This window comes from Thrips palmi, unplaced genomic scaffold (assembly GCF_012932325.1).
Source record: "Thrips palmi isolate BJ-2018 unplaced genomic scaffold, TpBJ-2018v1 HiC_scaffold_5, whole genome shotgun sequence".
Taxonomy (NCBI): domain Eukaryota; kingdom Metazoa; phylum Arthropoda; class Insecta; order Thysanoptera; family Thripidae; genus Thrips; species Thrips palmi.
The window spans coordinates 275,612-413,975 of record NW_023144632.1 but is presented as its reverse complement, the minus strand read 5'-3'; the positions used below and the strand labels follow the sequence as shown (position 1 = coordinate 413,975).

The 138,364-nt window shown below is 46.7% G+C and overlaps 14 protein-coding genes and 2 long non-coding RNA genes across 20 annotated transcripts in view; 7 read left to right on the top strand and 9 right to left on the bottom strand.

Annotated features, from left to right (window-relative positions):
• The window catches only part of LOC117650663, a 4,811-nt gene extending 2,194 nt beyond the window's left edge, over window positions 1–2,617 (bottom strand). The window contains exons 1-2 of one of the 2 annotated variants that reach the window (XM_034394224.1): window positions 2,111–2,617; window positions 1,710–1,916 (exon numbers count right to left, since the gene is read on the bottom strand). In XM_034394224.1, the coding sequence (XP_034250115.1) occupies window positions 1,710–1,916; window positions 2,111–2,208 (305 nt within the window). In that variant the 5' untranslated portion in view covers window positions 2,209–2,617. The remainder of the gene's footprint in view (window positions 1–1,709; window positions 1,917–2,110) is intronic. The other variant, XM_034394225.1, reaches the window with a different exon arrangement.
• Window positions 2,618–16,575: 13,958 nt separating this feature from the next.
• On the top strand, window positions 16,576–17,325 carry LOC117650702 (deoxynucleoside kinase-like). Its single transcript, XM_034394281.1, has one exon. The coding sequence runs from the start codon at window positions 16,576–16,578 to the stop codon at window positions 17,323–17,325; it is 750 nt and encodes a 249-aa protein (XP_034250172.1).
• Window positions 17,326–38,254: 20,929 nt separating this feature from the next.
• LOC117651047 lies at window positions 38,255–48,427 on the top strand. The gene is made up of 4 exons (XM_034394765.1): window positions 38,255–38,369; window positions 40,959–40,985; window positions 45,186–45,391; window positions 48,137–48,427. The coding sequence occupies exons 1-4, from the start codon at window positions 38,306–38,308 to the stop codon at window positions 48,410–48,412; spliced, it is 573 nt and encodes a 190-aa protein (XP_034250656.1). The 5' UTR covers window positions 38,255–38,305; the 3' UTR covers window positions 48,413–48,427.
• A 10,145-nt stretch (window positions 48,428–58,572) lies between these two features.
• Window positions 58,573–66,231, bottom strand: LOC117650700. Its single transcript, XM_034394279.1, has 5 exons — window positions 64,828–66,231; window positions 60,164–60,785; window positions 59,738–60,090; window positions 59,147–59,650; window positions 58,573–59,060 (listed from the first exon to the last, which is right to left on the bottom strand). The coding sequence occupies exons 1-5, from the start codon at window positions 66,229–66,231 to the stop codon at window positions 58,653–58,655; spliced, it is 3,291 nt and encodes a 1,096-aa protein (XP_034250170.1). The 3' UTR covers window positions 58,573–58,652.
• Window positions 66,232–72,709: 6,478 nt separating this feature from the next.
• LOC117650698 lies at window positions 72,710–73,335 on the bottom strand. The gene is made up of 3 exons (XM_034394278.1): window positions 73,191–73,335; window positions 73,045–73,107; window positions 72,710–72,957 (listed from the first exon to the last, which is right to left on the bottom strand). The coding sequence occupies exons 1-3, from the start codon at window positions 73,213–73,215 to the stop codon at window positions 72,710–72,712; spliced, it is 336 nt and encodes a 111-aa protein (XP_034250169.1). The 5' UTR covers window positions 73,216–73,335.
• Window positions 73,336–78,163: 4,828 nt separating this feature from the next.
• Window positions 78,164–84,450, top strand: LOC117651036. Its single transcript, XM_034394750.1, has 3 exons — window positions 78,164–80,162; window positions 80,257–80,367; window positions 83,628–84,450. The coding sequence occupies exons 1-3, from the start codon at window positions 78,233–78,235 to the stop codon at window positions 84,425–84,427; spliced, it is 2,841 nt and encodes a 946-aa protein (XP_034250641.1). The 5' UTR covers window positions 78,164–78,232; the 3' UTR covers window positions 84,428–84,450.
• Window positions 84,411–86,596, top strand: LOC117651037. The gene is made up of 4 exons (XM_034394751.1): window positions 84,411–85,189; window positions 85,277–86,098; window positions 86,193–86,303; window positions 86,458–86,596. The coding sequence occupies exons 1-4, from the start codon at window positions 84,431–84,433 to the stop codon at window positions 86,542–86,544; spliced, it is 1,779 nt and encodes a 592-aa protein (XP_034250642.1). The 5' UTR covers window positions 84,411–84,430; the 3' UTR covers window positions 86,545–86,596.
• A 448-nt stretch (window positions 86,597–87,044) lies between these two features.
• LOC117651045 lies at window positions 87,045–88,304 on the top strand. The gene is made up of 2 exons (XM_034394763.1): window positions 87,045–87,181; window positions 87,275–88,304. The coding sequence occupies exons 1-2, from the start codon at window positions 87,151–87,153 to the stop codon at window positions 87,874–87,876; spliced, it is 633 nt and encodes a 210-aa protein (XP_034250654.1). The 5' UTR covers window positions 87,045–87,150; the 3' UTR covers window positions 87,877–88,304.
• Window positions 88,300–92,387, bottom strand: LOC117651039 (putative cyclin-dependent serine/threonine-protein kinase DDB_G0272797/DDB_G0274007). 2 transcript variants are annotated; one of them, XM_034394753.1, is made up of 2 exons: window positions 88,866–92,387; window positions 88,300–88,765 (listed from the first exon to the last, which is right to left on the bottom strand). In XM_034394753.1, the coding sequence occupies exons 1-2, from the start codon at window positions 89,185–89,187 to the stop codon at window positions 88,455–88,457; spliced, it is 633 nt and encodes a 210-aa protein (XP_034250644.1). In that variant the 5' UTR covers window positions 89,188–92,387; the 3' UTR covers window positions 88,300–88,454. Both variants share the same exon structure in this region; 1 of them encodes a protein (XP_034250644.1).
• Window positions 92,388–92,396: 9 nt separating this feature from the next.
• Window positions 92,397–93,287, bottom strand: LOC117650697. The gene has a single exon (XM_034394277.1). The coding sequence runs from the start codon at window positions 93,285–93,287 to the stop codon at window positions 92,397–92,399; it is 891 nt and encodes a 296-aa protein (XP_034250168.1).
• LOC117651042 lies at window positions 93,133–95,266 on the bottom strand. Of its 2 annotated transcripts, none has more exons than XM_034394758.1 (2): window positions 95,096–95,266; window positions 93,133–95,019 (listed from the first exon to the last, which is right to left on the bottom strand). In XM_034394758.1, the coding sequence occupies exons 1-2, from the start codon at window positions 95,181–95,183 to the stop codon at window positions 94,316–94,318; spliced, it is 792 nt and encodes a 263-aa protein (XP_034250649.1). In that variant the 5' UTR covers window positions 95,184–95,266; the 3' UTR covers window positions 93,133–94,315. Both variants share the same exon structure in this region, with proteins under 2 accessions (XP_034250649.1, XP_034250650.1).
• A 9,362-nt stretch (window positions 95,267–104,628) lies between these two features.
• On the top strand, window positions 104,629–107,380 carry LOC117651050. 2 transcript variants are annotated; one of them, XR_004588084.1, is made up of 7 exons: window positions 104,629–104,752; window positions 105,010–105,122; window positions 105,258–105,337; window positions 105,469–105,570; window positions 105,882–106,075; window positions 106,233–106,334; window positions 107,225–107,380. It is a non-coding gene; the product is annotated as an uncharacterized LOC117651050 (long non-coding RNA). The 2 variants fall into 2 exon arrangements; XR_004588083.1 differs by having other exon boundaries at window positions 105,882–106,129.
• Window positions 107,381–108,457: 1,077 nt separating this feature from the next.
• LOC117650696 (ubiquitin-conjugating enzyme E2 N-like) lies at window positions 108,458–109,875 on the bottom strand. Its single transcript, XM_034394276.1, has 6 exons — window positions 109,756–109,875; window positions 109,185–109,343; window positions 109,022–109,101; window positions 108,790–108,953; window positions 108,602–108,711; window positions 108,458–108,481 (listed from the first exon to the last, which is right to left on the bottom strand). Exons 1-6 carry the CDS (start codon window positions 109,807–109,809, stop codon window positions 108,458–108,460), a joined length of 591 nt encoding a protein of 196 aa, XP_034250167.1. The 5' UTR covers window positions 109,810–109,875.
• A 238-nt stretch (window positions 109,876–110,113) lies between these two features.
• Window positions 110,114–112,294, bottom strand: LOC117650695. Its single transcript, XM_034394275.1, has 7 exons — window positions 112,206–112,294; window positions 111,758–112,052; window positions 111,628–111,660; window positions 111,326–111,529; window positions 110,987–111,237; window positions 110,859–110,917; window positions 110,114–110,777 (listed from the first exon to the last, which is right to left on the bottom strand). Exons 1-7 carry the CDS (start codon window positions 112,292–112,294, stop codon window positions 110,581–110,583), a joined length of 1,128 nt encoding a protein of 375 aa, XP_034250166.1. The 3' UTR covers window positions 110,114–110,580.
• Window positions 112,295–113,765: 1,471 nt separating this feature from the next.
• On the top strand, window positions 113,766–115,556 carry LOC117651044. The gene is made up of 4 exons (XM_034394762.1): window positions 113,766–113,801; window positions 114,458–115,026; window positions 115,115–115,182; window positions 115,269–115,556. Exons 2-4 carry the CDS (start codon window positions 114,707–114,709, stop codon window positions 115,517–115,519), a joined length of 639 nt encoding a protein of 212 aa, XP_034250653.1. The 5' UTR covers window positions 113,766–113,801; window positions 114,458–114,706; the 3' UTR covers window positions 115,520–115,556.
• Window positions 115,557–131,066: 15,510 nt separating this feature from the next.
• On the bottom strand, window positions 131,067–132,583 carry LOC117651051. Its single transcript, XR_004588085.1, has 5 exons — window positions 132,424–132,583; window positions 132,054–132,166; window positions 131,840–131,919; window positions 131,612–131,713; window positions 131,067–131,300 (listed from the first exon to the last, which is right to left on the bottom strand). It is a non-coding gene; the product is annotated as an uncharacterized LOC117651051 (long non-coding RNA).
• Window positions 132,584–138,364: the final 5,781 nt, after the last annotated feature.

The following is a 138,364-nucleotide window of genomic DNA, read 5'->3' as shown; positions in this document are numbered from 1 at the left end:
GCTCAACTCCTTCCTTGTACACAGACGCCAACAACAACAACAACAACAACAACAACACACAGACACAAAGGCAAATGCATAGGCCCTCCCCCTATTTTTGAATAGAAGGGCGGGCCAAAAAATACCCCGCTGGGATTTGAACCGGGTCCGAACTTCTCCGATTCGCTCAAAACTGGCACCATTGTTTTTTTCTCGTCGCCCCGGTTCCAAAAATACCCCTACATGCCCTCCTAGCTGCATCCGTTGCCGAGATCCTCCTCGACCCCATGTAGACCATGATGCACCTGCAGCAGCGCCCCCGGGGCTCGGATCGGATTTGCTGCCACCGGGCGGGTGATTCCGTGCGTAGGGGCCGTTTTAGCCACCTAAGAAAGTCAAGTAATCAATCCTGCTTGTTCGGCCGGAATTTGGCCTAGATGGCATCAATTGAACCCCAGGAAGACACTCTGAGCGTGGGCGAGCTAAAAGTTGACTTTCGTTTCCTCCCCCTATAAAATATGAAGAAATTAACTGAAAATATGACGGAAATTACGCTTCACGGAAATTACAAACAGGTGTTTCTGGCTCACTGCAACTGCATATCGCCACAGAAATATGCCATAAGTTTGGCACACTAGTTCGACGTCAAGACACATCTTTTCACGTGTAGGATGTCTTTCAAAACCCAATAGACGATGAGCGAGAGGGGCATACGGAAATTACACCAATTGTTACAACCCACCGATTTCACACACAACTTCCACTCGCACACTCAGCCCCCTCACTTTTTCACCACCGAAATTCGTTCATATGGTAAACAGACCGTGCTGATTCTGAATACGGTGGTGGTTTTGAGCAGGAAGCACTCCTAGTAGTTTTTTTGGTGCTTACTTTGAAACCGCTAAGGTAAAAGTCGGAGTACGGTGGACATTTAGTACGCGTTCTGAAAGTACAGTTCCAATCAATATACGATCTTCAAATTCAAGCAAGATAGTCACTATTAGTTAAAGATTTGATGGGTGTGTGTGGAATTCGAGGATTTGAATGGAACGCAGGGTTATAGAGCCGCAAAGTTGGTGTAAGGTGCGAATGGACATGACGGAACTTACAAAATCGCCCCTTTTGGCCCCTCTCCCGCGTCACATGTTAGCTTTGAAAGTCCGTATCCAAAGGGAACAAGCTATTCTAGTGCCAAACAAGATTCTTAAGTGTATAAATGGACTGCACTCGAATAAGTTCGCTCTGGGGAGGGTGTGGACACGAAAACGCCCTCTACGCGCGGAATCACCCGGGCGGTTCTTAGGGTCACCCAAGGAGGCTGCATACCAAATTTGGTCAAGATCGGACCACGGGAAGTCCTCGGACGAACGGACGGACGGACGGACGGACGGACGCACAGCAGGGATCATACTATATGCCCGTCCCTCCGTCATTTTTTTACAAAAAATGAACGGGACGGGCCAAAAATGATGCTAAAGAAATTGCAACTGCATTAATAACCCATGTTTTCTCAGTTTACGGAGCACCAGTCTCTATCCTTTCGGATCAAGGGACACCCTTTGAGTCGCAACTATTCCAGGAAATAATGGACTTGTACCAGATAAAGAAGTATCGAACAACAGCCTTTCACCCTTCAGCCAACGGAAAAGTGGAAAGGTGGATCAGAACCCTCAAGCAGCAGTTGGCAATGCTTGTAAATAAAGTCCAAAAAGAGTGGGTGAAATATTTACCTCACATAGCTCAGGCGTACAGGAACTTGCCAAATCCAGTCCACAAGTTCTCTCCGTATGAAATGATGTTTGGCACAACAATGAGGACTCCACTCACACTGAATCAAGGAAGCCCACCATGGACAAAGGACGTTGGAACCATGCCACAGCAAATCAGAGAGCGTCTGGACCAAATCCACGAACTGGTCAGGGAGATGCAGGAGTCGGCTGCAACAAAAATGAAACAACGATATGACAACACTGCAATGCTGACCCCATTCAAGACAGGAGACAGGGTCTATCTCTACAGACCAAGAGGGATCAAAGGAGTCTCCCCAAAGTTAACATCACCATGGGAAGGACCCTACACTGTACTGAATGTCTTAAACGACTGTAACGCAAGAATTCAGAAGGAAGCTCACCCATATACCATGATGATAGTCCACACCGACAGACTGGCAGCATATCCAAAATCCGAGGAAGAAACCCAAGCTGCATGGCTCACATACGTCTGAGTCATCCAATAACCAAAGACGACATGTCAACGGGCCAGCACGACTGACCAAAGGTGAAGGAAAGGGCAGCCTGGCCTTGTCCAGGTCTCCGGTATGGTCTGTGGCAATCACCGCCAGCCACCCGCTTGTGGTGCAGTTGTTGTGAAGCTTGCTGTCACAGAACCCGATGGTGAGCTCTCAACCTGACGGCGCTGCTGGTCGTGACTGAGCCGCTCCCGACGAAAACTCCACTTACATCCCGACCCGGTCACGGAACCAGGCCGGGAACGGAAGAGGCAACTTCCAGCCCAACTACGCCGGCGGGGCCGCACCAGGGGGCTATCCCCGACATAAAGCCGAGGCCTTTCCCTGGCAACGACCCCGGGCCCCCGTACACAAAGGGGCCCGCCGGTACCTGGTTCCACTGGCCAGATGGAAAAGACTGTCTCCCGGATCCCAAGCCTGAGAACAGCCCCCGAGACCCCGACACCACAATGATGCCGAGAGTCCCGCCCGGAAAGCCGTGAAACGGCAAAGGTTGGAACGTCCACCAACAGAACGCGGCGGATCTTCTTGAACCACTTGACCCACGACGTCGGTCACAGCTGGGCATCTTCCGGAACTCGAAAATCGGTGTCTTCAAGTTCAAACGTCCCGAGCAGCCACCCGAGTTCAATTCTTCACGGACGCACTCCAACCTTGTCAACAAACAGCTGCGAGGCACCGCCTGCTCGCAATCGGCACTCTGACGCCTCGGAAACAGTCGAGTCCACATAACCTGCAACAGGAGAACCAAGCATGAGTCGAACCGGCCATGGAAGCACCGCCTGCTATGACGAACCGGAAGCAACCGGCCGCCATCTTGTCCTTGCCCGCCATCTTATATCAAAGTCAAACTTGAATCTAAACCCAACTCATCTACTAAATCGGAAATCGGAAAACATCTGCAAAAATGGCCCCCCGAACTTGGATTGCTCGGAAAGGAACCAACGAAAAGGACCCCACCCACGAATTGAAGGATGGAAAGGTAAAAAAAACTTACCAAATACCCAAAACCAGCCACCACAAAGAATGGGCCAGGGAATCGCCACTTCAGCCAAAGGACACTCTAAAAATGGACACGGATAGGACTACGCCACTGAAACAAAATAATAAGCAAACTAAAGAAACCAAAACATCACCACTACGATGGGTCCTACAGAAAACAAACGATCTCCAAAGTACGAATAAAAAACGAACGATCTCCGAGGTCCGCGAGAAGAACGAACGATGTGTCAGGGCACGGATAAAAAACGTTCGAAGCGACAAATTGGTCTTTTCGAGATAGAGCATGATGAAAGTTTGTGGCATGTACATAATTCCCATGCTTCATGAAATAGATTTTTATGATGTATTTTGGAATACCCATACCTTAATGCGCTAGATTCGCACATCAGACCCTTTGGTACTGACACAAAAATATAATCGTATGTATTGAATCATGAAGTCAACATGCAGTGGTTTCATTACATCCTCAGTACGGTATCAAACAAATCAGAAAACAGGTACTTAATTGTTTTTGAGAAAGCCATGTGATTCAGGAGACTTGTGCATTTCAAAATTTGCCGCTGCCGTTAATGGTATGAGAAACCAGGCGGTCTAAAAATATGTTAGGTTAATGTTTTTGTTGTTATGTCATGTTGCAAATGATCCAAACATTACTAAGAAACTGCTTGGACTTTGATCATTTTAATTATGGATTACTTATTGCCCTGAAATCTGTTAGCAGTCACATCCTTAACATTCATTGTGTATTGTATGTTAGCTTAAACAATACTTATGCTTTTGCATCAATCAACATTGCTCCTGAATTTTTGGTTTTCCACTCTGCTTAGAGTCAGGTTTTACATTATAGCACAAATTTTTAAAAAATGTTCTCAAACAGAACTATCAAGAGTTTTATTTTGTTACATTGTTGTGGCTAGTTCTTATTATACATGTGTAACTGTTTCCGAGATGGTGTGCATGCATGTCACTCAGACTACTTTTTGTCTGACAGCTTCTGTAATTTTAGTTTCCTTTCTTGCAGGCAGTTTCACTTTTATAGCCCATCCCTCTGCAGACTGATTGATAGTTTACGGAACCACTCATAAAGAGTTCCGAAGTGATGCCAGTATTTGTGCTATGATCAACCAACGAGGAAGTGAGCCATGGTGGAGAACGATTTCAAAACAGATTCTTAATAAAGATATTTAAGTACTAACCAATAACATTCCAGAGAGTCCAGTTAGTTGTCCTTTCTTTTTCCAACTTAAGCTGACAATAAAGATAAGCATTTTATTGAGTTATTCTTTCTATTTATGCCCCATTCAAACTGGCTAGGGACAAATTGTTAATGAGATAAGGGCGCTTGCTCTCTGCCTTTTCTCAAACCTTTAGCAATCATCAATGTAATGAACTTCCCTTTTTAATAAACATATTTTCTTGTTTTCCTTAAAAATTCTTCTGAAGAGAATGTAAATTATAATGGGGTTAAAAGTAAGTAAAACTTTTTTCAAAATTAATTTTTTTATTATATCCAAGTAATACCTTCAAAGGCAACAAGGGATCAAACAATATGAACACAGAATTGGCTTTTTAATGCAATTAGGAACTGATAAATTAAGAGATCAAACAAAAACTAGAAATAAGATTAGTCAAGAAAAGACTGGAGCTACAAACAACTTAACATTTATTTACAGTACACGAATGCAGACATGTTTGACTTGGTCTACTATCACATCACAAAGAGTACACAAAAACTATAACACCTTCAAAAGCTACAATAAGGTAAGAAAATTTCTAGTTTTACATGAATGGCACACATACCAGAAATAGCTGATCAGAATGTCTCATTACAGTACACGAGCTAGTAGGAACTGAAGGAAAAATCAAGAGATCAAACATAAAAGAGAAATAAGATTGCAGTCGAGGACTAGAACAACTTAACGTTCACTTACAGTACACGAATGCAGACATGTTTGTCTTGGTCTACAATCACATCACAAAGAGTACACAAAGCTATAAATACCGTCAAAAGGCACAATAAAGTTCAAAACTTTCTAGTTTGTCATGACACATATACCAGAAATGGCTTTGGAAACTGACAAAGAAATCAAGAGGTCAAAAGTATTACACATAAGATTATAATCTAAAAAAGACTAACAACAAAAATAACATTTTCTTGGACAGTATACAATGAAGACATACTGGTCTTTGTGTATTATTACAAAAGAGTACACAAAGACTAAGAAAATAAGAGCTTCAAACACCACAATAAGGTGAGATAGTTCTAGTTTGACACAAAATGCACACTTATCAAAGCATTGAAAGTAACAAAGAAGTCAAGAGATCAAAGAACAAAAAATAAAATATGATATTAGTCTTGAAAGGACTAGTTCAACTATAAAAACCAATGTAAAAAATAAAAGTATTAAAGTTGCCTTAAACATAGCACAAAATTATCACAACAGCAATTGACTTTGTCACGACTAGATTTGACTAATTAATCGTAAGCTTCACTGTCTGTTGTGTCACCATCATCTTGGGCATCATCATCTTCATCACTTTCTTCTTCTTCATTTTCCACGGGATCATCCATATCCTCTTCATCATTTTCAAATATATCTTCAGTGTTCGTCACCTGGGGTTCTTCTTCTTCTTCATCTCCACTGCTGTCTGGCCCGTCAACATCCTGAGGCTCTGGGGCAAGAAGTGACTCATAGAAAGGTAGATGGGCTGCAGGAATCTTCTCATGTTTTACAAACCATCCCATTGACGCCTTCACTTTGGGCTTTAGCTTAAGCCTCCCAGTGTAGGCAACTTTTGGCTTGTATGTAGACCAGTTCACTTTTCGCCCAGGCCTCGGCACCAATATATTTGCCTCTCTTGGGTCCATCCGGAGATTCTTCTTTACATAGGCCTTGCCTGGGGCTGAACTTCTCATTTCGATTTCTCTCAATTTAGAGACATTCTGACTAGCCCAGTTAAACTGTTCAGCCAAAGGTCTAAATGTAAAGATATGCTGCCTCTTTACTTCAAAAACTTTGTAGAATGGCTGTTTTACTTTGGCTGTCTTGATCAGGCCGTGCCATTGGCCTGGAGTATAAATTTCTTCCTTTTTGGTCTTTTTTTCAATCCTGGCGTGCACTGAATCACATTCCATTTGAGTGTGGCCTTTAACTAAGTAGCGATGACAAATAGTTATATTGAACTTCATGACAGCAAGATAATACATCGAATAGAGAAACTGATTCTTATTCTGAGGCCCACAGGAGTCACTGTAAAAATGGAAGACTGTTTTGCCTTTCCCAACTTGTCCTTCAATCCAATTCAGCAAGAAGCTAGCAATTTCATCTGCTCCTTTTGCCCCTACTGATTGGTCCCACACATAGCACACTGTATCCTTATCAGTACAATCATATACTGTAAAGTTATAACAGGAGAGTTTACTCTTATAGAAAGCACCCGACACTTCTGTTTTGGGACAGAAAAAGACACTTTGCATGTCAAAAGTGGCTACTACCATATTCTTTTCAGTTTCTCTGCTTGAAGTCTTGTCATCTCTTCTCATTTGTCGTACTAATTCCTTGTCTTGAATGTGTGTGTTATGTGCAACAAGCTTTTCACCAGTCTGTTGGTCTTCAGGTAGATTCTCCCATTGAGCACAATCACCACATCTGTCCTTTTTGGGTTTATAAAAACCCAAGTTGAAGGAAGAATTAAATATGTCTCTGTATTGTCTTATATTGGCAGTGAAAGGTTCATCTTTTCCTCTTTCACTGAGATACATCCTGTGCATTTTAGCACAGGACAGATGAGTGTCAAGGTATCGCTTTCTTGAATCCGCTCGACAATAGTGACTCTTCATAACAGGGAACTTTTTAATGTGGTCAATAACGCCTTGAATGAGAGCTTGAGGCATCCTTCTTCGAGAGTTTTGATGTGAACCCCTCTTATCGGGGCTATTTTTGGTGAGTGCTGATCTGACAACCGTAGCACTGATGTCAAAAGTACTCAGAAACATTTTCCTGCATACTATTTTGGTTTCATTAGTCACCGGGTCAACAAGAGTGTATTCAAAATTTTGTTTCCTGAACGGATCTTGATCAACATCATCAATAAATGCTCTTCTTCTTTTAATGGGGACCTTGTTGACAATTTTTGCAATATAGAACCACTGTAACATCTTATCCTGCAAGTTCCAGTATTTGTTGAATAATGCCTGCCTCTTTTCAACGGGAAAAGATTCTTCACACTTATGAGAGCAAGTAGATCCACATCCTGGTTTCAGACTTCGTGCATTTCTTTTCTGTCCTTTAGCATTCACATATTCTTTACCAGAATTTACAGCTATTTTATTGAGAGTTGTCTTCCATTGACTGCGATTAACTTTTCTCTTTTTAGGAGGTGTATGTTCTTGTATTTGATTGGTCCGTTTTCTAGCAGGCCTGTCATTTGTGGGTCTATTTTCTTCAGTAGCATCAACATTTTCTTCCTGACTCTGCAAAACAACTTCTTCTATTTCCACTGGATGAACAACATCTGGTATTTCACCATCTGCCCATGCGTCCACTGTCTCAATAATAATGTGAGGGGGATCATTTTCCAATGGAGAGATGTCCAAATCAGTCAGTGACAATAGTGGTTCTTCTGCACAAGCTGGCTGCAGTTCTATTTCTGAAAACATAAAAGTAAAGTTCTGAAAGTGAAAAAAAAATACTGCATAGGAGGAAGAACTTAGTTAATGAAAATAATAAAGAATCTTGAATGGGATTGTGAAAAGACTCCCTTGCAGTTCAGAAACAAACTAGCTAAACAACTATGAAGAGTGTGCAACAAGCTTACCTGTATCTAAAGGAATCATAAAGACATTAGATTCAGATGGGAAAAGTTCTTTTCTCATAACTGCAGTTCCAGTAGGTTTCTTTCCTGTGTTTTCTTCAGGTGTCGTCTGAATTTTGTTGTGTGATGGTGGCACACTGCACTTAGCTGAAATGTAGAAAAAAAAAACATTATAAAATTTTTAAACAAATTCTAACTTTTTCATAAACCTGAACCTTCCTATATTAACATAAAAATTATAGGCAGAGCAAACCAACCTGGCCTATCAGATGGACCAGCAGGGATATTTACATCAGGTGTATTATGACAAATCGTGTCAAGTGCAGTACCAGCATTTTCAGTAACGGTTTCTTTAAAGAGCCACTGTTTCACCTTTTCAACTGAAAGTGAAAGAAAACTTTAGGACAGAGGCACATGGGTAAAATAAATAATATTTATGAAAAGATAATGTAGCTTACCACTTTGACAAGGATTGGAAGGAGGAACAGCTAGAGAAGATCCTGCCACAAAGAATAAAACTTAGTTTCTGTTTTAAAATGCATTAAAAATTTCAAATGGCACTCAATTTACCACTCACTTTTGTGTAGTTCATCATGTTCCTTCAGCCATTCACGGTTGAGCAACATAAGTTCGGATGGAGAGAATGATTCTGGGGAAGAAACACCTGAAAAACAAAAAAATAATAGTGGCATTTTTAGTAAAAGACAAATAGAATAATTAGGAAAGAAGAAGGCACCAAGTTCTTAGAAAACATTACAGGCAACGCACAAAAAGTATAAGATAAATATTAAAAATAACATAACAAAAAATAACGACAAAAAAAAATTAGAAGGGCTTACCTGGAACGCCATTTGTCCTAGACAGCTGAGAGCTGCCTTCTTGACGGCTGCCCTGCTGAAGGCCTCCTGGTTGCTGAGGGCTGATATCAATATTGTCTCTTGGTCCAAATGAGGGTTGAGGGCTGCCTTGCTGAGGGCTGCCTTGCTGAGAGCTGCCTTGCTGAGAGCTGCTCTGCTGAAGGCCTCCTGGTTGCTGAGGTCTGAGATCAATATTGTCTTTTGGTCCAAATTTCATCCTTTTCACAGCAGCTATGGATTGCATTCCATGGGGGACAGAGCAGGGCTGTTGAGAACCTGGAAACCAGAAATTATTTGTACTTTTGACAGACTCAGGAGATCTTGTTTTGTTGATGACAAATTACCTTTGTCATTGTGTGTCGTGCCTGAACCCCAGAGTCGTTTAGGATTGCTTGACTTGGTTGATTGTGTCGGCTGTTGACTAGCTGTAAGAATATACTATGGATTAGGAATAGCTTGTCAACACCTTGACATTTCACACCCATCTTATGTTTTGAGTGATAAGGAGCTACTACATTGTGCTCATCCCTTTCACTCACTTACTTGAAACGAGTAATTTGTTTCATGGTTTTAGATGATGAGTATCAAGGAAATAAAGAGTGTTCCTCCGATAAAAGTTACGAGAGTGACTAATTTTCTTGTACTTTTGAGAGAGCCTTACCAAGGAATAAAAAGAGCTGTATGAAATCTGTTAAGTTTATGGAGCACATCAAGATGTGCACAATCAAAGAAACATAACTATATTTCTGTAAGTTAAACAGTATGGCACAAGGCTGCATACACATTGACTACAAATTTGGCTTGTTTGAAAGGATCACTGCAACTGCAGCTATGTGCCATACTGTTTAACACACAGAAATATAGTTATGTTTCTTTGATTCTGCTCACATTGATGTGCTCCATAAACTTAACAGATTTCATACAGCTCCTTTTATTCCTTGGAAAGGCTCTCTCAAAAGTATAACAAAATGAGTCACTCTTGAAACTTTTATCGGAGGAACACTCTTTATTTCCTTGATACTATATCTATATCACCTTTATCATTGGTAAGGACTTGTTGGCCATATGGATACTATCTGTGATCAAAATGAGTTCCAGTCTAGTAGAAAACAGTATTTCTCATGCTCCAGAACTATTTTTAGTCTGCTCATCAAAATATATATGATGATACAACAGAAATAAAATTGTCTGATTTAACTTATTTAAATTGACAAATTTATTTTGCCTATATTACTTATAATATGGGAAAGAAAAGAGTTATATAAGTTTAAGGGCATAAGGAATCATGTTCCCTAAAATACTGAATCACATTTTCTTTACAGAGAACAAACATATTGTTTACAAGTCCTTACCAATGTCATTGCAAAAAACCTAATGAGTGGGGAGCAGTGAAAGTTGATAGTGATGAGATCATTGTATGAGCACCTAGAAACTACAACAAAAAAAAAAATAGACCTTACTTGTTAAACCCCTTGTGCTGGACAGCTGAATGGTTGGTGGGGCATCACTGACGGGTTTGGCCACTTTCAGAGAAACATTGCTGGATTCCTTCCTAACAGCATTAATGTTATCTTTCAACTTTTCAGCTGCAATAGATTGCAATAATCTACTGGGGACAGAGCGGAGCTGTTCAAAACCTGGAAACCAGAAATTATTTTCACTATTTATAGGACTCGGGTGATCTGCTGAGGCGCAAAGATTGATATTCGTGTAACAGTTTGATTACAGCTAAAAGCAGCAGTGACTTTGGCTTTACAGAAAGTTTCGAGCCAAACAAAAGCATGATGATGATGAGTGCTTTAGATTTAGTGCCAAGAGTCTTTAAAGCCACTAGCTACTGCAAATAAACCGTTTCACACACAGCAACCTAAGGGAGCATGCGATACTTTTGACAACAGCACAGGTTAGTTGCTACTTACTTGCTTCTGGAGCTGCCACATTTTGGCCTAGTTTTACTAGGCGCATACTCCGGCTACTCATTGTAAATTAATCTTATTCCTGTAACATATCAATAGTAAATCAATTCTTGTTCAAGGCATAAAATTACTGATTCATTTGGCAAAGTTACGAAAGTCTCTAAAACACTAATTTATTGTGAATTTTGGGCGGCTGCGATTCCTTAGCAGTGGCTTTAAGTGAACATCAAAATCGGTCTCAAGCTCAAACGAGAAATTCTCTTGGGAGCCTTGCCAAAGCACCAAAAGACAGTTTGTTTACGAAGAAAGCGAAACACTATTTAGCATGGTTCAAAAGATTGACCAAAAAGAACTCGAAAAAGAAATAACAGAAAACAAGACGTTTATGTTGAAAAACAAATTCTATCCAAACATTTGTGAAATAAAGAAGAGACAAGGGGCTAAATATTAACAAAGATTGCCAGACCGCAGAGGTTATGCGGCCAACGCTCAGACAATAATTACTGGCTGCGTTTTCGTGTCTGGGAATAGTTTCATCAAGGCAAACAAACGAAAGTAAAAGCAATCGTAGATGAAAGATTCAAAATGGCAAAATTACTTGCCTTCTCAGACAACTGCATCGATAAACTAACTTCTACGGCATTCCCTGTGTAGGCATGGCTTGATGCTGGTAAGGAGGGAGACGACGACGCCTCGGGCCAGCCAGAGGGGGTGGGGGTGAGAGGTGGCACATCGTACTTTCTCGGCCGGACCTTAGAGGCCGTTCGTCGTCTCGGCCATTCACACATCGGCGAAAAACGACCATTTCTCATGATTTAAGCTTTATCTACATCAAGACCTTAAAAAACCAGAAGGATTTACTTTCCTATAAACAACTGTTAGTCAAATATCGCAAAATATGTCGCTTCGAACGTTTTTTATCCGTGCCCTGACACATCGTTCGTTCTTCTCGCGGACCTCGGAGATCGTTCGTTTTTTATTCGTACTTTGGAGATCGTTTGTTTTCTGTAGGACCCATCGACTAGCAAAACTATTTGAAAAAGAGGAGGAGAAGGAAAGAAAAGCAAGACAAAAACAGCACCAAGAACTACTTAGAAAGAAAAAGCGAGACGCAGAATTTAAGAGAGAGCAGTTCGAGCAAAGAGAGAAAATCAGAAAACAGAGAATTCAGGCTCAACGAGAAAGAGAAGCCAGAGAAAGAAAAGAGTATGCAGAAAAACTCAGAAAAGAGGAAGAAGCACTAAGTTGGTTTGAGGACCCAGGGTACACAAATTTGCTAGGAGCATGGGACTCAACTTCGGAATCAGAAATTGAAGTCATAAATTTAGAAGAAAATGATTCAGACATTGAGGAAATCTACTGCACAAGCCCAAAAACAATAAAAACTAGTGAAAAAGACCCAGAGTATGTAAAGCAAGTGTTGGAATGTATGAGAACACAAGAGAAAGAAATGATGCCAGAAATAATGGCAATGGAACTCCAAATAAAAGCTATAGAAAAGGGAAACTCACCACAGAAGGAGCAGCGGGATCAGCAGCCCAAACCCGTCCTCGACAGCAACATAGCATGGGAAGCAGCTCAAAAAGACACGACGATTCCAAATCAGCCAGCACAACAGGCGGAAACTCCCTCACAAAAATCCACATCACTGCAGCAAATAAAAACAAAACATGACAATAAAGCAATAGAAAACCAAGCAGGGCAGTCAAGGAAAAGAGGAAAATCCAAAAAGTTAAGATGCACCAAGTGCCACTCAAGAGGGCACACTACATCAGAGTGCAAACTCACCGAGGTAAACGAAGCCAAGTAGGGCAAGCAGCAGCAGGAAGTAAAGAACGTCAGCAGCAAGTCCAACGCGTCTTGTCCCCGAGCAAAAGAAGTAAACTACTTCGACAACGGCTCAGCCAAGACCAGAAGAAAAACAGCACCAAACCTGAAACAAAGTAAATAATTAAAAAAAAAAGAATAACAACAACAAAACAAACAACAACAACTGAGCAAGGGAGCGTCAAGTAGGCCCTCGTAGTCAACATAATACCAACCAAAAGAAACACAAAAGTAAAAGAAGAGTGACACTCACCAGAAAATAAACGAGTCCGAACACTCAGGTCAAACTCAAACATGCAGAAGTATAAAAGAAATATATGATTTAAAAAAAAATGGTAAAAAGAAAAGAGACAAAGGAGAAGGCAGACAATCAAAGGTTAATGGACATGCCCATGCAAGTTTAGTGATTCAAGCACTTTACATAACAAACAGGAACCAAGCACAGTAACAAGAGCAAGATTACAGCACTTTACATAACAAACAAGAATCAAGGCACAGAAACAAGTGCAAAGTTAATACATAAGTCACCCGAGCGTGAAACTAATACACCGCTACAAATCAATCATCAGGCTCGTCATCATCAGAATCCGAACTAGAGTCTGGGTATTCAAATCCACATTCAAAGCAACTGGCCAAAGAGAACTTAGGGTCCTCAAACTGCATTATGCCAGCTTGACGTTCTTCGTAATCCAACGGAAAACGAAAGAGTTTGATTCCCCTTGGGGGAATGGGGACATCATCGACATCAGAATCATCGTCGTCAAAGAGCTCCACATCAAGATTTAAAGCCGCCTCCTCGGCCGCAGCAGCAAGACAAGCCCTCCGAGCATCCCGATGACCTCGTTCGAGCTCCAACTACAAAGGCGGGAATAAAAGGAAAATACAAATAATGTCATGACATATGCCAAGTAAACCACCCGCCAAACCCACTAACGTTACAATATATGCCAAGTAAGCCACCCACCCAACCCACTCACCTCAGATACGGGCACATCAACAAGGGGCAAAGGGTCCATGGTTACGAGGGGAGCACCAGTGGCCGGGCCAACCCCAGGCCCCAGCCAAACAAATTCCTCCTCAAAAGAAGGAAGCAGATAGGGGTGCACTTCAGCCTCGTCCCCAAAAGCACCCTCGGGCTCAGGGTCAGGAAAGCCCAGAAACCCAGCATCAGGGTCAGGAAAGCCCCAGAACCTAGCATCAGGGTCAGGAAAGCCCAGGAACCCAGTACCAAGGTCAGGCAGACCCCAGAACTCAGCGTCCGGATCAAGAAAGCCCAGAAACCCTGGCTCGAACCCAAACCCAGGCACAGGCACCAACTGAACCCAGTCGGCAGGTGCAAGATCAAGCCAGGGTTCAGGCGCAAACCCAAACCAGGGGTCATCCAAAGGGCCCAGGAAGTCAGGGATCCCAGGGCCAATTTCGAGAGGAACTTCCAGCTCGGGCAGGGGCACGGGCACGAAGTCATAGAGATCTTCTCCGGGAGCATGGTCTAGGGCCAGAAGCGGGTGATCGGGAGGCAGTACATGGTACAGGACTTCGGGCTCCAAGGGTGGGTGAGGAACCGGGGGAACAGGGATCTCCTCCTTAAAAGGACACACGGAATTTAAATAAAAAGAATAACAGCCTACAAGAATAGCCCAGACCAAACCAACTTACAAATACTCTGCACCCACAAAAAAGGCACAAAAACTTCGGCCAAGTTTGAACGAGGGCGATAGTGTCCCATTCCTGAACCTCGACGATATCATTTGGAGGTGAAAGTTCGTAACACAGAGGAAGCCTGCCTTCTTCACATTCGTGCCCACATGCACCACACAACTAAAGGGAAAACAAGATGCAACACAGAACGTGCAAACATGCAGGACGCAGCAAGACGCCACACAAATCGAGAAGTACTCACGTAACCAGCATGCGCAGAGGGCGGAGCACAGCGGCAAACAACAGCGCGCGCCTCGAAGGACAGCGTGATAATCACCGGCTCCTCCATAGCAGCCAGAGAAGGGAAAAAAACCGGCAAACAAGCAGAGACGCCTCGAAACCACAATGGCGGCCCTCCGGTACGCACTCGCTGGTGGTCCAAAAAAAATGAAGTTGCTCGGATCGTCCAACGCCGCCCGGATTTAGATTCTACATCGAAAAATACGAAATACGTGTTTTTTCCTTTTTCGAAAAAATGATTTTTAGGACCTCCGCAGAGCCCTCAAAGTTTTTAACAGTGCTATTAACAGGAAAAAAACCGTAACTTAGTCATTTTTTGACCGATTTTCAAAAACGAAACTGGGATTTGTTCGTTTTTGAATGCTTATTACGAAAAAAATATGCCTACTCCTCTTTTTGGTTTGCCTAACTTTCAGGGGCAAAAAATGACTAAATTTCGGCCCAAATTGGCAAGAGTTTCAGTTTGTAGGCCGCTACAGCCATTCCAAGACCACCCTGTCAGCATGGCGGGGTGCCCCTACCACTAGGCAAGCCTCATGAACAGAATTGCTGTGCCGAGTGCGATTTGCCTACCTCCCAGAGGCATCAAATTGTGGATTTTTTCCGAAAATCTATCAATAGTGATGTCTCTTGGGCCCCTGGACACTCAGATGGGCACCCTTTCACACGGTTCGGTACCCGCACTACGTGATAAGAACAAAAAATAGGAATGGACTGTTGAGCACCTCATGCATACCTCTCAGGAGCAGAAAAACGTGAAAATTTAGAAAATTCCTTCATTTTGATGGCTTTTCTTGTGGCCTTGCGTGGTTTGCGGTCCCTCGCGTCAGCAACGTCCATAACGTTCATGTCACGTAGTGTGGGTACCAAACCGTGTAAAAGGGTGCCCATCTGAGTGCCCAGAAGCCCCAAGAGCCATCACTATTGATAGAATTTCGAAAAAATCCACAATTTGATGCCCCTGGGAGGTAGGCAAATTGCACTCGGCACCCTAATTCTGTTCATGGGGCTTGCCTAGTGGTAGGGGCACCCTGCCATGCTGACAGGGTGGACTTGGAGTGGCTGCAGCGGCCTACAAACTGAAACTCTTGCCAATTCGGGCCGAAATTTAGTCATTTTTTGCCCCTGAAAGTTAGGCAAACCAAAAAGAGGAATAGGCATATTTTTTTTCGTAATAAGCATTCAAAAACGAACAAATCCCCGTTTCGTTTTTGAAAATCGGTCAAAAAATGACCAAGTTACGATTTTTTCCTATGAATGGCACTGTTAAAAACTTTAAGGGCTCTGCGGAGGTCCTAAAAATCATTTTTTCGAAAAAGGAAAAAACACGTATTTCGTATTTTTCGATGTAGAATCCAAATCCGGGCGGCGTTGGACGATCCGAGCAACTTCATTTTTTTTTGGACCACCCTACCCTACACTCGCTACGAGGGGGACGCCGACTGAGGAGAACACCGCCGGGCCAGGCGACGCAGGGCTTGGCGACTCCGCGGCCGGCCAATCGAAACGCAAGAATACGTCAGCTGACCCAACCAGCCAACCAGAGAACGGCGCAACGACACGGACCGCAACGCGACGACGCCGGCCGGCCCGGCAACAACGACAACAAACACACGGCGGCTAGCAACCGGCGGCCGACAGCCGACGAACAGCGCAACACGACTGCGGTGCGTCGTGCCGGGCCGCACTAGGAATCCGACGCGCGGAGTACCGCCAGACGCGGGCGCGCGCACAGGGTATACGCGCGGAGTATCGCCAGAAGCAAGCGCGCGCGCAGCAGTTCTACGCAGGGAGTATCGCCAATCGCGAACCCGAATAAAACCACAATAAACATTGTAAACCTGACTGTACAGACATGGAAAGAAGTAAAACTATTATAAATGCTTCGCATTTCCTTCATTCGGAGAGGAGTGAGAGTACAAACAGAGTTTAGCAACTAAAAGTCTAAATTCACAGAACCACTGTCGACTTGGCGCGCGCCTAGCGAGCCAAAATGATCTTCATCGTGATGAACATCGCCTTCTTGACCATCGTCGCTGCACTGATGGTGCACTACTTCATGAAGCAACGTCGCCCGATGACTCCAATCATCTACCTGGAAGGAAACATCGCAGCCGGAAAATCGACTCTTGCAGCCAACCTCAAGAGATTGGAGCTTTTTCCAGTATTGGACGAGCCCGTCAGGGATTGGCAAGACGTGGAAGGACACAACTTGCTAGAACTTCTCTACACCGACCGAGCCACTTGGAGCTACCCCTTCCAAGTACTCGCACTAGCCACGCTTGGCCGCCGCCAAACCAGCTTGCTGACCAAACACCCAGAAGGATTGACTGTCCTGGAACGCTCACCCCAATGCTCACTGAGAGTGTTCGCCCAAGGCCTCGCCGAGATGAGTGCCATCGGCCAAGAACACATGGCCATTCTACGGATTCTGCGCGACGCCGTCGCCCCACCCACTCAACGACCCATACATTACATCTATGTACGCACGCCTCCGGCCATAGCATACCAACGATTAAACCGCAGAGGCCGCACAGAGGAAGCAGGTGTCACTGTCGAGTACCTCACCCTGCTACACGACCTGACTGACACCTGGCTGCTACGAGAGGAAACCAACCCAGTTCACGTCCTGGATGGAACTCTCACCCCTGAGCAACTGCTGGCAGCCGCTCTGGACATTATCCAGAATCTGAGAGATGACGTCACGCCAGCCCAGGAGTCCCAGCCCATACGCGAGGAGTAGTTCCATGAGTTAAGTATTTGCACTAACAAACAGCTGGTTAAGTTTCTTAGATTTCAAGGTGCCTACAGAGTAGGATTAGCTAGATAGTCAGGACGGCATCAGGCAAACCAACCAGACAGAGTAGGGGTTGGATACTTAAAAGCGCAAAACTGTGTAGAGTGTTTTTCTGTTTGTTTCAGTTGGAGCTTCACCAGAACTAACACAAATTTTGGTTGGCCCACAGGCGGAACATCCCAACTTCACGCGGTGTTGCAAATCGTGACGACGGTTGTAACGTCCGTTTGGAGCTGTTGGAGTCTACCTGGCGTCTGAGATGTTAAAGGCCAACTGTTCTTTATTTTTGTTTTTTTTAACAACAAGCCGACCCGCGGGCTTAGGACTGGACACCCTAACGCCTGGCACCCAGAAGGTGTAATGGGGAAGCGAGCCTTTGTAGCATCACATCAAGACAGCGAGCAGTCGTCATCAACTCAAGAAAGAAAAACTCAAGAGATTATCAAAATTGGACGTTTAATCAGACTTGTGAAACCACGTTTAAAATCGAGTGAGAGAGTGGGAAAATAATTCTAAAACCTTGAACCAGTACGTCTAAGTTTAAAGTCAGTGTTCAACCTGAGGCTCGAAGAAAAGGGTGTACGAGGAAAATTTTGAGAAACTTCGTTTCTTTCATTCAGGAGGGAGTGGTGTTATGATATGAAACAATAGAGAACATAACCAAAGCACGGCCTGTAGACGGTCATTCCCCAGTTTTCTAACCACTGCCCTAGTGATCCTGGCCAGGACCTCAACCCTTCTTCTTTCCGTTCTTCCCTCAAATACCCTGGTTCCTAAATCCCATTGGCCATGCACCCCCACTCTCCACCATACTGTTCTTCCCTATGTTCTTCTGCATCTGTAATATAAAGGCGCGCTGTCTGGCGCCAGCCACCATTCTGTACACGGTCACCTTGTTGATAATACAGAAGCTTCCGTCTCCACGAGACCTTCGACTACCCTTTCCCTCCAAGTCCCTTACACTGCCACACTATAACAATTTCAATGAATTTTTGTGAACTTTAATGAATTTTGGTGAATTTTCAAGAAATTTGGGGGAGTGGCTCACTGTATCCCCGCACGCCTGAACCAAATCATTCTTTATCAATTTTCTCATTAAACATAAAATAATCGTCAAAATTACAAAATTATATGAGATTATTTCAAAATATTACTAATTAATTGAAATTAATCAGTATTAATACAAGTAAATAATTTATTATTATTTAATCTCAAACGTTTGGAGTGAGGTGATGTCTTGAGTGGACTACTTCCTGTGGGTGAATTGACATTGCGAGATTGGCGGTGGAGATGTGTTGGGTCAGGCTATGATTGGCACGAGTAGCGTAATATCAGCTGCGTTAGAGTAAGAACTCGTAACGAGAGTGCAAGATCTGCCGCGTTAGAGTAGGATCTGTCTCGAGTAGCGTAGGATCTGCCGCGTTAGAGTAAGATCTGTAACGAGAAACATATGATCAGCTGCGTCAGACTAAGAACTTGTCACGTGAAGTAAGATCTGCCACCTTAGAGGATGATCTGTCACGAGCAACATAGGATCGGCCGCTTTAGAGTAAGATCTGAAACGAGTACCGTAAGATCTGCCGCGTTGGAGAATGATCTGTTACGAGCAGCGTGAGATCTGCCACGTTAGAGTAAGATATATCGCGTTAGAGTATGATCTGTCGCGAGTAGGGTAAGATCTGTCGCAAATCCGTTAGGTTTGGTTAGGATAGGTTGGACTTTTTAGTTTTAGGTGTATATGCCTCTCGCCCGACGGCTCGTTTCCAATTCAAATATCAGACGCAATCACGATCTGCAGATTCGGATTTAGTTGGGTAATTGATAGCCTCGAGTCACGCTGTCCACCCGCCTGGGAGCAGTCCACCACAAGCATCACCTTACTGCAAACATTTATGATAAAATAATAATTTAATTGAGATAATACTGATAAATTTCAATTAATTAGCAATATTTTGTAGTAATTTCAGATAATTTTGTAATTTTGGTGATTATTTTATGTTTAATGTGCAAATTGATTAAGAATGATTTGGTTCAGGCGTGCGGGGATACAGTAAAGCCATCCCAAATTTGGTGAAGTTTTTGCAATATTTCAGTGAAATTTTAATGAATTTTTTTTTGAATTTTAATTCAAGTGTACATTTTTTTCTGAAGTTATTTCCCTTTGGGTGGGTGTTTGCAATTAAGCATGATGAGAATGGAGAAATCATAAGATACAAGACCAGGTTGGTCATAAAGGGATGTTCCCAGAGAAAAGGTGAAGACTACAATGAGAACTCAATCTATGCTCCGGTTGCAAGAATGGCAACTCTCAGAATCCTACTGGCTACCATCAATAAGAAAAATCTGTATACAAATCAGTTGGATGTCAAGAATGCCTTCCTGAATGGGAATCTTAAGGAGGAGATATACATGGCTCCCCCAGAAGGACTGAGAATCAAAGGAAAACTAGTGTGTAAGCTCAATCGTACCCTCTATGGCTTGAAACAGGCACCAGCCGAGTGGAATCATAGATTTGATGAATTTGTTCGGAAATTAGGTTTCTCCAGATGTGAAGCTGACAGGTGTTTGTACTTTATTGGCTGAGCGATAGCGAAGCCTGTTACTCCAGTGGGGTTGAAAAGTTTTTCCTGTCTGTCTGTCTGTCCGTCTGTCTGTGTGTGTGTCCGCACTACTCCTCCTGAACGGCTCGGCCGATCTCGGTGAGATTTAGCACACTTTTTGGGTATGTCCTTGGCTCGGCACACGCGAAATTTCACCATCCTCGCTCAACTAGTTCAGTTTTTATAGCTTAAAAACACCTAAAAAACGGGGAAAAATAGAGCTTTCTGCAGATAGATCACTTCTGGCTTGGAGAAAGGGGGCCAGCCTCGACATGTTTAAAAGTGACAAGGGTCAAGATCGTGTTATCTGAAGATAAAACAACTCTATTTAGAATGTAGGGGGGTCTGGGGGGGCGGAGCCCCCCAGCATTCAACAAGTTTAAAAATAACCGACAATGGACAAGCCATTGCCTGCCGCAGGCAGGCTAGCGCCGCAGACCAAGGTAGGTACGCCAGGCGTGGATTGGAGGAACAGGCAGCGAGACATCGCGAACCCTGTTACGACAAGACGCGGTCTGGCGTAAACCTACCTTGTAAGACAAGGACGTAATGTGTGTTACCTTCTCTTGTATGTAGATGATGTAATTCTAGCTGCAGATTCTGAAGAGTGTATAACTTCAGTCAGGAGAAAACTGATGTCAGAATTTCAAATGAGGGATCTAGGAGAGTTAAAATATTTCTTAGGGATCAGAATCTCTCGGTCTGAGGGAAAACTGTACATGAGTCAAGAAAATTATCTCAAAACAGTACTGAGACGATTCGTTGGTTAAAACAAGTTAGCATCAGTAAAGATTCCTCTACCATTGAAAGGAAATCATGCTGGGAAACATAATCCAATGCCTGATGATTTACAGCCCGTCCTAGGAGTAAAGCCTTACAGGGAGTTGATAGGAAGTTTGATGTACGCCTGCATGGCTACCCGCCCAGACTTGTGTGTAGCTGTTAATTATTTTAGCCAGTTTCAAGCGAGCCCACTGATGTTGCATTGGAGGGGATTGAAGAGGATACTGAGATATATTCAAGGTACGCTAAATCATGAATTATGTTTTACAAGCCACTCTAATGTCCCATTGGTGGCCTATGCAGACGCTGATTTTGCCAATGAGTTTGATCGAAAATCATTATCTGGATCAATTGTAGAACTGTTCGGTGACTTAATTATTTGGAACACTAAGAAGCAGAATACTGTTGCACTGTCATCAGCAGAAGCAGAATATGTGGCACTTGCTACAACAACTGCAGAGGTCTTGTGGGCAAAACAGTTAGTCATAGAAATGGGCATTGAAATTAAAGGACCAATAACGTTGTTTGAGGATAATCAAGCTACCATAAATTGCCTTGATAGTTGGACTGCTAAAAGAATGAAGCATATAGATATAAAATACAATTTTGTCAAAGACCTACAACAGTCTGGAGTAGTTTCAGTAAAATATATCCAAACCTCTGATCAAAAGGCAGATGTGATGACCAAGCCATTAGCGTTCGAGATGTTTCAAAGGCATTTGATTGGGCTGGGTATGGTAATGAAAGATAATAACTCATAATGTGACAAATGTTTGTACATGTAATGTTAACTGATGTAAATAAATCTAAGTTACAAATAAATGTAAAATTGAGGCGGGGTATTGTAAGATGCAATTTTCATACTGAACTAGGAGCTGTTATGTGTAGTATGAGAGGGCAGTGCCAATCTCCTGTCTTGTTTCCGTTTCCTTGGTGCTGTCGGACTACTCACTGTCTCTGTGCTGTGTACTGTAGAAGGTTGTCCTGTGTGTCCAAGTGTGAGAATATATATCTGTTGCAATCTAACTGAGTGCGTGTGTTTCACTAGATCAAACCCCATAACCAATTATCACAATAGGTATGAGTGATAAATTTTTATCAAGACTATGATGGGGATGAGCCTCTCGTTATGTTTTTGGCTGAGCGATAGCGAAGCCTGTTACTCCAGTGGGGTTGAAAAGTTTTGTCTGTCTGTCTGTCGGTCTGTGTGTCCGCACCACTCCTCCTGAACGGCTCGGCCGATCTCAATGAGATTTTGCACACTTTTTGGGTATGTCCTTGGCTCGGCATACGCGAAATTTCACCATCCTAGCTCAACTGGTTCAGTTTTTATAGGCGAAAAACACCTAAAAACGGCGAAAAATAGAGATTTCTGCAGATAGACCACTTCTGTCTTGGAGAAAGGGGGGCCCAGCCCTGACAAGTTAAAAAGTGACAAGGGTCAAGATCGTGTTATCTGTAGATAAAACAACCCTATTTACAATGTAGGGGGGTCTGGGGGGCGGGGCCCCCCAGCATTCAACAAGTTAAAAAAAAACCGACAACGGACAAGCCATTGCCTGCCGCAGGCAGGCTAGCGCCGCAGGCCAAGGTAGGTACGCCAGGCGTGGATTGGAGGAACAGGCAGCGAGACATCGCGAAGCCTGTTACGACAAGACGCGGTCTGGCGTAAACCTACCTTGTAGTTGAGTGACACTCTTGAATTAATTAAATTCAGACCTATGCTGTGCTGGACAGTTTAACCTTATAGTGTGTGAGTCGGTTTTGGTAATGATATCTTACCACAAGGAGCTGCTCAGTCTGTATTGACTTGCCGAGTGCCCCATTGATTTTTAATAGAGTTTAGGCAGTGGAGAAGCTTCTCTCATAGTTATTTTGATGAGATTTTAAAAAATTTTGCTTTAATTTTGAGTGGAAGAGTCACCAACTTTATCGGCTCTTATTCCAACGGAACAAGACACTAAATTGTTTGTACTCTAAGAATGTCTTATGACTCCTTTTGTTTTCACTTATGAAAATGAAAGCACAATTGGTATTTAGAGGCCAGAGTATCTTTTCTTTAAAGGAGTGGAGAATTTATGAAGGAAAAGTTGACATTTTGTTTCTGTCACTTCAGAGACCTGTTTTTTTTTATTTAGGAACTTATTTTGAGAAAGAGTGATAGACTCTCAGCAAGAATATGAAGGGAATGAGCCTCTCGTTATGTTTTAGTGGAGTGACACTTTTGAATTTATCTATATTTGAGAAAAGAAATATGGACAACATAACCTACTAATGGCTGGGTAGACTCTAGTGATAAGTAAAGTTGTACAGGGCAGCTCGAGGGGCAAACAACTTGAATTTAGGTGTACATTTTCCGTGAAATAACGGTGAAATAACGTGAAATAATGGTGAAATAACGTGAAATAACGGTGAAATAACGCCAAAATAAGCGTGAAATAGCGTGAAATAACGGTGAAATAGCGCGAAATAACGTGAAATAACACGAAATAACGTTGAAATACCCTTGAAATAACGTTGGAGTAACAATGAAATAACGTGAAATAACGTGAATTTGAAATAACGGTGTACAAATTTTGACGAAGTTGTTTGCCCCTCGGGGCAGCTGCTCTGTCTGTATAGACTTGCCGAGTGCCCCATTGATTTTGAATAAAGTTTATGTAGTGGAGAAGCTTCTCTGATAGTCATTTTGATGAGATTTTAAAAAATTTTGGTTTAATTTTGAGTGATAGAGTCACTCATTTTCTCGGGTCCAAATCGAACGGCAGAGGTGACTGAAATGTTTGTACACTAAGATTGTCTCCTGACTGTCTTCTGTTTGTCTTCTGATTGTCTTCTGTTTTCACTTATGAAAATGAAAGCACAATTGGTATTTAGAGTCCACAGTATCTTTTTGTTGAAGAGAGTGAAGAATTATTGAAAAAAAGTGGAGTTTTAAACACTACACTGTAAGATTTTCCTCTATTTTAGTGAAAGAAGGCTTCTGTCTCTTGTTTTTTAATTAGAGCTCAGAGAGAACATTCTCAAAGTCATCATTGCTCTATTAAACGGCCTGCCTGCTTCTCCGTGCGCAATTTAATCAGACTCTTTCATTATCATTTTTTTTTGGGTTTTGTTTTATATTCCTTTTTTTGTATTTTCAACTATTATATTTCTTTTTTTGTCTTTATCTCTTTTTTTTAAATTTTGGGGGGATTTTTCTCTTTTAAGCCTCTCTCATTGCCTGATAAATGGCTTCTTTGATAAAATCTTTATGATAAGACATCAGATCTAATCTCACAGAGATAGGGAAAGGAGACAGATAACTTCTCATTGCTCCAGCCATCAGATTATCTGAATGGTCTCGAGTCATCTGGACTACTGATTGGGGTGTCTTGTATCCAATCCTCATACAGTATTCCTTGCAGTGAGAAATAAAATGGTCAAAGTTAGACCTGGCAAGGATTGACATTTCCGTCAAATTCATGAGATGGTACTCTATATTTTCTTTGAGGTTGTAAATCATTTTCCACGTAGAGAGAGCAAGGGAAATTTTAATGGGAGATTCTTTTTTCTCAACACACACTGTAATAAATGTTTTATTTTCATCTTTGTTAATTGAAAGCGTGATATCCCCAAAGGAAAGAGGTTCTAGCTCAGTTCTTTTTTCCAGTGCATTTAAAACATGCATCTGGACTTCTCTGGACATCATGATGTTCAGTTCGGCTGGACTCATTCTATGGTAAATTCGATTACCCTGTTTGTTGGTTTCACCGAAGAACATCACAAAGGGGGAAAAATCAGTGGCTACATCTAGACCGACTCTAATAGTTTTAGAACCATTCTTAGTGAGTGCAAAGTCCCTTGGGATGCAATGTAAGGGGAATTCTGAGGGGCTAGAATTATTTTTTAGACTGACATGTATTTTCATGACAGTGGGGGTGTTGTTTAACCCCAATTCCTCCACAGTCTCATTAGCCATCATTTGATTATAGGCCTCATTACACATCTGGTCTAGCAAGTCAGAAGTGGTACTAGACTCACTAGAGGAGTCATACAAGTCTGAACTTGAAGACTCTACGGCTGTTGGGGGTGGGGCAAGGGGGAGGCTCGAGGACAGTTCAAAGTCCATGAGCAAGTCCTCCGGGATCTGGGGGGGGGGGGAGGGGAGGGAAGGGGGTCTCGCCACTGGGCACCTCGACGGCGCACAGTGGGACGAAACGCGTAAAAAGCGGCGAGAAGTGGCATTTTGAAAATTGAACGGCAGGGTCCAACAAACTAGTCGGTGTTTATTGTAAAGGCCTTGGCTATGCGTGACACTTAACAGTTTTACAATATATGACCTGAGCGAGCCACAGCGGAGCGCCAAAGATGACGCATTTTCAGCTTTTCGTTCACTTACTACAATAGGTGTACAGTGTTCGCTCTGGTGGCCGCCATATTCAGAATAAAGGTGTCATATTATATGTTTTTGGAAAGCTGACATCCTCACCAATGTTATTCAGCAGTCAGGTTTACTCTTGGGTCACCCGGATAAAAATACATTGCCGTTAAAAGTGCTACAAAATTGGCGTCTGAACGATTTTTACAGTGCGATAAGTTGAGTTGCGAACATTTGCGCACGGTTCTGTGACTTGTCGGTGATAGGGCAGCCAGTCCACTTTGTGGACCGAATGCCACCGAATGTTTCGGATGTTTCGCGTTTTGAGAAAATCGCCTCCAAAAGAGCGTTCTAGACGAAACCCGAAAAAAGTGGCGATGCTCCGATCGTCTCCAAAATCGCTACCCGGGGGTTTTGGGGGATGAGAAACTCGTTGCCGTCAACGTCGACAGTTGGAAATGAACGCCAGGGGCCGATCCAGCATTCAAGGAGGGGGTTTACTGTTCGGAGCCCACGGAACGATGCCAAAATCACTACAAGGGGGTTTTCGGAGCTGAGAAATTCGTTCCTGTAAACGTCGAAAGCCGGAAAAGAACGTCAGGTGTGGATCCAGTTTTACCCTTTCCTTGATTGCTGGATCCGCCCCTGGCGTTCGTTTCCGGCTTTCGAGGTTGACGGGACCGAGTTCCTCATGCCCGAAAACCCCCGTGAAGCGATTTTGGCATCGTTCCGTGCACTCCAAAGGGTTCACCCCCTCCTGGAATGCTGGATCCGCCCCTGGCGTCCGTTTTCGGCTTTAAATTTTGACGGATTCAAGTTTCTCGTACCCCAAAAACCCCGGGTAGTGTTTTTGGAGACGATCGGAGCATCCCAGAATTATCGCCACTTTTTTCGAGTTTCGTCCCACTGTGCGGCGGCCTGGTGGGAACTCAATGAAGTCGACGGGCGCGGAGGCGGCCGCGTCGACGGGGACCTCGAGGGAGTCCAGCAGAGGCATGCTGGGCGCGTTCTCCTCTGAGGCCGAGAGCACACCGACGGTGCCTCACGTTCGTCGGCATCCTGGGCGCACCGGTGGTCCGACGGCGACCCCTGACGGGTTCGTGGTAGTCTAGCACCACCTTAACACGATGCTGAAGTCAAAAGTCCCGGACACCTAAGTGGAACGCAGCCAGAGGCCGATGATGATTTTGGGCTCCAACTAAAAAGTTGCTTTGACGGACTCCTTGTGGTACATCCTCGTATCTCCGGAACCGCTAGTCCTAGAGCGTCGGTGGCCTCGGCGTTGGACTCCCCGTGTCCTGGGGACCTCGAGGACACCATCGGGGACCACCTTGGTGGTGGCGACAACGGTGTTGAACCGTGTGGCGGCACAGCACCCACGTTCGTCGGCATCCTGGGCGCACCGGAGGTCCGACGACGACCGCTGACGGGTTCCTGGTAGTCTAGCACTACCTTAACACGATGCTGAAGTCAAAAGTCCCGGACACCCAAGTGGAACGTAGCCAGAGGCCGATGATGATTTTGGGCTCCAACTAAAAAGTTGCTTTGACGGACTCCTTGTGGTACGTCCTCGTATCTCCGGAACCGCTTGTCCTAGAGCGTCGGCGACCTCGGCGTTGGACTCCCCGTGTCCTGGGGACCTCGAGGACACCATCGGGGACCCCCAGGTCGCAAATCCGTGGACCTCGGCGTCAAGGCCTTTGTTTCCAGACATTATCGGGGAAAATTTTCCCTAGATATTATCTGGAAAATTCTATTTCCAGATATTATCTGGAAATGCCGTTTTTTTCTAGATATACATCGAGGATTTGACCATTTCCAGATATTATCTGGAAAAAGTAGACATTTCCAGACAATATCTGCAGACAATGTCTGGAAATGGGAAAAAATATCTGAAAATTTCCAGACATCGGTTTCACCGTGCAATGTAAATCGATTTGAAATTAAAAGTTCGGTTTCAAAGTCCCATGTTTCCAAATTCTCCACGAGAGGCCTCTCGTTAACTCCGGAGTTAACGCGACGATTTTGCGAGGACACCACGGCTCAACATAGTTACGAGTGTGAACCGAATGGGGAGACTATGGCGAGATGGAGCGAGCACCTGCACGGTGGGTAGGCGTATGGCGGGCGTGCCCAACTTCCAGTTCGCAGGCGTTACGGAGGCAGGTCCATGTTTCACTGCCTGTGTGTTGGCGCTGGGCTACGGTACGCTGCTTCCACATGAGTGCCAGCGCCTCAGAAGGCCTACCTCACACTGGAGCACGCTGCCTTTCCACCACAGTCCTGTGGAAAGAACAAAGAGGGGCAGTTTTCTGCCCCAAACATGCATTTTCACGGTTTTTGTAGCTGCTGCTAGGGCTGCCCTATACACAAACTTTTTATGACGGAATATTTTAGTTTGATCCTTTATCTTCAAATTCCACCCCTGGGATCGGTCAAAATAGATGTCCATCACCAAAACCCCAGAGATACAAGAAATGACTGCAAAAATGGGAAAACAGCCATGGTCCAAATTTGAGCAGGCCAATTGGGAAACCGACGCCGGATTCTTGTTCCTCGGCCGATTTTACATGAGAGGGTCAATTTTGGCCACGTGGCTCTCTTTGTGGCCGAATAGCGAGCTCAGAGTGAATCTTACGCAAATCTAACTCCGTCTCTTACTACCCCGAAATTGTCTCATATTACCCCGGCTTACGGTAGATGTTATTTTCGTCACGTCGACCATTTTCGCTTTCATTTGTTTTTTTGTGCGATGAACGGTTCTTGAGATTTCGACTCCCTTTGGTTGCCCACCTGGACAAAGTATCTAAAGGGGGACTGGAAGCTCGGTAAGGTTTGGTTGTGTTTCAGCGAGGCAAGCCTCGGAGGGTCAACCCTACCATAAATGTGCCATCCGCGCCCCCACCAGATAGATGGTCCGACCCGAAGACGTCTTCGGGGTCGCCTGTCTCGCCTTCGGAGGCTCCTTCGACCACGAGGCCGGTGCGGTGGGTGCCTGGAGCGGTCGGACCCGAAGACGCCCGAACCGGAGCCGAAGTAGAGCCGATAGGGTACTTTCGTAGAATCCTGAACCGGAAGCAAGCAGACCAGCAGACGCCAAATTGGCCGGAAACTAACCTCTCTTCGGATCCAAAACTATGGCCGAGCTGTACAAATATTGCTCGCGAAACACATATGCACTGCAAACAAGTATCAAACGACTGTTAATGTTCAAGTGTGGCCGATACCTTTGACGAACGTCTCTTTCCCATGTCAAGTTTGGATCTACTTCCGCCAACATGGCGTCTGTGTGCTTCCGGTTCAGGGATCTACGAAAGTACCCTTTTCGTTGTGCTACAGATCCTGCAGTTTTCACGATTCCGAAAAATAAATTCAAAAGTGAATTCCTCTCGCATTTAAGCAAATCATATCCAAATTTGAGCTTTCTACAATGCTGACCCACAACTGGTTCCAAAAATCAAATGTGGGCCAAAACAGACTATTTTTGGCTGAGCGATAGCGAAGCCCTTGCCGTGTTTGGAAGCGCTGAAAAGTGACTGGTCGTGAGTCTGTCTGTGTGTTTGTACTCACCAACGATCCTCAGCAACTACGGCTATAGTTTCAAGATTTCGTATTTAACGTCGCCTTAGTACCCCCCAACACGAGTTTGTTTCAAATCGTTGTTTAGTATCGTTTGAAATATTCAAAACATACTTTTGAATAAGGTTATTAGCATGGTTAGGTTGGCAGCACTGAGCACTCACGAATTTCTCATACCTGCGGCCGTGGCTCTCAAATACGGGACAGAAGCAAATAATACAAAATAACGAGCAGAAGGGTTTGGAAATGAGATCGGCCATAGTTTTTCCACATTCTAGAATGATTAAAACCCTTTTAGAGTATCAACACAGCGAAATATGGAGAATGGCAGTGAAAATGGTATACGTGTTTCGTTCCCCTCGCCGCCCTCCCCCTTTCGAGGGGAATCTTCTTCAGGTCAGTGCACTTTGACAGAGCAGTGTAAAAAGAATGTTTTTATTTTGTCCTTTTGTATTGTGGGCATCTACTTGTTTCATTTTCTATAGTGTCATCCTCTTTTTTAAATTTTCATAGTAGAGGAAATCAGGGAAATGCATAAATAACTTGTGTTGAAATTAGCAGGCATACTTAGTTTGGACTCGAGAAATACATTCTATTGCAATGCTGCAAGCTGACAAGAGTGCAAAAGTACTAACATGTGTTTATTAATAGAATCAATGTATGGTTGTGTATATTTAATCCTAATAGAGTTTGAATTGATATTGGGTTCAAAGAGACGACTCAGGTTTTGAGCGGTGAGTCAACTAGTGAATGGATTTAATGAGACGATTCCTTTCACTTCACTGAAGTTAATATAACTGGTACTACTCAGTATTGCATACCTGAGTAAGATAAATTGTGTCGGTTCATTAAGCCTTGGGTAGCCTTGGCTTTGGACTCTATATGACGAATCACTGGTTTTGACAATAATTGGTCCCCGTTAACTGGTTCAGATCAGCCTACCCTAAAGTGACTCACTTAATATTAACTGTGATAACGTATGCTAATCAATGTTGTTTTATTCACTGGTTCACAATGAAAGAATGACAAAATGTTTCATAGATATTACTTATAAAATTGAGAAATCATTAGTTAAGAAAAAAGAGATATCGAATAGTGCCCCCAATCATACGAGTAACCAATTAAGCGTTTCAATGCTGGCAATTGAATGTTACTCGACTGGGGGATTCACTTTGGGTGTGGCATCAGGGAATTGGTGATGACAGAGGGGCTTCATAAAGACAGTGTAGGAATGTACAGAAATTGAGTCTAGATAGTTGTTTGTAGATTTCAGTGTACTAGTCACAAAGCTACTTTTATTTCAATGCCAAACCTACACTTTCACCTAGAGCTACGCAATTTGGAGCGAAATTTTCTTTTTTAGAGTCATGCGTTTCCCTGCAGTTTTCAGTGCGCTGACTTTAATATTGACTTCAAAATAGTCCATGTTAAAAAATTTACTAAAAATTTCAAAATTTTTTTGTAAGAATCGTTTTACTTACATTCAGTCTAAATTTTCATCCCAAAAATTTTCATACTTCGCGGTCTGAAATTTTCAGACGACGTTAGTCTGAATTTTCAGATCAACATGTTGTATGAAAAATGATACCAGTCGGTCTTTTTTATCAGACTAAGTGTACGAAGAATATAAACGTCGCACTAAACGATGCCACTCTGTAAGTAAAGCTAAAATCGGCGAATTTTTGCCATGGGTTTATCGCAGACGCTCAGGGGATCGTCCCGGCTAAAAAAAAAGTGCACGGTAGCAGTCCCTTTTGAAAAGGCAAGAAGAGGCTGGGTGACTGCTGAATTGCGAGAGAGAGGGGCCCTTACCCCAAACCCGCACCGACCCGTGGCCATGCGCGAGAGTGAAATTGTATTCTTTGTTATTTAGCTTATACTGCCTTTTTAACCCTGAATCTTGCTTTGGTGCGCTCATGCCCTTTTAGACAATCACTTGGAATAAGTTTGTAAAAAAATATTCGCGATTTCGCCTTCAAGAGGCAATTTTAGCCCCAAAAAGATCATCCATGCGACACTGCGCCACCTAGGGGATAGAGCAATAAGTGTCCATTCGGAGCTCTGAAACATTCTCATGCTTTTACGGCACTAAACGAAAATTTTATTTGAAATAAACATAGTATTGATAAAAGTTCTGAAAAAATCAAAAAATGTAAAAAGGGGACGGTTTTTTTCACTCTTTTTCCGATTTCACAAGTATAAATTTTAGTTTCGGACGACAATGTACAAAAACTTGATAGCCATCGCTCTAAATATTCAGACTTGCTAGTCTAAATTAAAATTTCAGACATCAGGTCACATTTTTCAGACAGTTGGTTTTAAATTTTCGTACCATTTTAATTTACGTTTCAACCAAAGTAAGACGAAATCATCTGAATTTCATATTTTTTTAACAGTGTCCCCCGACCCAAAAATTTTAAACCCATTTTGGGGCAAATTTTAAATTTAATTGCACATTGATTCTTGAAGTTTTTTTAGTGCTGATAGCAAAAATCACTTCCATTTGACATCAGACTTTTATTTTCATCCGAAACAAGGTCATTTTGGACCAAAATTTTCAAGTCGAGTCTTATATTGTTTCCTGCAGTTTTTTTGGGGTGCTGAACTCAAAAATGACTTCCAAAATTTTTCCCCGACTCACACTTCCCGAATTTGAAACCAATTTTGGACCAAAATTTTTAAATCGAGTTTGACATTAATCCCAGTAGTTTTTGGTGTGCTGATAACGAAAATCACTCTCATTTCGACTCCAGACTTTTATTTTCATCCCAAAATTTGGTCATTTTGGACCAAAATTTTCAAGTCGACTTTTATATTGTTTTCCCGCAGTTTTTGGGGTGCTGAACTCAAAAATGACCTTCAAACTTTTCCCAGACTCACATTTAACCGAATTTTAACCAATTTTGGACCCAAAAATTTTTTAAAATTTAGTTTGGCATTGATCCCAGCAGTTTTTGGTGTTCTGATAACGAAAATCACTTCCATTTGTACCCCTGGTCTAAAGTTCACTCAATATGAGTCCTTAAGATGCACATTTCGTCTTCTCAAGCAAAGTCCAAAGTGCACAAACCATGTCAATTCGCATCGCTCAGCCACACTACGCGCCCAGACTAAACGGCGCGTACCCCTAGTTAAAACAGCCACAGCTTAGTAAATAAGGATGATAGACGGAGCTACTATGCTGCAAAACTTAGTCCAAGGACCCTAGTTAAAGACCGCACATGCACTTTTGTCACCAGGTCAAAATAAAATGCTTTTATTTGGAATTTTCAAAAATGTGACCCACAATTGATTGTTTACCTTAACTAAAGAAGTCGAAAGCCCCTTCAATGCTGAGCTGGCACTCGTAGATGTTTGGAGGGAAAACAAAGCGGAGTAGGCAAGCAGACACGGATGAACCGTTCTGAAAGAAGATCGCCTCCCAGTTGATTCTGCGTGGACACAGTTTTCAAACCAGAGCAACGTAAAATGAAAATTGGTTCTCACCGACAAGAGTTTACATTGTACATTCAAACATAGTTAAGAGATGGAGCACGTGAACCATGGCCCTGCTATGCTTTTCCAGAACACATATTAGAGTGGCCCACCTTTTTTAAAAGTTTTGAAACGTGTGGAGTGCCGTCCAGATACTGAAAGAAGATTAATATGATCAGATTTGTACGATTCGTAAGGGTCCAACATGTTTCTGCAGTTTTGGAGGTGTTCGATTCGTCCGATCGAATTTCTTTGGGGATAATTAGACGCGCCTGATCAGAAGCTTCCGATGTCATCTCTGGCGTCCAAATCGAGTGGATTGCCTTCTTTTCAGAAGCAAAACACCGAAATTCACTCGAAAATAACGCTTTCGCCGTACAAAATACCCAGTTTGGAATCGGGTCAGATTTCTGTCGGTACTATTCCACGCGCCTGATCAAAACCTTTCGATAACCGTCCCTGGCGCCCAAGTCGGGTCCATTGCCTTCTTTACAGGTGAAAACAAACCATTAATATTCGCTTCCAAATTTCGCTTTTGCCACAGAAAATGCCTTGTGTATGTGGGGGTATTTGTCCTGCGTAACCCTGCGTTACACAGGGGGACGGGGGATGCGAGCCAGCGTGACGTTACGCAGTATACTTTCAAGCACAGAAATCCACTACACTGCCAAAAAATGTCGTGTCAATGCTGTTAATTTATAATCAGTTTTCACTGTAGGTCAATTCACAGCGTTTACTGTGATCTGCTCACGCGATTGACTGTGATCTTGTTCGCGGTGTTCACTGTGATCTGGTCCACAGCAAACACTGTGAGTTTGACGCCGCTGCACAGTGGGCCACGAAGCCGGTTTAGGCGGACATAATTCTCCCTGGCCGCACCAATGGTTATTTTGGCGTGTAACTTCGTAGTCGGGGGGGTTTTGAGGGGCGAGAAATCCGTTTTAGACAATATCAGACTCCCAGTGCGAAATTTGATATTATCTGATAGAAAGGGACCTGTAACGCCAAGACATGGTCACACCTTTTCTACGTTTCCGTGAATAAAACAACGCAAAAGCCTTAACAAGCATACTCGCGTTGAAGACAAACTCTGACATGCACAACTCTAATCATTACAAGCAACTACTATGCAGCAGCGCCTCCGTTGTGCAGGGAAGCGTTGCGCTGCGCGGGGCTGTTTTTCGCCTTTTCGGCGATGTTTAGGAGACCCTACAACTCAAAGGTGCAAGTAGGTGCAGCTAAATTCTTTTGGGTAATGTTCCTTGGCATGTTGGCTTCCGCAAAGACTGAAGGAGGCCGTTAAACAACGTTAAACAAAAAAGTGCCGCCTCTGCAAAGATTAAATTTTGACAATTTTGTCAAAGTGTATTAAAAACAAAGCTGGACACCACAAAAATCGTCCAAAATCAAATGTAAATGTATGTAACTTTTCGTAAAGAAACGCCCTTTCACGTGGTGTCAATAAAAATGATGCTGCACAAAAATTAATAAGTTTTTTTTGCGTTTGAAATCATGCATATTTACTGCACCAAAGTAGCGCAAATCGTTTGGTGCGTGTTTGACCACCTGTATGTTGGCTAAAAGGTGTCCCTGTGTTGAAATTCTGCCCAATCCTGGTTCCTTGGAGTATTGGGAAGAGTTATCACGAACAAAAACTTAAAGATTTGAGTGTTAAAAATATGGAATTATGTCCGCCTAAACCGGCTTCGTGGCCCACTGTGCGCTGAGCACCGAAGTACTGGAAATCAGGCTCCAATGCACGGCGTTTACTGTGGCCAGATCACAGTGAATCCTGTGACCGAGATCACAGTGAACGCCGTGAACTAGTTCACAGCAAACGCCGTGAATTGCATAACAGCAAACTTTGGTAATAAATTAACGGCATTGACAGGCCTTTTTTTGTTGTTCAGTGTACGCTGAGCACGAACCTTCCACCCCTTCTTCCAGCGTAACGTTTCGCAAAGTTTCTCACACTCCCTCATTACCACCAGCAGTTTTTACATGCTGATAACGAAATTCACTTCCATTTTCACTCCAGACTAAAATTTCCGTCTCAAACAGGTCATTTTGAACCAAAATTTGCAATGCAAGTTTAACATTGTTTCCTGCAGTTTTTGTGCTGAGCTCGAAATTGACTCCCAAATTTTTCGCAGACGCTTAACCGAATTTTAACTAACTTTTGACCAAAGTTATTGAATCGTGTTTGACGTTTCTTCCAGCAGTTTGTGTGCTAATAACGAAAATCACTTCCATTTTGTACTCTAAACCCACACCTTCAGATTCCTATGATGAAAGGGCCATCGTAACATACGTTGAAATGAGAACATTCGTACTACAATCAAGTTCATGCGTAATACGATGAAATTCATGCGTAATACGATGATATACATGCGTAATACGATGAAATTCATACGTAATACGATGAAAATTTAGCATATTGCGTATGTGCAAATTTATGCGTACCTTACGATGAAAAACCATCGTAATACGTAAAAAAATGATCATAAGATGTTGAGTGTGCACATGTCACCCAATATGAGCTAAATAATTGTCCATTTTGTCTACTCAAGTAAAATCCGAAGTGCACAAACTTGTATGTCAATTCGCATCGCTCAGCCGGACGTACTACGTGCCCACACAAAACGGCGCGTACCCCTTGTGAAAAAGGTGGGCCATCCTACACTGTAAAAAAAGTACGGAAAAGGTACGGGACATGTCTGGTCAACAATTTGCCTGAAACGTCCATACTAGCCAACCACGGAACTCCCGTGCTTTTTTTCCGTGCCCATTTACATGGGTTCATATGGAGTAAGTACGGAACGTTCCGTACTTTTCTCTGTACCTCCGTACTATATGTTTCTGTACCATTTCCGTACAAAAGCACGGAATTTTTTGCAGTGTGCTGTGAAGCCCTGTGCTGTGGTGGGCCCACCCGCGGGCTCTCAGAAGGGCTGCGTCACTCACGTGCCGATCGTGACGACGGACCCACACGACCCAAACCTGTGCCCGGCCGGGCAGGTTTGCAACAATTTGCACTCGGGCCAATTCGTTTATGTCCGCGCGGCCCCGGCTGATTTCAATTCACCCTGCATTTCCATAGAACCTTTTCGGCGTGTCGCGCGGCAAGAATAGGAAGTCTAGTGGCAGTCTACTGAAAGTCTTCAGTCAAGACGAGCGCCTACAGAATAGAAGTGGTAACTTGTGTGTGATTCCACTTGAGCAATCAGGAATTTGGGGATGCTCGGTTAAGAGGGTTCATGTTTCAAGCTATTCTTTTTGAGTGAAATTTTACTTTTCTTCGTAATCTTCGTTGCAACTAGTCAGGAAAGTTCTCCGCGGTTTTACTATCCGCGCGTTGTCTGTTACTACTTGCTAAGAGGTGGACAGGCCAATGGGGCATTCCACGTTAAACCATCATGTTCCAATACGTACTTGCTCGGTTCCGCTGCACCCGGCTCCCGGTCGGCGGCCCGAGCGCAGAGACCGGCGCGGCTCGTCACGGCCAGGCTGCCTCCGCAGCCAGCTTCGCCCGGCGCGCCGCTGCGTTCAAACGGACTAGGCAGCGTCCGCGAAACGCCTCTCGCGGTTTCGCGAGGATCGAGGTGCGAAAAGTCGACCGGGGCATTTTGAATCAGTTCCGTATCCAGTCTAGTGTGTACACGCGAAATTTGGCGCTGTTGCCGTACTCCGTTCAGTCGCACGGGTAAATGACTGAAATGTGGACTTTGCGTCACCTACCCTTCGCCGCGGTGGTGGCAGCCGGTCTAAAATGTGGTTAGGCACTTCCCTTGCACCCTTGGCAACATACCTAGACGGCGCCCACGTTAATCCGCCGCACGCGGGCTGCCTGGGGCGCGCGTTTGTGTGACGGTGCACGCGGTCCGCGCGCCGAGGCCAAAAACTTTGGGGCCGATGCGCGCCCACTTAGGGTTGTCGGATCGCGCTCAAATTTGGCACACCTTCGTTTTAGACTAAGACCTTCATTTCTAGCCTATCGTACAATCGAATTTCAAACTTGTGAAACACCCTCCTGGAGGGTGCATTAGGCAAAGTGAGGAAAAATGAGTTCTCTTCTTCCGCTTCATGGATCATTTACAACATGCCTGTCAAAAATACGATAGAAGCGTCATTCTTCAAAGAGACTCCCGAAGAGTCAACCGTGTTCCTCAGTTTGCGGAGTCTTTGAACGCGGGAACCGCACGGTGACGTCCCTACCGATGTGAGCCCCAAAGACGGAGCTAGGGATATGCGAATAAGGATTATAAATTTGGAATCGAATCTAAATAACAGGAAAAGTAGCGATATTCATCGGCAACTTTGGCCCGTCCCGTACATTAAGAAACGTACAAATTTCGCCTATGTTTGACCCTGACGGGAATAAAACCTGAGTCTGGGGTTAAAACAAATGTCGTTTTCGTCATCAGCACCCTCAAAAACATCAGACACAATGCAAAAACTCGAATAAAAAGAATGTTCAAAAAATACCCCGCTGGGACTTGAACCCGGGTCAAAACTTCTCCGATTAGCTCGAAACTGGCACCATTGGTTTTTTCTCGTCGCCCCGATTCCAAAAATACCCCTACATGCCCTCCTAGCTGCATCCGTTGCCGAGATCCTCCTCGACCCCATGTAGACCATGATGCACCTGCAGCAGCGCCCCCGGGGCTCGGATCGGATTTGCTGCCACCGGGTGGTTCTTAGGGTCACCCAAGGAGGCTGCATACCAAATTTGGTCAAGATCGGACCACGGGAAGTCCTCGGACGGACGAACGGACGGACGGACGCACAGCAGGGATCATACTATATGCCCGTCCCTCCGTCATTTTTTTTTACAAAAAATGAACGGGACGGGCCAAAAAAGGTTTCGAATTGAACTCGAATTGAATGTGGAAAAAGATGTCGAATTGAATCGAATTCGAACTGAAACTAAGAAAAATTAGTGCGTTTCAAAACAAATGTTCTGTAATAAAAGAAGGGCATAGAGCAGAAACACAAAAAGAAGAAAAATTAGATATCTGATCCTGCTTTGGTATGAAAATAAAACGTTGTGCGCGCCAAGTTCAACCGTTCTCGAGGAACCGATTCCAGGGGGTGGCAACGGCCTAGGGAGAATGTGAAGCGATGCTCGCGCCGTCAGTGCACAGGTTGCGCACTTGTTCGAGATTATGAAAACTAGACTGTCTTTTTCAAAACGCTTTGGACCGATGGAAAGAGCTTGAAATTTAGGGTGCATTAGGCTAATTGCTCTTCTCGAAACTCCCTCCTTACTTCAGCTGATAAAATTTTTTCCGGATCAAATGCGCCTCGTTATTGATCTTCTACAATCCTAGGGACCCCATTCCGCCAATAAAAACAGGGGGCGGAAATTATGATCCATCCTACTGAAGACGCTTTCTGTGATCTTTACATTGGAATGGACTACGAGACAATATTTACTGAGTTCTCCCAAACGAGGCGAAATTTGGCAACGGTTCAAGCGGAGCGGACGTCTGCATAGACTCTGTATTTCTGTAGTACATTTTTGGAGGTACCTCCTTTTTCCAACAAGTGATGAGAAATTGAGTTGATTCTTTTTACAAAAGATTTATGAAGACACAAGTCAAAACATCTCCTTTTGACATTTTGTGCAGTGGAGTTCTGCCCACTTCGGTTGAGTTACCTTCATATTCTGATACGATTAAGACCGTAAACGGGGTCAAGTTGAATAATATCCATTTTTATGTGGATTTTCTCCCAAACTGGTAGGAATTGGGTCAAACAATTTGGTGTGATGATGCACACCATCCTGAGGCACAATAAAAAGGTAGAAAACTCAATTTGGAGATATCAAATTGTTTTTTTATTCCGCTTTGTGGGTCATTTCTTTCTGATGAGTCATTGCCTTCACAAACCCAGAATATGACCTTAAAAAGGCAAAGACGAGTGATGAAATGGCCTTGCCATTGTTGGGACCTTTTAGTCAACAGTGTTGTTTATTTTGCACGGCGCGAGACACGTGCCAGGCAACCGACTTGATTCCGCGAAGGTCTTGTCATCGTGTCGCACGATTTGAGGTGACATGTCACGACATCGAATGACCAAAAAGGTTAAAAGCAGCTAGCGCGCACGTAAAGCAGGCAGAGCCATCACAATGATCGCTGCGCACGTCTTAATATTCTGCATCGTCGGCGTTGCCGCTGCAAGCTGCCTTTCAGGTAAGACCCCTTCTCTCGGCATAGAGGAAATGACATATTCGCAATTAGAATGTTTTTTCTCGGACAGTGAGAAATCGATGCTGAATCCTGAATCTGCGCACTGGAAACTTACGCTTGCACCACTGAGCTGCGGATCTAGACGCCGCCTTTGGCGGCACTATGTATCACTTTTTGCCCCTCTCTGAATCGGCTTTCTAGGTGCTACGGGAGTACCGGGAACGTTAGGGTGGCCCAAAAAAAATCGAAGGTTTTCCGATTGTCTTATTCCGCTCAAAAATCGATTCTTGACCGAAAAAAAATAACCCCTATTTTTTGCGTTTTGTCCTGAGACGATTTTGAATACCGGCTCAATAGCGAAAATGGTTTTTAACCCGTTTAAAGCACCAAAATTGTCATAACAATTACAGTTTTTATCGGATTTTCAAAAACGATACGGCAAAATGTTCAGTTTTAGACGGCGAACAAATTACATTTTCACCCATTTTTTGTCAGACTTCGTCTTCAGTATTCTACTTGCGATTTTCGCTCAAAAAAACACAAATTGTTCACTATTTGGAGATAATTTTCTTGTTTCGGACGGCCGAGTTGCGTCCCTATCCACTTTCTTATCTTACCCTATCCCAAAACAAACCGACTACGTGAAATATAGCCGTGCAAATCAATTTGCCTACCATCTAGGGGCAAGCATTTCGTTGCTTTCAGTTTAAAGAAAAGTCTGTTGAGCTCTGAGGCCGCAATTTTCCTCCGATTCTCAAACTCGAGAAATCATTTTGTTTAGTTTTTTAAGACGAACAAAAAAGATTCTGGTTATTTTTTTGTCAGACTGCGTTTTAAGGTCCGTCTCTGCTTACAACGTGCAAAAATCGCCCAAATTCGAATTTTTTGCCCACTTTTGGACCGTTTTTCTCGTCAGCGATCCACGTGACCAGCCAATGATCACTCTTTTACCTTCCCTAGCTTTTCTGGAATGGCTGGAATTAAGAAGAGCCAGGTCCTAGACACGAACTAACAGGTCCAGGCATGATTTGGCGGGTTTTTTGCTTGTAACGTGCAAAAATCGCCCAAATTCGAATTTTTTGCCCACTTTTGGACCGTTTTCTTTTGTCCAAACCTGTCACAACTTCTCCATACCGGTCAGAACTAGACAAAATCGGTTGCAACACTCCCACTTTTACTGAACTATTCACACGAGCCCAAAACCGTCCGGGCTGGCCTTATTTATTCTTTTTTTAAGAAGGAAAATTCTAAACGACCCGCCAAATCATGCCTGGACCTGTTCGTTCGTGTCTAGGACCTGGCTCTTCTTATTCCAGCCATTCCAGAAAGGCTAGGGAAGGTAAAAGAGTGATCATTGGCTGGTCACGTGGATCGCTGACGAGAAAAACGGTCCAAAAGTGGGCGAAAAATTCGAATTTGGGCGATTTTTGCACGTTTCAAGCAGAAACGGATCTTAAAAAGCTGTCTGACAAAAAAATGACCAGAATCTTTTTTGTTTGTCTTAAAAAATTAAACAAAATGGCATCTCGGGTTTGAGAATTGGAGGAAAATTGCGGCCTCAGAGCTCAACAGACTTTTCTTTATACTAAAAACAACGAAATGCTTGCCCCTAGATGGTATGCCAATTGATTTGCACGGCTTTATTTCACGTGGTCGGTTTGTTTTGGGATAGGGTAAGGTAAAAAAGTGGATAGGAACACATCTTAGCCGTCCGAAACAAGAAAATATTCTCCAAATAGTGAACAATATGTGTTTTTTTTGAACGAAAATCGCAAGCAGAATACTGAAGACGAAGTCTGACAAAAAGTTGGTGAAAATGTAATTTGTTCGTCGTCTAAAACCGAACATTTTGCCGTATCGTTTTTGAAAATCCGATAAAAACTGTAATTGTTATGACAATTTTGGTGCTTTAAACGGGTTAAAAACCATTTTCGCTATTGAGCCGGTATTCAAAATCGTCTCAGGGCAAAACGCCAAAAATAGGGGTTATTTTTTTTTCGGTCTAGAATCGATTTTTGAGCGGAATTGGACAATCGGAAAACCTTCGATTTTTTTTGGGCCACCCTAGGGAACGTCCTACACCCCACCTTCGACGCGGAACTTGTGTGTGCTCGTTCAAGGGGCCCTATTCAGAAGATCTTACCTGGGCGTTCCCCCCCGAGAGAATATCATCTTAAACGCCGGCGAGTTTCACTCAGTTTGATCATTTGGGACGGATACGAGAGAACGCGGAATACATGCACTATCGGTAACTTTGATCGTTCACCATCAGATTTAAGTGAATGAAATCGGAAATTAAATTAATTTGTAGTTTTATCAAATGATCAAACTGAGTGAAATTCCCCTGACAAGACAAGATCTTTTGAATAGGACCCCTCGAGTTATGCATTGCACATGGTTCCGTAGAGAAAGCTGCCTCTCCCTTTTTCAAAGAATTACAGATGCAGAAAAAAATACTTTTCACTTTTCGTGCATACGCCCTAACAACGCCCAATTTCCTGCACACCCACTTCTGTGCGCCCTTTAGTTTGTACTTTGTTGAAATACTTTTGATCCAAATTTATTTTTGTGTTTTTTTTTTCTGTTTTTCAGATGAACCTGTGAAGAACAAGTTTTATGGTGAGCTTTGAAGTCACAAGCCAGAAGCACTCTCTCGCCTCTATATTTGTCACAGAGAACCAAGTGTGTGGGGAAAGGTGAACTGCAGCAACTAAATTTAGAGGGTACTTTGGAGGTAAAGCGCATGCTAGAGGCGCATTTTGGAAACGTCCTTCGGTGGACGGGTAACATACCATAAATAATCTTTTATCAAGCGAAACGTTCGTGTTGAGTTTGTCCGCTGAAGGGCGCGGAAACGGACGCGTGGTTGACGATTCTGAGCGGAACACAGAAACGTCCCAAGGGTAGAAGATAAGGGCAGGGTTGAATTTACACTGGTTCAAGGCATAAAACGCTCACTTGGATCGGACACTGCTTCATCTAGCCATGGCATACTACAGTACGCAATCTCGATTCACCATTTTTGGCCTCAATGTTGACACGCGATAAGAACAGTCACGAAAAATTTAAGATCAGAAAAGATCCGACAACTTTCTTGTTCGCAAGCGACTCTGAAATTCACGCCAGTATTTGGTGTAAATGTCTTGTTACGCCTATTTTTTGAATTACTTCTCTCATTAAACACATTTTCATTCACGCCTCGTGACGGCGGCGTGCCTCACGTATTTTATCGTATTTAGGCTTTTGTTTCGATACACGCCGATTTGTGACGTAACTTTACCGCTATTTGTCCGCCCATTGCGTTTTTAGTGTGGAAATGCAGAGTAAAGGGGTCCATCTACAGAAATGTTGCAATTTTATCTCCCTGCGCCTTTGTGATGAAACGGTTCGTCCTAGAAAGACGCGGTTTGTGCCTTCAGATGATGCTGTTGGTGCTTTACATGAAACCGTTAGGTTTGAAATTTTCTTACGTTTTCAGATAACGGTGGCCTCTGGATGGTGAAAATTGTAAGCTCCGTAGCTGTCCCGATGCGCAGTTCATTAAGTTTGCACCTCACTGGTATTCTCTGACAAAAGAACCAAAGTCCAGCTTGACGTTTTCGGGCATAACAACTTAAGGCCACCTAAGTCCATGTGGACCAGAAAACTGGGGTGAACTTGTGCTCTTTTGTCAGAAAACGACTGGACTTATGTTAAGATGTTTTGTATGAAAACGAGCGGACTTAAGTTGTTTCGTCACATAACGGCTGGACTTGCGTCAAACTATGATATGAACATCTGAATATTTCGATAACAAATGCCATAACTGGTCATCGAACAATTGGTGGGTCATTCCACGTAAAGTCGACAAGGCCTCTGCCACCATGGTCACCGAATTGATTCTTCTTTTCAGGGTTTGTTACCCCCATGGTACTAGTTCATGACCGGTACAAAGTTTTTCGAATGTAGCCCCAGGGGCTGAGATATAGCAAAGAACTTTTTTCTCAAATTGCTGCACCAGTGCAACTTTGAAGGTTGATAGCGTCGCTAATATGCATCGTAGACCAAATCCGAGACCAGATTTGGAAAGGGGAAGAAAAATCAAATCTACTAGTAAAAAAAAATTTTGTTTTGAAATTTTTTTTTTACTTTCAAACTTTTACGAAGTTTTAAAATTTGCACAGTTTGCAAGTACCTTAACCAAATTTGGCTCCCGTTGGCTTAAAACTTAGCTTAGACCCTCCTCTAATCGAAACAGTCAACCACAAAATACGTTTTGTGCCGTTCTCGAGAACGAACCATTTCCGTGGAGCTCTGCAACACTCCACTGTAAAACGGTATTTAGCCCACCCAGTTTGGGCTGGGCGCCCTTCCCGATCGAACCCTGGCTCCGGACCCAGTTCCAGGGTGTCTAGCGCCCCTTCCAGAAAGGCAGCCCATCGTGCCGCGCCGCGCTGGGACCCTGCGGGTTGCCTACCCATCAGGCGCTCCAAGCGAACCGACACACATTTCCCCCGTCTGGGTTCCTCTAGGGGCTCCGGAACATTGGGCGACGCCCCCCTCCAAAAAAAAACCCATTCAAATTAGGAAAAAAGCAGGTAAAGCTTAGGAAAAAAATTTAAATCTATAATCTTTTATGTAATTTTGTCAGTTCATGTGAACGGATGACACAGCGGCCCGCGAGGGGCCCTCGTCAGCTGGAGTGCGGCGAGTAGACCATCCCGGGAGGCTCTAATCTTTTCAAAACAATTTTTTTCACTACTAGATTCGATTTTTCTTCCCCTTTCCAAATCTGGTCTCGGATTTGGTCTACGATGCATATTAGCGACGCTATCAACCTTTAAAGTTGCACTGGTGCAGCAATTTGAGAAAAAAGTTTTTTCCTGTATCTCAGCCCCTGGGGCTACATTCGAAAAACTTAGTACCGATCATGAACTAGTACCATGGGGGTAACAAACCCTAAAAAGAAGTCGACTTTACGTGGAATGACCCTGGTATCCTTTCCTAAATACCACGTTGTCTTTCACCTGAAATTTCATTACCATATTTGTCCTGAATTTGTCATTACAAAGCTTTTAACTTCAGGGTGAGTTTTCTCAAAGTGTCAATAATTTGCAAGTAGTTTCGGCAAACCAAGGGGATCTTTTTTTGCCAGTGAACTAGTGGGCGCAATCGTCTGGGTACGGAGATATTTGGTGTTTTGTTATTGGCCTTTACGCCTGCGAGGTAGGCACCCGCTGCCACTGAGGGTGGCAGGACCTCTCGACGGTGTGTCGCGGGACTAGCAGTACTCGTGGGAGTGCCACTGACTTCGTGGAAGTATCCGAGCAATCCTGCTTCCCTCGCAAAGACAGCCGTAAGATCCACTGTAAGGGGGGGCCACCTCGACAGCCCCTTAACAACGGCGGCAACCCCTTCCGAAAGTCATCTTCAAGGTCCATCTCACCCCTACGAGACTCGAAGGCCCCCCCCCCCTTTCTCCCACCTCGTGAGGTCCATCAACCCACAGTGGCAGCGGGTGCGTAGCTCGCAGGTGCAAAGGCCAATTACACAAGGTAGGTGTACGCCAGACCGTGTCTTGTCGTAACAGGCTTCGCGATGCTGCGCCAGTTATGACAATCCACGCCTGGCGTTACACCTACCTTGGCCTGCGGCGCTTGCCTGCCTTCGGCAGGCTAGGTTTCTTTTCCAGGCATCCGCATACCAATTTGCGTGATTGAAGGTCAAAACAGCATTTGATTTCGTGCCTAGGGCTGCATTGGCCTGACTTTTAAACTTGTCGAGGCTGGGGGGCTCCGCCCCCCAGACCCCCCTTTCCTCAAGACAGAAGTGATCTGCCTGCAGATAACTCGATTTTTCGCCGTTTTCTAGGTGTTTTTCGGCTATAAAAACCGAACCAGTTGAGCTAGGATTGTGAAATTTCGCGTGTGCTGAGCCAAGGACATACCCAAAAAGTGTGCAAAATCTCACCGAGATCGGCCGAGCCGTTCAGGAGGAGTAGCGCGGACACACACACACACACACACACACACGCACGCACGCACGCAGACAGGAAAAATTTTTCAACCCCACCTGAGTAACAGGCTTCGCTATCGCTCAGCCAAAAACACTAATTGTCTCCGTACATACACTCTTGCGCCTACCAGTTCAAAGGTGAAAAATGATCCCCTTGGGTTGCCTAAACTACCCCCAAATTATTGACACAATGAGAAAACTCCCCCTTTACTTAAAACTGTGTCCTGAAAAATTAACAGAATTGGACTTATGTCCTCTTGTCCGAAAAGTAGTGGTATGTCTCAACAAGATCCAGGATAATCGTTCCCGAGAGCTTTTTTTGCGAAGGCACTTTCATACTTAAATTTAGTCCCGCCGACTCTCATTAAAAGTTTAAAGCCTTGTACCAACAAAGAATTATCTTTTGTCCCGAAGTTTTTACTCCCCAATAATCTACGTGTGCACTGTGACTCACCAGGCACACCAGGGGACCAACGGAAAGTCGCAGCCTTAATCTGAGGGCTGCAATGCATTCCGGATGGAAAAACAGCCTTAAACACCAAATTTGAGGGATGTGTGTCCAATGGGTAGCGTCAGATTAGAACCCAAATTACAAGAAGGTGGTCGCGTATTTTTTGTGTATGTAAACTCCGTATCCAATTTGCCCATCCGCCTCCCGGTTGCCCTGCTAGCTATCAGAAGTCGACTGTATTTTAAACGTTCACAAACTTACAAAGAAAATACTTCTAATCTACGTAACGTAGATAGAATGTTCTTTGTACCAAACATATGCTCCAAATATTTCGTGTTTAAAGCGTTTTGGCTTTTTGGTGGCCTTCCGTGCAGCTCGCTTCTTCCCGCGTGAGTTCGACCCCAAGCACGAGCAAGGCTACTACGTGATGCCCCGTACCACGGCCGAGGCCAAGGCGGACGGCTGGGCGGCCGTGCCGGGACTCCGCAACGACGCCACGACCCTCTGGGCCCGCCGTGGAGACTACCGAGTGTGCCTGCTGTTCGACAAGCAGGGCAGCGTGGCCGGCATCCAGGTGTCGGTGAGTCTGCTTTGCAAATCCAAAATTCCCCCGCAGGTTCACTCTATTTTGCCTGGACCGCAACGTCTCGCTAGTGGCGCCAGCAGAAATTTCATTCAGGAGGAGCCACTGATCGGTGTGACCCACGCAAACAGTGGTCGAATCACTCTGATTTTCTGGTCAGAAGGGCGTTTTTAAGGGGGCAGTAGCGCCGTATATCATTTTTGGCACAAATTTTGACGAAGTTAAAAATGTTACAGAGTCCTTTTTTTCATCGTGGGAAATGCACTTATTATTAATGAAAACAGAGTTCTTCAAGGATGACTTTGGAATAAAATTGATATTACTTGTGAGATATCACAGTGATATCAATATTGATCTACTGTCATTTTAGTGTGGTCAGCGAAGGGCACAAGACAACACAACATACACTGGCGGAAAAAATTAAGGGGACACTTTTTCAAAGTGACCTCAAATGTCGAGTTGCAGAGGTAGAAGGCTGCAACTTTGACACAAGTTGCCTTCAAGTGTCCTGAAGACGCGTGCAAAGTTGCACTGCCGAGGTTGGACCGGGAGGCCGTGATTAACCCCCAGCAAATTTGAAGTGCAAAAAAACGCAACTTTAAAAGCGGCCAGCCTGGCTCTCGGGGGTCAAAAGAATCGGAAAACGGTGAGCGATTGCCCTTGACGTCCTTTACAAAATGTGACCCCCGGGAGACTTCTAGGACAAACCCACCCCCTACAACCCCCACCCCCTTAGAAAAGCCACAGTTCTTGAGGTACTATGCGTGACAAAAGTAAGCGACCCCTCCGGCCGGGCCTGGCGATACCCCGCGCCCAGGCCGCTGCCGAGACAGGCGGACTCCTCGGCAGATGGACCGACGCAGGGCTGCGCTGTTGTCAAACTATCACTGCAGGTGCACAATAGCTTTATTACCCCCCGACGAGTGAATGACACCCTGGGCCAGCCGCCGGTCTGGATGCCACAGAGCGGCCGAGCGGTTCTGCTCCTGCTGCTGGCCGGGTGCTATTTTTACAAGTCAATTTCATGCAAATATGACTATTTTTGACACCACTACCAAAATGCGTCTCAATCTGAGCTGATTATTTCATTGTAAGGTATCTAGTAAACTTTTTCTTACTTCATCAAAATGATCTTAGAAAATTAATTTTTACATGTATAAGTCGGAAATTGAGTCCTCAATGCAGTGGCCAACATTCCCAACATGTCAAAATCGATACCTCCTAACAACAGACACGTACTTCGGGCACGCTTCTCAAAACTCACGTACTTTCGGCAGCTTGTGCAACAAACACGCAGTTTCGCCGTTTCTAGTCAAAAAGCACGCAGTTTCCGCATTTTCGTCCTGGCGGGCACGGAAATGCATTTTGGGTATTTTTCATGGTTGGGCTAGTGAGGTACAGTCACTAAGTCACCATTAATAACCTCAAAACGGTTTCAGGAGTGATCTGCATTGAAATATTACAGGAAGTTTGGAGGTTAAAGGTGGGCCTATATTTAACGACAGATCGTTCCTGAAACCGTTTCCAGGTTATCAATGGTGACTTAGTGACTGCACCTCACTAGCACAACCTAGAAAGTTACCCAAAATGTATATCCGTGCCCGCCAGGACGAAAATGCGCAAACTGCGTGCTTTTTGACTAGCAATGGCGAAACTGCGTGTTTGTTGCACAAGCGGCGGAAAGTACGTGAGTTTTGAGAAGCGTCTCCGAAGTACGTGTCTGTTGCTAGGAGGTATCGAAATAACGCCCTAGAAAATTTGCATTCTAGAATTAGCCGGGTTGCCTGCAGGCTATTGTGTCGCGGATCTCATTCACTGCCTGGCTGCGTGAGGGTGCTGACAAGCTGATTTATTGCCCCTTGACTCAAAATAAAAATTTTCAAACAACTTATTTTTGGATTTCGAATTGAGTGGATATGGGTTCCTTGCGAAGCTGCGAGTCCAGTGATATCTTGAAATTTTGTTCTACGACTATTTGAACCGAAATTCCAGACCAAGTCCAGTTGCCTGCGCATCGGACTTCCCAGGCCACAGGCCGGGTCCTCTGCCTCTGCACTTTGGCACATGCTGCCCCCCTCCCCCTCACGGCACCTGCAGTGATAGTTTGACAACAGCGCAGCCCTGCGTCGGTCCATCTGCCGAGGAGTCCGCCTGTCTCGGCAGCGGCCTGGGCGCGGGGTATCGCCAGGCCCGGCCGGAGGGGTCGCTTACTTTTGTCACGCATAGTACAGCACTGAGATCGGGCTGGCGTCATCCTCTTGGTCACCGTGATAAAGTGGATACCGCGTATGAGCCTGTGCACCCCGTGGTCGACCTCGGAAAGACCGAAACACTTCACCCCCTTTCAACCCCCTGCGATTTGAGGAATTTCTGCTTTGCGGAAGGGGGTGAAACTCACCGGGGTTTTAGTAGACGTGACCCTATATATTTCTAAATTACCGAAAAATACCAATTTTACCGGGGTCTCATTAAAATAACGATATTTTACCGTATTATACCGTTCTTTACCGGTAATATTACCGGCCTTTACATCCCTAAGGGCATTGCTGCTAGTCTTAGCATATCTTCAAGTACTTTGGCCCGTGACCAGTTTTTCAATCCCAGATTTTCACTTTACCCTTCTGATCACTTTCCGTACCGTCAAAGCACTCCGTGTTATACGGGTTGGAGAAGGGATATATAACGTTAAATTACGGTCGCCTGTTGTAGAAGAATAATTGATTGTTTTCCTTCTGCGCACAGGCATCAAAGGCCGCTCTGAAGAAGTCGGGAATTCCATTGCAGTACGATAAGAACGACTATTGGTTCTCTCAGACGCTTCTTGGAGTTGAAGTCTACAGCGCAACCGCTTATTTCGTGACTACTCGTAAGTTCGGCTGGATGCTTTGCTCTCTCACCGGACTTATGCTAAGATTGGCGTTAGGGGCTGCCACAACTAACAGTACGAAGCTAAGGGCATCTGAAGCCCCCATTACTCCCCCCCCCTCTCAAAAAAAGGCAAATGCGCTTAGAGTTTGACCAACCATAAGGGAGGGTGGGGCAAGTGACACTTTTTGGATTTTGGCACTCACTCCGATACTGTGCGAGAAATGAATCAGCTTACACTGCAGAAGGTTGCTTTGATCCTTCCTTGATCGCAAAAACACGTTGTTGCGTTTTGACAACACCCATTTCTATTATTTAAATAGCTTCCCGCAGACCTCTGCATTTGTCACTTGGTTCCCCAGCCGGGGGCACCTAGTGACAGGTCAGAAGTCAAGACGCGTTTCGCGGATCTCCCATTTAGGGCCTTTAGGACTCTAAACTAACCATGCTAATGACCTGATTCGAAAATATGTTTTGAATATTTCAAACGATACAAAACAACGGTTTGAAACAAACTCGTTTTCGGAGGTACTAAGGCGACGTTAAATACGAAATCTTGAAACTAAAGCCACCGTTATTTAAGAGAATCGTTGGTGAGTACAAACAGACTCTCAGACAGAGACGCACGACCAGTCACTTTTCAGCGCGCCCTAACACGGCAACGGCTTTGCTATCGCTGAGCCCAATAAGTCATTGTGTAAGCTCGATCAACCTGTTCGTTTTTTGTATAATTTGGTACATGTGCCATTGGGTCAGCTTGTGTTTTAAAAAAAAAGATCGACCTGTTCGTTACCGTAGAACGGGGTAATATGAGACATGAAGGAAAATCGAGACAAAGCGCACTTTTTTCGGTTTTTCTCGTGTAGCTCTCTAGCTGTTGTTCAGAAGACCACCGTGAATTTTTTTTCCTGATCTAGGAGGTTGTGGCCGCTCACAGGTAACGCACGAAGGCAATCAGAAACTCGCCAGGATTATTTAGAACCGAAGGAAAAACTTCTTAATTTTAACAAGTTTTATAAACTTAGTAAAACCCTCCCCAGAAACCTCGGTAAGAACTTGGGCTCTCGTCCGAACGAGGTTTAAATCTGTAGGCAATTATGTCAACATAATCAGGACAAAATTCGGTTCCGTTATGTCTACTCTCGGGCTGCCTGTTCCAGATGGAATACAATTTTGTTACCTTGCAGGGAAAATAGAGACGCCTCTTTTCGCTTGAAACATGAGGCCAAACATACTCTACTGTTAATACTTTCAAGTAATAATGATTTTAACACGAATTTGTTTTACTATCTGATCGGCATCTATGCTCTTCGTTTAGTATTTTCATGTGACAGGCACAACTCATGACTTCTTATAAATTTTTCAGCTCTCTTTAGTGACACCCATTTTTCTCCCCTCCAAATTTTATATCGTCTCCATTATAGTTTCCAATCATCTTTAAAATGAATGAAAAGAACTTCAAAAGCTCCAAACCCACCTAAATGATTTGATTATCCATACTTTTTTAGCATTTCTTTCTTTTGTTTTTATTCCCCAAAATTGGGCGGGGGGGGAAAATAAAAAGGGAACGCGTTCCGGGGGTTTTTTGGAAAAAGGTCCCCCTAACTCCCAACCCAAAAATCTAAATTTTAGTGGGGGGGTTTTCCCCCAAAAGGAAAGGGAAAATTTAGGCACCCAGCCCCAAAATTTTGAAATTGGAAAAAAATTCAAAAAAAATTCGAAATTTTCTTTTTTTCCCCGGTTCCACAAAAAATTGGCCCCCGTTCGGGGCATGGCTTCCAAACCCATAAACCAAAGCCCCAAAAAAAAAAGGGTTTAACCGGTTTGGGTTGTTTTTGGGGGAAAAGTTTTGGTCCCTTTTAATTTAAGGGTTCGAAAACCCTCAAAAAACTTCAAAATTGGGAAAGACCAAAACTCTTCAAATTTGCCGGGAAAAAATTTTAAACCTTGGTAGGCCACGTTTGGGAGTTCCCCCTTTTCCGTAATATTGCAGGCCCTTCTTTTTTGGGGAACCAGTAAAATTTTGGATTTGGTTTTCAAAAAGGAAACCAAATTTTTGTTAATTTTATTTTTGGTTTCCGGTAAAAAAAAAGGCCCTTGGCGGGGGGGGGAAAAAAGGGCCAAAAGGGAAAGCGCCTCATTTTTTTTTCTCCCGACCTGGCCCACTTGCCACAAACCGTCCTAACCCGAAAAGGGATTTGAAAAAATTAAAACGGGGGCCCCACCAGGGAAAGGTTAAAGGGCGGCAAAAAAAGATTTTGAATTTTTTTTTAAAAACAAAATGCAAAAAAATTTTTTGGCGAAAGGGTCACCCCTTTTTTTTGGGGCCCAGGTTAACCAAACCCAATTTAAAAATTTTTCCCCCAAAAACCCCCAAATTTCTTCTTTTTGGCCTTCAAAAATCCCTTTTAAAAAGCCCAAAAGAAAAAAGGGATTTAACTTGTTTTTCGGATTTAAAGCTTTTTGAGTATTTATTCATTTCGAAAACCCTTTTTCCAAGTTTTTTGGGTTTTAAATTTTTGGAATTAAATTTCGGGTGCCTGGAACGTTAACAGGTTTAAAAAAAAAAAACCTTTTTCCCAAAGGAAAGAAAAAGGTAAGGAAAGGGGGGGGTTTCCGGGTTCCTGGGAAAAGCTTTTAAAGGAAAAAATTTTGAAGGAAAAATTTTTGAGGATTTTTTTTTTAAAGAAGTCCGATCGTGGAACACGACCGATGCCGATTTCCTCCATTGTTTGGTCAAAGGTAGTCCTTGTGAGTCTAAGAAAGGCCACAAATTTTTTGGGCCGAAATATGCACCGTTCAGATTCTATGGGAAATTTTTCGTTTCCTCGACCACTTTTCACATAATATGGCCAAAATTGAAAAATCGCCTTTCTGAGGCCTCTATGCACTCGATTGAGCTCAAAATGTGGTATCTTATGTAAAATCACGCGAGGAACACTAATCCGGTGCCCGTTTGTTTATAGGACAACCCAAACAGATGTTATGACTTTTTTTCAGGTTTTGTAGTGGTTTTTACTTTTTTTGGGGTTTTGGTGTTCGGCATCGATTTTCGCCAATCCGATGAGTGGATTTTATAGATAAAGGACCAATCTATCATACTACGAGATAAAAAGTTTGTGTACGCCGCGTGAAAAGCAGTGGCGCTGCAAAAATTGAAAAACCGTCATTTCTGGGTAGTTTTAGATTAGATAAGCCACCTTTCGCGTGACCGTCTCCGCCCCATATTCAGTCTAAATATTGTCCCAAGTGATGTCAGAGTTGGTGTGAAATTTCACCGCTGTAGCTCAAGTAGTTTGGAAATGGCAGCTTTCTAAAGTTTTGCAATCACGTAAGGCATTTACTTTAAGTAGAATTGCGGTAAATGTGAAGACTTGTCACAGATGGGGTAATAAATGAGATAGATGAGTGCGTCAAAGTTCTCTCAGCTTTTTGGACAAGGAATCCGATTTTGCCGGTACAAAGACCCTAGGTGTACTCTAAAACTACTTTTTCGTGCAAACCACATAAAAATGGCCTTTTTTCCTACTTCAGAGTTGGCCTAGGGTCTTCGTACCAGGAAAATCGGATTCCTTGTCCAAAATTACGCTGAGAGAACTTTGACGCACTCATCTATCTCATTTATTACCCGATCTGTGACAAGTCTTCACATTTACCGCAATTCTACTTAAAGTAAATGCCTTACGTGATTGCAAAACTTTAGAAAGCTGCCATTTCCAAACTACTTGAGCTACAGCGGTGAAATTTCACACCAACTCTGACATCACTTGGGACAATATTTAGACTGAATATGGGGCGGAGACGGTCACGCGAAAGGTGGTTTTATCTAATCTAAAACTACCCAGAAATGACGGTTTTTCAATTTTTGCAGCGCCACTGCTTTTCACGCGGCGTACACAAACTTTTTATCTCGTAGTATGATAGATTGGTCCTTTATCTAAAAAATCCACTCTTTGGGATTGGCGAAAATCGATGCCGAACACTAAAACCCCAAGAAAAGTAAAAACCACTACAAAACCTGAAAAAACAGTCATAACATCTTTTTGGGGTTGTCCTATAAAACAAACGGGCACCGGATTCGTGTTCCACGCGTGATTTTACATAAGATACCACTTTTTGAGCTCAATCGAGTGCATAGAGGCCTCAGAAAGGTGATTTTTCAATTTTGGCCATAGTATGTGAAAAAATTTCAGAGAAAACGAAAATTGCCCATAGAATCTGAACGGTGCATATTTCGGCCCAGAAAATTTGTGGCCTTTTTTAGACCCACAAGGACTACCTTTGACCTAAAAATGGAGGAAATCGGCATCGGTCGTGTTCCACGATCGGATTCTTAAAAAAAAATGCCTCTATTTTATCCAAGCGTTCATTAAAAATACTAATTTCTTTAACAAAAAATCTAACAAGTGATTTGGAGGGACAAACACATAATGTAAATGGACGAAAACTGACTTCTGCGAATCCTTCAATCATCCCACGTCATTCGAACTTCGCATGTTTTCAGACCTTAAAGAAATAATGTTTTTTTGTCTCAATTATTTTTTGGTTTCGTCCACTTGTCACGTGAAAGCCTAATAAAGTTGATCATTTCGAGACTATATCAAAGCGTGTGTTGCTATTTTTAACACACTTATTATGGTTTTCACCTCATTCTTACCTTCTAAAAAGTTCTCAGTGCCGGCGAAGCGCAGAATCTCATTTCGCTTTTTTTCTTGTTCCAGAGTGTTATTATCAACAAACCAGCGTGCTTTGATAGGTGGGTTGACACCTACGGTCTCTGGGTCCTCCATATCTTTTTCGAGGACAAACCTTGGGATGTGAAATGCGTTTAAGTAATAAAAATCACGAAAACCAGACTAATATCTAATATCAGGAAAAGTAGCGATACTCATCGGCAACTTTGGCCCGTCCCGTACATTAAGAAATGTGCGAATTTCGCCTATGTTAAACCCTTGCAGGATTTGAACCTGCGTCTGAGGCAAAATAGATGAAATTTTCGTCATCAGCACCCTCAAAAACATCAGAAAGAATGCAACAACTCGAATAAAAAGAATGTTTAAAAAAAACCCCACTGCGATTTGAACCCGGGTCCAAACTTCTCCGATTCACTTGAAATTGGCACCTTTGGGTTTTGTCTTGTCGCCCTGTTTCCCAAAAAATCCCCCTACATGCCCTCCTATCTGTATCCGTTGCTAAAATCGTCCTCGACCCCATGTAGACCATGATGCACCTTCAGCAGCCCCCCCGGGGGCTCGGATCAGATTTGCTGCCACCGGGGGGTTCTAAGGGTCACCCAAGGAGGCTGCATTCCCAATTTGGTCCAGATCGGACCACGGGAAGTCCTCGGACGAACGGACGGACGGACGCACAGCAGGGATCATACTATATGCCCGTCCCTCCGTCTTTTTTTTATAAAAAATAACAGGAAAAGTAGCGATATACTGTGGTGATTGGAAGGTGGTTTCTGGTGTCAAGACTGAGGGAACCAGGAGTAGGCCGAAGACGAGTTTATTCACACAGAGCTCGAGTACAACTGGCACCGAAGCGCCTGCGTTAAAACCGTTGTCAATGCCCGTTTCGACACTCTGCGCATGCGCGACCGCTGGACTGCCAATAGCGGTGCTGACTGCGCATACCCAAACTGGCTCTAAACTACAATTACTCCCCCTTTTTCCTTTAGAAGGACATGAACCCCCCCAAGAAAGGCAAAGTGTCGAACAAGCCAAGGTAACGTTCACAAAAAAATTGATCTTTGAAAAGGAAAGCCGTCTTGAGATGTCTCGACGGGGGGCAGCACCGTACTGGGGTTCTCGTCATAACTCGGAGTCCTGGTACTTCTTGAAGTGCTACCGCCAGGACGCAAGCGTAAGGAGGCTTCCCCGGGCATGACTTAGGGTAGGATCTCCCTCTTGACACGCTCGACGTCACCGTGGTGCCCTGGGGCTGGCTAGACCCAAAAAAAAAAGAATCTAATCCGGAACGGAAACTTCAGGAACTGAAACACGAAACAAGGGATGACTAGCCGTGTGTAGAAATGAAGGGGAAATTTATCTGAAAAGGAAAAAAGGGGTTTAAAATGCAGGGTAAGGGAGTATGGGGCGATTTTTAACAGGGGCGATTCGTAACAAATGAGTTTATTAATTTAAGTGGAGGGGGCAGAGGAAAAAACTGAGTATGGCCCCTCTTCCGCGTTAAGTACAGGGGCTGAACAATCGAAGCGGATGTGATCGGTGCTCAAGTTTAGTTTTGGAGGGCGTCTGAAATATTAGTACACCGAAAACAGGCAAATCTTTTATTTTGAGTTCTAGGAAGTTTCTGTCTGAGGCTCCCCAGGTATGAATCACCATCGAAGTACCGTTGGGGCCTTGAAGCGTGACCCCTTTACAATGTAACCCTGTGGCATGAGTTGCTTTTACTTTGTCCAGTGATAGTTAGGGACGTATTTCTTGCGTAACAGGCATTTGGGGTGATTCGTAACAGAACCGTGTAAAAACAAGAATTCAGGTAGTTTTTGCAATTAAATGCTTGAATTATTTCTCGAATCATCTGCTGCCTTATTCCAATACATTTACACAGCTCAAAATGCATTTTGAAACGAGTTATTCTATTCTTTCCTCCAAAATTAAAAAAAAATGAGGTTAGGGTTGACATAGCCGGTCAATTAATGGTGAGGCGGTCAACGGCATCTTGTAATGTAGATTTTTAAAAGGGGTCTGCAGGACATCCGAAGAACAACTGCTGAAGGAGACAACATTCCCGACGATGTTTCATTTAATGTGTAGGATGTTTTGAAAAGCCCCCTGGCTGTTACAAATCACCCCTGCTGGGGCGATTCGTAACAGCATGCAAGGGTTTCGAAAGCGTCTAAGATTTCAAAGATTACGGACTCCAGATTGATCGAATGGAGCTGCACAGTCTAGATGAAGGGCCAGACTGCTCAAAATGGCACGAGTTTGACACCGATATGCAGAATGTTCTTAATTTTGTATAGAGAATTCCAAAATCGTTACAAATCGCCCCATACTCCCTTAGTGTTTTTAAAGTAACACGAAGGGAAAAACAAATTTGGGCGCCAAACTTAAGAATAAATTGCACTTTGAGACAAAAAAGGGGCAAATAAAATTTCAAATGATAGCGTTCAAAATTGTCTTTTAACGCCAGTAGGGGTGAAGCACCCGGAGGGTACATCATCGGCATCATTGGGGGCATTGACCACGGGGCGTGGACCATGGGATGCATCTGGGCCATCGGCGGCATGGACGGCAACCGGGGGCAAAAAGGGCGGCAAAAAGCACCTTGATTTTGGCCTCCTTGGGCCGCGTTTTTTTGGGGCCAAAAAAAACCGAAATGGGAAAACCGGCCCCAAAAAATTTTTAGGATTTTTTTAAGGGTGAAAAAGAAAAATTTGGGGAAAAAAAATAGAACATTTTTGGTTCAAAATTTTTTTTGGGGATTTTCAGCCCCAAATTAAATGTTTTTTTTTTGGAATGTTTTAAAGTAAACAAATTTGTTTTCTTTTTACAAATTAAGGGAAAGTTTATAAAGTTTTAAAATTAAAAACCCTTTGGCCCTTGGGGTTTTTAATTTTGGGGGTGGAATAAGCGTTTTAAAACGCAAAAAAAACAAAGCCGAAATTTTTTATGGGGGGCCCTTTTCTTATGTGTCGGTTTGCCAAAATTTGGGTTTTCCCCCCAAAAAAATCCTCAAAAGTTGGGGGGCCCTTGCCCCTGGGGGTTTTGATTCCAAATTTAAAAAAAACCAAAATTTTGTTTTTGTTCCGGGGTTTAAAAGCCTCCCTGTGGGGTTTTTACCCCAATTTTTCGAAAAGGAAATCGGGGGAATAAAAACTTCTTTTTTTTCCAAAAATTTAATAAAAAGGGGGGGCCCAAAGTTGGGCCCAACTAAAATAGGGTTTTTTGGGGGTTTTAAAAAAAGGTTTTCAAAAACCTTGGGTTTAGAATTAAGAAGCGAAAAATTAAAAACATTTTGCACAAAATTTGGAAAATACAACCCAAGGAATTTTTACCCCCAAACACCCCGGGCTGCCCCTTGGGGTTTCCCTTTTCTTTTTAAAAATTTCTTGAAAAGGGAAACAAACCCCCAAAAAAAGCCGAAATTTTTGTATTTGGTTTAAATTTTGCGGTTTTTTTTTTTTGCCACCTCGGCTCGGGGCTCGGGGGCCCTTGGCGAATGCCCAATTAAGGGGGTTCGCCCTGCTGCTTTTTTTTGGGGGCGCTTCCCCCTCACCCTTGATTCCTTTTAAAAAAAAAAAATCAAAATTTTTTAGGATTTTTCAAAATTTCTGGGTCATTTAATGTAGAAAAATACAAAAATTTGAACTGTTTTGAAGCAATGCACATGATATAAGCACGCCAGCGTAACGGCTGGGGTCTCAAAAGATGCGAAATTTCATAAGCTTTCGTTTAAGACTAATACGAGCCCTGAAGACAATGCCTCCTATAGAAAACATGTGAAAAACTGCATGAAAAACCGTCGAAATTTCAGTTCTCGATGAGTTTGCTGGGAGAAGTCCTCTTTTTCAAGTGCTTTTTCGAAAACTGCCTCAAAACCGACCTGAAACACTTATTTTAATAACAACTCATAGTTCAAAACCATTTTCTATCAATGTGGCCACCACAGGATTTTTTTCCGCGTTTGGAGATTTCTGGATCATTGTGTGCTGGTTGCGGTGTTGCTGTTGACCGCGCTGCTGACTGCGTTGCTGGCCGCGTTGTTGCTGCTGGCTGGAGCCGCGGCGCTCGTTGGGGCGCTGCCTGGCGTGCTGGCCAGGGTGTTGGCTGGGATGCTCTCCAGGTTGACCACCTTGGCGACGCTGTCGGCGTCGACGCTGAGGATTGGGGCGCTGGGCCTTGCGCTCGCCCTCGCCCTCGCCTTCGCCTAGCCGCTCGCGCACATCGCGCTTGGGGTTCTCGGAGCGGGACTCGTGAGACTCAGGGGCAGGGTTGTTAACGTTACTTTTTAAAGGTAACGCGTTACCGTTACCGTTACTTCAGGTTTAAGTAACGGTAACGTCGTTACTTTACCGGCTTCTTGAAAAAGTAACGCGTTACTTTTACAAGTAACGCAGTAACGCCGTTACCGTTACTTCAAATCCTAAAATTCCGTAAAAGCTACAATTTTACAGGTTAAAAGTGCTGGGGTGAATTAGGATTATTGGCTGAGCGATAGCGAAGCCTGTTACTCCAGTGGGGTTGAAAAGTTTTTCCTGTCTGTCGGTCTGTCTGTCTGTGTGTCTGTGTGTCCGCACTACTTCTCCTGAACGGCTCGGCCGATCTCAATGAGATTTTGCACACTTTTTGGGTATGTCCTTGGCTCGGCACACGCGAAATTTCACTACCCTAGCTCAACTGGTTCAGTTTTTATAGCCGATAAACACCTAAAAAATGGCGAAAAATCGAGTTTTCTGCAGGCTGGTCACCTCTGTCTTGAAGGAGGGGGGGTCTGGGGGGCGGAGCCCCCCAGCCCCGACAAGTTAAACAGTAACAAGGGTCAAGGTCGTGTTATCTGTAGATGAAGCAACTCTATCTAGAATGAAGGGGGGTCTGGAGCCCCCAGCATGCAACAAGGTAGAAGTAACCGACGATGGACAAGCCAATGCCTGCCGAAGGCAGGCTAGCGCCGCAGGCCAAGGTAGGTACGCCAGGCGCGGATTGGAGGAACAGGCAGCGAGACATCGCGAAGCCTGATACGACAAGACGCGGTCTGGCGTAAACCTACCTTGTTTTAAACAAGGTAGGTTTACGCCAGACCGCGTCTTGTCGTAACAGGCTTCGCGATGTCTGCTCGCTGCCTGTTTCTCCAATCCGCGCCTGGCGTACCTACCTTGGCCTGCGGCGCTAGCCTGCCTTCGGCAGGCAATGGCTTCTCCATCTCCATCGTCAATTTTCCTAACTTGTTGCGTGCTGGGGGGCTCCGCCCCCCAGACCCCCCTTCATTCTAGAAAGAGTTGCTTCATCTCCAGATAACTCGATCTTGACCCTTGTACTTTTTCCCAACCGAGCTCCGCCCCCCAGACCCCCCTTTTATCACGACAGAAGCGATCTGCCTACAAAAAACTCGATTTTTCGCCGTTTTTTAAGTGTTTTTTGGCTATAAAAACTAAACCAGTTGACCTAGGATGGTGAGATTTCGCGTGTGCCGAGCCAAGGACATACCCAAAAAGTGTGCAAAATCTCACCGAGATCGGCCGAGCCGTTCAGGAGGAGTAGTGCGGACACACAGACACACACACACACACACACGGACAGACAGACAGACAGACAGACAGGAAAAATTTTTCAAACCCACTGGAGTAACAGGCTTCGCTATCGCTCAGCCAATCAAAGTAAAGACAGTAAAATTTAAATGTTTAACATGTTTTAATGTACTTTGCCTACTCATCCCAATAGTGCCAATTCATTGCCAAAAGGACTTCAATTTCAAGGGTAGCATCACCCAATCTATTTCGAAGTGCAATAAACGAGCGTCCACACTCAGAAAAGAATCGTTCAACACTAGCACTTGATGGCAGGCCTGTGTTCAGTTGGAGGAACATTTCCGCAAGCCTTGGAAAGTCGCGCTTGCCATTCGGTGCCTTGGCAAATGAGCTGACCACACCTTGGCCCGGGATGCGGGTGGCCAGAAAACGTTCGACTTCTTGTTCAGGAGTCTCCAGGGCGGCTGGGGAAGCCGGGGCGACGGGCGTGATGCCGAAAAAAGCGTCCTCCGCGCTTACTTCTTCGGGCTCGTCCTCCGCCTGCCATTCCGCGTCGCCCTCAACATCGGCGACACGTCCAGTGTTCTGGAGAGCAAAAAGAAAACTTGTACAAAACCGAACTAACTTAACGTCCACCCTGCGTGAAAGTGAGCTTACTTAAGTAATATTACCTGACTCTGACTATCATTCTCTTTCTGCTGACTGTGCTGAGTCTGAGATTCATCAGAAGGTAGCTCGATGCGCTCCGCTCTCCGAATGAGAGCGTCTTTCAGCTCCGCCCGTTTGGTTTCATCCTTCTCCCAGTCAAGTTTAAAGCAGGGAATTAGTGCGGCAGCCAAACGCAGCTCCTCGTCTTCTAGGTAGTGGCTGAACCGTCTTGAAGTCCGGATGGCTGTTATAAGAGTTCTAGCAAGGACATCACAGTACTTTAACGGCTTCCCATTCATCGAGCGCCGTAATTTCAACTGGGCCTCCATGCTGAGGACAGTGGGAATGAGATATCCCGCAAACATATTCTTATCTCTTTGCAAGATATCCAACGCCATGGCCACTGGCTGCATCACGTGCACGAATTCACGTAGAAATTTGATTTCTGTAGAGGTCAGCAACGTGAGTCCAGCACCTTCGATGACGGTTTTAAATTTTTCCTCGTCTTTGTCAATTAGGCGCACAATCTGAAATATTGAAACGAAATTGTAAATTAATTTGCATAAAAGAACAGAGTTATTTTTTATTATTAAATGCTAAAACTTAAACGGTACCTGGAGTTTTGCATCGAATTCGGAGTTCCACCGAGTTTCTCCCGAAACCTCGAGTTTCACTCCAAAACCATCCTGGATGGCGGTGGAGACAAGTTCAGATCTACTCTGCTTACGCCACCACTCCCGCAACGTTGTTTCCGTTGAGTCGTGGAGTTTCTTGTAGCTCGCATTTGCAGTCAGTGCCTCCTTAGCGTCCGTTGTGGCCAGCAGATTGATTATGTGCGCGGCACAGCGCTGGTGATCCGGCAGCGTTACTCCGTCAAGTTCAGCGCTGTCTAGCGCGTCTTCTAGAGAGATGGGCTCACACAAGTCCTGCTCTTCCTCGTCTTCCTCTTCATCATCCATTTGAGCACCTGAAATTGACACTATTAGCGTTGGAGATAGCGGACCGATTAAGTTCAGAAAATAAACAAGAATGTTACTTACTTCCATTTTGCTGGCTATTTGTGGCATTACTTGAAAACACCGTGAAGGCTTTCCTGTAGTTTGCTGCACTATCAGTGGTGCATTTTGTGGTCTTCGAAGAGATCCCAAAAGTTTCATTTATTTTACTCATTTCATATGCCAACTTTTCATGTGTATGACTTCCTTTTAGTCGTGTGAGGGCCAGCCCGGCTCGCTCACGTTGCATGGTGTCCGGGTCAATCCATGAAACAGTCATACCCAGAAATCCACGGCGAAACTTGGACCAGCCGTCCGCTGTAGTTGCCACGTAGCGCACTTTCTTCAATTTTTCAGTTAGGTTTTTCTTCATTTTCTCATAATGCTTGTCCAGCCTCTTACGAAAAGTCTGACGACGTCCCACAGAAACATTGGAAGGACAACCTAAGAGGATTGCATTCTGAAAAACTTCAGAATCTACAATAGAGTGCGGCAACCTATGGCGAATTATCAAATTGTCCGTTGCCCTGTCAACATCAGATTGGGTAACACGCTTCTTAAAAAATTCGTCTGGAGCCGCCGCATCAGATGACTTCCTTTTGAGCGCTACTTGCGTTTGTTTAACCTTCAGTTGCTCAATCTGGTCCTTCGTGAACTTGTGCACTTTCTGCAAAAAGACAAGAATAATACATTACGGTAAATGAACAGCAACGCGCTAGCTACTCCACGCGCTTAGCGCTCAACGCGTTCCGGCCTCGGCTATACTCCACGCGCCGCCCGCGCCAGCCAACGCACTCAGGCGAGGGGACCCGAGTTACGGGAGTATCGCCGCTGCCTCGCAGGCCGGCGGCGCTACCCCACGCACGCGTTCCGCAAATATGACAATTTAACAGGTTTAAAATGTTTTATTGACTTGTTAAAAGCACCGAGTTAAAGCGCGGCGACCTGGCCTTCACCAGAGTCCAACTTTCAAGTATTTTCAATACTTTTCCCAGTGCCGAAACTCTACGCACTGACCGCAGCACGGCAGGCTGCCTAACCTTAATTTTGCTTTCACTCTCGCAATGCCAATTAGTTTAAGTTCTGTGCAAATGTGCACACACAGTTGTTAAAATAAAGTTAGACTTACGGACATACCTCTAAGTGTTTCTTGAGGTTTCCATTCGTTTTGAACGAGCATGAGAGGCGATTCTTTCCGGGTGGGCACTTCTTACACTTGGACCAAAAGTTGTCTTTGTCTTTTTCACAATGAGGCATTTTTTTTAAGAAGTCCGATCGTGGAACACGACCGATGCCGATTTCCTCCATTTTTTGGTCAAAGGTAGTCCTTGTGGGTCTAAGAAAGGCCACAAATTTTTTGGGCCGAAATATGCACCGTTCAGATTCTATGGGCAATTTTCGTTTTCTCTGACAACTTTTCACATAATATGCCCAAAATTGAAAAATCACCTTTCTGAGGCCTCTATGCACTCGATTGAGCTCAAAATGTGGTATCTTATGTAAAATCACGCGAGGAACACGAATCCGGTGCCCGTTTGTTGATAGGACAACCCAAACAGATGTTATGACTGTTTTTCAGGTTTTGTAGAGGTTTTTACTTTTCTTGGGGTTTTGGTGTTCGGCATCGATTTTCGCCAATCCGATGAGTGGATTTTATAGATAAAGGACCAATCTATCATAATACGAGATAAAAAGTTTGTGTACGCTGCGTGAAAAGCAGTGGCGCTGCAAAAATTGAAAAACCGTCATTTCTGGGTAGTCTTAGATGAGATGAGGCACCTTTCGCGTGACCGTCTCCGCCCCATATTCAGTCTAAATATTGTCCCAAGTGATGTCAGAGTAGGTGTGAAATTTCACCGCTGTAGCTCAAGTAGTTTGGAAATGGCAGCTTTCTAAAGTTTTGCAATCACGTAAGGCATTTACTTTAAGTAGAATTGCGGTAAATGTGAAGACTTGTCACAGATCGGGTAATAAATGAGATAGATGAGTGCGTCAAAGTTCTCTAAGCGTAATTTTGGACAAGGAATCCGATTTTGCCGGTACGAAGACCCTAGGCAAACTCTGAAGTCGGAAAAAAGGCCATTTTTATGTGGTTTGCACGAAAACGTAGTTTTAGAGTACACCTGGGGTCTTCGTACCGGCAAAATCGGTTTCCCTTTGGGCCCTTCGTTGAAAATTGGGAGCACTTGAAAAAATCTTCCTTGAAAAATTCCCAAAATTTGCCCCTCATTCTCTTTTAAACCCGATCTGTGACAAGTCTTCACATTTACCGCAATTCTACTTAAAGTAAATGCCTTACGTGATTGCAAAACTTTAGAAAGCTGCCATTTCCAAACTACTTGAGCTACAGCGGTGAAATTTCACACCAACTCTGACATCACTTGGGACAATATTTAGACTGAATATGGGGCGGAGACGGTCACGCGAAAGGTGCCTCATCTCATCTAAGACTACCCAGAAATGACGGTTTTTCAATTTTTGCAGCGCCACTGCTTTTCACGCAGCGTACACAAACTTTTTATCTCGTAGTATGATAGATTGGTCCTTTATCTATAAAATCCACTCATCGGATTGGCGAAAATCGATGCCGAACACCAAAACCCCAAGAAAAGTAAAAACCTCTACAAAACCTGAAAAACAGTCATAACATCTGTTTGGGTTGTCCTATCAACAAACGGGCACCGGATTCGTGTTCCTCGCGTGATTTTACATAAGATACCACATTTTGAGCTCAATCGAGTGCATAGAGGCCTCAGAAAGGTGATTTTTCAATTTTGGCCATATTATGTGAAAAGTTGTCAGAGAAAACGAAAATTGCCCATAGAATCTGAACGGTGCATATTTCGGCCCAAAAAATTTGTGGCCTTTCTTAGACCCACAAGGACTACCTTTGACCAAAAAATGGAGGAAATCGGCATCGGTCGTGTTCCACGATCGGACTTCTTAAAAAAAATGCCTCAATCGAAATCAAAATGCGGGTTAAATGCCGCCCATGGCATTCTCGCCCCGTCATTCTCTTCTGCAGTCTCCATTATTACAACAGGCTAAGTTCTAACTATCACGGCACTGCACGGACAAAGACGAAGCTAGCTGGCTGACGAGACGAGACGGCACGCAACAAACAGGCAGGCAAACAACAACACGAACGGCAGGGGTGGGGGGGACTCAGCCCGCCGCAACAACACGGCGCGCGGCGCGCGGGGAGAGGGGGACAGAGAGAGTGTGGCGGCAAATTCAAAGTACGTAAGTGGGGAGGGAAAGGGAGAAAAATGTAGGTTTGTAGCTCTTTTTGATGCCTCGCGGTAACGGTAACGCCGTTACTGCGTTACTTCTCTTCGGTAACGGTAACGACGTTACTTTACTCATTTCCAAAAAAGTAACGCGTTACCGTTACCTTTACAGTAAAGGTAACGGTAACGCCGGTAAAATCTTTACTCTTTAAAGTAACGTTAACAACCCTGCTCAGGGGAAGGGGACCGGGATGAGTACGAGGACTCGGACATGGCGTCAGACCTCTTGACGATCTGGGACTTGATCATCACTGCGGGGCAGAAGGGGAGAAGGGAACAAGGATTAACGACGGAAGGTGAGCCACTGTCCGCGGTGGTCAAACATGCTTCCGTTAATCGCTGCCAAGCGGTCCACATGAACAATGTGACGACGCGGCTTGCGGCGTTTGCGGCCCCTTACAGGCCGTGTCGGGACGACGACCTCTTCAATGCGCGCAATGCAATCGTTAATCAATTTGACGATTATGAAGGGTCCCTCCCAGGAGCTGTGCAGCTTGGGACTCTTTCCCTTCCTCCGCCGAGGATGGTAGAGCAACACAACATCGCCTTCCTTGAAATACATCAGAGAGGACAGCTTGTCGTACACTGAAAAACCAAACGTGGTCTAGACCACACCAACTGATGCGGTCAAAATGGCATCCATTTGACCACACCAGTTGGTGCGGTCTAGACCACGTTTGGTTTTTCAGTGTAGTGCCTCTTCATGCGCTGGACAGCGCTCCTGGTGTTTTCACGGACAATGTTGTGGATCTTATCCAGCCTCTCGCGTAGTCTGACCGGGTACTGTTTGCGCCCACGCAAAGTGTCACTGTCTGGAAGTGTCGGGGGAGCGCCATGGAGCAGGTCAAGTGGCACACGCATCTTGCGGCCAAACATAACCTCGTACGGCGAGTACCCCGTGACAGTACTGACTGTCGCTCGGTACGCGTGTAACACATGCGGCAACAAGTCAGGCCAATTGCTGGGCTCGTCCTCGGCAAGGACGGCCACCTGCCGGGTCAGACTGCGGATGAAATTCTCGACTTTTCCGTTACTGGAAGGCTTGGCCACAGTGACGCGGCACTTTCGGACTTTGTAGATGTCCATAACGGCACGGAAAAGTTCAGATTCAAAAGAGCTACCGTGATCGGTCACAAGGCTATGAGGCGCTCCAAGCCTACTTAACACTTGTGACACTAACGCCGAGGCCACTTCCGGTGCTTTCAGAGTTCGCAGTGGGATCGCTTCAGGCCAACCACTGAAAGCTTCCACCAGAACAAGCACGTATCTGTAGCCGTCACGGTGAGAGGGCTGCAGAGGGCCAAGGAAATCAGCGTGAAACCTTCCGAAAAGTGTTCCTTCCCGAAACACTTTCATTGGGGCTCGGGATCGGCCGACAGCAGGGCCTTTCACCTGAGCACACCTCAAACAGGAAGTCACGCAATCACGGACGGTCGTGTTCATGTCAGGCCAATAAAAACGCTCTTTCAGCAAATTGTAGCATTTGGACACACCAAAATGTGAACCAGAGCTCGGACTCGTGTGGTACTGCAAGACCAGTTCCTTTCTCTGCTTTTCTGGAACCACTATCTGATAGATGTTCAGTTCAGGGTCACCAGAAGAATGTTCAAAGCACCGTTTCAAAACACCACTTTGCAAGACCAAGGACTTGAACTGAACCCACAAACTCCGTGTAATTGGACCGAAGCCAACTATGTCCTGGAGTCGCGGTTTTCTTTCAGCCTTGACTGCATCGTAAATGGGCTTCAAATCGGGGTCACATTGCTGTGCCTTCGCCAAATTTGGGGTTTGCCACTCGTCGCCGTTCACAATGGAGACTTGACGAATCAGGAAGGAGACAACTTTGTCACGCTCTTCGTCTCGCTGTTCCATCCGTTCACAGGTTTTGCAGCCTTGTGAACAAGGGCGGTCCGGCCTCCTTGACAACGCGTCTGCGTTGGTCAAGTCCTTGCCCTTCATGTGGCGGATTTCGAACCGAAACTCCTCCAAACGCATTAGCCAGCGTGCGAGCTTTCCTTCAGGGTGCTTGAAGGAGCGCAACCACTGCAAGGCGTAATGGTCCGTGTAGAAAAAGAACGTGCGGCCCAACAAATAAAGTCTGAACGCTCTCGTGGCTTCCACCAAAGCGTAGAGCTCCACGTGTGTGGCGCACAGAGGACGCTTATTTGTGGGCATCTTGCGCGAGTGGTAGTGCAACACGACCTGGCGGCCATCTTGCTCTTGTGACAAGATGCAAGCCACGGCGCGTTGTGAAGCGTCACAATGGACCGAAAACGGGCCCTTGTCGGCACGCGCAACGCCCAGAACAGGGGCCGTCGTCAATGCGGTCTTTAGGCGGTCTAAAGCTTCCTGGCAAGCTGGAGACCAGACGAAAGGGACACAGTCACGGAGAAGGTCATAGAGAACGGCGGCTATGTCAGCCATGTGGTCAATGAACCTGCTGTAGAACCCAGCAAGTCCAAGCCACGAGCGCAACTCAGTGCGGTTAAGTGGAACGGGCCAATGGACAATGCGTGCCACTTTGTCCTCGTTCGCACTAATGCCGTCCTTGGTGAGCACGAAGCCCAGAAACTCTAAACGCCGTTTGAAAAGAAAGCATTTCTTTGCTTTCAACTTCATTTGGGACGCTCGGACACGATTGAACAGCGCGTAAGTCTTCTGGAGCATGTACTGGAACTCGTCTCCAGCTACACAAATGTCATCCAGATACACGCCGTAGGGATCGCCTAGGTCACACTCAGCAGTGGGAATCATGGACGGACGCATCAGTCTGTCTGTGACGGTCTGGAAAACTCCAGGGGCGGCGGAGAGGCCGAAGGGCATGCGCGTGTACTCCAGAAAACGCGAGGGAAGGCCCAACGAATCGGGTAACACGATGGCCGTCTTGGGAATGTCCTCCTCGGCGATCTCAAGGTTGTGATACCCGGAGGCTAAGTCAGCGTGCGAGTACCACTTCCGGCCGCCTAGCCGTTCCAGCAGTTCCTGAGTGCGCGGAATGGGCGTGGCGGGGATGCGCGTGCACGGTAGTCTACCACGGCGCGAATCTCAGGTTTGCCAGACGCGTCCAACGTCTTCTTTTTCACAATCAAGATCGGCGAAGCCCAGGGAGACTGACTGGGGCGCACTGTCCCTTGCTCCAGCAATTTCTCATACAGTGCATTCACCTCCTCCCGCAAATGAATGGGGAGAGGGCGGGCCTGCTGCTTAATTGGGGGCGTGTCGCCGGTGTCAATCCGAAATTTGACCCATGGGCAACAGCCAAACTCGTCATTGTGCTTGACAAAAATGTCGTGGTTACGACGGACTAACAGAGCGACCTGTGCACTCTGGTCCGGCGTCAAACCTTCACAGCGATCAACCAGTGACTGCAAGTCAGCTGGGAGAGGCTGGTCGTCAGGAATCGGTGGCAATGCCGGCGTGGTGTCAATGTCGGCTTGCGCCGTGTACGGGACCGTATCCACACGGGCAGATCGTACCGGAACAGGCAACTCCTCGTACAGCGCCGCGAGTTCGTGCAAACTCGTGGGGTGCACGTAAGCCACAACCGAATTACTAGGCAGCACCACATGGTTGCCGCTGTTATTCGTAATTGTGAGTTCCAGTATAGACCACGCAAACGGCACGAATGCGCAAGCAATGGAACATTGGCGTTCGTTCAATAATTCTGTAGGGCCTATGAGTCCTAATGGTACATTTTCAGAGTCATCCGCCTCAGGGAACAGACCACTATCGGACGGCAGAGAGCCCCGAACTTCAGAAAAAGTAGGGGTGGCGTCGGAGCCATCTGCAGCCGAAACAGCTCGACCCGAGGCGGCCTGCTCAAAAACCTGGGAAATATTTGCTGCGGGCCTCACACTGGCAAAACTCAGTCCTTCCTCGCCCCGCACCGCAACCTGGCCATTCTGGGATGCTGCTTCCCTAGGTCCAAACACAGAGCTTTCCCTGTGCTGCGTGCTGGCGGCGGGTGTGCCCTCACTGCACATCTGACTGCCGTTATTACCGAGTGCCCGCCTCAAAACATTCGAAGGCACAAACTCAGGGCCATGAAACCTAGCCAGAAATTTGACTGTGGTGTAGGGTTGCAACTCAACCACACCTGCAGAACGAACTACTGCGTAAACGGAACACACTCCAAAAGTGCCAATGTCCACAGAGTGCGCAAAACGGAACGGATAGGTGACACTGTCGTCCGAACGCTGCGATCCACTCGGGGGATCCAGACGAAACTCTTTCGTCTTTGTGTCGACGGCGCCACCGCGAGCCGTGATAAAGTCGGTGCCGACTATGCACGGGTCCACTATCTCAGCCTCGTACGCGGGGAAGCGGTACAGGCGGCCACAAATCTTAAGACAACGTAGGACGGGGCCGTAGAGCAATTTTACGCCACCGTCGACATTACGGAGTCTAAGAGGGCTAACCGCTGGCTTAGGACCGTCGAACAATCCAGTGCGAACCACAGAAATGACAGCACCCATGTCCAGCACACATGGGACAGGCTTGTCATTCAAGTGCAAGTCAGCCACGGGGAAACCGACTATAGGCAAAGGCTCGACTACATCGGGGGAAGCCTCCACTGACGGGGCAGGGCCAGCAGTCAGGGAGGCTACTGCCGGTTTTCCGACCGTCGGGAGTTAGACGCAGGCGGGGGAGTTGACGTCGTAGACGGAGCAAACACCCATGCGCCAGGGGCGGGAGTAGGCGGCCACGCGTAGGGGTGCGCGACGGGTTGCATCGCAACAGGCGTCATCGCGGCCTGATAGGCGGGCGCGGCCTGGTACACAGGCGCGGCCTGAACAGCCTGCACGGCCTGCACCGGCGGCTGCTGGTTCTGCAGCTTGTGCCAGCACTTGGACTGGTAGTGGCCGGGCTTCTGGCAGTACCAACAGACAACCTGCCTGTTGCCCTTGACGTTTCCACCACGACGATAACCACCTTGGCCACCTTGTCCTTGGCCACCTTGTCCTTGGCCACCTTGTCCTTGGCTGGGATGCGAACCCTGGCCCTTGGCGGGCTTGTCGTCAGCGGGGCGGGCATCAGTGCGCGCGGCCTGCGTGCCGGCGGCAGCGCGAGCGGCGACCTGGCCGACGGCCGCCGTGAGCTGCGTGGCGAGCGCGTCAAGGCGTGTCAGCAAGGGGCCGTGCGCCGAGGCCGGGGCCGTGCGCCGAGGCCGAGGACGCAGCGGGCTGCTGGTCCGGGGCGGGCACCACCGCGGTTTCGAGTACTGGCGCGGCTCGGAGCTTTTTCGCCGGGGGCTGGCCGAGACGAGAGCGAGCGAGACGGCAAGCGTCGAGTGCAGCCCCGATGTTGGGGCAGGCGACGCCAGCCATGCCTGCGCGGATCTCGGCGTCGTACAGTCCGCTCAGGAAGTACTGGACGCAGTGCTCATCGACACGATACCCGGGCGTGTCGGGGAAGGCCCGCCGCGTGGCGCGCACCACGCGGGTGCACCAAGCCTCGAGGGTCTCATCCGCACCCTGCTTCAGAGTGTGCAGCGAACGCATCTCGCTCCAAGCATGGATAGGCTTGCTGTAAGCCGACGAAAGCGCCTCATCTAGGGCCCTGAAAGTGCGGTTGGCACCGAGGTCCTCTAGAAGGGTCAAAGGTTCGTCAACTAGAGCTGATGACAATAGCTCAAACTTTTGCTGATCAGTAAGTTGATAATAACGAATCACGTCAGCAAAGGAATGGCGATACACATCGTAGTCAATCTTCCCATTGTACTTGGGCACGGCCTTCCGCAACGTCAAAATGACGTTGGGCTCCACGCCTTCGAACTGCAGAGCAGACGGGGCCGCGAAGGGGCCACTCGCATAAAGTGGGGCCGCGGGACCAAAAGAAAAGCGTGGCAAGGAGCGAGAAGGTCCAGGCAACGGCTGCGAAGTGCTGGGGCCGGCCGCGGAGGGCGGGGGGCCGCTGGCGGCACGAGAAGCGTCGAGAGCGCGTTGCAGATCAACAATGCGCGCCTCGAGGCGTTGCACCTCGGTGGGCGGGGGGACGGGCTCGTCACCCGGGGGCGGCGGTTCGACACCCGACGGAGTGGGGTCCGTCATAGTTGAACGCCGGGTCCGAAACGGACGCAAAACCCACAAACTAAAAGCGCAAGCAAGGATGGGAAATTTACCTCAGAAAAACAAATCCAGGGAAAGGGGGGCCGGGAACAGGAGGGCGTCGCACAGTGGTTTAAAATGCGATTTTCGGGGGAATAAGTTCTAGCAAGCGTCCCGTGCGACCAAATGCTACCAGAATTGAACTGAATCATCTGTAGGCAATAGGCAAAGACCAGTTCAAAGGAAAAAGTGGTCCGACAAAAATTGGATTTATAATGCTAAAGAAATGAGAAAAATAGCAAAATTAGAAGAAAAATGACAGAATTGACAAAAAGTGCAAAACTAAGAAATGCTCAAAATACTTAGTTTTAACTTCTAAGCCGCATTTAACCATTTTGTTACTAAGAAAAACAAAATATTTGAACAGAAAAACAATTGCACTGATGTTTTTTTCATTTTGAATGGTGCACACCAGAAGCGATTATCTCCAAAACTAATCAATTTGGCACGTTTTTGTGGTGTTGGTCCCCTTGCGTTTCGTGTTGCGGACAAGTGCGGAAAAGTTATCATCGGGGCATCTTAATTGGCTGAGCGATAGCGAAGCCTGTTACTCCAGTGGGTCTGAATTTTTTTTCCTGTCTGTCTGTCTGACTGTCTGTCTGTCCGTGTGTGTGTGTGTCTGTGTGTCCGCACTACTCCTCCTGCACGGCTCGGCCGATCTCGGTGAGATTTTGCACACTTTTTAAGTATGTCCTTGGCTCGGCACACGCGAAATCTCACCATCCTAGCTCAACTGGTTTAGTTTTTATAGCCGAAAAACACTTTAAAAACGGCGAAAAAACGAGTTTTCTGTAGGCAGATCGCTTCTGTCGTGATGAAAGGGGGGTCTGGGGGGGGGGGGGGCAGAGCCCCCCAGCCCAGACAAGGGGAAAAGTTACAAGGGTCAAGATCGAGTTATCTGGAGATAAAGCAACTTTCTCGAGCATGAAGGGGGGGTCTGGGGGGCGCACAGTGGTCGAATCGCCCCGAATTTCTGGTCAGAAGGGTATTTTACAAAGTGTGGATTTTGATATGTTTCAACACTTTTCCGTGTAATAAACACCCCACGCATCGATAATCCACGTGGGTTTAGCCTCCAGTCTCATCGAGTTCGTGTACAAAGAATAGCAAACACAGAACTTTAACTGCAGCGTTTCTCATGGATGTATTTTGAAGGAAATTGACCATGGCCCGTACAACTCAAGAGTTAATTTAAGGTGCCTTAACTTTTTCTTCAGTTACTGTAGCTTGTTCTCAATGAAATGCCACAGTGGGCATTGCTTTATAAGCCTTCCATACGTTGGAAAAGTCACGTTTTCAAAACATTTACAAGTTTAACTAAATTTTATAAAAAAACAGGAATCTACTTTAGAACATGATAAAACACGGTCGTCCCTCTGGGTCAGGGACCTTCCCCCAAGTGTCCTCTAAACAATCGCATTGAGTTTTTTGCCGTCCGTTTCCGACTTTCGAATCTATGACCGAAAAACCTCGTCGTTGCAGTAGCTTTTCAGGCAAAATCGCTCAAAAGCGTGGATTTTATTCCATAATTGGCTATGTCCAACAAAATATAAATTACCGTAGCAGCTCTCAAAGGTAAATTAGCACCAAAGAAACTTTTTTCAGGTGTGGAGGGTGGAGGAGGGGGAAGGAGATGGAGTAAGAATAAAAATAACGGCAAAAATACAGGTAAATTTTAAAATAGGCACCTCCCAAACAAGACAGCGCCAAACCCGCCGGAACCTGACGCCGAAGCTTTTGAACATTTGGCACGGTCTGTTGAGACTCGGTGCACTAGTCATGACCCATCCGGATCCATGAAAGCCTGGCAGGAGCTGAAAAACTGTCGAGAGCTGTTAAGACCTGTCGAAGCCGTAATGTGAACGGCATAGGCGGCAGCACTTCGGAAGTCTATCCATGATACGGGCAAGATGTTTTCCATCAGGGACTTATTTACTTTGTGGCGAGTAGCTGAGGGCAAATGTTGAGAAGAAATTCCGCTTTCTCGGACCAGTTATGCCAGAGAAAGAAGTGCACTGAACCCTTTATTCATAATGTTACCCCTTTTTTGGGCGTTTACCGCTCCTAGACATGAAAACTTGAATCGACTATGCCAGATTCGGATTCAGCGACCCAAAAAACGTAAAGGCGGGTATAAAAAGCGCACTAAGTACACATACACAAAACTTTATCCCCCTTTTTGAAAATTGACCGCCCCTGGACGTGAAAATTTGAAACAGCTACATCAGATTCGGAGTCGGACACGCAAACAACGAACATGCAGGTGAAAAATGTGCGCTGAACACTGGTTTTAACAACTTTACCCCCCTTTTGGATGCGTTAACCGCCCCTGGACAAAAAATTTTGAGCTGGCTATATCAAAATCGAAATCAGCGACCCAAAAAACGTATATGGTACAGAAAGAACGGTGCTAAGATCACTTTTGTACTTATGACCAGAAAACTGAGGTGATTCGACCACTGTGGGGCGGGGCCCCCCAGCACGCAACCAGTTAGGAAAATCGACGATGGAGATGGAGAAGCCATTGCCTGCCGAAGGCAGGCTAGCGCCGCAGGCCAAGGTAGGTACGCCAGGCGCGCATTGGAGAAACAGGCAGCGAGACATCGCGAAGCCTGTTACGACAAGACGCGGTCTGGCGTAAACCTACCTTGTATACATGTAAGGGAAGCGCCTCGCACCAATAACTCCGCCCTGTGTGAGTAAAAACTGGGGGTTGAGAACACCTCTCGGAGCAGGCAGGCTTGCTCCGCGAGGTGTCCTCAACCCCCAGTGCCTGTGAGGCGGTCCTCCGGAGTTGATAAGAGCGGTGCTGCCCCCCTCCCCTCCCCCCTGTCCCCTCGCCTGCCGCCCCCGCCTCGCCTGCTGCCCCCTCCTCCTCCGCCTCTCTGCAGCGGCCGTGTCCCCCTCCCCCTCTCCCTCCCACTCCCCCGCGTGGCGCTTCGCGCGCAGTGGTGCGTGTGCGAGGCTACTCGGTATGGCGAAGTGATCGGTCGGAATGTGCTGCGAGGCTAGACTGGTATGGCAAAGTGCGCGCTCTGGCGCTGACGCTGCGCGCTGGTGCTCCCCGCCCACTCCCCTCTGCTGCGTGCGGACACTCTCACAGTGTCACTCGCTCACACAAACACGTCTCAGGCAAAAAGGGAATGGAAAACCGAGTAATGACAGGAATGTTGGCTGGTATTATTGTCATTTATTTATTCACGAGCCATCTCCTCAACAGCTTCCAGGTGCGCACGCATATAGTTGTCTTCCAGCTCCGCGAGCTGGATCTCCCTCATGGCCTCCTCCTCTTCCTGTAGGTGGAGCTCGTAGCTCTCTTGCAGGAGGCGCTGCTGACGGCGCTCCTCCGCCTCCTCAGCCTCCTTCTCCGCCCACCTGTCTTCCTCTGCCGCCTCCCGTATGTGACAGTTGTCGGCTGTATTCAGGCAGGGTTCCGTGCATCCTGCACACGCAACAAATGCTTAAAAAAATCCCAACATTGCAACACGCAAAGCGGGCCAAAACAAACAAACAAACAAGTAGTACTTACCACAATCTAAGAAGCTGCTCCCGATCTGCGCCTCACTGCCTGGCTCTGCCGCCCCCGTGCGTCCTGCACACGCAACAGCCATGTTAAAAAAAAATCCCAACACTCCAACACGCAAAGCGGGCCAAAACAAACAAAGTAGTACTTACCACAATCTACATAGATGCTGCTCATCCTAGCGAACGTTGCACAAGAAACAGCAACAACAACAACTACACACACACGTACACTGGTGGGAACACGCAGGGCCCTCACACGCACAGACACCAACGAACGAACGAACGTGCTCTTGAAGTGTCGCCGCGGCGAAGGCTGAGACAACTGTGGCGTCCGTGTCCGCCCTCGCCGGCCCTCGCCGGGACGCGCCCCGAGGTGCCGCACCCTGCGGACGCACCCTTTTTTTTTATGCGGACTGATTGACCTGCGCGCTGCCCGGATCCTTCGCATGCCTGGCGCCAGGCGCCTGGCGCCACGACGTTGCGTTGCGCATTGTTTGGCCGCACCCCGCGAAAGGTACTCGATGCAATCCGAGGCCCGATCCACGGTCCGGAGGCCTGCGTCCTGCAGTGTCTGTGTTGTCATCGCCAAGTGCACGTCGTCGTCGAGTGTCGTCCCGGGCCACGCCGAGAGCGCGAACGCCAGCGTCAGGCCGTGAGCGCACCGCGCACGCGCGCGCGCACCGTCGTCTGCATCGCGCATCTGTGTCGTTGTGTCCTCGCACGCGCGTGCTCGTGTGTGTGTGTGTGTGTGTGTCTGTGATAGCGCAAGTGAGAAAGTGCGAAAATCGGCTGCTCGTTTAACCATCAGCGTGCGTGCGTCAGGCGGCACGCCGACGCATGCCTGTCCAATATGCTGCGTGTGATTGTATGCATCCACATAAAGGCGTACCGCGTTTTCTACGACTGTGGTGAACAGCTTGTGTATTGCGAATCACATCTGCCGTGGGACATTCCGGCCGACAGCTCGCACAGAGGAAAACCCTGCACCACTATTCTCAAGACCGAGTACCACGAGACTCGCCCCTACCACACCAGGGCGAGCGCTGTCAACAATTTCAACGGCCATCATCGTTGCGACGTGTGCGATGAAGTATGCGGCGAGATTATCTACGACTGCGGTTGTGTCCCTTCGTTCACCCTGAGGCCGGCGTACAGCTTCGAACGGGTGGAGGAGTGAGTGATTGACGTCTGTTGTGACAGCAGTGACAGCAGGTGCATCGCCAGGTAAGTGTCTGTGTGTGTGTGTGTGTGTGTGTGAGAGAGAGAGAGAGAGAGAGAGAGAGAGAGAGAGAGAGAGAGAGGTGTGTGTCTGTATGTCTGCCATTTTGCAGTGTGGTGTAGTGTTGTGCGAGTGCTAATGTGTCTTTGTGTGTGTGTGTGTGATCCGCGGCAGGTGTCGGCTGCTCCGGATCATGGATCCCGCCTCTGATCCCGTTCCTGATCCCGTTCCTGATCCAGCTCCTGATCCAGCTCCAGCTCCAGTTGCAGCTGCAGGTGGCAATGAGGCGGCGTGGGAGCCGTGGTATTCTGCTTGCATTGTGACACGTGGATACGTGTGCCAGTCGCGCCACTCGCAGTTTGAGAAACATTATTTTTGCGAGAGGCACGTGGGATACTGGGACCTAACGGATTACTCGTGCATTAGGCATGAGGGCAGCCACAGAACTGTTGGCTTCATGATTATGGAAGAAGTGACGGAGCAAATGACTCCCCGCCAGTGTGAGTTGTGTGGGTGTGAACTTCAATTCAGTGACTTTAAGTGCAAGTGTGATGGTTCGAAACTGTATCGCAGTTCAGTGCTAGCAGAAGATGACGCCGTGGATGAGCTAGAGGAAGAGGGATGGGAGGAAGAAGAAGAAGAATGGGAAGAAGAATCCGAGGAGGCCCCTCTATCCCCCGCCCCCGCGCCGGCTGAGGAGAGTGACGGTGGTGAGACTGACCCGGAAGGTGTCTTTCAGTAGGCGCCGCATTTAAGCCGTCCGCCCTCGCGCCACCCGTCGGACACTCGCGCGCGCCTCGCGTGCGCCCCTGCGTCCCGCGTGCGAGGGGTGCGGCCGCGTGCCTCCGCTCTGACGCGCCGAGGCACGCCAAGGCGCGCGCCGCTCCGCCACCATCCCCCTCCCTCCCCGTCCCGCTCCGCAGCCCCGCAGCCCTGCCGCGTCCGTCGGTCAGCCGTCCGTCCGTCGATCACCGAGCCGAGTGGCGCCGTGCCACACCCAGCTACGCATTGCTCGCCGTCGCCACCCTCCGGCTGCCGCCGCCCTCGCTCGGTGCCTACCTGCCTGGCAGCCTACCTGCCCGCCGGTCGGCCGGCCGGCCGGTCTGACCGTCCAGGCGGCCCCGCGGCCCCGCGGCTCCGGGCTGTCTGCTGAGCCTGGCTGAGGCTTCCCGCCCGCCCGCCCTGACCCCCGCAGCTCTGCCGTGGCTGTCGGTCTGTCATCCGTCCGTCCGCCCGTCTATCGTGCTGGCGGGCAGGGTAGAAGGCGCTGCCGCCGCCCGGCCTCGCCCCCGCCGTGTCACAGCGTGCTGCCCCCCAGCGACGCCAACCCGCCGGCCGCGCACGGACTCCAGGCGCAGGGAGTGTGGCGCTATCGCCTCGCCGGCGCCTGCCTGCGTGCCTACCCGCTCGCCTGCAGGCCTGCCTACCTGTTCGCCCATCCCCGCGCGCGCGCGCCTCGCCGGCTCCAGGCTGTCTGCTGACCCCCCCTTCCCTCCACCGCCCGCCGTCGCCCGCCCCTGGGTGGAGCGCTACCGCCTCCACCACCACCACCGCCGCCGCCACCACCACGACCACCACGTCCGTTGCGAGGGGCAGTGTAGTGCCTTAGGCCCCGTTCAAACCCTCCCGGAACTCGCCCGCACACAGAGCCCTGTCTCCTCGACCGCCTCGGGTGTGCTCGTGTGTGTGTGTGTGTGTGTGTGTGTGTGTGCACTCGCAAGGCTGCAGGTAAGTCCAGACGCGCGCGTGTGTGTGTGTGTGTGTGTGTGTGTTGTAATAATAATAATTAAGTGCGAAACTGTTGCAGTGTTGTGGTCGTCGGCCCGAGGTGTGCCGCTGGTGGCGTCGCCGCTGTGCAGTCTCCCCGCCCCTCCGCGCCCCTCCGCGCCCCGCTGTATGAAGCTGTACGTGTGAGTGTGTGTGTGTGTGTGTTTACGAATACATAATAATAATAATAATTCTCGTATTAATCCTTGCAGCGTTGTGGTGCCAACACGTCGTGGCTGGGGCGGTCTCTGTCACTCACACTCTCTCTCTCTCACTGTGCGGCCGCCCCGCCCCGCCCCCGCCCCGCCATCTGAGACTGAATTGTGCCCTCTGCGAGTGTGTGTCTGCAAGAGCTGAAGGTGAAAATACTGTAAACCTGTGCATATCATAGTGAATCGTTGTGTCGGCCGAAGGTGAGTGTTCATGTGTGTGTGTGTGTGTGTGTGTGTGTGTGCGTGTGTGTGCATAGTCAATACAACTCTACTAATAGAAATGTTGTTGAGTGTGCGTGTGTCTCGTCTGTTGCCCTAAATAATAGATGGCGGGTTTCCGCTGTGCCGAGTGTCTGCTGCAGTGCGTGTCGCTGGCGGCACTGCAGACCCACCAACTTATCCACGCGGGAAGCGCACACTGTTAAAAAAAAAGTCGAAATTTTCAGACTTTTTAGGATGAAGTCAATTTTGAAACCCAGTGGTCTGAAATTTTAGACCCCCGGACAGTCTGAATTTTTGGACCACCTGTCGTCTGAATTTTCAGACTAGCAAGTACTTTGAATTTTACGACTACCAGGTAGTCTGAATTTTCGGACTAATGGCAGTCTGAATTTTTCACCTCGCGGGTTTGAATTCTAAGCCGCCCAGGTAATATAATTACCACTTGTCAGGATGTATATTATGTTTTGGAGATGCATGTTTTAAATTGCTGAGAAACATGGAATGCATGCACTAAATAGAGCAGTTGTAAAACAGCTCTTGTTGTTAAATGTAGCACCCAAAGTTGCGCAAAACTTTTACTAGATATGATATTTTGCTGAGAGAGCTTCCCAAAAACAAACCTAGTCCTCGAATGTAAGACTCCAGGAGATGCAGCTGTAAACACTGGAAAGCAGCATGTTGGATCCAGATGCACACTTTGTGGAAACTTTTCCGGCACGATGAAAATACTTTGGGGACGAGGATGAAAGAGGAGTGGCAAATTTCCAAAACGCCACCCACTCGCTCATCACCCGTCCCTTTAGTTTGGAAGACGCAATATCAGTATAAGGCTACGCCACTTTCACAGCCTGCTTGCCGCGGATTTCGGATGCTTCAGAGTAGTGACTGCACGCACCCAGAAGCGATTTCGGAGCACGGAAAGGCGAAGGCAAAACGGCACTGTACACACTGTGCTGAGCGCCGATGTAACACATAAAACGTTGCTTGACGACGGAGCGTCACAAGAAAGATGACACGCGACGCGGACTCGTATTCGGATGCGATGTGCACTGGTCTAGAGACAAGCTAAAACTGACGCATTCTGTCCAGAAATCCCGAGTGGCCGAGGGATTAAGGGCCCCCTCCTCTCCCCCCGCCCCGCGCAGGTAGGCTGCGGCCGGCACGCCGGTCCGCGGTGATTTTCCGAACGCCCCGGCTCGACTCGGTGTGCCTTGCTCGGCTGGCCGCCGCCGGAGCGGCTCGGCTCGGGTGACCCGGGCTTCGTTCCAGGCCGGAACCAGGGCAAACATGTCGCATCCTGCAGCTACCAGCGGAGTGCAGGCTGATTTTAAACTCAACACTAGACGGCCGTTCGCTTAGCTGAGCAAAAGTCTATTTACTACTGCTCTAGCAATTCAGGGTCCATAGCACCTAAAACGCAGTCATGCCTTTTATCAGAAAATAAAGCGTCAATTTCAGACTGCGCAGGATGAAAATTCAGACCTTCTGCTACAAATGACTGTTTTAAGACCCCGACGCCGAAAATTTTTACCGCGCCATCCAAATATTCAGACTCTTAAGTCCGAAACTCATTTTTCAGACCACAAGGTGTAAAATTAAGACCAACTGTCTGAAAATTCTGACTCAAGTCTGAATTTCAGATTCAGACCACTAGGTCTGAAAAACTTGGTCTGAATTTTCAGACTTTTTTTAACAGTGCAGGGCCCTCAGGGCGGTCCGCAGGTTCACGTGCGAATAACTTTCGCCGATGCCCTCTGTGTGGGGTTAGCTGCATGTCGCCAGGTTTACTGGATCGGCATATGGCATGTCATGCGACCATGGACACGCTGACCCAGCTAGGGGTGCCGGCTGCTCCGGCTCCTGGCCAGGCCTTGCATTTTGATCCGACTGCAGCAGCAAGAGCCCCACGCGGGGAGCAGGCAGCCCCTGCAGCCCCTGCTGCTGCCCGCATTGTTGCCGGACGCTGCCACTGCCCTCACTGCCCCAAGACGTTCTCGCGCACTAGCAACCTGCAGCGTCACTGTGAAAGGGCTCACGCTGCCAACCGGCCGGAGCGCTTTTCGTGCCCTCGCTGCAATGTGTGGCGGACAAGCTATGAGCTGCTGTGTGATCATTATCGCTCAAAACACGGCCAGGCGCGGGCATGTGATCGTTGTTGTAGCGCCTTTGACTGTCCCCAGGTGTTCCGCTCGCATCGCTGTGTCGCGTTGGAGAATGCAACGTTCCTGTGTGTATACTGCCGCGAAACGTTTACATCGCCAGGGGCGCGCACGAGGCATTTTCAGTCCTGCCGCTGGCGTGCCAATCACGTCGACCTGGTGTCCGGCCGTGCGCCAGCGGTGGCGCCTGCTCCCCCAGTCCTTGATGGTGGCGGCGCGGGTGCTGATAACGGTCACTCCGAAGACGACGACGAAGACGAACATCAACAACAACAACAACAGACTGATAAAGACGCTGGCTGGACGACCATGTTTTCTGTTCACGACAAGGCTCAGGTGCACACACTCCCACTAGCCGACCAGGTTGATATTGATGCCGCACTCATTGCATATAAACAACGGCTAATTGAAAAACTGGCTCAATGTTTGGATGAATCCAGTGGTGGTCTCAAGTGGTGGCTCGTGACAAACATAGAATGTAGACGCGAGATACCCGGAGACGAAGAGGGACAGTTGGTTGTCGAGACTGCCGAGAAGTCTCTTCGAAGCGGTCTACAGCGACTCCTGAAGGTCCCCGAATCCATCCCAGAGCAGATTGAAACGGCCATATTAGAGGTGCTTAACAATGCAGAGCAAATATACCTGGAAGGAAGTAACTGGGTCATTGGAGCAGTACTGTCACTAGACCTAAACACTGCCGACTACCGCCCCGTGGTGGGTAGTCGGGAGGAAAGCGGTGGCAGCTTCATGCCCGTTCCGGACTGGATTGGTAAAAGGCGTAAGTCATTGTTGAATATAGCTAATAAAACAGACAATCGCTGTTTTGAGTACTCTGTACTAGCACACATTCATTATAAAGACATCAGAGCAAACCGCCATAGGCCTGCTCAATATCGGCGCTACCTCGGGGAGTTAAATATGGGTGACTGGGCCCCCGAGGTGTATCGGCCGATGAAAGTCGCTAATATTCCTAAATTCGAGTCAATGAATCCGAACATCTCTATCTGTGTCCTGTCGGCGGTCGTGGAGGACGAGCTAGATGAATATGAAAACATTACGGACGACACTGAACTTGCTGCGGACGCAGCGCACTCCTATCCAGCCGCCGCGTGCGTTGAACCTGGCGATGTACACGATGCTGACCTAGAGGGCAGAAAACGGAACAGACGCATCATTGTCAAGTACTGCACAAAGGAGAAGAAACAACACCACGTGACTCTCCTTCTGCTTGACAATGAGGTGACTGGGCGCAGTCACTACGTTCTCGTTACGGACTTCCACTCGTTCATGAGTTGTGGGCGAAAATGGAACAATCGCATCGAGTTCTGTAGTTACTGCCTTAACCCTATATGGCCGCGCAATGAAGGGAACGGCAAAGTATCCAAGCTTGCCGAACACGAGGCTGTGTGTCGCACGCTGGGGGCGCAAAGAGTTGACTACATGCCTGGAAGTGCATGCTTCGATCAGTCACAGTTCAAAAAGTGCCAGCTAGACTATTTCAACGCATACTATGACTTTGAATGCGCCCTGCCAAAAGTAGAAGGTGAGTATGTGATGAGAGAGAGAGAGAGAGAGAACACACACACGTTTATAAATGTCTGTCTGTCTTATTTATGCACTGCATTATTATATTTCAGAGACGCCAGATGGCACCCCAAGGAAAACACAACGCACCCAGCGCCACGTGCCTGTCGCCTTCTCGATCCTAGTCACCAATGTTCATGGTGATCTTGTTCAGATGGTGACAAATAGTGTTGGGAAGTTGGAAAAAAAACATGGAAAAATACGTTTTTTTCCTATGTTTTTTTCGTTTTTTTCCATGGCTATACTTTTCGTTTTTTTCCAATTTTGAAAATTTTTTAACTTTTGAGTGTTTTAACTAGGTTTTTTCTTTTTGTGATTGGGAAGTATTTAAATGAGAAACATCTTAATTTATCTAATACCCCAATTACCTCTAAAGCCCCTCAAGACTGTATGGTGTGGGAAATTAAATTCTGATAAATACGAATAAGGTTTTCAAGTATTGATGCAACAAATATTTTTTTCTGAAAACACTTTGTTTTTATTACAAACGCATGAGATAAAATAAATTTTTATAATTCAGAGTCACTTATATCGCTCTTGTTATACATAAGATAAAATTAACAATTTTAATCATACAGAGTCACTAATATCACTCTCTTTACTATTATATAGAATAAAATAACCAATTATGATTATTCAGAATCACTAATATCACTCTCAAATTCTGAATCAGGATCAGAATCAGTACAGTATTCATCATCACTATCAGTGGTTTCAAGCACAATATCAGGAGTAAGACTAGCTGTGGGATAAGATTTCATTGTTGAAACCCTGTGAGCCTGGCTCTCTTTCATTTTTTCAAATTTCTTATAAAGTAGCTCTTCATTCAGGTACCACTTTGTAGCAACAAGTTTTCCTACTCTCTTATTCAATAACTTATTTCTTTTCTTTGTATGAATATTTTCATAACCAGCCCAGATACGCTCACAACTGGTAGAGGTGGGGCAACATGTCATAATTCTTACAGCGACGGGATACAAATACTGTTCGCTGCAAAAATATTGCCACCACTTGAGTGAGTCAGTAGTGTGTGACTTGGACCAGAGGGTATTGTTAGCAAAATGACCACTCTTGGAGCGGAAATCAAGCAGATTTGAGAGGACCTTTTCCTCATCACAGTCTAACTGTAAAGCAATGTTTTTGATTACTTCGGTTGCCAACATCACTTCATTGTCAGTTAAGCCTTTGCCACAAAAATTAGGGTCAATCAAATATGCAGCCAAGTGCAAGTCAGTGAGAATAAATTTGATAGCACTGGGAACAATACTTCTTATTCTATCGGTGTCTATAATATTGAAGGGGTTGATGGTATCTAAGTCACCATCTTCATCTACAAAGTTATCCCAACAGTGCCTTATGTTCATCAAAATGGGAACAAGATGAGACAGCTTAGCATCATTAGCTTCAAGAATTTGAACTCCCTCAGCAACAGGCTGAATAAGATCACATAAAACATTAAGATGATTCCAAAATCCATCATTATCTAAAACCCTTGAGCGAATGTCATTAGGAACGTCAATACTTTCTAAAATCACAGTGGACTGGAGGGCTGCCTTATTTTTCCGAAGCGAATCCAGACAAGAAAAAGCCCCAAAGAATCTTGTCGGAGAAGGTAGTATCAGCTCTCTGGTATCGGAGCCATATTTATCCTCTTGCTGCTTTTTGAAGAGCGCATGAACAACCTTGCGCCTCTTGATGTACTTGATCACAGATTTAGCTTGCTGATACAAAGTTTTAGGTGCCCCCTTCTTAAACAAATGTTTGATGATCAAGTCAAGTCCATGAGCCCCACACCCAGCTGCAAAAATTTTGGGATACTTCCTTTGAACTTTCTTCCATGCAGCTCGCATGACTGGGGCATTGTCTGTTATGATTATGAACACTTTAGACGGGCCAACCTCTTCAATTGTATCAATGCACAAGGAAGCAACATAATCACTATCTTCTTTGTTGGCACCTTGCTCAATGGTTTTTAAGAAAACAGGGTACGGAGTAGCAAGGAGAAAGTTTATAAGTCCATCCGATCTGCGATTTGTCCAACCATCACACATTAAGACAACACACACAGCATCATCAATTCTCTTCTTGTTGCTTCTCGTTGCTTCATCATATTCAGCGTCAAGAAGAGGCCCTCCCAATTTGCAGTGGTCTGGAGGCTTGTAAGCGTTGTTCAGGTTAGAAATTGCTTTCAACATATGGGGTCCTTCAAATATGGATAAAGGCGCACCTTTAGCAAACACAGCTCTAGCCATGAGTTTATCTTGATATTTTTTCTGATCACTGGTCATGTAATGAACATACGAAGAAATTTTAGATTTACTGGCAGGAGTGTTTTTCATGGAAGAGTTAGTCGCCTTGGGTTGGGATTGCGATTGAGATTGTGCTGCAGCTGCAGTCTCAACAACTTCTTCGACATCATCCTCTTCCTCTTCTAAATTTGAATGACCTGATAAACAAAATATAAAAGCTAATTAATTTCAATGGAAAACAAAACAACGGTGGATTTTAGTGTTTGATTAGCAACTAAAATAAAATATTTATGATCAAGTTCTAACCTTTCTTAGGAGCAGGAAACTTCTGCTTTATATAGTCTGGGCACTTAGGACATTGACTGATGTGGGTTTTCATGCGACTTGCATTTGGAAAGTTGTATTTGGCATCTGTGCAATACTTGCATATAACAGTTTTTATCTTGTCTTTGTCTGTTTCGTCCATGATATGCTCGAAGTGCTTCCATATTGCACTTTTTTGGGGTGGCATTTTAACAACGTATCAACGTGAATTTGATGCTGAAAAAGACAAAAGAGCAGGAAAATATCAGTAAATGAACATAGGCTCACAGAAACCTAACCTCTTTTGAATGAATTTGACTCCAGAGATTATGAAAACCAAAACCGTACTCTAAATCAAAGCTCTCTGACCGTTCGTAACTAAACTCTTGTAATTTTCGCTATTCATTCATGGTTGTGTCTGTGTCATTTGACTTACCGTTAAAAAAGCCACCGACTTATTTACTCCGCACCTCGCCCGCTGCCACCGCTTGCCGCCTAGCCACACCTGCTCGCTTCTGGGTGCTTCTGGGAGGGAAGGGGACGGAGGGTTGGAGGGAGCAGGAGGGAGATATGGAGCCTAGTATAGACCAATCGGGAGAGACGTGTCATCAAGCGGGAACTTCAAACAAACCCAACGTGAAAATGCCTTCAGGGCCCACGCAAAGTAGATATTGCGTGGACATACATCGTCATATTTACCAAATCCGAGGTTTTAGACACGACAATCTATTATCCAGTAATATTTTTAAACTAAATTACGCTTTTTTTTGAATTTTTCATACTTTTCCATTTTTTCCGGAAAAAAACATGGAAAAGTATGTTTTTTTCCGGCTGATTTAATTTTTCCGGAAAAAAACCAACACTAGTGACAAAGCATGGGACAGAGGAGGATGACGTGGCCGGCATGTTTCTCACTGAGGCATTCCGACTGGAAGCAGAACTGTATGAGAGGCGGCCAAACTACCCCATTCATATGAGTGATGATCAGATCGAACAGCATGAGGCCGCAACAGTGTGCTACCTGTGTCGGAAACCGTTCAGTGAGACTGAGCCCAGACTGGCAAAGTGTGCCGACCACGACCATAATTTACAGTTCCATTCATACATTGGCGCGGCGCACAACAAATGCAACGGGGCGAAAAAGAGAGAGTCCAGACTTACATTTTGGGCACACAATGCACAGCGCTATGACATGCATTGTGTGTTCAAGGCTCTCATCTCCCACCCTATGCTTGTCGGAAAAAGCATCGATGTGTTGCCCACTACTCACGATTCGTACAAGTCCGCCACGATACACATCAACAGAAAACAGCGTCGTTCCATCAAGTTTCTGGACAGTTTTAACTTTGTGAGCGCCTCGTTGGACACTATTTCGACCTCACTTAGTCCACACGATCTGTTTATGCTGTATCAGGTGTACCCCAACAAGAGACTGCGAGATCTGTTGATGCGGAAAGGCGTGTACTGTTACGAACACGTGCAGAGCTACCAACAGCTTGTGGAAGAGACCCAACTACCAGGTATCGATGCTTTTTACTCATCACTGACTGGAGACACTGTGTCCGAAGAGGAGTACGAGAGAGCTAAGGCGGTGTGGAGCGGCCTTGGATGTAAGACACTACTAGACTACACTGTGCACTACCTGAAGACGGACGTGATCCTGCTGGCCTAATTCATGAACCGCTTTCGATCCATGATCTACAAAAAATATGGACTGGAAGTTCACTGGTTTGTGTCCGCGTCCTCCCTCAGCATGTGCTGCATGTACAAATTTACGGGGGCTGTCGTTGAGCGTGTCAGCGACCCGCAAATGCATGCTCTGCTATCTTCAGGGGTGAGAGGCGGCTATGCTGGAGTGCACCAGAGATATTCTGAGGCAAACATTCCTGGAACACCTACATATAAGCCAGAGGAGCCCGAAAAGCACATTCTTCTGTTTGATGTCAATGCGCTTTACAGCCACATGATGCAAAAACCCCTTTCTGTTGGGGATTATAAATGGATGTCTCAACAGGAACTGGACGGCATCAAATGGGAGGAGCTGAGTGAGGAAGATGAGCACATGTGTATTGTGTCTGTGGACCTCTCCGTTCCCCGCCACCTGCGCTCTCGATTGGATGAATTTCCACCTGCCGTTGAAAAATGTAAAGTTCCGCCGGAGTGGTACAGCAACGTGCAACGGGACATGATACGGGATTGCGGCCTTAAAAAAGCCCAGCTGTCTGAGGAGAAACTGGTTGCCCATCTCCACCCGAAAAAGAACTACCTCGTCCACGCTCTCGTTCTGGCGGCATACATTAAAATGGGAGTGAGGGTGGACGCCATCCACTCGGGCATACGGTTCAGGCAGGCCCCGTACTTACGGCCCTACATCCAGGATCTCATGACGGAGCGTCAAAATGCCCAGTACAAATTTCAACAGGATGTGTGGAAGGTCAGTATCGCATTCAAAGAGGTGCGCGTGCGTGTGTGCGTGCGTGCGTGCATCAGACTTGTAAGCAGAATATGTACTCTGTTTCAGATATTCGCGAACGTGATTTATGGCCAGCTCCTGATGAATCCGCGCCTGCATCGCAAGGTCGACTTGGTGCGGACTGGAGAGGAGTTCCGGAAGCTGGCCGCACAGTCAACGTTTAAAAGTTTCACCATTTTCGCCGATGAACTCGTTGCTGTTGAGCGGGCGCAGTCTGTGGTTCGGATGAATAACCTTCCCACGGCGGGTCTGACTGTGCTTGACACCAGCAAGAAACTGATGATGGAGATATACTCGGAGCTCAAGAACAAACTAGGATCACGCATGAAACTCCTGGTCACGGACACCGACTCTCTAGGCGTGGAAATTGAAACCTCTGACCTCGTGGCGGACCTGCGCTCCCTTATGCCCATCCTGGATACGAGCGGCCTGCCAAAGGATCATCCTCTGTATGACCAGACGTACGCTCGTGTCCAGGGCCGACTTAAGATTGAGTATGGCCACTTTAACATCCTGCGGTTCTGTGGAGTCCGCGCTAAAGTGTACTCCCTTGACGTGGCGGGGGTGAAAGGTGAGCGCTCTGTCGTCATGAAGTGCAAAGGGGTAAACAAGTCTGCCCTCAGGCGGACGGTGACTTTTGACGACTACAAAAACTGTGTGATGAATGGGGCCGCTAAGTATGTGAAGAGCAGCTCCATTCTGACCGACCGCAGACATAACCTCTTTACCGTTGCTCAGACGAAGTCCTGTCTCAGGAACTTTGATGGGAAAAGGTACATCCTAGACTGCGGAATTAAAACGCACTCCTATGGTTATGACCCACTCAGAGAGGGAGAGCAGCAGGAGAAGGAGGACGACGACAACAACCAGGTGTGTGTGTGTGTGTGTGTGTGTGTGTGTGGCGACGAGCCTAAGTGCAGTCTGCGGAGTCGCATGTATCTAACCCTTTCTTATCTCATGGCAGATGTTTTGGGAGGACATGGATGCCGACGTCGCCGCCCAGGTAGATCAGGCGGTCGACCGGGCCGAGGCTGACGAGGTCGAGGCTGCCTCGGCCGTTGCCGCATTCCTTAGGGTGAGCCCAGTGTATACACTGTCGGAAAATGTCAATTCATCTTTATATTAGTCAGTGTTTGCACAGTGTCGTGTCTCGTATTCCCACTTTCCTTACTGTCTACATGTTAGCGATGTTGCTGCGCCTCACTGTATCTCTCTACTTACGCCCACAGGATGATGATGATGACTGGGGAGAAGAGGCCCTGGGGCTTGATCCAGAGATGATCGATGCACTTAAAGTCCTCCTGAACGAACAGTGAGGGTACTTTGTCTGCTGCTGCTGCTGCAGCTGATGGTGCGTCGCAGCCGAGCCGTGCCGTGCCGGCCCGTGCGGGCCGGGCAGGAGCCCCCGTCGCCGCCGCGCCGCCGTGCCGCAGCCGCGCCGCCGTGCGCTGCTCGCGGATTCGCAGCCGCGCGCGTGCGGGCCGCCCGGGCGCTGCTCGCGGATCCGCAGCCGCGCGCGCGCGACCGTCCCGTCCCGTCCGCCCGCGGGTCGCGGATTCACAACCGCCCCGCGCGCGCGCGCGTGCGCGCACCCACCGGCCGGCCGATTGCAGCTCGATGTCTGTGGAGTCAGGCAGCCAGCCGGCTAGCCCAACAGTCCAACAGACACTCACACACACACACACACACACATCCAGCAGGTAGGTAGGTACCATCCCACCCACCCGCCCTTCCTCCGTCGGGTGGAGGGGCGGTGGGCCGATATAACTGCTGGGCCCGAGCAGGGACTAACCACAGTTGCCTTCCGCAGCAGGAACAGCGCACACTGAAGCAAGCAAGCAAGGCCTAGTCACCGTCGCCGCCGTTTTCGTCGTCTTTGCTGTGCCACTAGCACCACCACCACCACCACCATAGCTGTACTCATGTCTGAGCCACGCTCCCCTGCAAGCCCTGGTAAGTGTGTCTGTGTGTGTGTGCGCGCGCGTTACGGCAAACTGGTTAGTAAGTTCATGAGTTCTAACAGCCGGCGTGTTGTCTGTTTTTCAGAGATGGCTGCATCATCTCAGGTGCCTGATGACACTCTCCTCCAGCCGTCTCAGACGGCCATGATGGAGGCCATGGAGGAAAGGCGCGTCTTCGGGCCGAAGCCTGACTTTGCAGACCTCAAGAGGGCAACCAGGCGACTTCTCGCTACAAGGCAAGGACCACCAAAGTGGGTGCTGGAGAAGGCGTACCCGCTTAACCCTTCCCAGTCCAAGAGGATTGTTATCGGCCTCTGTCTCGAGAGGAGGCTGCACATCTGTGTGGCGATTGAGAACGCCTCTGGACTCGGCATCAAGTTGCGTAGTGGGGACCTGGAGCATCTTCTGGACCGCTCGTGGGTGGACACCGTTCTGCAGCATCTGAGCGAGCCCACTGCGTACGGTAAGAGCATGAAAAGCGACGGATTTGAGTTCAAGTGTACGTTGTTGCGTAACTCGGAGCCGGGACTGCGAATCTCGGCTCTTGACGAGGAAAAAGAGTGCTACGTTATTCTAGGGGCTGTTACTTGCAAACGGTTGTTTGAGCTGAAGCATGCCTTGAAGCGCAAGCTGAACATGCTTCAGTCAGTCTCTATGAGACCGATAAGTGGCTTTTGCGTCGTCTAGAGTCTCTGAAGGCGGACGCATACACTGCCGGACAGGATAACCTGACCGAGGAGCAGGCTTTGGATCTTGTGATTAAAAACGTAGAGTTTCATGACAAGGGTTATATTTATCACTCTGATTGGGCCAACATGGAGTGTAACTTTGTTCATGACATGTTGAACTGTCATCCACACCTTGTGGCAAGGATGTTATGTGATTTTACCAAAGAGTAGTTGTATTTGCTACACTGTGACATGACTTGTACTATCATTATCATTTCTTTTTTAAGAAAAATATTCATGACCGTGTATATATGAGGTCATTTGAGTGTGTTTGTGAGTGTTTGTATACTGTCTATATCCACTGAAGCAAGTAAAATAAATAATCCATGATACAGCATTTTTAAATCTGTTGTGTGTATGTCTCAGTTTATTATGTCCTTCATCATCTTGCCCCATGAATATACAGTTGATAATTAAATGGAAATAGAGAGTAATGATAAAATACAACTAGCTCAGTTGAACATCTCTCTCTTTATTAATATTCATGAACATACAAACACACACACACACACACACACACACACGACGCGACTACACTCATTTAGAACTTGAGAGATTTCTTGGACACATTTGGGCCCCAGACGACACATGGAGCAGCTGACACAGTCTTTCAATATGGGGACACACGGACCCGCCTGATTGGTGCTGCTGCACAGGTGGAGGGGGTGGTTGCAGTGCTGGCATCGGCTGCTGCTGTTTATCTTGTCGCTGCTTTTTTCGTTTTGGCTTGATTGACGCTGCTGCTGCTGCTGCTGCTGGCTGCCCAGCAGGAAGACCGCTAACAGTGGGACGCTCCTTTCGCTGCCTCTTCACTCTGATGTCTACGGGTTTGATGGGCCGGGGATGGGCTAAAGGAGGGCAAACACACACACACACGCACAGAGTATAAGTCACACACATACAAACACACACACGCACTGAGTAATGTTACATTCAAATTTGACTCACTCTGTTTACGAGCACGTTTCCTTGACGGCTTGGGTGAACCATCCTCCTCGTTCGGCTGCTGCTGCACCTGTTGTTGTTGTTGCTGCTGCTGCTGCTGCTCCGCTAGCTGTTGCTGTTGCTGCTGTTGTTCCTGGATGTCCTGCTCAGACATACTGGCTAGGTAGGTCTGGAACAGGGCGTGGGTGTCCGTGGTGGTGGCAATAGCCTCCTCGTCCGCGATGAAGCACATGGCGGTCTCGTACGCCTCCTGGCACGGCGTGTTGCTGCTGCTGTCGCCGGCACCGCTGGTGGTACTGACGTGCGCGTCCTGGATCGATGCCATCCTGCCAGATTAAGTTCACGGCGCAGACTGACGTTGTGGCACGCACGTTCTACCTGTTTCTTCCAGTTCCGAAGAGAGGGGGAGAACATGGAGGGGATGGCAAGCTCCCTCATGAACTGGCACTGCACGAGGTCATCGTTATCAGCCAGCCGATCCGAGAACTGCCTCATCCAGGACTCCAGGCTGCATCCTCGTGCTCGGGCCAGCCCATGACTAAGACAGTAAAGGCCACATACATTGCTAATCCAGTTTTGAATCTGTCGATCAGAGTACACTGCACTTGCGCTGTTTCTCCGAACAAAGCCAATGACTTCGGGTGCTAGGGGCCGCCGACCTAGGCTGTTCATGACCTCCGCCTTGAAGTCCTTTGTGAGCCATATGGACACCCAGTGGGTGCCGGGCGGTCGGGTTGACGGTGATTCATTGTAGATAAGATGGCGGGGCCGTCCAGCGACGTTGAGGCCGGCGAGGGCGTCCAGCGGGAAGGTGCCGATGTGGAATCGTCGCAGGGTCGGGTGGGCCTTAGCAGCCGCTGTCAGGTCCAGAGTCGTCGTCGGCGAGCTGTAGTCCTTCATGCTTATTACAGTACGGTCACCTCGCGACTGGCGTTTATTTCTAGGGTGCTGTCAAACTTGGCGTACAGAATGATGCATACTGCTTCATTAAGAGCTGCTGACAACCTTCCTTGCACTGACACGGTCCCGTATTCTTGAATGTTTTGGCTCGGTCCCGTTCCTGAGCGATCGACAGTTAAGTCGACCGCACACGCAAACGCGCCATCGCGTATGTTTCTCACATTATACACATTTCCACTGCCTTCCTCATAGTCCATCCCCAGTTCAGTGTAGAGGCTTCTTAAGAGAGACGTACAGCCATAGGGACTGCTCATGTCCATGACATATCTTCGCTCGTTACCGTTACATATGAATGATATCTCCGTAAAACCACAGTGTTGGAACTCGAAGGGACTCGACGTTTTGGTGCCGTTAAAGTGAGATGCTTTAACGGCAGTGAGCAGAATAGACGTTGGTAACTTGCCAGAGAACGCCACTGGTATGTTCAAGTTCACAGAGCCCGTTGGATGAAGGAAAGTCTTCAACATCGTCGATTTATATCTATATTGAGCACTTTGGTGGCTTAGCATTTGCTCCACACCAAGACTCAGTTCTGGGTTAGCAATATAGTAGGGGATGTGCAGCTCCGCATCATGAAATCGGATTTTGCCCCAGCTTCCCGCGTCGTTTGAATCCATGTAGATTTCAGGAGTATTGAGCGTAAGGCGTACGCGGATTGGCACTTGATCTAGTATGTAAGCACCGTCTTCCAAATAACATACATCAGGGCGAATCTTGCCAATCAGTTCAACCTTTTTAGATTCCCTGAATGCCAGCTGTCGCTCGTCCCACGCTGCCTTTGATGTGGTTGCATTCGCGTCAGGCACATACAACAAAGTTGACAGCATACCCTTTCTAGCATTCTCATCACTCGTCGTGTGTAGATCTAGTAGGGCCTTGTAATGATATAGATGAGGAGACTTTGTAACGGGCTGTTCAGACAGGTACACTTCACACTGACTGAAGAATGAATGCAGGAGATTGTCAATAACACCTATATCATTTTGATCGGCACGAAGAACATTGTCATCAGCCCACACCATTGACACACTTAGTCGCAGGGCTATATTATTTATGTCCATATAGTGCAGCGGCCGCCCGGGACACATGAACTCAATCACATCTGGGACCTCTGGTATAGCCGACAGGGGCTTCACTTTTTGCACCATGCGTCCCGTAATGCATGACTGCACCGGCTTCTTGCGAAACAGATCAAGCTGATTTATCATGCAGGGCTCCAGTTCCGAGCTCATGGCGATGGTGGGGAGAAAATGTCTCGGATGGATGATGCGTTGGGCAGGGGCTGCGGACGGCGCTGGCGGTGTCCACGCTTCTGGATGCTGGTGCGGGCGGGAGCAGCCTTTGCTGGGCGGCGTCTGGAAGCCAACTGACGACGCTTCCCGCGGCGTCCTGAGCCAGATTGACGGGCCCCGTTGAGCGCTGCCTTCGCGATCTGCGTGAGTCCTTCTTTGCCTTGGCGCTTGATGATATTCTTCATAGATTCACCGGGGTTGTTTACAGCTTCCTTCATCATATCGGAGCCGACACTAAAGGCTGCGGCCCCAGCATGCTTTGCAGCACTGCTTGCAAGTGGGCTGAGGTACCTCCACGCACTGCGCAGAAGATTGCCGAACCAACCACGGCCCGCTTGAACACGAAATCGCGAGCTGTAGTAAGGTAACGCCGATCCAGCGCCTTGCTGTTGTTGAGCCACGTAGTAGGCGTAGAAGGGATTAACGTGTTCCATAATGGCGGCTGTGACGAGACCTCCTTCTCACTCCTCGGCTACGATGCGACTGCGGAGCGTTTGATGTGCAGTACGAGCACCAGCGGGTGTTCGCTGGGCGCAAAGTTCAGATACTCGTTGTGCTTGTCCTTCACTTCTATATAAATAGTATCAATCACTCTCTTTTCGATGGGGAAGTAGTACACAGGGTAAAGTACCTGCTGTCTAGTGTCCAGGTTAAGGGGCAGGATGCGAAGGCATTTTCCTTTAAAGTCCGAGCAGAGGGATGGGCGAATAAGGTCACAGTAGATAAATGCACGGGATCCACCCACTACAGCGCGAGGGAGCCGCGCAGGGCGTCCAGCTTCGGTGGGGCTCACCGCAGACGGGGCTGTCGTCTCCGCAGACGACGAGGGCGGTGGCGCACCGCGCTGGAGCACTTCGGACCTCTTCCCCTGAGGGGCGCCGATGCTCTCGTCGTCTTTCTGCTGCGTCTCCGTCTGCGTGCTGCCATGAGGCTCGTCCTCGCCAACAATGGGGTCAGTAGACGTCGCGATGGCGGCATCATGGTGGCGACTCGCAGATGAGGACGCACGTGCTGCTTCGTCGACGTTCCCCGCAGGAGTGCTGGCCCGATGTTTCCTCTTCTTCCCATCAGGGGGCCAAATTACTTCAGCCAATCCGCACTCCCAGTCTGATTCACCTAGATACAGGGGCGTCTGCAGTTGGACTCGAAAGTGAGATAGCTTGTTATTGGCGAACACCTCTCCGGAGGAATCAGAGATGAGTGGCAGGTACAGGCTGTCGGGCAGTCGCTGCACACCGCTAAAGTCCGCGCTGTCCATCCTTTGGGAGAGCTCTTCCTGTTGTCACTTGTTCCTGTTGTTCTCGGGGAGCCACTCACGCACTGTGGGCGGCCAGCCGACAAAGGTCGCCAGTACCTCCCGCCGCTTGGTCTGGGGGTTAATGCGCCTGTCTATAATCTTCTCAATCATGTATCGGCGGTCTGGCCGGTCCTTGGCGGCTATCAGTTCCTCTTCAAAGAATACTCCGGCGACAGGCTCTCCTTTAGAGTTGTTCAGCTCGTAACTGTGCGGACGGGTGCTTCTCCTAGCTTTGACAGTGAATATCTGCGGGCTGAATGTGCCTCGATAGGCTTTGTCGAGGCCGCGTCTCTGCAGCGATGCCCGCACTGTGTCACCCGGTTTGAAGCGGAATGGGCGCTGTGCGGGTATGTGCGGCATGTGTTTTAGATAATTTTTCTCCCATGATGGATAGACATCCTTTTCACTAAACTTATTTGGGGCAATGCCGGTAGAGCTGTGGGGTGTGTCGTTAATGCTTTTCACAATGTCCTGCAAGACAGGCATAAATTCATAGGTGTTTTTGTGGGTCATGTATCTGTGGAGCCTCCGCTGAAGCGTCTGCCCGCTGCGTTCGCAAGGAGAGCACTTCTCTGTGTTGTTAGCAAACAGATGGCGAATGCCATGTTCCTTCATGAGGTTCCGGAAACCTTTAAATCGATATTCACTGCCCCTATCGGAACGCACAGTGCTAGGGGTCTGTTCAAACTCGTTTTCCAATAACTCTTTGAATGCTTCAACGCAGGTTTCACCCATTTTATTTAGCATCGGTTTCACATACAGTTTTCGAGATGTACATTCAACAGCCAGTAACAAATAGCGCACTCCTCCGTTAAAGTTTGCTACGCGTCCAGTCTCTATCAGATCGGTTTCCACGAGGTGCCACAGCCTGTGCATGTTGTAGAATGGTTTGGGGAACTTTTCACGGCGTGGAGCATGCTGTGTATATGCATACTCTTGAGTCAGGTAGTTTTTCACATCCTGCGGGCCTAATATTGTTTTTCTGGAGGATGGCTCGGTCGCAGCACGGCGGAGGAGGTGTTGGCCAGCATATGCAGCGTAGGATTTGCCCGGTTGAGTCCAGAGCCTGTCGAGCACGCGGCGCGCCGTGTGTGCGGGCGCTAGTTCTTTCCGTACCGGAGCCATGAGGAGGACGAGGAGGACGATGGAGTACCGCGTGTTGACTTCTGCAGATTTTTAGATCGGGTCTTGACGGGCGAGTGGCGAGGATCATGCACTATGCGACGCATCGGCATACTCTTTGGAATCTTCGGAGTTGAGCCACTGATTTCCTCATAGACTCTCTCTGCGGTTTTACGAATTTGCGACGTTCTTGCCTTTTTCTTGGTCGCCGAAGGAGGTTTCTTCGGGATTACAGATGCTTTGGGCGATTCCGGCTTTGATTCCGGCTCCTCTGGCGGTTTGATGGGCCCCTCGGAGTGCTTTCTTGGCTCCGGCTCCGACACGACTAACTCCAGAGGAGCTCCGCGCTCCTCGGCGGCCTGCACAAGATGGCGCTGCTGCATCTCCCGGTAGCGGGCGTAGGCTTGTGAGGGCCCGATGCTCGCCGAGTCCTTTGCAGCACTTCGGAGAGCAGTCTGGCGAGCAGCATCCGTTCGGCTCGTCAGCTCCCGATCGCGCCCTAGCAGGCGCTGCAGCTGAGACGGCGAGAGGATAATGCGCTTGCTGAGCGAGTGACTCATCTCGATAGCAGACCAGACACGACTGCGGCGATGAGCGGAAGAAACCAGCCCGAACCCGTCTGGTTGGCGAGTAGGTCGCGACGTTTTTTCCAGGCCAGGCGGTGATTAAAGGCCAGGGTGCGTATGCGTTGCTTATGGCGGCTACACTGCCGGACGCACTCTGGGCTCAGCCGGGCTTTGCTCGGTCCTGCCACAGCATTCAGCACAATCTCGCATATACAGTCAACCTCTTGACGGTTGAGGCTGTTCAGAAGCGATTTCCTCCGCACTTTGTTGGCTTTCAGAAGCACCTGCATGAGTGGAATGTTTTTCCTCACAGAATCGCTCGTATGCTCCATCGTCACGCAACAGTTGCTGTAGGTCCTCGTCAGTACTGTACACACCGAGTGCTTCGTCGGACGGAAACAGTTGGGTGCGGTATCGCAGGGCTGGGTGCACTTGTTGGGTCAGATCACACAGCAGGTATCCAAACGGCTTCTTGCAGGCGTCCAGGTAGCAGTCGTACAGTCCTCGAGCACGGGCGGGCTCCAACTGAAGGGCCAGGCGAAAAAATGCGGCACTGTCACGCGGGTTGTTACACGCTATAATGTACTTTGTGCTTTGCGTCATATCGCGATGGAATCTATTTTTCGGAAACAGGGAATGATTCAGGGATATCACTGTCAGGTTTCTGTGGTGTGAGTGCACTGTATAGAGGAGTTGAGTCTGCAGTCCTTGCTCGTGTTGTAGGTCATCCAGAATAACAATGGTGTTTGGTGCTATTGTTGCACCATCAGGCACACCATAATGAATTTGAAATTCACTTCGCTGAGCTATTTCTCTGGGCGGCTCGCTTCCATTTGGCAGGCACCACATATAATGGTCAAAGGGCGATGAAAACATTTCTTTTTCATGTTCCAGCATCCGCAGCGCTAGTGTCGTCTTTCCTGAAACACAGAGCAAATACAGATGTTGTATTTGTACATACTTTGCCATATTCATAGGCCGCTCATTGGCGCTCACCGCTGCAGCTCGGTCCGACGATAGATATTGTTGCCGGCGTGGTGAAGATGCTGCTCGTACATCTCGAGTGGCTGCCTTGCGCGTGCATAGTAGATGCGTAGAAGGTACGCCAGCACTAGCAGAATAACGCCTAGGATTGGATAGTCTACAAAGAGCGCAGCCGGTATTTCATCGACGACTTCCCGTGAGCTACTGCCAGTCTTGAGGCACGAACAGTCTTCGAGGGGCACGAATGACGTATACTCCCGCCACAGTGATTGAAGCATGTCGGGTTGGAAGGACTCTGATTGGTTATTATGCGATTCACAGAGCGTCAACCACTCAGCAACGCGCTCAGATATGGCGTCTTCAGGCAGAAATATATAATCGCGAACAACTTTGCTCCATACGCTCGAATCTTTGCACGATTTCAGTGAGGCAGTAGCGCTAGTTGTATAGACAACGAGTGCAGCGCACACCAGGAGTAATTTTCCATGCATGATGCGTGCGTGCTCTACAGCGATCAGCGTCCGACTAACCTAACCTGGACAGGTTAGGACCTGTCGATTCAACAGGCGTTTGACTAGAGCAGCAGGAAGCAGCAGGAGGTAGCCCGGTCGCTCGTGCATGCCACTCCGCGCTGGTGCGCGCGCGCGCGCGCGCGCGTGTGAGAGTTTGTGTGTGCGTGTGTGCGGGATGGAGCGGCGGGGAGCGCCAGCGCACAGCGTTAGAGCGCGCACTGTGCCATACCAGTCTAGCCTCGCAGCACATTCCGACCGATCACTTCGCCATACCGAGTAGCCTCGCACACGCACCACTGCGCGCGAAGCACGATGCGGGGGAGTGGGAGGGAGAGGGGGAGGGGGAGACGGCCGATGCAGAGAGGCGGAGGGGGAGGGGGCAGCAGGCGAGGCGGGGGCGGCTGGCGAGGGGACAGGGGGGGGGGGCAGCACCGCTCTTATCAACTCCGGAGGACCGCCTCACAGGCACTGGGGGTTGAGAACACCTCGCGGAGCAAGCCTGCCTGCTCCGAGAGGTGTTCTCAACCCCCAGTTTTTACTCACACACGCCCCATCGGGCCCCATCGATGTCCGAAACCACAAAAGAGTGTTTTTTAATGTGTTGAACGCATTTGTAGCAAAAACCCGCCACCGTGAGCCAAACCGCGAACGAAATGTTGCGCTGTGTGCTGCTTTCCTTTGATTAACAAGGTAGGTTTACGCCAGACCGCGTCTTGTCGTAACAGGCTTCGCGATGTCTCGCTGCCTGTTCCTCCAATCCACGCCTGGCGTACCTACCTTGGCCTGCGGCGCTAGCCTGCCTGCGGCAGGCAATGGCTTGTCCATTGTCGGTTATTTTTTAACTTGGTGAATGCTGGGGTGCTCCGCCCCCCAGACCCCCCTACATTCTAAATAGAGTTGTTTTATCTACAGATAACACGACCTTGACCCTTGTCACTTTTAAACTTGTTAAGGCTGGGGGGCTCCGCCCTCCAGACCCCCCTTTCTCCAAGCCAGAAGTGATCTATCTGCAGAAAGCTCTATTTTTCGCCGTTTTTTAGGTGTTTTTCGGCTATAAAAACTGAACCAGTTGAGCTAGGATGGTGAAATTTCGCGTGTGCCGAGCCAAGGACATACTCAAGAAGTGTGCAAAGTCTCACCGAGATCGGCCGAGCCGTTCAGGAGGAGTAGTGCGGACACACAGACACACAGACAGACACACAGACAGACAGACAGACAGACAGACAAAACTTTTCAACCCCACTGAAGTAACAGGCTTCGCTATCGCTCAGCCAATGATGAAACGAAAAGAAAAACACGCCAACATACCAGTACCATCGCCCTCATTGGAAAAATAAGGGTAGGAAACATCTAAGAAAATTAGGTAAATTTGATCAAAATACAAAAGACTAAAATCAAACCCTTCCCAGTGGCTTCCAGCGTCATATAAAAATCTATAAACGTCATTTTATATTGTATTGGAGTGTTATAGTTCGTTTCCACCCCCCAGAATGCCCCCTGCGACACTTTTGAAAAATCGATTTATTCCCCCTAAAAGAGGATTTTAAACCACTGTGCGTCGGGGACCAGGAACCAGAAAACCGGGGTCAGCAGGGAGCAGGGATCAGGAATCGTGGTAACGCAGGTCCGCGTGGAGGGCCGGGGGCGCTGGGGAACGGAGGGGCCGGGCCGGACCGGGTCGCCTCGTCGCACCAGAAGCCAGGAAAACGCCCGAAAAACTGGAAAGAAATAGCCGTAAAGCAACCGCTCAGTAGACACCAGTACCGACTGCGCCAATTGTGGTGATTGGGAGGTGGTTTCTGGTGTCAAGACTGAGGGAACCAGGAGTAGGCCGAAGACGTGTTAATTCACACAGAGCTCGAGTACAACTGGCACCGAAGCGCCTGCGTTAACAACCGTTGTCAAGGCCCGGTTCGACACTCTGCGCATGCGCGACCGCTGGACTGCCAATAGCGGTGCTGACTGCGCATAGCCACTGGCTCTAACACTACAATACATCGGCAACTTTGGCCCGTCCTGTTCATCAGGGAATGTGCAAATTTCGCCTATGTTTAACCCTAACGGGAATTGAACCTGAGTCTGGGGTCAAAATAAATGTTATTTTCGTCATCAGCGCCCTCAAAAACATCAGAAACAATGCAAAAATTTGAATAAAAAGAGTGTCCAAAATATACTCTACTGGGATTTGAACCCGGGTCCAAACTTCTCCGATTCGCTTGAAACTGGCACCGTTGGTTTTGTTTCGTCGCCCCGATTCCAAAAATACCCCTACATGGCCTCCTAGCTGTATCCGTTGCCGAAATCCCCCGACCCCATGGAGACCATGATGCACCTGCAGCTGCGCCCCCGGGGCTCGGATCGGATTTGCTGCCACCGGGCGGTTCTTGGGGTCACCCAAGGAGGCTGCATACCAAATTTGGTCAAGATCGGACCACGGGAAGTCCTCGGACGGACGGACGCACGCACAGCAGGGATCAAGAACCTATAAAGCCCCAATCCGACTGACTCACTGACTCACTGACTCACTGACTCACTGACTCACTCACTCATAGAAATGTTTGGGGTGAAGGAGTGGTCGTAGAGTCTTGCGGTTTTTTCCATTCGATTTTCCCCCTTTTATGGGAAAAAATTTGGGGAAAAAACCCAAAAATTGAAAATTCCTCACCGTTTCCGAGAAAACCTACTTTATCTAAAAAAAGGGGGAAAAAATTTCTCACCGTTTTTGAGCAAACCTACTCAATCTTCAAAAAAGGGGGCCGACCGACTAAAAATTTTTATTCGCCCTATCGGTAGGTCTGGTCGAGACATTTCCAAAACTGTGCCGCAATCTGGTCCCCGTCACCCGGGAACATCCTAAAAACGATATAATAATATATAAAAAAAGGCCTAAATTCAACAAAATCCACTCAATCTTCAAAAAAGGGGGCCGACCGACTGAAAATTTTTATTCGCCCTATCGGTAGGTCTGGTCGAGGAACTTTCCCAAACTGTGCCGCAATCGGGTCCCCGTCACCAGCAACATCCTCAAAACGGTAAAAAAGGCCTAAATTACACAAAATCCACTTAATCTTCAAAAAAGGGGCCGACCGACTGAAAATTTTTTTTCGCCCATCGGGGTTTGGTCTGGTCGAGACATTTCCGAAATTGTGCCGCAATCGGGTCCCCGTCACCGGCAACATCTTCAAAAAAGATTAAATAGGCCTAAATTCAACAAAAAACCACTCAATCTTCAAAAAAGGGGACCGACCGACTGAAAAATTTTTTCTCGCCCCATCGGTAGGTCTGGTCGAGACATTTCCGAAACTGTGCCGCTATCGGGTCCCCGTCACCGGCAACATCCTCAAAAAAGATTTTAAAAAGGCCTAAATTCAACAAAATCTACCCTATCTTCAAAAAAGGGGGCCGACCGACTAAAAATTTTTTTTGCGCCCCCCTCGGTTTTGGGCTGGTCGAGACATTTCCGAAACTGTGCCGCTATTGGGGCCCCGTCACCGGCAACATCTTCAAAAAAGATTAAATAGGCCTAAATTCAACAAAATCCACTCAATCTTCAAAAAAGGGGGCCGACCGACTAAAAATTTTTTTTCGCTCCATCGGTAGGGCTAGTCGAGACATTTCCGAAACTGTGCCGCAATTGGTCCCCGTCACCGGCAACATCCTCAAAAACGATTAAATAGGCCTAAATTCAACAAAATCTACCCTATCTTCAAAAAAAGGGGGCCCCACCGACTAAAAATTTTTATGCGCCCCATCGGTAGGTCTGGTCGAGACATTTCCGAAACTGTGCCGCTATTGGGGGCCCCGTCACCGGCAACATCTTCAAAAACGATTAAATAGGCCTAAATTCAACAAAATCCACTCAATCTTCAAAAAAGGGGACCGACCGACTAAAAATTTTTATTCGCTCCATCGGTAGGTCTAGTCGAGAAATTTTCCCAAACTGTGCCGCAATTGGGGCCCCGTCACCGGCAACGTACTCAAAATCAATCATCAATTTTCATCAAGAACCTATAAAGCCCCAAAATCCGACTGACTGACTCCCTCACTCATCAATCAAGAACCTATATAGCCCCAATCCGACTGACTGACTCACTCACTCATAGAAATGTTTGGGGTCAAGGAGTGGTCATAAGACCTGCAGGTTTTTCCATTCGATTCCAAATTTATTGGGAAAATTGAGAAAAATCTCAAAAGTTGAAAATTTCTCACTGTTCCTGAGCAAACCTACTCAATCTTCTAAAATGGGGACCGAATGACTAAAAAATTTTATTCGCCCCATCGGTAGGTCTGGTCGAGAATTTCCGAAACTGTGCTGTAATCGGGACCCTGCCACCGGCAATTGGGCAACCATCATCAAGAATCTTTATAGCCCCAATCCGACTGACCGACTGACTCACTCACTCACTTACTCACTCAAAGAAATGTTTGGGGTCAAGGAGTGGTTGTAGAGTCCTAAGGTTTTTTCCTTTCACCTCTATCCCTGTCAAAGCAGTCTTCAATATTTTCCGGACCTTGTATGCACCCATTGACTGCCACAGTAGCTAATGCAATACAAGCTATCTATTTGGGCAGTAAAAGTAGCCTTATTATATGGTCAAAAGTGGTTAAATAGAGCTTTCAAAGAAACAGGACATTTACTTCCTTAGAAAATTTGCCTTTGGTCACCACGGACTTACTAAATACTTCGGCACGCACTCCACACATGCGGGGGTCTGGGGGCGGAGCCCCCAGCGAGCAACGCGACTGACTCACTCACTGACTCACTCATAGAAATGTTTGGGGTCAAGGAGTGGTCGTAGAGACATGCGGTTTTTTCCATTCAATTCCAAATTTTATGGGAAAATCGGGAAAAATCCCAAAAATTGAAAATTCTTTACCGTTTCCGAGCAAATCTACCTTATCTTCAAAAAAGGGGACCAAATTTCCCCACTGTTTCCGAGCAAACCCACTCAATCTTTGAAAAAGGGGACCGACCGACTAAAACTTTTTATTCGCCCCATCGGTAGGTCTGGTCGAGACATTTCCGAAACTGTGCCGCAATCGGGTCCCCGGCACCGGCAACATACACTAAATCAAGCATCAATTATCATCATCAAGAACCTATATAGCCCCTAAATCCGACTGACTGACTCCCTCACTCATGAAGAACCTTTATAGCCGCAATCCGACTGACTGACTCACGCACTCATCCACTGACTCACTCACTCATAGAAATGTTTGGGGTGAAGGAGTTGTAGAGACTTGCGGTTTTTTTCCATTCGATTCCAAATTTCATGGAAAAATTGATTCAAGTCCCAAAAGTTGAAAATTTCCCACCGTTTCCGAGCAAACCTACTCAATCTTCTAAAAAGGGGACCGAATGACTCAAAATTTTTATTCGCCCCATCGGTAGGTCTGGTCGAGAATTTCCGAAAGTGTACCGTAGTCGGGTCCCCGCCACCGGCAATTGGGCAATCATCATCAAGAACCTATACAGCCCCAATCCGACTGACTCACTGACTCACTCACTCATAGAAATGTTCGGGGTCAAGGAGTGGTCGTAGAGACATGCGGTTTTTTCCATTCACCTCTATCCTTGTCAAAGCAGTCTTCAATATTTTCCGGACCTTGTATGCACCCATTGACTGCCACAGTGGCCAGTGCAATACAAGCTATCTATTTGGGCAGTTAAAGTAGCCTTATTATATGGTCAAAAGCGGTTAAATAGACCTTTCAAAGAAGCAGGACATTTACTTCCTTAGAAAATTTGCCTTTGGTCATCACGGACTTACTGAAAATACTTCGGCACGCGCTCCACACATGCGGGGGTCTGGGGGCGGAGCCCCCAGCGAGCAGCGCGAGTCATACTATATGCCCGTCCCTCCGTCATTTTTTTTTACTAAAAATAAACGGGACGGGCCAAAAATAAACGGGACGAGCCAAAAAAGATGATGCTTGTTCTGCGGTAGGTCTCTTTTCTGTTGTAAGTTTTCCTCTGCTTTTTCTTAATGAGCGATTCTCACGTTTCGGGGTAGTTTCGTTTCTTCTGACTCCTGTGCCCAAACGAGCGCAGATATCGACATGGGGTTTGTTTCTGATGTTAGGGAGGGCCATTGCCCACTAAACGCACATTTTTCGAAAAGTTCACGTTCGTTGGTTTGGTCTACGTAGCGTTTGGAATACCCTAAATGTAACTTCCGTGATTGTCCTAAGAGAACATACTCGAACTTTCCGCCCCCAGTGTGGCGGTGTGGTTCGAAAATGCTGCCAAACTGTCGATGGGGATTCGAAGCTTGGCATGTCTCGAGCTAATTTCGACCGAAGACCAATACGCCAGACTTCTTTCAAAGGTACTTATGCTGCAACGAAATATGTCCTCCGTATATTCAATTTCACTACACAAATTTCGAAAAGGCAGCTCTGGACTTCTCCCCAAGCCAAACTTTAAACTTTCCATGACACAAGCCATCAAAGTGGAGTCCCTGGGATATAATTGCATGGGTTGCGGAAATTTAAGATGCTGTACACGGTCTCAAAGCGGGCTAGAGCATTATAAAATGGCGTGTATCAACAATTACCTGTAACTTCCGTGGCACCCTTTACCCAATGTTGCAGCAGCACTGGGTGAAAAAAATTTCCGCTTAAATGTCGGGCTTAGAGTATCATTTGACCCTGGAACGACTTTTAAGCCACAGCAAGCCCGAGTCAGCCGTTAAAGCCGATTTTCACACTTTGTAACTTCCGTGATAACGTAATTTCCGTGATCAAAACACCCACTAAAACGCATGGCAATACCTTATGGCTCATGTTTTTAGGAAGGTAGTACAAGGTCTTCACTATAAATACCATTGCCATAACTCTAGTATCATCCAGGACCCCAATAATCAGAAAAACTTAATTGGATATTTCTCACTTTCGGCAAATCAGAGACGCCAAAACTACCCCGAAACGTGAGAATCGCTCTCCTAGCAACTTTGTACATCATTACCAACACTGCACAGTCAGGGATGATACCCAAACCGAAACGATTCCGGGGCCTTTACGACAACAGTTTGCACTTATGACTTAAACTCAAAAAGTTTCGCATATGGAACCAAGGGAACACCTCTTCCTTGTTGATCAAGGCGTACCGGGCAGATTCCAGACCTAAAGAGCAAGCCATTTGCCAACACCTCATGGATTTGGACCAAACTTGGAATACCTATACCTTAAAAGTCAAAAAAGTTTTTGGTGAACTAATTTTTTTTTCAAAAGTCTTTTTTTTGTCGTTAAATATAAAAAAAACTACTTCTAGACAATTTGATGTCATCACCAAAAGTGCTCAAAATTTCACCAAAGACTTGTCTTCTCTTTTCACTTGCCAAGTGCCCATACGGTTAACTAGACACTTTGGGAGATATTAAAGTTTACGAGTTCAAAATAGACCAACCCAAGGGGAAATAAACTCTGAATTTCGGTGTGCAAATGAATGAATTTCGTAAATTTCTTGAATTTCAGAAAATTTTAGAATGTAATTAATTTTTTTTGAATTTCAGTGAATTTTTACGAATTTTGGCGAATTTTATTGAACTTCTATGAATTACTTTGGATTTTTTGAATGAATTTTTGCGGGGGTGGGCTCAACTCTACCACGCACGATCGGCCGAAAATACATATTTGAAGTAATTTTTATTTTTTTTATTTTTTATTTATTATTATTTGTTTGTAAAGGAAGCTTTTTGTGGTCATTTTACCGTGTTAAAATAATATTAAAAAAAAAAAAAGATAATTTTACTCTGGTGTGTTGAGAGGGTGGGGTAGAGCAGCTGGTGATGTGTTGGGCGACCAGGCCGAGGTTTCGGGTTGGACACGCAAGCCGAGCCCCCTTTGACGAGGCTACCGATTCACGCCGTGTATGAAAAATTCGCTCACTTCTCGTCGTCAGCGCCCCAGGAGCTGTGCGGTGAGTTCCAGACACTGCGTCGCTACCCCGCCAGTGAGAGACTTTCGTTCGTAAAGGGGTATCGCCGGTACCAAGAAACTTAGGAGCTATCACGTGAAGTGATACTATCGCATGTGTTCTCTAGATTTTCTCCTAACAGTGGCCCTTTCTCCCCCAGTTCCTAACGACACATTTTACTCACTGAAACCAAACGACAACCTCGAATGCGGATAGAGGAAAGCACTTATGTTTGTCAACACTGTGCAGACCACCGCCTGGAGGGCGAATAAGGAAGCCTGTTGCTGTTGGCCCGATTCGGACGCGTCACCAGGCGACCACACCTTTCTCGCAGTAGTGCTACTTGCCCCCACTTGCCCCTTGGTTTAAAAGAGAAGGGACAGGTGTCATTTGATAGGTTATCACTCGGGCTTTCATTGTGGTGCAGTGGCGAAGTCATGGGGCTCCCGGCTCCGAGCGCCGCGGGAGGGCATTTTGGACGCAGCCCCGACAGCAGCAGACGAAGACGGCGACGAGCGAGCTATGTGTGAAGCAGAGAAGTCTCTCGTGTTTGTTAATGTTGTACCCCGATACCAGCAGCAGCCGGAAGTGTGTTTTGGGCCGAGTGCGCGTCCAAATATGCATATTTGGTTACTCGTTTTCGCACTCTGGAGCGGCGGTAAGCCGCGCAGTGCTGCGTGTTGGTGAGGTTAACCCTTCCACTGATTCCAATCGTTCCTTTTTTCGTGGCTCTATCTGATCTGCTCCATCAAATCCGCGTCGTTCCTCTTGGTTCTGCATCGTTTCTGCTCTTCGCCGCTGGCCTGGGTAAGCCTAACAGTAGGCACGATTTGCTTTGGAACCGCTGCGGGTTTGGTATGGAAACTCAGGCTCACTTCGGGTTTTGCAGTTAATTCCTTGCTCGTCCAAGAGACGTGCGCCATTCTTTGCATCGAAGCTCGTCAGTTGTAAGCGTCAAGTGAAGTGTCATCATGATCTGCTCTCCTAGTTCCTAGTTTCCAAGTGTCCAACTTGGCATGCAAAGCTTATGCTATATAGCATGGGGCTTGTCTGCATTTGCAACCAGATTGCAGGTCATTGACATGCTGGAAGTAACATATATCTTACTTTGCAGTAATGGATCCAGCTTGGCTTACGAGAACCAGTCCCAGTGCTCTTGGCAGTTTCTTCAAGGGTGGAATGGAAGGGTTGCTGCTGTCGGTTTGCTGTCAAGTCGCCAACACTGAACTTCTTGTTGAGGTGAGTGAGTTTGAACTTGAATTTTGTTGTTCATGAATGCTGTGCTGTGCCAGTCAAGAACCTGTCCTGTCAACTCATCTAACTAATGGCATCAAACTGTAAACATATGGGACTGACAACACGAGGATCTGCTGCCGTTGTTTTGAAATCTTTCGTATATTTAAAATCAATGCTCCCTAGTGTTGGGACCTCTCTTTGTACGTGTTTGTTTTGTTGTGTATGCATTATAATTTTTTGTTTTGTTTTTTTGTCTGCAGGAGTACTCTGCCTCATATGTATGACTGTATGGAAAGGTGGTCCATTTATTCCTTTTCCCCGTCCCGTGTGGAGGTGTCAGGATGACTCAACCAACCTTGGCTGGATTGGCAAAGTGAGTTTTGTCATTCAAAGTGTAGATTCCTCTCTTGTGTGTTTGAACCACAGTGCCCCTTTTTGTGGAAAATTTATTTGGAAAGGGCTTTGCTTAGTTCATTTAAATGAAAAAGTGTCTTCCTTTGTGCTTCAGCTCTGGAAAGAAATCAGCATACAGCTCGGTCATTAACAGCAATTGCCGACCAGTAGCAAAAGTCAGACGCACTCATTGAGGTTGGTCCACATTTATTATTCATACCTCTGGTGTATTCATGTTGGGCAAAGTGTTGAATGGGTTCTTTCTGATATACAGTGTGCTTGGATGTGTATGCATTATAATTTTTTGTTTTGTTTTTTGTCTGCAGGAGTACTCTGCCTACGGTGAAAGGTGAGGCCAGAGGTTCAACGGAGAATCATCGGAAACCTGTGTGTCATATTCATTGGCCATTATTCAAGCGCTTGTGTAGGTAAGTGTTATTTAGAATATACCTAGATCAAACTGTCACTTTTCCAGTAAAACAGGAAGCCAGTGGCATCTCTGATGAGAGCATGAGTGCATTGTTTACACATCATCCTATTCCATCATCCTCTGGTGATTGTCACCCCATTTATGATCTGCTTTTCTCATGCTAGGGTTCCTTTTCTAATTTTGACTTCAGTTGATTCTGAGGGAATATAAAAGGAAATATGGGAGAGGGTTTCTAGCTTTGATATACTATCGGATTGCTTTCTCACCTTCTTGTGTTTGTAACAAAGTCTGTTTTGGTTATTATTGCAGCTCTGAACAAAACCCAACACGGTGAAACTGACTCATCTGCTCCAATGTGCTTCCGATGCCTCTCAACTCTCTTCAGCCGTTTCCCTTTGGAAAAGTCAATGGATTTAGAAGTGTTCCAGACCTGGTGGAAGGTGTTAAAAAAATTACCGTATTAATGAGATGATCTCCCTGTTGTTTCTATTTTTGTATCAAAGGTGCGTCTCATTGTGGGAAAGCATAAGAATTTCATTCATTGAAGCCAGTGCATTGTGAGTGCTATTGGATAGTTGTTAGCATAATATGCAAACAAACAGACCAGGAAGAGTAGGCTATTGTTGTGCTGGAAGTGACACATACATTTTAATTTTGCAGGAATCAAAGTAGCTTGGCTTGGGTGGATCAGCCCAAATGCTCTTGTTATTTTGTTCATGTGGTGGAATCGGGAGGCTGCAACTGTCCGTCTGCTACTCACCGGTCAGTTAAGAATCTGCATTTTGTGTTTGATATTTTTTGCATCTTTGAACAATCTTACTTGCCTGCTCCCATCTGCTTTGATGCCTCTCAACTTTTCTCAGCCCTCCAAGAGTTGCAGAACTACTGCAATGTTAAATTGAAAAGTTTATTAGTTATTCTATCTGGGAATGTCAAAGGGATGGATAAGCCCGAGTCAAAAGTTAGTTGTTGTTGCGAACTGCCTTCGCATAGGTGTTATCTTTAGTTTAGAACTGCTCTCTCTGCTTTCTCTCTGAAAGATGAAACCGTCAATCAAAAGCAGGCATGTCAACGGTGAAAAAACTTTGTACCTTCTAAATTTTAATGTCATTTTTTGGGGTTTTGTTTTTATTAGGAACTGCAAGCCCAGGAAGCAATAGGCTGAGAGACAACTTCTGTTGGTGTCTAGCCACTCACATGTGTTCTAAGCATGGATGGCTTCAGGATGGCTCCATTGTTCCATTTTTTTGTCTGAATTATGTTGAGTCTTTTCTTCTCCTTCTCTCTCCCCCTCTCCCTTTTATTCATTTTTCCCCTTTGTTTTAGAGCAGAGCTATGCTGGGTACTCTCTAAATGATATGATAAACAATCGTAAGATCTCGCAAGAAACATGAACATAAAATATGTTGGTGTTACAATGAATCGTGTTGCATGCTGAGGTATAATGTTTATTCTTCCAATGAGGGGACTGTCAGGAACTGAGGATGAATGCTCTCTTACTCATCGTTGCCATCCTCTTCAATATATGCTGTGAAAATTTTTTTTAGGGCACACCCAGACCAGTTTTGGTTTACATCTTCAAGTCCCTTATGACCTAATTGCTCTGCTCTTATCTTTCCTGTCACTCAAATCCTTCTTGAATCTGTTTCCAGTTCTCTTCACACTTTGCTCCGGTCGACTTCTGACCCTGAAGAAGATAAATCATCAACCAAGATTCGACTCTCAGTCGCAGAGGAACATTCAGAAGGGCTTGAAGGAAAGAAGATTGTCTGAAAATTTTTAATGGGACCATATTGTTTGTATTGACTGTGTGTTTATGCAATAAATCTTAGTGGAATGTTTCTGAGTTGCTCACTCCTTCTCCCTTCTATCTTCATTGTTAGATAGGTAACTTATCATGGTGATGCCCTTACAGTAGTCAATGGCCTGCCATTCGACCTTCTAACGATTCCATTTCTTACACGACTACCATTGCCTCAGATTGACGGAACAGTCAAGTGTGGGTTCATGCGATGCTTAGGTGTATGAAGCCTAGCAGGGTCAGACATGCGTACAAATGCCATACCCACTGGATAGCTTAGAAACAGCCACATGTGGCACAGGGAAGGCAAAAACTTGGCCAAAATCTGGAAAGCTATAGTCATTTATTAACAGCCAAAGTCAAATCATAGTACGAACATACAACATTAAAAATTATGGACCATTATTTCACATAACATCATAACACTAGGGAGAGCTCTAAAGTATAAACAATAATAGCTTAGAAACAGCCACATGTGGCACAGGGAAGGCAAAAACTTGGCCAAAATCTGGAAAGCTATAGTCATTTATTAACAGCCAAAGTCAAATCATAGTACGAACATACAACATTAAAAATTATGGACCATTATTTCACATAACATCATAACACTAGGGAGAGCTCTAAAGTATAAACAATAATAGCTTAGAAACAGCCACATGTGGCACAGGGAAGGCAAAAACTTGGCCAAAATCTGGAAAGCTATAGTCATTTATTAACAGCCAAAGTCAAATCATAGTACGAACATACATCATTAAAAATTATGGACCATTATTTGACATAACATCATATCATTAGGGAGAGCTCTAAAGTATAAACAATAATAGGGTCAAATAGCTTAACATACACCTATACACCTGACTTCACACGAAAAAGAATCTAAGTTTAAATAAAAAATCAGTAAAAATTAGCGAGAAATGAAGAAAGTGGGCTGCCAAAGCATAGCAGATAAGGAACAGATACAGTACTCAAAGGAGCAGACAAATAAAGCTCATCATGACATATTAGGCCCTGTGAAAAACAGTACACTGAAGTTGCCTATCAAATGACAAACCGCAGTTAGGAACAGGACATGGGGTCAAACATGTCAAACATGGGGATTGACAGGACCCTACAGGAACAACAGTCTATCTAATCAGTAAAACTTAGACAGAAACTAATTTTAAGGAAAGAGTGCCTTGGTCTAGAATTAGAACTCACTTCGCCTGGCTGCCGAACAGGCATCACCCACATTCCATCGGGCGAATGAGAGTTTCTTAACAGCTTGCTCCTCGGAACATTGTAGTTGCTCTTGGACACTCAATACCTTTACCTGGAGTTCATCCGGCCTGGGCTTGGAACCTGAATAAGCGCAGAGAGCGAAATAATGTTATATTACTTAAAGAATAGATGACCAACAGACCAACTACTGTCACTTACCTCCTGCAAATACACAGGTCCACATAGTGGCTGTTCGCTCAAATTCTCTAGGGTTTTCCTCCAGCTCGACACTAGCGTCACTGTTTAATGGGCTTGTAGGGTTCGGCAGGGATAGCAGGCCCTGCACCACCTCAGCGAGTTGGGCAAGCCTAGTTCCTGCTCTCCTGAAAGAAAACATAGCAATCACATTTTGTTGCCACAGGCTTCAATTAAAAGGGGTAATTGTACTTACCAGTTAGTCAGGATGTCTACACAAACGTTGCCAGTAGCAGCACCCACGTTGGGGTGCCACACCTGAGTTACAAATTTGGCCTAGAACAAAGAAATGTTTGTTTATACGATAAGCACATAATAACCTCCTGAAGATTCATAATGACTTAGTTTCAAGTGCGTACCTTTGGGCCTCTGAAGGGGAAGGACATCGGCAGCATTATTTTGACATCAAAAGTCCCTGTCTCATAAGGTGACCCCACCGGCCCGGCCACGCTAACGGTGAAATGTTTTAACTCCACCTCGTCGTAGTCCGTAAGGAGGACTCCAGAATCAAGAGATGTCTGATGGGAAGAAACCACAAGCGTGTTGTTGCATATGCCAATAAAGATGCTTGAAAGTTATCCTACAATGGGGATTGCGAACGCGACCAAAATGACTGGAGTCTGTAAAACTGTTTTGGTAGTGATGTTGAAATTGCTTCAAAGATAAAATAAGCAGTACATGGTGCAGTAGTCACGTCACCTTCTCAAGAGACACCTTCAACCCGACTAGGTAGACTATATCTGGGAAAGTGACAGTGACGTCTGCTCCAAATTCTGCTAATTTTGTCTTTTGGGCAATATTGTAACAACATATCCATGACATTTTACCGACGTAAGTAATCTGCGTAGCGTTTGCTTGTCCGTTCGCTAATACCTAACCCCATTGTGGGAACACCTGACTCAGAAACTTTACCAATTTCTGAATACTTACATTCATGAATTCTTGCAGATCTTTCATGATCCTGTTTGTTCTTACGTTAGCCATTAGAATTAATGGATCAATGGACCTGGATTAGAAACGCGTACGGCTCGTACGGCACGAGGCAGTGGCAACGCAATGGAAGACGTCCGGAATCAGGAAACGGAAGTGAAATTATGTGGAAAAGCGGAAGCGGAGACTTCCAGAAATTTTTCATACTGTCAGAATATGATAGATTCTCCTGTCATTCTTGGTTCTTCTTGCCAGGGAATGGCAACAAAAGTGCACGACTTAATTTTGCTCAAAGCAAAGTTGTCGGTCAGCATGAGATTGTTTGAATAATAATAATATTGACGGTTCCTTTATCGTGGCTGAAATATGAAATATAATTTAGGACTATCAGCGGGCAAGGAACTAGAAATTATGACTCAAACTCCTCACTATTGCTATCAAAACTTATCTTGTGTCAGAAAATTCTAAAGCAAGAAAAACAGACCAGTCATAACATCTACAGCAAAAATAACCATATTCTTGTCTGCATGAGAAGAAGCAAGATCACTGTAAACACACTGTGTAATAGCACTTCTTGATCAATTGCCACACTACATGCAAAATGGCTGTTTTAAGATTTAAACTCGAACCGAAGAAGTGGCTTTGAAAGAAATTTCTATTTCCTGAACGAATGCCTTCAATGTCTTTCCCTTTCCTAAAAGGATCTGGAGAACCAATGAAGTTGGTGTAAGTGCATGTTCCGGTAAATAACAATAATTTTCATGTGTGCTGACATGTATGAATGAGCAAATTTTATTAAATCAATGCAATACAATAAATCAAATCTTACACTATGTGACTAATTTTTTGCTGCACCGTCTTCAGTAGATTCCATGCAGTGGTGATGGATACTGGGGATCGAAGTAGAAATGAAATTTGGGTGTCATTCACTAAGGCACTGGGTTGAGAAGGCAATCTTTGTCCCCTCATAACTTGATCAATTTTCTTGTGAGACAACTTAAATAGGCTCTGGTTGATAAATCCTAGAAAGAAGTTCAGGAAATAACTACTGTCAAGGAATTAACTTGTACTAATATGTTTGGGATGTGCAAAAAGACACATACTGATCAGTGAATAGAAGTCTTCAAAGGTTTTCTTGAAAAGCTTCCTTTCCAACTCAACACTGTAAAAAAAAAAAAGCGTTATTGAGGCATTCTATTAAGACAAACCAAAGAACACAAAATATTTTTACCTTCCAAAAGTTGTCCTTTCAACATCGCACATAGTGAAGTGGGGATGTCTTATCCAAACCCTCTCCAAATAGTTGAAAAGGGTCAATGAATCATTGTAAGCATCACTTCTTTCTGCCTCATTTACAATAAGATTAATGCCCATTTGAAGCATATCCTTGGGTACAATTGCAAGAGCACAGCACAGTTGCATAACATTTAGTAGTGATGGACTTTGAAAAGGAATAGCTTGATTGACGAAGGATTGAATGTCCTATAAAAAGCAATAAAATTAAAAAATATGTGGTCTGTTAACAATAAATAACTTGCACATAGGCCAAAATAAATACATTTTTACTTACATTGATATAGTCTTTCAGAGCAGGTTTAACTTCTACTCCAAAGACGTCATGAAAGGCACGAGCAACAACAGGGTTGCCACAAAAAGCTTTTGAGTAGTGCCAAACCCCCACAGATGTTCTCAGCATTGAAAATGCAGATACTAGTGTTTCATAATCTTCTCCATGAACATCTGTCTCCATCAAAATTGAGGCAATTTGTATGACCTGTATTTCAGAGTAAAATAAAAGTAGGAAGTGCGTTAGAAATAATGCGCCAGTTTGGCATTGTAGTAAACTCGTTCATAATGATGAAAGTTACAAACATTTCCTTCCCAATGGGTTCCAATGGTGTACAGCTGTAACGGAAACAGAAGATAATTGGTAAGTCCATAGAGCAAAATTAAACAGTACCATACAGAACTTATTTTAAACCTTTTTCTGATCACCCCTCACAGAAGTACATGTGCAGAGAATGAATATGTCACTAACAATTTTGAGAAATTGCTTGCACTTTTCGCTCATGAAAAGAATAGCTGATCGAGAGGGACCAACCCGGACAGCCCCTCCAAAGCTATTATCAGCAAACTGATTGTCGGCAGTAATACAAGTGTATAATGGATTTTCGAGCACATCACACAGCTCAGATATGTTTCCTAGTTGAGGCCAGGAATTTTCACGAGCTCTGAGGACAGACGGATACAAACTATGGTATGTCATTTCACTTCCGAATGATCCAGGCAAGTTGTTCCTGAAAGCAAACCAACAACAAAGCATGAAAAACCAGATCAGCCTATCCTTTCAAGTTTAATTGTTTCTAAATCATTGAGAGGAACAATAAGCTAAAATTGAGGGCAAAACAAAACCATGACTTGTGTTGAGACCCCATATGATTTACACTTACATCATGTTGTTGTGGTCACGGAAGGCATCATGAACAGTTGCGATATCTAATCGCCGGGCATTATGAATAAGAACTAAACGCTCTGTCATTAAAGCGACCCGACAGGGGTCAGCGTTGTGATTATGCTGGAACGTTTGGTAAAATATGCCATCACTTTTGACGTTTGCCTTTACTGGACAGCCCCGCTTCCATTCTATGCAACGATAATAATCAGTGCAATTTACTGTTTTGTTACGGTAAAAGTAAAATCCATTCACATGATACACGAAAGAGTTCCCTTGCTTCCCTCTAATGGCTTCCATGTTGACATGCACGATGGGCATTAATGGGCACCGGCAAGAAGCAACCAACCCCAACACCATCAGACTGCTAATAAGCGTTATGCGTCTATGCGCAGTTGTCTTCGGTGCGTCCTTGTTTTGTTTTTTTTGCGAAACGAAACGGAACGGAGTCTTGGAGAGACGCTTCGACGAAAGCTAACGCTTCTCTTTCACACGTCGTCGAGTAAAAGTTCTGAAGGTCGCTGTGAAGAAAGGTGTGTTGTTATGTTCACTTTGAACATGTACTTTGTATTGTCCTGTTCTTGAATTTCAACCCTTCTGCAATTCAGATTTGAAAGGATTATCTTTTAAGGTTATCTTCGTTAACAAAGTCCCAGTTATTATAATTGTAGTAACTTCAATCAATTTAAATCCAATTTTATCATTGTTCACAGGATATCAAGCCACAGTTTCTATGCAAATATGGATGATTTTCAAATTATTCAAGAGGCTGGTCAAAGGGAGGATTCATTCTTTTACCATATAAACGATGGACTCCACTACCATTATCACCGTGAAGGACTGTCTACTATTTATTTCAAATGCATACATACATCTTGCAATGGAAAAGGTCTTTTGCGACAGGGTGAGGGATTTTACCACACTCAGGCCCACAACCATCCTCCTAACCACCTTTACACCCAGGTGCTCGATTCAAGAAGGTCGATTGTGAACCTAGCAAGATCACTCACCTATGTATCATTTTCTGATATCCTAGCAACTGAAAGGAGAAGGTATTGTTCTGTTTCTTCTATTTTGCTCCCATGTTTCATTTGCTGCCAATGTCATACTTCAGATCTTGCTGCTTTTGCTTCTGTTACAGGATTCAAAATAGGACAGTTCGATCACAGCTCACTCTGCGAAGGCTTCGCCCTGCAATGCAGAGAGCAAGAGCAGAAGTATTTCCAAATGTTCCTCAGAGCCTTGTAGAACTTACAGAAATACTGCAGGATCCAGCTTGGACCTCACTTACCACCACTCTAGATGAAGAGGACTCCATTTACTTAGGGTCAGCCTGGGCAGAAGATGGGTCACATAGCATTGTTTTTATAAGTCAGAGGTGCCTAGATTATATGAGGAGTGTAGATACCATTTTTGCTGATGGTACATTCTTTGTTCGTCCCTCTGTAGAAGGATGATATCAGGTAAATTTACTGCACAACTGCAGATTGACAGTACAATTACACTTTTTCTCTTACCTCATTTCAACTAAAGAGTTAAATCTGTCATCTTGCTTTTACAGGTTTTCACAATAGTAACTGTTATTGGACATACTGTAAGTTCTTAGTCAAAAATTTATCAATAATTTAAAAATTTGTCAAGCCAAATAATAGTAAAACAATTTTTGGCTGAGCGATAGCGAAGCCTGTTACTCCAGTGGGGTTGAAAAACTTTTTCTGTCTGTCTGTCTGTCTGTCTGTCTGTGTGTGTACACTACTCCTCCTGAACGGCTCGGCCGATCTGGCTGAGATTTTGCAGGCTTATTAGGTATGTTCTTGGCTCGGCACACGCGAAATTTCACGATCGTACCTCAACTGGTTCAGTTTTTATAGCCGAAAAACACCTAAAAAACGGCGAAAAATCGAGTTTTCTGCAGGTAGATCACCTCTGTCTTGAAGAAAGGGGGGTCTGGGGGGCGGAGCCCCCCAGCCTCGACAAGTTAAAAAGTGACAACGGTCAAGATCGTGTTATCTTTAGATGAAGCAACTCTATCTAGAATTAAGGGGGGTCTGGGGGGCGGAGCCCCCCAGCATGCAACACGTAAGAAGTATCCGACAGGACAAGCCAATGCCTGCCGAAGGCAGGCTAGCGCCGCAGGCCAAGGTAGGTACGCCAGGCGCGGATTGGAGGAACTGGCCGCGAGACATCGCGAAGCCTGTTACGACAAGACGCGGTCTGGCGTAAACCTACCTTGTAATGATGCCCTTTCAGGTGATTCCTCTTTGTTGGTGCCTGATGGAAAGCAAGTCACAAAGTGCTTATGTTTCTGTTCTCACTCTTTTGAGAACACACCTTGTTCAATGGGCCTTTACCACTGTTGTGTCAGATTATGAGGATGCTATTATCAATTCATTTAGAGTTGTGTTCAATGTTTATGTCCAAGGATGTCTTTTTCATTCTTGTTCTGTAAGTATGCGTTCTTTGTAACAAGTGTATTGTTTTTCTCACCCTCTGCCACTTATGATCTCTGATGATTTGCTTGTCTGTTTTCAGGCTAAGATTAAATATGCAAAACAAACAATTGGTGTCTACATAATATCTATCTGTCCGGAAGTCAAAAGTGTGATTCGATTTTGTTGCGCATTACCTCTACTTCCACCTCATCTTCTGCAGCGGGGATTAGATGCCATTGGCACTGAAGCCTTAAATTTGGGTGATCCTGTGTTTTACGAAGTTGTGCGCCCTTTCCTTACTTACATACAGCATGAATGGTTGGATCACATAAACAGAGGTCAATGCATTTCTGTATGCTTAAGCGAACATCGCACCAACAATGCTAGGTGAGTTATCTATTCATCCCCAGAAATTTCTTTAAAGCAAATGTAGCTTTGTTATTTACCAATTATCACTTTTGTTGCTGTTTACCAGTGAGTCGAACAATATGCGAATGCAGAGGAAGTTTGGAGTTCACCACCCAAATGCATTCCAGTTCATTCGTAAGAAGTAGATTTACATTCATGTGACACATTGCTGAAGAGTCAGAATTGGAGCTTCCCTCACTGATCCATACTTTGTTTTCCAGGACATGTTTCAGGTTTTGAAGATGATACTGTCGATGACATATGCAGTCTGTCCCAAGGAATAGTCCCCTCCAGGCACAGAACTTCAGCATCCATAAGCAATGATGTACACATAAGAAGAATCACAAATGAATTACTTGCACTGCATAATCCCACCCATGAAGACATCCTGCGCTTTCTGTCTGCAGCGTCCTTTTCTGTTGATGGTATTATCAGTGAAGCACTTAACCCAGGTGCAGGGTATTATGAGTAGTTATGTACAGATGCTGCTGAATTGCAATATGATAGAGTGTTCCTAATTCAGTAATTCAGATTCAGGTTGATTCATAATTTCAATGTTTAAGTTTACAAACAGTAAAAAATACAAGTATTGGTGTAGGTAGCATACTATTATAATGGATTTTATCGAACAGCCCAATCCAACTTTGTTGGCTTTTAGTTTCCACATTTTCGGTACTACTTGTATCTATGATTTTCTAAATTATCTATGTAACTTTCCAACTATCAGAAATCTAAACTTTAGTGTAATTTCATTAAAATAAAATTTCTGTACATACAATGAAGTATATATTCTAATGCTTTCTCTTTTCCTCTTACTGACTGGTCATGCTCCAAGCACTTCAAATATGTTTTGAGAACAAAAATATAAAGGGGAGGACCTACTTAAAATATTTCAGTATTAAAAACCGAGTCCAATGTATTTCATCGTTTAGCTCCTTGCTCCATATTTAGTCAAAAGGATTTTAATGCCAATTTTTGAACCACCTTAGAAAAAGCTTATATGCAAAGTTTTTCTGAGTAAAATGATGGTCTGGTGATTTTTCACTACTGTGGCTCATATACTGATGGACAAAATTGAAGCACCACTTTCTGTTTCCCGAGCCTAATTTGAATGAGCCGGCCGATTTTCGTGTAAGTTTGCTCAGGGTGGTCCAAGGGATTATCCACACGTGCCCCAAACCGCGGAACCGGGGGTTGCAAGGTGTGCCGTCAGAGGGGCTTAAAGTGACGCTGGGCAGAAATTGCCGCACGGTTGGAAAATTCGGGTAGCGTTTAGCGCACTTCCGGTTAGGGTAGGGGGTCCTGCATCTCAGGATGCGTTTAGAGGGACGTCCTCGAAGCATCCCCCCGAAAAAAACCGCCACCGAAGGCTTCATTCTCTTGGAAACCACTAAACATAAGGACCGTCACGTGAGCACCACTGCCGAGGATGGACTCTCCCGGCGTCAGGTACTCCGTTTGGTGTCCCTGAGCACCCTCACGCGAGGGCGCGTCATTTTGATCAACCCTGACTCCTTTACGGGGGTGGGGGTAATAAGGCCTTTCTTGATTTTGGTTCAAAGAGGTGGAAAAAACAGAGGCAAATGTCGAGAAACGATTGACGGGGCACAGCCTACCCCAGACTGACGCCCAAACCCGAGTTGGACACCGCGCACGCAGCAGCACCGTCAAAAACCACCCCCACCCCCTGTAAGCACTTAGTCCCCAACGACGTGGTCCTGGCGTGCGGCACTGATCCAGCACAGCAGGGGGAGGTCTGCAGACATCAAATCCAGTCCATCTCGCAGCGTCGCGACCCTCCGAAACGCCTCCGGGGCCCCAAAATGATAAGGGGTTGAAAGATCAACACCCAAGTTCGGAAGGGTGTACAGGGTGAACCCGTGGGAGGAAAATTTGGATTCAGGGTGACAAAGAAATGCAAGACCTACTACTCAGTGGCTGCAAAGGCCCACCCCTACAACGCGAGCCTTGAGGGCTGAAGACGGGCCAACCTTTCTTCGCCGTCTTGAGCCGATCCGGCCCGCGGGCAACCCATCTGGCATTGTTTCGCATTTATCGTTACAATTCCAACGTGTTTCTTTGCTCAATGATACAGATGAACATCAATGAAGTCTGGATCACAATTTATGTGTAAAACGTCTCAGTGCGCAGCAAAAACAAACGGAATACGGGTCATTCCATGGGGGTTCGACATACTTTTGCAAGTGATCTCTCCGATTCCGATGAAACTTTGCGAGCTTTTTGGCTATGGTCTGAAAGCCCCCAAAACCAATTTTGAGCAAAAAATACCGATTTTTGAAAAAGTTATGGCTTGCGTTAGAAATTTTGAATTTCGATGCAGATCTTTTTTGAAAACGCTGTAGTTTCTTCAAAACTGAAGCTACAGAGCTCATTCTGGGCGCATTAGAAAGGTATTGAATTAAACTTTAAGCCTATTGCAACATTTTGACAAAAATGTTCAAATTTGACATACATTGAACAAAGTCAAAATTTTGAACACAATTTTCTCAAAAGTAGTATTTTTGATTTTTTTTCTTTTTTGATATGTTATAGTCCATACTTTAGTCTAGCAACCCTCAAAATTTGGTTTAAAAAAATTCATAAACAAGGAAGAAAAACGGTTTTTAGTGTTGCGATTCGGCAAATTTTCGCTAGTTGGAGTGGTGAGGAGAGCAGCATGATGCACATTTGAGACCGCAGGTTGTCGATCTCGAACTTCTAGTGTCACTTGGAACAGTTTTTTGGGGTGCTGAACTTAAAAATTAGATCAGTTTTCGTTTTCAAAATTCCCAGGGGCGGATCAAGGGGGGTGACTTTTCAAAAATCAGGATTTTCGGATGTTGCAACGCGATTTCTATGTTTTTTGGGGTGGAGATATCGAATCTTGAACGATGTTGAATGCAAGTTGGCCCTAAAGCTGATCTAACGTATCGTTAGAACATAAAAGTGTGCAAATAGAAGATCAAAATAGCCCCCAAATGTGAACAACTTTGGCCCGTTGCAAAAAGTAAAGCTAGCGTTGTTACTCACACCCCTGTAGACATAAGAATCAACATGCGACATCCAAACATCTTAAATTCCGAAAAGTCGACCCCATTGACGCACCCCGTTATTAAGATTACCAGGGGCGGATCAAGAGGGGTGACTTTTCAAATATCAGAATTTTTGGATGTTGCATATCGTTTCTCATACTTTCCTGATTTTCGAAAAGTCACCCCTCTTGATCCGCCCCTGGTAATCTCAATAAAGGGGTGCGGCAATGGGGGTGACTTTTCCGAATTCGAGATGTTTGGATGTGGCATGTTGATTATGTCTACAGGGGTGTGAGTAACAACGCTAGCTTTACTTTTTGCAACGGGCCAAAGTTGTTCACATTTGGGGGCTATTTTCATCTTCTATTTGCACACTTTTATGTTCTAACGATACGTTAGATCAGCTTTAGGGCCAACTTGCATTCAACATCGTTCAAGATTCGATATCTCCACCCCAACAAACATAGAAATCGCGTTGCAACATCCGAAAATCCTGATTTTTGAAAAGTCACCCCCCTTGATCCGCCCCTGGGAATTTTGAAAACGAAAACTGATCTAATTTTTAAGTTCAGCACCCCAAAAAACTGTTCCAAGTGACACTAGAAGTTCGAGATCGACAACCTGCGGTCTCAAATGTGCATCATGCTGCTCTCCTCACCACTCCAACTAGCGAAAATTTGCCGAATCGCAACACTAAAAACCGTTTTTCTTCCTTGTTTATGAATTTTTTTAAACCAAATTTTGAGGGTTGCTAGACTAAAGTATGGACTATAACATATCAAAAAAGAAAAAAAATCAAAAATACTACTTTTGAGAAAATTGTGTTCAAAATTTTGACTTTGTTCAATGTATGTCAAATTTGAACATTTTTGTCAAAATGTTGCAATAGGCTTAAAGTTTAATTCAATACCTTTCTAATGCGCCCAGAATGAGCTCTGTAGCTTCAGTTTTGAAGAAACTACAGCGTTTTCAAAAAAGGTCTGCATCGAAAATCAAAATTTCTAACGCAAGCCATAACTTTTTCAAAAATCGGTATTTTTTGCTCAAAATTGGTTTTGGGGGCTTTCAGACCATAGCCAACAAGCTCGCAAAGTTTCATCGGAATCGGAGAGATCACTTGCAAAAGTATGTCGAACCCCCATGGAATGACCCATACCCGCGAAAATAGCGAAAAGGTGTCGGATGGGTTGCCTACCTCCAGGCCGCGGGCCGGATCGGCAGGCCTGTGGCACGGGGGAAAAGCCCTCCTGCTGGAACGGCAGTGGGAACCGCGGGGGGAGTTCCAAATCTCCGCGGCGGGGGCGGGGATGTGGGCCTGCTTGAAGTCCGTCGGCTCGCCAGTGAACAGCCAGATGTGCTGCTTCAAAACGCGCACGTTAGTGAACTTGTAGTGGCAGCACTGATGCAGGACGTGCAGGCGCGGCTTGATGCGGGGCACGTCCATGTGCGTTTTTAGGTCACCTGTGCTGCTGAGGCCCGGCCGCAGATGCAGCCAGGCGCGGATCCAGAGATGGGTTCAGAGGGGGCGATGTCACCAAAGTTGCCTAGTACCTACAGGGGCAATGTGCTACGTTTTGCCTACCTTTCAGACGGCTCCGCCGCCTTCGGGAAGGGTGACGTCCCCGTCGCCCCCTCTGAATCCGCGCCTGGATGCGGCACCGGAACGGCCGCTGGGCCGTGCGGTGCGGTGGTGAATCTGCAGCGCGCTCATGCACGCCAGCACCCGGTCGCCGGCACGCACCCCAGCTCGCCGTGAGCGCCGTGCCGTTCGACAACCGGCCCCTCGCGCTGCTGCACGACGCACTGCCGCGACCCGCTCGCGCCCGACGACCGAAGCTCTCACTAGTGCTGCGCCCGGAGGCCTCCCGTGGGCAGCCCCGGACGACAACAGGCCGATTCGCCCGGACGTCGCATTCTCCAGTCCGTTTCCCCGAGGCCACGACGGCGTCCTCCTCGCGCCCAGCGGTGAGCGTGGCGGCCTCTGTGCCCCCGCCCTTGCCCCTGGCCGCGCCCGAGGCCCCGTAGTACTCGTGCAGTCTACGGGCAGCCAGACCGACGTCGCTGCCGTCGCGGCCCTCCCGCCCCACCAACCGGCTTCGAACCGGCCCACGCTGCGCCAGGCCACGTTTCCCACTTACGACGGAAAAACGGACTACACTTTCTACCGGGCGCAGTTCCTGGCTCTGGCCTCCAGCCGTCCTGTGTCCGAGTTGGCCGAGTCTTTGGTAGTGTCCCTCCGCAAGCCAGCAAGTCACGTGCTAAGCACGCTGACTGCGGACCAGCTGACGAACTTCGGGGAGCTGGAGCAACCGGACCAAACCCTCCGAGAGTTTGGAGTGCAAATTGACCTGCTGTGCCGGGATGCATACCGGGACGACCCCGTCGTCGGCCGCTCGCCGAGCGTGCTGGACAAGTTGGTGTTGGACGCGTTGGCCCATATGGCTAGACTTGCGGGTCGCACAGGTCCAATGAAACGGGCGTCGGCCTGAGCGGCCTGAGTGAAGCGTGCTCAAGCGACGCCGGCCTATGCGGCCTGGTGGTTTTCGCTGCGACAGAGGCTGGGCAGAGGTGCCGCTGACGCTACGGAGAAGGCAAGAGGTGAGGCGGGCAGGGCGAATTGCCTACCTCACAGGGGTAAGGTCTGGCAGGTCGAGAGCTATACCGCTCGGCCAGTGTGGCCTGGCTAGACCAAGCCCGACCTGCGCGGCCTGCGCCGGACGGAACGCGGCCGCAGTGACCCGGTCGGTTCTAGCGCTGGTCAACGGGGACAGTAATGCAGTGTCGCGTGATTTTTGACTTTGGAAAAAGAACGTCTCAGAGCGCTGGCCAGCGTGGACGGCCATTCTGCGCGCAGCACACCCAGGGAAACGATTTCTTGATTTAAGTAAAATCTACTTGGTCCAAGAATAATTTGCACTTGTTTGTGCCAAGTGGATAATCTTCTCAATCCAAGTACACTTTTTACTTGGTCGTGTGACACGATAAGTCAAGATCAAATTTTATCGGAACAAGGTGATTTTGTACTTGCTTTAAGATAAATTATCTTGCACCAATGAATATTTATGCTTAAAATCAAGCATTTGCTGTACTTGTCTGGGATATGAGAAATTTATACGGCCACTGACGTTCGAGAAGAAAATTCTTGGTACAGTCAAGTATAAAATTGTCCTTGATTCGAGTCGAAACCACTTGATTCCGACAGCGTTCTGACAACATGATTATGACGTCATCTGGTGTGCAGACACAGCCTGTTTCAGCTCAGTTCTCAACAGTTGTCACGGTAGCTCAGTGGATCCGTGCCTGGAGGCTGGATAGTAAGCCGGGTTTGTCGGGGGTTCGATTCCCGTCAAAGCGTAACCAGTTTTCTCTTGGTTGGTTCTATTGGAACTGAGGGAATGGACCGCCGGTATCAAATACTGGTGGGAAAGGGATCCGAGCGGTGACATCTTTTGGAACAATCTATTTTTGGCACTTAAAATTTTGACCACTTTGCGATGGGATATGAATAGAAAGTTTCAGACTGTAAAAAGAAGCAAATCCGCCGGGAATTGAACCCGCGGCATGAGCCTTACAGTCGGGTACCTGACACGGTTTTCCGGAATCCCGCAGTTGGCGGATGTTCGATCCCCGGTCAAGCTGTCACATTTTTATGCCGGAAAGAGGAGTTTGGAGTAGTGACGCAGGCACACAAGGTCCTCCTGCCCCCCTCCTCCCCAAAAAAAGCTGGAGCCGCAACATGCAGCAAAAAATGAATTGATGATTGGTATTCGAACCCGAAGTTCTCACTTGTATATGGAGCCCTCTAACCGCTACACTGCGAAGGCGCGGTAGGAGCTCGTCGTTAGCAGAGGTGCTTAGGGACTGTGCGGAAAAGTTCGAACCGACCCGCGCCTTGCGCCTAGCAAAACACCCCGGTGGACCTCTCTCCTGCAGCTAAGACGGTGGCGCAGTGGGACGCGCTGATGCATTTGGAATGTATGTTCCCGGGTTCAACTCCCATTCGGAGGGTCCAATTTTACCCGAACGTATTGTTCAGGTGAACGTCGCTGATGATGCACTTCTACTTGGTTCATTTGAACTTAGATCAAGAACATTTGGTTCTTGATTCAACTTCACAACAATCTAAGTATTGTTCTACTCTTGATTCAAGATCTCACTTCCCTGGGTGCAGCCCCAGACGTCCACCTCGACGGCCGCACCCCGCCGGCAGGAAGCCCCGGAAAGAGGCCGAACCACGATGAAATGGCACAGCGACGGGCGCCCGATTTGTTATCGGTGCGAGGGGGTGGGCCACATTGGCCGAGACTGTCCGGAACGCCGAGACCGCCGCGACGAAGATGGCCGCCGAGACGACAACCGCCGCGACAACCGCCGTGACGGCCACCGTGACGATCGTAGGGGAGACCGTCAGAACCGCAAGGGAAACGACCGTCGGTCCCGCCGCTAGGGGCGCGGCGCGGACTTCCCCCGGCGACTGCGTCATCGCCCCCGCTGCACGCCAACCCCTCGTCGCTTGCGCCGCCGTGCGCCGTGCACCCCGGAGACGGTCGCCCCCGTCATCGACGTCCTCATCAACGACACGCCCTGCCGCACGGTGGTCGGTGGTCGACACTGGTGCCGTCATCACGCTCGTTCGGCGCGGCCTTCTCCCCGGCCCGGCCCCGCCGAAGGCCCATCTGCGGATTCACGGCGTTTCCGGAGAAGTGACAGACGCCTTCGGCCCCCGACGAGCGACGTTCCGGTTCGGCCTGGTTCCGGTTGCCTGGGGCGTCTTCGAAGTCGACATGCCGGAGGACTGCCTCCTCGGCGCCGACCTCATGGTCAACATGAAGGCCTACGTCGACATGGGGTACGCGCCGTTCGTCCTGCGACAGCAGTGTCCTGGCAAGCCGCTCCCGGAACCACTGGCTGTGCGGTTCACACCTGCGCTGGAGCTCCCGGCCCTGTATCACTTCGACGCGTACCTCTGCATCCGATCAGCGGCGAGTGCGCTACGCGCGCGCTCCTCCGCTCGGACTGGCTCCTACCGGCTCGCCGTCGCCCCGGTCCGCCCCTGGCTGAGGATGGTCTGCAGGGAAGCGGGTCCTCTGGGTTCGCAAGCTCTGACCGCGGGGTCCCCCCAAGAGCCGTGGACGGCGTGGTAGCACTGACGAGTGCTCCGCCGGCACGGTGCGCATCTGCACGGACTTCCGCATGCTCAACTCCGTCATGCGCGGCACGGCCCTGCCGCTGCCCCGCGCCGACATGCTGCTGGAGGAGCTCGGCGGCCACGAGTGGTACTGCGCTGGTGACTTTGTTTGGGGTTACCACAACCTCAAAATCACCGAGAAGGACCGCCACAAGACGGCCATCATCGTGCTGGAGATGGGGCTCTACGGGTACGTCGTCCTCCCGTTCGGCCTCAAGACGGCTCCGGGAATATTCCAGTCGGTGATGCAGGGCGTCCTCTACGATCCCCTCCCCGACGGCGCCGTCGAGGCCCCCGTACCGGACACCACCACGGCGATGTACCTGGACGACCTCGCCGTGGCCGGCAAGTCGTTCGCCAGCGTCCTCGCCCGCATGCGACATGTTTAGCCGCATCCGCCGGTCCGGGCTGCTGCTGAAGCCCAAGAAGTGCACGCTGTTGGCGCGGTCACTCCGGTACCTGGGCCATGTCGTGTCCGCGGCTGGCGTCGCCGTCGACCCTAACGGTAGGGTGATTAGGGTTTTCGGATTTCTTCCATTTCCGATCGAAAACAGTTGCTTTGAGGCCTCATTAGAACGTGTGCAAAATCTGGTTTCGATAGTTCAAGTATAAAGCGAGGCACAGAGCGCCGATTGATTTGGCTATTTTGAACGACGCGCGCGGCATGGGTTCCGGTAGCGCCGCGCCGCGCGCATGCGCAGAGGTGTTTAGGCGTTGCTGTGGAGTGTTTGTTGTCGATCTCGTCTCATATTTCGGGGCACATTCGTCGTAAAACACTCGACAATTAACGAGAACACCAAAACGAGTCTAAATGTAAGATGAGAACTACACAAAAGAACATAACCCATAACCTACGCAACTGCGCGCATGCGTACAGCGCGCCAACACCGGAAGCCGTGTTGCGCGCGCCGTTCAAAATAGCCAAATATTTAGGCCCCCTGTGCCTCGCTTAGGACTTGAGCTACCGAAACCAAATTTCGCATAGGTTTCAATGAGGTCCTAATGCACCTATTATCGATCGGAAATGGAAAATCAAAAGCATTTTTTTAAAATTTAATCACCCTACCCTAACGGCCAAGATCCACGACTGGCCGACGCCCCGGGACAAGGACGACGTCCACAGCTTTCCTCGGCCTGTGCGGCTACTACCAGACCTACGTGCTGCGGTACACGGAGATCGCGCGGCCGCTGCAGCGACTCCTCCGGCTGAACGAACCCTTCGAGTGGACGCCAGACACGGCCGCCGCCTTCGTCGCCCTCAAGAAGGCCCTCACCTCGCCGCCCATCCTGGCCACTGCCGTCCTCACGGAAAACCGGTTTGTCTTGGACACCGACTGCAGCGCCTTCGCCCTGGGGGCCGTCCTCTCGCAAATCCAGAACGGGGAGGAAAGGGTGATCGCGTACCACAGCAGGGCCTTGACGGCCTTGGAGACTCGGCTGTGCGTGACCATGCGCGAGCTCCTGGCCGTCTAGGACAGCGTGCGGAAGTTCCACTTTGACCTCTGCGGAGCACCGGAGTTTCTCATCCGGAGCGACCACTCGGCACTCCAGTGGCTCAAGAAGTTCCGGAACCTCGACGGCAAGCTTGCGCGCTGGGTTGAGCGGCTGGAGAGCTACAACTACGTGCTGGAGTACCGCAAGGGCACGCAGATGGGCACGCAGATGACTCACGCCGAGCAGCCGGCCCGAACCTGCCGAACACCCGAGCGCGACCCAAGCCGGCGCCATTGTCGCGAAAACCATAAGAAGCGACACCCCGGCGCCCCGGGCCCAGAGCACTGCCGACCGCGACACGAGGAGTACTCGCGCTCATCACCGTTTAACCAATAAACCACCTGCGTTCCCAGTCGCCTTTGCCTTGATCCCTGCCTCGCCCCCTCTAACCCTCACCCACCACCCAGAGACACAACAGTATTCTTCAGAATCCCTTGCAGCTGCTTGCTGCCTGCCCGCCCATAGCTCGACTACGAACTAAACCCTCGTTCCTTGGCGCTCTGTCTCTCTCGCACTTTACAGGACGCCCCACGAGTGCGAGAGAGACAGAGCGACGAAGACTCTCGGAATCAGTCTGCTGCAGCAAGACAAGGACTAGAACGGGGCTCGCCCCTTTCGTTCCGCGGATCAGAAGCAAGCTGTCCTTCCTGGCGGTCGGCGTCGACGCCGAGGTGCTGGACTTCCCCCGCACGGCTTACGCGACATGTGACGGACGGCGCCATGCGAGTGTCGCGTTGTTCTGGCCCAACTGACTGTAAGGCGCTGACGATCTACCGAGGCATGCCGCGCACCTGTCCCACGTGCCTCAGCGGCATGAGCGGAGCGTGGCTGTCCACGGTGCGGTGCTGTCGGGGAGCGGCAAGGCGAAGGGCGAAGGAGGGACGCCTAGGCCGAGCTAGAGAGCCTGGCCGAGCAGGGCCGCAACCGCGGCTGCTGTTTCGCGTGCTGGATGCAGCTGAATGGGCGTCTCGTGGCGAGAGAGAATCTCGTGGTCAAGAGAGAAATACAAGAGACGGTACGTATCCACTTCGGAAAACGCAGACCGGAAGTCCAAAACCAAAGGGGCAAAACAAATGATCATCGCGTGGCAACGCTAGGCTGTAGTGGGGGCTATTTTGTGAGTGGTGGGGGTAGAGTAGGCAGCGGCCAGCTACCTTCACCGTGACCATGATAGCCCCACCACCGCTCAGCAAACATCCAGGCGATACACTTTTGTTTTTCCAGTTTACTGCGGGACTTCCGGTCTGAATCTTCCCAGAAATTAAACGGCACATATTCGCCAGTGTCGGCCATGTAATATTATATCTCGCGAGTGGAGTCTGAAATCTCTGACCACTTGTTGAAATCTAGTGGTCACTTCGCACCACTCGATTCGAACATTCGAACGAGCCCTCGCCCCCACTACCCCTTTCAGCCTTTAGCTCCCTGCTTCCGGTTCCGGCTTGCGCTCCTCTTCCCATTTCGTCGCTAACCGTTGCACGTTGCGTACTGCCTGCCCTGTCTCTGACTCTGACCTATCTGCCTTTGCCGATCCTTGTTTCTTCACCATGGTGGACACCCACAATCAGTTTCGTAAGTCCTCAGAATTGCCTCGCCCTCTTTTAGTCCGGATTGACTGCTACTGCCGGGGAGTTCAATGCTTTCAACGCCTCTTTAGATTCAGCGTCTGGCATGGCCTGTCATGGCGTCATGCAATCGAGTCCAAGCCGAATCCACTGTTTCAGAATCCCCTTTTCCCGAATGCTTCTTGCGCTGTTCAGCGATGCTTAATGAGATTTCTCAGTTTGAATTTCAATCGAATTGTGAAGTTCATAACCTAGCCGCCACATAACAACGGCACCGTCACCGCCTCCTCGCGGCCGGGCAACGTTGCTCAGGGCTAGTAGTTTAGTGTTTGCATCTCCTTTTTTTCTTATTTTCAGAGGAGGACGTGGACGACCCTGAAGCCCAGCCGCCAACTCCACCACCCACCGAGGAAGGAGGGGCTGCAGTCGGCGCTGCCGTTGGTGGTGCGAACCCTGTGAGCCCAAGCGTGGTAAACATCAATCTGTTTGGTAAGTCTTCCTTTTGAATGGAATGGGACTGCGTCTTGATGTTTTTAGCTTCGCAGAACCAGTTAAGCTAGTTTTCGAGGGTTTCCCCATCAATTCTTGTAATGCTGGTCTTCAGAGAGAACCTGAACCATTATATCTGTGTACCTGCACCAGTGGGGTAACTTGCGATCATGTCATGTAAATAAAATACGTCAGCCTTGTTAATTTTTGGGCCAGTAAGCCCATTAAGCAGGCCAACATCTCATTGTTTCATTTCCACCTCAATGTTGTCGAATGAGAGCCTGTACCCATTTAGTTCCAGAGTAGCTTTCATTAGCGCTATGATGAAGGGAAGAGCCAACATGAGTCCTGCACTGATAAATAATGTATAGCACTGGGAACTTTAGATTATTATCACTGGAAACTTAAAATATTTGTACCTGGGATACAATCATCTTGCACTGTGTAATGGTTCCGACAATGTTTATGGCCTCTAGAGAACTGAAACTAAAGTCCAGAGCCTCGAAAGTCAGACTCAGACTCAATTACTTATTTGTGGCAACTCCTTCACGATTAATGAATTCTCCCAGGTCTTAACATTTATTTTTTTGTGTATGTAATCTTGTTAACATTATCCCTTCTGCTCTACAGGAACTTTAAACCGCAACTCTGTAGAATTGTTGCGGGAGGTGATTGGACAACCTCAGCAATTGAACCTGCCCCCCTCTCCAGCACCTGCCTCTCCACGATGTAAGTACAATGTTGCCATCACTGAAAAATGTTCTTTAGAGAAACAGCATCGCATTTATATCAGATCTTATTGCTGTTGGACAATCCAGTAACAGAGGCAACTTTGAGTGCTGCTAAAAATTGTCACTTTTATTAACCTTAATTTAGCTCATGTCCAGGAAAGCTATGTGGAGCTTTGAGGGATGATCTGTTGCAATTATGTGCATACAAATTTTATCACACCTATGTATGCATTTTGACCCCACAAGAACTTCCTGAAGCATTTTAATTTATTTTATGGTTTTCTCTCCTTGCAGTTGGCCCTCGATTCAATCCCTGGGAGGGTCTGGCAGCTCAGCATCTTCGAACTCCATACCAAAGGCCTGCTGCTACCAGGGGGCGTGGACGACCTCCAGGACCAGTGACGGTCCGCAACAGGATGCTGGCTGCTGCGGCAGCGGCCGCTGCGGCAGCGGCCGCTGCGGTGCCAGCACCTGCAGCTGCAGCGCCGCCACCATCTTTCCTAAGACCCGCTACCAACTCCAATGAATGCAATGCGTGCCGCCTGGAAACTGATAGGGTAGTCCATTGCGGCCACGGCTTGTGTACCATGTGTGTAGACTCAGTGAACGGTATATGTCCTGTTCCTAACTGCGGTTTTCCATTTGATAGGCAACTTCAGTATACTGTTTTTCGCAGGGCATAATATGTCATGATCAGCTTTATTTGTCTGCTCCTTTGAGTACTGTATCTGTTCCTTATCTGCTATGCTTTGGCAGCCCACTTTCTTCATTTCTCGCTAATTTTTACTGATTTTTTATTTAAACTTAGATTCTTTTTCGTGTGCAGTCAGGTGTATAGGTGTTTATTAAGCTATTTGACCCTATTATTTTTTATACTTTAGAGCTCATGTCCTGTTCCTAACTGCGTTTTGTCATTTGATAGGCAACTTCAGTATACTGTTTTTCGCAGGGCTTAATATGTCATGATGAGCTTTATTTGTCTGCTCCTTTGGGTACTGTATCTGTTCCTTATCTGCTATGCTTTGGCAGCCCACTTTCTTCATTTCTCGCTAATTTTTACTGATTTTTTATTTAAACTTAGATTCTTTTTTGTGTGAAGTCAGGTGTTTAGGTGTTTATTAAGCTATTTGACCCTATTATTTTTTATACTTTAGAGCTCATGTCCTGTTCCTAACTGCGTTTTGTCATTTGATAGGCAACTTCAGTATACTGTTTTTCGCAGGGCTTAATATGTCATGATCAGCTTTATTTGTCTGCTCCTTTGGGTACTGTATCTGTTCCTTATCTGCTATGCTTTGGCAGCCCACTTTCTTCATTTCTCGCTAATTTCTACTGATTTTTTATGATGAATGACAAATGTTCATGCTATGAACATTACAAACTTAGATTCTTTTTGTGTGAAGTCAGGTGTATAGGTGTATGTTAAGCTATTTGACCCTATTATTGTTTATACTTTAGAGCTCTCCCTAATGTTATGATGTTATGTCAAATAATGGTCCATAATTTTTAATGATGTATGTTCGTACTATGATTTGACTTTGGCTGTTAATAAATGACTATAGCTTTCCAGATTTTGGCCAAGTTTTTGCCTTCCCTGTGCCACATGTGGCTGTTTCTAAGCTATTATTGTTTATACTTTAGAGCTCTCCCTAGTGTTATGATGTTATGTGAAATAATGGTCCATAATTTTTAATGTTGTATGTTCGTACTATGATTTGACTTTGGCTGTTAATAAATGACTATAGCTTTCCAGATTTTGGCCAAGTTTTTGCCTTCCCTGTGCCACATGTGGCTGTTTCTAAGCTATTATGTTTATACTTTAGAGCTCTCCCTAGTGTTATGATGTTATGTGAAATAATGGTCCATAATTTTTAATGTTGTATGTTCGTACTATGATTTGACTTTGGCTGTTAATAAATGACTATAGCTTTCCAGATTTTGGCCAAGTTTTTGCCTTCCCTGTGCCACATGTGGCTGTTTCTAAGCTATCCAGTGGGTATGGCATTTGTACGCATGTCTGACCCTGCTAGGCTTCATACACCTAAGCATCGCATGAACCCACACTTGACTGTTCCGTCAATCTGAGGCAATGGTAGTCGTGTAAGAAATGGAATCGTTAGAAGGTCGAATGGCAGGCCATTGACTACTGTAAGGGCATCACCATGATAAGTTACCTATCTAACAATGAAGATAGAAGGGAGAAGGAGTGAGCAACTCAGAAACATTCCAGTAAGATTTATTGCATAAACACACAGTCAATACAAACAATATGGTCCCATTAAAAATTTTCAGACAATCTTCTTTCCTTCAAGCCCTTCTGAATGTTCCTCTGCGACTGAGAGTCGAATCTTGGTTGATGATTTATCTTCTTCAGGGTCAGAAGTCGACCGGAGCAAAGTGTGAAGAGAACTGGAAACAGATTCAAGAAGGATTTGAGTGACAGGAAAGATAAGAGCAGAGCAATTAGGTCATAAGGGACTTGAAGATGTAAACCAAAACTGGTCTGGGTGTGCCCTAAAAAAAAATTTTTACAGCATATATTGAAGAGGATGGCAACGATGAGTAAGAGAGCATTCATCCTCAGTTCCTGACAGTCCCCTCATTGGAAGAATAAACATTATACCTCAGCATGCAACACGATTCATTGTAACACCAACATATTTTATGTTCATGTTTCTTGCGAGATCTTACGATTGTTTATCATATCATTTAGAGAGTACCCAGCATAGCTCTGCTCTAAAACAAAGGGGAAAAATGAATAAAAGGGAGAGGGGGAGAGAGAAGGAGAAGAAAAGACTCAACATAATTCAGACAAAAAAATGGAACAATGGAGCCATCCTGAAGCCATCCATGCTTAGAACACATGTGAGTGGCTAGACACCAACAGAAGTTGTCTCTCAGCCTATTGCTTCCTGGGCTTGCAGTTCCTAATAAAAACAAAACCCCAAAAAATGACATTAAAATTTAGAAGGTACAAAGTTTTTTCACCGTTGACATGCCTGCTTTTGATTGACGGTTTCATCTTTCAGAGAGAAAGCAGAGAGAGCAGTTCTAAACTAAAGATAACACCTATGCGAAGGCAGTTCGCAACAACAACTAACTTTTGACTCGGGCTTATCCATCCCTTTGACATTCCCAGATAGAATAACTAATAAACTTTTCAATTTAACATTGCAGTAGTTCTGCAACTCTTGGAGGGCTGAGAAAAGTTGAGAGGCATCAAAGCAGATGGGAGCAGGCAAGTAAGATTGTTCAAAGATGCAAAAAATATCAAACACAAAATGCAGATTCTTAACTGACCGGTGAGTAGCAGACGGACAGTTGCAGCCTCCCGATTCCACCACATGAACAAAATAACAAGAGCATTTTGGGGTGATCCACCCAAGCCAAGCTACTTTGATTCCTGCAAAATTAAAATGTATGTGTCACTTCCAGCACAACAATAGCCTACTCTTCCTGGTCTGTTTGTTTGCATATTATGCTAACAACTATCCAATAGCACTCACAATGCACTGGCTTCAATGAATGAAATTCTTATGCTTTCCCACAATGAGACGCACCTTTGATACAAAAATAGAAACAACAGGGAGATCATCTCATTAATACGGTAATTTTTTTAACACCTTCCACCAGGTCTGGAACACTTCTAAATCCATTGACTTTTCCAAAGGGAAACGGCTGAAGAGAGTTGAGAGGCATCGGAAGCACATTGGAGCAGATGAGTCAGTTTCACCGTGTTGGGTTTTGTTCAGAGCTGCAATAATAACCAAAACAGACTTTGTTACAAACACAAGAAGGTGAGAAAGCAATCCGATAGTATATCAAAGCTAGAAACCCTCTCCCATATTTCCTTTTATATTCCCTCAGAATCAACTGAAGTCAAAATTAGAAAAGGAACCCTAGCATGAGAAAAGCAGATCATAAATGGGGTGACAATCACCAGAGGATGATGGAATAGGATGATGTGTAAACAATGCACTCATGCTCTCATCAGAGATGCCACTGGCTTCCTGTTTTACTGGAAAAGTGACAGTTTGATCTAGGTATATTCTAAATAACACTTACCTACACAAGCGCTTGAATAATGGCCAATGAATATGACACACAGGTTTCCGATGATTCTCCGTTGAACCTCTGGCCTCACCTTTCACCGTAGGCAGAGTACTCCTGCAGACAAAAAACAAAAAATTATAATGCATACACATCCAAGCACACTGTATATCAGAAAGAACCCATTCAACACTTTGCCCAACATGAATACACCAGAGGTATGAATAATAAATGTGGACCAACCTCAATGAGTGCGTCTGACTTTTGCTACTGGTCGGCAATTGCTGTTAATGACCGAGCTGTATGCTGATTTCTTTCCAGAGCTGAAGCACAAAGGAAGACACTTTTTCATTTAAATGAACTAAGCAAAGCCCTTTCCAAATAAATTTTCCACACAAAGGGCACTGTGGTTCAAACACACAAGAGAGGAATCTACACTTTGAATGACAAAACTCACTTTGCCAATCCAGCCAAGGTTGGTTGAGTCATCCTGACACCTCCACACGGGACAGGGAAAAGGAATAAATGGACCACCTTTCCATACAGTCATACATATGAGGCAGAGTACTCCTGCAGACAAAAAAACAAAACAAAAAATTATAATGCATACACAACAAAACAAACACGTACAAAGAGAGGTCCCAAAACTAGGGAGCATTGATTTTAAATATACGAAAGATTTCAAAACAACGGCAGCAGATCCTCGTGTTGTCAGTCCCATATGTTTACAGTTTGATGCCATTAGTTAGATGAGTTGACAGGACAGGTTCTTGACTGGCACAGCACAGCATTCATGAACAACAAAATTCAAGTTCAAACTCACTCACCTCAACAAGAAGTTCAGTGTTGGCGACTTGACAGCAAACCGACAGCAGCAACCCTTCCATTCCACCCTTGAAGAAACTGCCAAGAGCACTGGGACTGGTTCTCGTAAGCCAAGCTGGATCCATTACTGCAAAGATAAGATATATGTTACTTCCAGCATGTCAATGACCTGCAATCTGGTTGCAAATGCAGACAAGCCCATGCTATATAGCATAAGCTTTGCATGCCAAATTGGACACTTGGAAACTAGGAACTAGGAGAGCAGATCATGATGACACTTCACTTGACGCTTACAACTGACGAGCTTCGATGCAAAGAATGGCGCACGTCTCTTGGACGAGCAAGGAATTAACTGCAAAACCCGAAGTGAGCCTGAGTTTCCATACCAAACCCGCAGCGGTTCCAAAGCAAATCGTGCCTACTGTTAGGCTTACCCAGGCCAGCGGCGAAGAGCAGAAACGATGCAGAACCAAGAGGAACGACGCGGATTTGATGGAGCAGATCAGATAGAGCCACGAAAAAAGGAACGATTGGAATCAGTGGAAGGGTTAACCTCACCAACACGCAGCACTGCGCGGCTTACCGCCGCTCCAGAGTGCGAAAACGAGTAACCAAATATGCATATTTGGACGCGCACTCGGCCCAAAACACACTTCCGGCTGCTGCTGGTATCGGGGTACAACATTAACAAACACGAGAGACTTCTCTGCTTCACACATAGCTCGCTCGTCGCCGTCTTCGTCTGCTGCTGTCGGGGCTGCGTCCAAAATGCCCTCCCGCGGCGCTCGGAGCCGGGAGCCCCCTGACTTCGCCACTGCACCACAATGAAAGCCCGAGTGATAACCTATCAAATGACACCTGTCCCTTCTTTTTAAACCAAGGGGCAAGTGGGGGCAAGTAGCACTACTGCGAGAAAGGTGTGGTCGCCTGGTGACGCGTCCGAATCGGGGCCCAAAAGCAACAGGCTTCCTTATTCGCCCTCCAGGCGGTGGTCTGCACAGTGTTGACAAACATAAGTGCTTTCCTCTATCCGCATTCGAGGTTGTCGTTTGGTTTCAGTGAGTAAAATGTGTCGTTAGGAACTGGGGGAGAAAGGGCCACTGTTAGGAGAAAATCTAGAGAACACATGCGATAGTATCACTTCACGTGATAGCTCCTAAGTTTCTTGGTACCGGCGATACCCCTTTACGAACGAAAGTCTCTCACTGGCGGGGTAGCGACGCAGTGTCTGGAACTCACCGCACAGCTCCTGGGGCGCTGACGACGAGAAGTGAGCGAATTTTTCATACACGGCGTGAATCGGTAGCCTCGTCAAAGGGGGCTCGGCTTGCGTGTCCAACCCGAAACCTCGGCCTGGTCGCCCAACACATCACCAGCTGCTCTACCCCACCCTCTCAACACACCAGAGTAAAATTATCTTTTTTTTTTTTTAATATTATTTTAACACGGTAAAATGACCACAAAAAGCTTCCTTTACAAACAAATAATAATAAATAAAAAAAAAAAAAAATAAAAATTACTTCAAATATGTATTTTCGGCCGATCGTGCGTGGTAGAGTTGAGCCACCCCCTTTTTGCGGATTGTTCTGAATTTTGATAAATTTCTATGAAATACTTTGAATTTTGTGAATTTTAAAGAATTTTTGAATTTTGGAGAATTTAAAGAATTTTCGTGAATTTCAATAAATTTTTGTGAATTTTATTGAATTTTGGTGAACTTAAATGAAATTTGGTGAAGTTTTTGCAAAATTTCAGTAAAAATTTAATGATTCATTCGCGGAGCGAGTTCGCGAGCGGCAGCGAGCGAACTCACAAGGGAACGTTTTTAGGTCATACACTCCGATTTCGACCGAACTTTGGGAATTCGTTCGTTTTTAGACTAGATTAAGATGGGCCATCAAAGTTGGTGCAACAATACATATCTAGATGGTCAAATGGGGCTTTAAGTTCAGTTTTAACAAAACTTTATTTACCAAAATTTTGCATTTTTTTAGATCTTTCGAACAGTATCATCATATTGGATCCACAGGCAATATATACTCTCCTAAAAATCAGTTTTTAGTGTTTTTGAGCTTTTGCTGAAATGTTTTTAGTTTCGCCCTGGCAACAATTTTCGTCCGATCACAAAGTTATACATACCAAAAATTTGCATTTTTTGAGCCCTTTCTATTTATTTAAGTATATGGGACCTTTGAGCAAACAATAGACCCTTTATTCCAATTTTAAGTGTTTTGCAACTTTGTTTTAGCGTCAAAACAAGTGCCCGGGCTTAACCAAGATGTAGAGCCACATCGCCCAGACTTTGCAGGGATATAAAGGAACATATTCCACACCCATCGCGAGATAGCCGCATCCTGGGCGATCCATGGTTTGGTCCCTGTAGGGCCAAAAGTGCCATTTTTCACTATTGGACCCAAGTTTGGAGCCTCCAAAGAGATGGAAGGTGACGTCACCGGACCCCAGCATTGTGGGATCTCTTTTCTAACATGGTCAACTGCAAAGAAAACCATACGCCGTTTAATTCTGGGATTTTCGACCCACCCTGACCCACACAACGAACGATTGATGCTATTTTGTGTCGCTTGAACCACTCAAAACGGCGCGCAGCTGTTGCATTTACAGTTTCCTTCAAATTATCGGAAAAATTACGTATTTTGCTGTTTGAATGCCACCCTCTACGGCACCCTCGTTGGATGGCCCGGTGCTAGGCTCCCTTATCCCCCCTGCCTCATTTTCACCCACGCTGGTCACCTAAGGGGGCGATGTTGTGCTCAGAATCCCTAAAAAATGTCGAGAAGCGGTGAAAATCTTAACTATTTCGTCAAATTTAGCATGTTGTGAGGCAAAGGCTCGAAATGGGGTGGCTCATATGAGCTCTGGTGGTTGGAAAATTCTTCTTTCTTGTAAGTGAAGGCAATCGAGTCGAGAAACCTTAACCCCGAACTCAAGGGGGAGAACAAAGGGGAAAAGCTAGTTTTTGCCGCTTTATGACCTAAAAAGTCAGCTAGGGTGATGACAGGGGATGGCACGACCGTTACCATGCATTGTGACCATTGATTCTAGACACAATCACCACATAGATGTTAGCGACACCATGCAATATCTGAGAGGTGACGAAAAATTAAGGAAGAAATTCGAAGAGTACTTTGATGATCGCATGAAGCCTGGAGATGAGGCTACATGAGGAAAAACTGGCAGTTGAAGATAAAGGTGAAGAGTAGGGTCAGTCATGCTGAGGCCGTTGTTAGTTATGCGAGTTGTACATATCAGAAAAAGTAGCCCGTCCAGAGTTAGAAAGAATGCCGTCAAGAGAATCGAAATCGGACAAACGCTAGGGGTCCCACATCGGCGTTTTTGCTCAGCTTAGGCAACCCGCCACGCACCGACCCATTTTTTTTTTTTAAATTCTACCTATTTGGCCAGGTAAGAGTTTTCCCCTCGCGCGGATCAAGTCTGGCGGTGTCCGCAATGTCTGCCCTGGTCGGCAAGAAGCCACAACGACACCAGGTGAGTCGCAGGAACCAGGAAAGCAGGTAAAACATGGCGGTTTTGCGATTTTGGGGGAAAATGCACGCGCTTAGCGCACTGCACGTGCGTACATGCGCTGCGGATCGCCACTTCTACTTCTCCCGCGCCATACACACCGCCGCACAGTGGGCCGCGAAGCCGGTTTAGGCGGACATAATTCCATTTTTTCAACTCTCAAATCTTAAAGTTTTTTGCATGACAACTCTTCCCAATACTCCAAAAAACCAGGATTTGACAGAATTTTAACGCAGGGACAGGCTGAGGCAACCATACAGATGGTCAAACACGCACCAAACGATTTGCGCCACTTTGGTACAATAAATATGCATGATTTAAAACGCAAAAAATGCTTATAAATTTTTGTGCAGCAAACTTTTTATTGATACCACGTTAAAGGGCCTTTCTTCACGAACATTTGCATACATTTACTTTTGATTTTGAACGATTTTTGTGGTGTCCAGCTTCACTTTTACTACACTCTTACAAAATTGTTAAAATTAAACCTTTGCAGAGGCGGCACTTTTTTGTTTAACGTTGTTTAACGGCCTCCTTCAGTCCATGCGGAAGCCAACATGCCAAGGAACAAAACCCAAAAGAGTTTAGCTGCACCTACCTGCACCTTTGAATTGTAGGGTCTCCCAAACATTGTATAAAAGGGGGAAAACGGTCCCGCGCAGCGCAACGCTTCCCCGCGTAACGGAGGAGTTGCTGCATAGTTTTCGTTTGTAATGATTAGAGTTGTGCTTGTCAGAATTTTCGTTCAACGTGAGTGCATGTTTTGGTTTTTGCGTCGCTCATTTTATGAAAATGCAGAAATTTTGTCAGACCATGTCTTGGCGTATCAGGTCCCTTTGCATCAGATATTGTCGAATTTCGCACTTGAGGTGCGAAAGGACGGTCCAATGCATCAAAAATTGCCAAAAACGGATTCTCAACCCCTCACAACCCCCGACTACCCAGTTAAACGTAAAAATAGCCATTAGTATGGCCTGAGAGAATTATGTCCGCCTAAACCGGCTTCGTGGCCCACTGTGCGCCGCACCCTTCCAGCGCGACGCAAGCCAGCCCCCTGACCCAGACCGACCCCCTAAAACACATTATGGACTCGTTTTAAGACTGATTTAGAGACATTTTGCAGCTCTTAGCTGATCCCGCACTTGTTCAGTGCGAGGTGGCCCCAGAACTCACCACTAGGGTGGAGCAATGGGTCTAAAATCGAAAAACATTTTACAGAAATGGGTCGTTCCGGATACTGTAAGACTTGTGCCACAACAGTTTTGGCCGAGGCCACCCAATTCTTGCCCATCAGGGACCTCAAAAATGGATCTAAACGTGCAAAATGACACTGTAACGACGACCATAACATTGGAACCAGGTCCAATTTTTACATGCTCTATCTCGCTTTTGGTGCGGAATATCTCGCAACCTCTTGTACAGTAGGCAACCCAACCGATTTTGACGCCCGAGACATTTTTTGAATAGTTTTGATCAGGAGCGTCGAATGGTGCCCCAAGCAATCCGATAGGACGACTCAAACACCTTCGAAACGCAGAAACATCTTGGATTTAGGGGCTTAAAACGGGATTGTACGCCCCTGGAAAATAGGCAATGCGTTGGATCGTCATGTTATGTATATCGCCCAATAGAACGCACTTTGCAGGAAAGATCGCCGTTTCGCAATCGAAAATCGGACAAAGACTTTCGAAACAGCATCGATTTTAGTAAACCAGTCCATTTTCATTTTTCTTTTAAGTTCAGGTGCGTTGATGGACCCCTGAAAATGGTCCAAATCTAATCATATTTGTACCAAAATTCATGATTTTACACCTATTTTGAGAATCTGGACGGCGCTCCTCATTTTTTGAAACCTTTAAAAAAAGTGGGCCACCCTAACCAGGAAGTACAGGGTGAGTTTTTTCAATGTGTCAATAATTTGTAGGTAGCTTGGGCACCCCAAGATGATCTTTTTTCACCAGTGAACCAGTGGGTGCAAACGTCCAGGTACGGAAATAATTGATATTTAGAAATGGGCATTCACACCTGCCAGATATGCACCTGCTGTCAATGAGGGTCACAAGACCTCACGAGAGGATGTCGTGGGTCTAGCGGGGATGTTTTGAAGGTCGCAGGGGTGCGGCGGACCTTTCAATTGTAATTTCAGAGGGGTTGCCGAGGTTCTCAAGTGGCTGTCGTGGTGGCCTGCGTAACAGTGAATCTCGCGGCTGTCTTCACGAGGGTGGCAGGACTCAATGGTTTTCCTGTGAAGCCAGTGGCCCTCCCCCGGGTACTGCGAGTCCCATGACACCCACTCGTGAGGTCCCGCCACCCTCAGTGGCGGCGGAAGCCTACCTCGAGGGCGCCAAGGAAAATTACAAAACACTTATTATCTCAGTAACTAGACGTTTGCGCCCACTA

Bases quoted from the DNA above. Each gene is read 5' to 3' on its own strand.
- LOC117651047 (XM_034394765.1), top strand. From the start codon at position 38,306: ATGATCGCTGCGCACGTCTTAATATTCTGCATCGTCGGCGTTGCCGCT. The intron at 38,370-40,958 runs GTAAGACCCCTT...TCTGTTTTTCAG, and splicing joins CGCTGCAAGCTGCCTTTCAG to ATGAACCTGTGAAGAACAAG. The intron at 40,986-45,185 runs GTGAGCTTTGAA...CCTTCCGTGCAG, and splicing joins TGTGAAGAACAAGTTTTATG to CTCGCTTCTTCCCGCGTGAG.
- LOC117651042 (XM_034394758.1), bottom strand. From the start codon at position 95,183: ATGCACGCGCAAGGCAGCCACTCGAGATGTACGAGCAGCATCTTCACC. The intron at 95,020-95,095 runs GTGAGCGCCAAT...TCTGTGTTTCAG, and splicing joins CGTCGGACCGAGCTGCAGCG to GAAAGACGACACTAGCGCTG.
- LOC117651036 (XM_034394750.1), top strand. From the start codon at position 78,233: ATGTCGCCAGGTTTACTGGATCGGCATATGGCATGTCATGCGACCATG. The intron at 80,163-80,256 runs GTGAGTATGTGA...ATTATATTTCAG, and splicing joins CGCCCTGCCAAAAGTAGAAG to AGACGCCAGATGGCACCCCA. The intron at 80,368-83,627 runs ATAGTGTTGGGA...CACTAGTGACAA, and splicing joins TCTTGTTCAGATGGTGACAA to AGCATGGGACAGAGGAGGAT.
- LOC117650695 (XM_034394275.1), bottom strand. From the start codon at position 112,294: ATGACAGAGCGTTTAGTTCTTATTCATAATGCCCGGCGATTAGATATC. The intron at 110,918-110,986 runs GTAAAAATATTT...TTTTTTTTACAG, and splicing joins GAAAGGACAACTTTTGGAAG to TGTTGAGTTGGAAAGGAAGC. The intron at 110,778-110,858 runs GTATGTGTCTTT...ACTTCTTTCTAG, and splicing joins AGACTTCTATTCACTGATCA to GATTTATCAACCAGAGCCTA.
- LOC117650698 (XM_034394278.1), bottom strand. From the start codon at position 73,215: ATGAGCAGCATCTATGTAGATTGTG. The intron at 73,108-73,190 runs GTAAGTACTACT...TTGCGTGTGCAG, and splicing joins CAGCATCTATGTAGATTGTG to GACGCACGGGGGCGGCAGAG. The intron at 72,958-73,044 runs GTAAGTACTACT...TTGCGTGTGCAG, and splicing joins GAGCAGCTTCTTAGATTGTG to GATGCACGGAACCCTGCCTG.
- LOC117651039 (XM_034394753.1), bottom strand. From the start codon at position 89,187: ATGGCATCGATCCAGGACGCGCACGTCAGTACCACCAGCGGTGCCGGC. The intron at 88,766-88,865 runs GTGAGTCAAATT...GCCCTCCTTTAG, and splicing joins GAAACGTGCTCGTAAACAGA to CCCATCCCCGGCCCATCAAA.
- LOC117650702 (XM_034394281.1), top strand. From the start codon at position 16,576: ATGATCTTCATCGTGATGAACATCGCCTTCTTGACCATCGTCGCTGCA.
- LOC117651037 (XM_034394751.1), top strand. From the start codon at position 84,431: ATGAACCGCTTTCGATCCATGATCTACAAAAAATATGGACTGGAAGTT. The intron at 85,190-85,276 runs GTCAGTATCGCA...ACTCTGTTTCAG, and splicing joins TTCAACAGGATGTGTGGAAG to ATATTCGCGAACGTGATTTA. The intron at 86,304-86,457 runs GTGAGCCCAGTG...TTACGCCCACAG, and splicing joins CCGTTGCCGCATTCCTTAGG to GATGATGATGATGACTGGGG.
- LOC117650700 (XM_034394279.1), bottom strand. From the start codon at position 66,231: ATGCCCTTCGGCCTCTCCGCCGCCCCTGGAGTTTTCCAGACCGTCACA. The intron at 59,651-59,737 runs GTACCGTTTAAG...TCAATATTTCAG, and splicing joins AATTCGATGCAAAACTCCAG to ATTGTGCGCCTAATTGACAA. The intron at 59,061-59,146 runs GTAATATTACTT...TTTGCTCTCCAG, and splicing joins AGAATGATAGTCAGAGTCAG to AACACTGGACGTGTCGCCGA.
- LOC117651044 (XM_034394762.1), top strand. From the start codon at position 114,707: ATGATCTCTGATGATTTGCTTGTCTGTTTTCAGGCTAAGATTAAATAT. The intron at 115,027-115,114 runs GTGAGTTATCTA...GCTGTTTACCAG, and splicing joins CATCGCACCAACAATGCTAG to TGAGTCGAACAATATGCGAA. The intron at 115,183-115,268 runs GTAAGAAGTAGA...TTTGTTTTCCAG, and splicing joins AAATGCATTCCAGTTCATTC to GACATGTTTCAGGTTTTGAA.
- LOC117650697 (XM_034394277.1), bottom strand. From the start codon at position 93,287: ATGCACAGGCTGTGGCACCTCGTGGAAACCGATCTGATAGAGACTGGA.
- LOC117650696 (XM_034394276.1), bottom strand. From the start codon at position 109,809: ATGGCTAACGTAAGAACAAACAGGATCATGAAAGATCTGCAAGAATTC. The intron at 109,102-109,184 runs GTACGCACTTGA...TCTTTGTTCTAG, and splicing joins TCCCCTTCAGAGGCCCAAAG to GCCAAATTTGTAACTCAGGT. The intron at 108,954-109,021 runs GTAAGTACAATT...GTTTTCTTTCAG, and splicing joins GTAGACATCCTGACTAACTG to GAGAGCAGGAACTAGGCTTG.
- LOC117651045 (XM_034394763.1), top strand. From the start codon at position 87,151: ATGTCTGAGCCACGCTCCCCTGCAAGCCCTG. The intron at 87,182-87,274 runs GTAAGTGTGTCT...TCTGTTTTTCAG, and splicing joins ACGCTCCCCTGCAAGCCCTG to AGATGGCTGCATCATCTCAG.